The sequence below is a fragment of the Haliotis rufescens genome, unplaced genomic scaffold (assembly GCF_023055435.1).
Source record: "Haliotis rufescens isolate VD_foot unplaced genomic scaffold, xgHalRufe1.0.p SCAF_25, whole genome shotgun sequence".
Lineage (NCBI taxonomy): Eukaryota > Metazoa > Mollusca > Gastropoda > Lepetellida > Haliotidae > Haliotis > Haliotis rufescens.
In genome coordinates, this window is record NW_025963946.1 from 7891785 (window position 1) to 8034276 (window position 142492).

A 142492-nucleotide genomic window follows, 5' to 3' on the forward strand; every position below is an offset into this window, starting at 1 on the left:
ATTTATAGAGGATTCGTCACAAGTGTTCTTTAAATATGGGAACAACAACATCAACAGAGTCTTAGTTCATCAGCGTGCCGATACCTGTACACACAATACTGATTAACCGGACGAAGTTGATGTGACTTAGTATGTGAAATATATGAACATAAACACTTCATTTTCAGTTACGGGGATGAAAGGCGGAGAAATAATTGAAACTGTTTAACGAAAATACTACTACGAGTTTTCAAAATACAAACACACAGGAAAGACAACCTGGAGGTATTCTGCGATGGGGGGGATTGTGTTACTGTTAACAAGAGATAAGGTAGTCACACCACTCAACAACCCGATGAACTGGATCAGACGCACCTATAATACTGACTTGGAAAGTGTGGAAGACGGAAGTTTGTTATTTGTATTTATGCACGAAACTGAAGAAGACGCTCTGAGGATGATGAAGGACCAAACAAAAGTCAATCCTATGCTTCTGGAATTTATTCACAAATAAATATCAGTGTCAAAGATATCGAAATAAATGTTGAAATGCGAAAAACAAATCAATCAACAAATCCAGTTGAATTAGGTAACTTATTTTCAAGGATATAATTACATGTTTGAATATAGATTTACCAATAGTGTATATCTGTATAATCTCAAGTGTTGAAGCACAAGTATTATTTCTGGTCTCGTTCATTTTTCTAGAACTTAAAGATCTTGACAGAGACTGTGTGGCTGAACTGAAGGTATGTTTTCCCTAACGACTGTAGATAGCGTGTTCAATATTTGTATGCTATGTCTTATGTACTATGGATATTATATATTATATTATTACAAAGTAACATTAAGTTCTTTGTTAGATTTTGAATAAGTTACAGCATGTATATGCTGTTTTTAGTTTTGAAAAAATATGATGTGAAATATCATTTACTTACACATTTGTAACTTTATCTAAAATTTGTTTCAGCTTCGTAACGTTGTTAACGTCATGCAGCACCAAATAACAGACTTGAAGCGACAAGTGGTAAAGCTCCACAAAAGAAAAAGAACCAGGTACACACGCTCGTGTTTGTATTCACTCTGTTCCTTCAGTAACTGACAAACAGTACTATTGAATGACCCTGCTAAAAACAACTTGCGTGATGCATTGTTCAGGTCAAGTTATCTGTTTTTCAGAAACCAGGATGAAGCTTTTGATGCGACATAACGCCCCTTCCCTGTCTGAAACCAGCGGACACTGTGAGTGCCTTGACGATCCACTGATATTTAATGCACTCTTGTGGGTTTAAACTATAAGCTTTAACACATTTTAAACAACCAGTAATATGTCTGTTTTAAAGGCGATATTGAACATTTTCTCTCAGAAATTCAGCCGTTATGTCAATGGTATTTTGTTTGTCACCACACATTTATGAAGCATCCAAGATTATGGATCTTATATAGCGACGTACATGCACGTATGTGTGTGTGTGGTTGCTTGTACTAGTCCGGACTGTTGCCGATTTACAGTGCTAGCCCACTGAGATACTATGCTGCAGTTTAACTTGAATACCCCATTCAGCCACAGTATACCGACCAGTCCTTGTTTAAGCGCCAGACAGGGTAACAACAAGTACCATCTTTCTAACGTGTTTAGTATGACGCGGCCGGGGATCGAGACCCGGACCTTCCGCTCTCCGGGCGTACGCTCTACCACTGGACAACGGAGGCGGTCGTCACCTACAGACAAATAATAGTAACGTCACAGAACGAAGCGATTTTAAATACAGAATCATAAGTGCAGCTTTCTTGCCATGCCGTAACATTCTACGTGAGGGGATAACAAATGGTTTTCCATCATACAGCTAAAATATTCCAGAATCCAACGCCACTTCTCTAAGTTTGAGCAATACGGAAAGATACATTTCTTACACAGTACTTTAGGACACTAGTTGACGTTGTTGTTTTAAACTGCTTGTGTCTTGATTGCTGATGAGGATCGTGAACGGAATACACAGCTATAACCACCGGTGTTTTTGTGTGCATGTATTTGTAGCTTAAATATAGTTATTTTCAAACAGTTTCATGTTTGTTTTCAGATTCAGGCGAAGGCGATACGGAGTCAGTTTCAGAAGGTGGACACAGGTCGGACACAGAAGGTGGGATTTACAGCTACATACATTATTCCTTAACAAATCAAGACTCTTTTTTCCGATGGCATGTCATGGAAGTGATTAATACATTGAACAGTATTCGCATGTCCAGTTCGCAGTTCCTTTTTATGAGCTGATGTGTCGTGCATGTTGTCGCCGAAAGATTAAATATTAACTTACATAGATAGGAAACATATATTGCTTAGTTCCCTCTCTGGAGAAGATATATCGTACATGAACTTGTTGTAGAGAGAGTTAGGAGCTTTACTGCTTAGTTTACAGTAATGAGTAGAAATTACTTTATGTAGATGTTACAAATGTTGGCATACACATTGACAAGTTTACCCTAATGAATAATTATATAATATTTTTTATTTATAATATTCCATGCATTGAAACTACCAGATGCTAGGGTGCTACACTTACAAAATGCTGTGGTCGTTTATTTGTGTCTCCCAAATTATAAATAATATGACGATTACAACTAGATACGAATGACATCATTGCATTATCATTACAAATGGTCTAATGGACCCCTGTGTTTACAATTATCTACAAACTTATTAGTATAGTATGTCCACGGATAAATGTTTCGGGTGACTGATAAAATATCTGTAGTTAATTTCAGCCGCTTATATAGTTATTTCCAAAGAGAATGTTTTAGCATATCAAATCCAGTTTGTCTAAGATATTCATATATCAAGAAGTAATAAGAACGACTGATAGCCGCCGGTTGCCTCTGTCCGTTCGACCAATCCGATTAAAGGAAACTCTTAGTCAATTGAAACGAAGTATCAGACGCAAAATTAAACTGTATTTTTTGTCAGTTCAACAGTATTCTGTTTCCGAGGCAACATATCCCATTTTTCTTGTGATTGATAATACGAATATTGTCTGGAGCCCATCTTAACAAACTTTCTAAACCGTTGAGTTACGATGCTGATGCGTTGATAATGTATGTCAGCCTTTAGATTCTTAAGCCACAAAGGGACATTTACAAACATTCTATTTCATATGCACTTTCCAGGGAAGATGCTTCACCTAACGTCCAAGCGGGAGATACAAGAGGGCAACATGAAGCTGATCTACTATGACAGGAACCACATGCTGAATGAAGCTTGTCGGGAGGGAAAGTTAGAGATAGTAAAGAACATTTTGTCAACTGGTTCTGCAGATATAAATAACAAATCCCAGGATGGCTGGACACCTGTCCTACTTGCAGCCAATACAGGTCGAAAAGACATATTTGATGAGTTGGTGAAGAAGGGGTGCAATCTCTCAGCAGTGTTAGACAACGGCAACAATATCCTTCATGTGGCATGTTTAACTGGTAATACTGATATCACAGAATATCTTACAGCAGTAGTCAGTATTGACAGTAAAGGCATGTATGGCAGAACAGCTGTGATGAAGGCGGCGGCTGTGGGCAATAAAAACGTGTTCCAACTCCTGGTGGGTAAAGGATGTAACCTGTCAGCAGTGGATGATACAGGTAACACCATCCTCCACCTTGCCTGTTTTGGTGGCAATGTGCACGTTGTCGAGTATCTCATCACTCACAAGATAGCTGACATAGAGAGCCGAGGCCAGGCAGGGAGAACACCGGTGATGTTTGCAGCAGGGACGGGTGATCAGAAGGTGTTCGATCTCCTGGTGGGTAAAGGATGTAACCTGTCAGCAGTGGATGATGGAGGTAACAACATCCTTCACCTTGCCTGTGTTAGTGGCAATGTGCACATTGTCGAGTATCTCATCACTCACAAGATAGCTGACATAGAGAGACGAGGCCCGTTTGGGAGAACACTGGTGATGATTGAAGCAGAGAAGGGCAAACAGCAGGTGTTCGATCTCCTGGCGGGTAAAGGATGTGACCTGTCAGCAGTGGATGATGAAGGTAACAACATCCTTCACCTTGCTGCATTCGCAGGGACAGTAGGAATTGTAAACCGACTTCTCTCAGAGTCAGCTGTAGAAGTATCTGCCACAAACAACAGAGGTGAAACGCCAGTGCAGATTGCACTGAAGTACAACCAAGGCGCTATAGTGAAGATTCTTAGAGCTAGATCTGACACGCTGCTTTGAGTTTGGAGAACTATTCAGGGCCATATCAAGGGGCATATGTCGGAGTGTCTCTGGAAGTGTACATCTTTCAGAGCCGTCTGTGATAAATGTTTGTACAAAGATAAATGTCTTTTTTTCAATCACTGTATTTACAGTTTATGTACGTGATAAAATAAATGTTTCAAATCATTCACAAGGCGTCAGTTTGCTATAACGGCACCTTATCAACAGGTTCAGATTTGAAGTTGAGGTATGCAGTGTTACAGGTCAACCGTATTAGGGATCGTGAGAGTAGACTGGATATGCCACCGCCTTGCATCAATATATCTCAAAGAGTTATTCACTATGTTAAACATAGTGGGTTGAATGATTCCATGTTTTGTTTCATGATTGAGATATATACATGCATTACCGTACCCCGTCACACTTTGTCTGTATCAACAGGACACGTATATCACACTGCTACATTTGGTGTGTACAATGTAGACACGTATATCATGGGTTATAACCTCTGATTTGTGGGAGTACATTTTCACTCGCTCGTTTCCTTTTCCCAGACTTCAGCGACCACTTTGGAATATTGCTGTGCCTCTGTCGGGAAACGACAACCCGATAGTACTGTGTGAATAAAGCACACATATCACGCCAGAACAACTTTGATCCGCATCAGGGAGATACACACGTTATACCCTATCACTTCTGGTCTGTATGAGTGAGATATGCACATCACAACCTTTCACATCGGTTTTGTATGAGAGAGATCCGAACATCACACCCTGTTGCTTCTGGTCTGTATGAGGGAGATACGCACATCACACACTGTCACATTGGTTTTGTATGAGGGAGATACGCAAACCACACCCTGTCACATCGGTTCTGTAAGAGGGAGATACGTAAATCACACCCTGTCACTTCTGGTCTGTACTAGGAAGATACGTACATCACAACCTGTCACATCGGTTCTGTAAGATGGAGATACGTACATCACACCCTGTCACTTTTGGTCTGTACGAGGAAGATACGTACATCACACCCTGTCACTTCTGGTCTGTGTGAGGGAGATACGCACATCACACCCTCTTGCTTCTGGTCCGTACGAGGAAGATACGAACATCACACCCTGTCACATCTGGTCTGTACGAGGAAGATACGTACATCAAACCCTGTCACTTCTGGTCTGTATGAGGGAGATACGCACATCACACCCTGTCATACTGGTCTGTATGAGGGAGATACGTACATTAAACACTGTCACATCGGTTCTGTAAGAGGGAGATACGTACATCACACCCCTATCACTTCTGGTCTGTGTGAGGGAGATACGCACATCACACCCTGTCACTTCTGGTCTGTACAAGGAAGATACGTACATCACACCTTGTCACATCTGGTCTGTGTGAGGAAGATACGTACATCACACCCTGTCACTTCTGGTCTGTACGGGGAAGATACGAACATCACACCTTGTCACATCTGGTCTGTGTGAGGAAGATACGTACATCACACCCTGTCACTTCTGGTCTGTACGGGGAAGATACGTACATCACACCCTGTCACATCTGGTCTGTACGAGGAAGATACGTACATCACGCCCTGTCACATCTGGTCTGTACGAGGAAGATACGTACATCACGCCCTGTCACATCTGGTCTGTACGAGGAAGATACGTACATCACGCCCTGTCACTTCTGGTCTGTATGAGGGAGATACGCACATCACACCCTGTCACATCTGGTCTGTACGAGGAAGATACGTACATCACGCCCTGTCACTTCTGGTCTGTACGAGGAAGATACGTACATCACATCCTGACACATCGGTTCTGTAAGATGGAGATACGTACATCACACCCTGTCACTTCTGGTCTGTATGAGAGAGATGCGCACATAACACGATATCACATCGGTTCTGTATGCGGGCGATATGCACATTTCACCCTGTCACATCGGTTCTGTATAAGGAATATACGCACATCACAACCTGTCACATTTTGTCTGTATGAGAGCGACACGCACGTCCCACCCTGTTACATCAGTTTTGTATTATTGAGATACGTACATCACACCCTGACACTTCTGGCCTGTATGAGGGAGATACGCACACCACACCCTGTCACATCTGGCCTGTATGACAGAGATACGCACGTCATACCCTGTCACATCTGGCCTGTATGAGGGAGATCCGCACACCACACCCTGTCACATCTGGCCTGTATGAGGGAGATACGCACGTCATACCCTGTCACATCTGGTCTGCATGAGGGAGATCCGCACACCACACCCTGTCACATCTGGCCTATATGAGGGAGATCCGCACACCACACCCTGTCACATCTGGCCTGTATGAGGGAGATACGCACACCACACCCTGTCACATCTGGTCTGTTGAGGGAGATACGCACACCGCACCCTGTCACATCTGGCCTGCATGAGCGAGATACGCACACCACACCCTGTCACATCTGGCCTGCATGAGAGAGATCCGCACACCACACCCTGTCAAATCTGGCCTGCATGAGGGAGATACGCACACCACACCCTGTCACATCTGGCCTGCATGAGAGAGATACGCACATAACACCCTGTCACATCTGGCCTGTATGAGGGAGATCCGCACACCACACCCTGTCACATCTGGCCTGTATGAGGGAGATACGCACACCACACCCTGTCACATCTGGCCTGTATGAGGGAGATACGCACACCACATCCTGTCAAATCTGATCTGTTTGAGGTACGGACTTCACGCACTGTGATACTTGTTTTGTATGAGGGAGGTACGTACATCACGCCCTGTTAAATCTTATCTGTATGAGAAAGAAACGCACGTCTCACCCTGTATCATCCCTGACTGTACGAGGGAGATACGCATATCACACCCTCTTTCATCTCATCTCCATTTGGGGGACACGCACGGCACACCCTGTAACATCTGACCTGTATGAGGGAGATACGCACATCACACCTTGTTACATCGGTTCTGTATGAGGGAGATACGCACATCAAACTTGTCACATCTGGTCTGTACGAGGAAGATACGTACATCACACCCTGTCACATCTGGTCTGTATGAGGAAGATACGTACATCACATCCTGACACATCGGTTCTGTAAGATGGAGATACGTACATCACACCCTGTCACTTCTGGTCTGTATGAGAGAGATGCGCACATAACACTCTTTCACACCTGGCCTGCATGATTGAAATACGCACATCACACGATATCACATCGGTTCTGTATGCGGGCGATATGCACATTTCACCCTGTCACATCGGTTCTGTATAAGGAATATACGCACATCACAACCTGTCACATCTTGTCTGTATGAGAGCGACACGCACGTCCCACCCTGTTACATCAGTTTTGTATTATTGAGATACGTACATCACACCCTGACACTTCTGGCCTGTATGAGGGAGATACGCACGTCATACCCTGTCACATTTGGCCTGTATGAGGAAGATACGTACATCACATCCTGACACATCGGTTCTGTAAGATGGAGATACGTACATCACACCCTGTCACTTCTGGTCTGTATGAGAGAGATGCGCACATAACACTCTTTCACACCTGGCCTGCATGATTGAAATACGCACATCACACGATATCACATCGGTTCTGTATGCGGGCGATATGCACATTTCACCCTGTCACATCGGTTCTGTATAAGGAATATACGCACATCACAACCTGTCACATCTTGTCTGTATGAGAGCGACACGCACGTCCCACCCTGTTACATCAGTTTTGTATTATTGAGATACGTACATCACACCCTGACACTTCTGGCCTGTATGAGGGAGATACGCACACCACACCCTGTCACATCTGGCCTGTATGAGGGAGATACGCACGTCATACCCTGTCACATTTGGCCTGTATGAGCGAGATACGCACACCACACCCTGTTACATCTGGCCTGTATGAGGGAGACACGCACACCACATCCTGTCACATCTGGCCTGTATGAGGGAGATACCCACGTCATACCCTGTCACATCTGGCCTGTATGTGGGAGATACGCACACCACACCCTGTCACATCTGGCCTGTATGAGGGAGATACGCACACCACACACTGTCACATCTGGCCTGTATGAGGGAGACACGCACACCACATCCTGTCACATCTGGCCTGTATGAGGGAGATACCCACGTCATACCCTGTCACATCTGGCCTGTATGTGGGAGATACGCACACCACACCCTGTCACATCTGGCCTGTATGAGGGAGATACGCACACCACACACTGTCACATCGGTTCTGTATGTGGGAGATACGCACACCACACACTGTCACATCTGGTCTGTTGAGGGAGATACGCACACCACACCCTGTCACATCTGGCCTGCATGAGAGAGATACGCACATAACACCCTGTCACATCTGGCCTGTATGAGGGAGATACGCACATAACACCCTGTCACATCTGGCCTGCATGAGAGAGATACGCACATAACACCCTGTCACATCTGGCCTGTATGAGAAAGAAACGCACGTCTCACCCTGTATCATCTCTGTGTGTATGAGGGAGATACGCACATCACACCTTGTTACATCGGTTCTGTATGAGGGAGATACGCACATCACACCCTGTCACATCTGGTCTGTACGAGGAAGATACGTACATCACACCCTGTCACATCTGGTCTGTATGAGGAAGACACGCACACCACACCCTGTCAAATCTGGTCTGTACGAGGAAGATACGTACATCACGCCCTGTCACATCTGGTCTGTATGAGGAAGACACGCACACCACACCCTGTCACATCTGGTCTGTACGAGGAAGATACGTACATCACGCCCTGTCACATCTGGTCTGTATGAGGAAGACACGCACACCACACCCTATCAAATCTGGTCTGTACGAGGAAGATACGCACACCACACCCTGTCACATCTGGTCTGTACGAGGAAGATACGTACATCACGCCCTGTCACATCTGGTCTGTATGAGGAAGACACGCACACCACACCCTGTCAAATCTGGTCTGTTTGAGGTACGGACTTCACGCACTGTGTTACTTGTTTTGTATGAGGGAGGTACGTACATCACGCCCTGTTAAATCTGATCTGTATGAGAAAGAAACGCACGTCACACCCTGTATCATCCCTGTCTGTACGGGGGAGATACGCACATCACACCTTGTTACATCGGTTCTGTATGAGGGAGATACGCACAGTCATTTATCTGTCGATCGATTGATCATTTTAGAAAATTGTATGTATATATCATATACTGTTTACAGACAGAAAGATTATTTCCACGAACGTATCCCCACTAATTGCTTCAATAATAAACTATGTGTTGTTAATGTTATTCCTTCACCTACCATATATATTTATGTACCAAGAAGTTGCTGTCCATAAATAGTTTGTCTATTTTGTCATCCGTTAATTTCTATGAAACGCCTATCATACGACAGTTCAAAAGGTTCTTAAAAAGGTTATGCTCAATGAACAGTAAAGCAGTTAGCTAATCCTGTACATTAATATTTACAATGAATACCCTCATGATGAGGCCTACAGACCACAGTAACCGGAGCTAGGCCACCTAACCTGCGTAATTTACCATTAGGATTTACTCCATGGCTCCAGTAATAGAAAATATGATGAACTGTTAAATTTTGGAGTAATGTTGAATGCATTCCAATGCTGTAAGAATGGCCTTTCCTTCTGTGGTGGAAATTGATCTAGTGTTGTCTGAAAGATATAGTTTAGCTACTTTGCCCAAATCCTTTGACCCATCATTAAATATTGAGCGGTGAGTTTGACTTATAAGCAGGGTTGATTGAATTAGTTCACATGTATTGTCTCATCAGCAAATTGTCATCTGTAAGGTGATGATGGCGTTTCATGGATTACAACATGTCATTAAAACATCAAAGGTGATTTCCAACTTAAAACTCAGGGATTAAGCCAGAATTTGGTTCGTACAAATTTGGAAGTTGTGAAATCAGTTAATGATTACACAAAATCAAGGAATGATCAACAAGTTATATTCAGTCACACTGTTAGGTTTACATGCTCCACAAATATATACAATGGGTCAAAGTAGTGGCAGCATCAGCTATTCGTAACGATAGAATTAATGTAAGTGAATCCACAAATGTCGCAAATAATATAGTTTGTCCCTATCAAGAAGCAGGCCTATCTCTGTTCTTGAATCCGGAATGGCACTCGAAGTGGGCAGTAATTTGACGTACTTAACTTGATAGCAAATCGGGACTTGGCAGGTACATTAAACGCATACATACATACACGCATACATACATACATACACGCACGCACGCACGCACGCACGCACGCACGCACGCACGCACGCACACACACACACACACACACACATATATATAGCCAGCCATATACAGGGGGCACGGTTGGCCCAGTCGTCTAAGGCGCCGCGATTCGCTGTGCAGGGTTGTGCCCCTTTGGATAGCCAGAAACCTATGATTGTGGGTTCGAATCCCGGTTCGCCCCGATTATGTTTCTAGGTTTTTCAGCACGATACCCGTGCTCGTGGGTTTCATCGAAGTGGTAAACGTCTGAGACCTGCATCACTTCGGGCTTTCCACCCACATTAAACTGACACGCCGCGATATAACTGTAATACTGTTAAAAGCGGCGTTAAACCCAACTTACTCACTCACATTATACAAACTGTCCCATCCCCAAACCATCAAGCCTGTCGTGTTAGGAAACAGCCAGATAACTCTAGATTCCACTTCCTGCCGCCGTCAGCATTCAAGGTTTTAACAGCTCTTCATTTACAATTACCAACGTTTAGTCCTAACAGTACCGACATATGACAGGGCATATGTGTCAATGTCCACACTGAGTATCACAACCTGATTTGGTAGAAAAATGCATTTCATGTGTTTGAAGATTTCAGAATAACCAAATCTGTGAGGGAAGTTTTTAATATACCCTGCAATTGAGCAGTTAAACAGACATACATTTTGAACATAAATTTCCTATAAATAATAGATTACAATGACTCTAAATTTACCTATGAAGATCAGGCGTAGAATTGGTCTTCAGCAACACATGCTTGTCGTAGGATGCATCTAACGGGATCGGTTGTCATGCTCGCTGACTTGGTTGGTGTATGTCATCGTATCCCAATGGCGTGGATTGATGCTCATGATGTCAACCACGGGATTGTCTGGTCCAGGCTCGATTATTTTCAGACCACCTCAGTTTATCTGGAATATAGCTTAAAACAAACAAACAAATAAACAGTTCATCGACTTGATCTTGTTTTCTTTAAGCATTAACGGAAAGTATTTTGGTGCAAAACATTTTGATTACAATCATCCCTACAGTTTCCACTAACACATACTGTTTAAATTAGGGCAATGGACATGTAAAACATTTTAAGATATAAATAAGATGTTATATTACTACACCAATATGAACTTTGGAATTTGGGCCTCCTATATTCCAAACCATTTGCCCTCAAATACACACCGCTATTTGGATTGAAAAGGCCCGATCTCTCTCTTATCAAAAGTGTAAATAGATGTGTTTTAAAGTAACAGGACAATGCTTAAACATTAACTTACCTCGATATATGTAGCACATATGTAATAAATAATTATTATGTAATAAGACATATATTTAAGCTACAATCATAATATGAAATATTGAATGATGACATTAATATCATTACAGAATACAATTTTATACAACAGCCTGTTTTTCATCCTAAACAACGAATGTCTTATGCACGTCGACAACATTTGTATGGATATTACAATCTATGATATCAGTCGATTTATGTACACTATGTGCCAAGATCATGAATACACTTTGTAGTTGCACGGGCTGATTGTAATGAATTCTATCATATGTCATTTACATGCAACACCCAAATTATTACTGAACAAATGATCAAAAGACAGTAGCCTTGACTTCCTGATCTAAAGCTAGTTTGAGCGACCATATATTGAGTGGTGAATACACAACTGCCATTGCCTATATAGGAAACAGTGCAGCAAGTCAGTGTTAACCTGGTACAAACATGTACGTCTTCATTTCCCTTGTGCTGATCTATGCAGGTAAATATTTGTCAGTTTCTGTCTGGTTCTAAGAATGTTGCATGTGAAGGTCTTTTGATTGATTGATCGTTTTAGTTTCAGTAGTTGAATCAATAGTTGGGCTACTGCTGTGCAGGGTCAGACACCATAATTTTATACATATGTTTTGAGTAAATTGTGAGTGGTGAGTGCTACCAGTAGGGCAGAACATGCTTACCCTTTTTTTAGAACGTGTGGTGTCATCACTGATTTTCAGTTATTCATTCTTATAATTTGATAATTTGCTTTTATCAATGGAATTTGATTCGTCGGATAATCGAAATTTATCGGTTATTCTCTGTCGTTGACGTTTTTTCTTCATACAAAAAGCTGTTATTTAGACTTTGGCTGTTTACTTTAAACATGTATCTTTGTAATCTGCAGTTTATATGTGGGTTTATTGTTACATTTGTACACAGCAATATTCCAGCTCTGTGACGGTTTGTAATCGAGCCTCTACCAGACAATCCAGTGAATGACGTCAGGAGGCTCGATCAACGTAATTCGGAAACAATGACATGACAATCAACCAAGTTCGTAATCGAGCCTCTCCCAGACAATCCAGTGATTGACGTCCGGAGGCTCGATAAACGTTATTCGGAAACAATGACATGACAACCAAGTCACCGAACCTTACAACTCCATCAATATTGTGGCCTCCTACGACATGCATATATAGTCCAGTTCTGATGAGATTATGCGTAAGTTAGACATACTAAAAGTCTATAAAAATCTAATAAGGTCACCATAGTGACGTTTGCTATTCAAATGTGCAATATTATGTTGAAAACGTGTGGCGCGAATGGGTCGCCATGCAGGTAAGGGGAGATAAATCCTCACGATGTGAAGCCGACAATGTTGTTCACTTTGTGATTCAGGACGATTTACTTCAACAATATAAAATTGAAATACGAGATATTTATAATTTATGAAGACAATTATAAACAAAACTTAACATGAGACAAACACGTGTTTATGTATTGTCACCATTTGTTCATCTGCTAGTCAACCTCAGTCAACAGACCACTTTGAACTTTATATTCTTATGTATTTTAAACATAAATTTTGAATTATTATTTATATTATGCCAGTAAAAAAATGTATACGTTAAAAAAAATATAAATATTTTTAAGTGTTGAGATTATCATTCAGCATGGGGAGCGGTTTCAGAAAATGTACATTATGAATGGTTGTTTTAAAATAATATTATTTTTTCTTTGAATAGATTTTATTTTGAATATATACTTGTAAATACTGTATCCAAATTAAAATTACGAACATCTGAAATATGTTGATATTTGTGTTGACTTTTGAAAGTGGGAATGCGTATATGAATAAAATGCGTCAGTAGCTTTCATTGGTATACCTAATTGGTTTTCAGTGTTAACTAATAAACCATTCGCCTTAGTTTTAGTTGTTGCTTGTATATTTGTGAATATTTGTTTGCATAAGGTTAATGTCGTGTATTCACATGCGTTTCAAGTCACGCTCATACTCAAGTAAGCAGAGTGTGACATAGCGGCTTTGCTACACATGGAATCTGCCTTGCGAACATAGTTATGATATAGAATCGCATATATGTATCATTCAATCGGAATGAATCTTTAAGATCAAGATGCGGCGATGACCCCTCATCGTTTTTCAGCTCATGGGTCTCATGTTGTATAGGCCCTGTCATTAAAATGGTTATGAGATGGATCATGACCTGTGTTGGTATTTTTAAATTATGTATTGAGAGACAGCATGCCAAGTGTATACAGTGTGCGTGCAAAGACACAGTTGTTTATGCAGTTTATACAAACTTTGCAATTTCATGGACGAAGCGCGCATGAACTTGAATGCCCATTAAAGATAATATGAATAATCCATGTAGATCGACCATCAGCAGAAAGATAGTGCAGTTGATAGTATTTGTAGCTACACAACGTTTCGTACCCATACTGTCAGCAAGCATGCACAATCTAAAAGATTGATCCAAATGAAAACTGATGAAAGGAGTATGTCCTTGTCAGCCATTGAAAGCTGATGAATGTGTTGTTCTCGTGTGTCGTTTGAAGATGGCAAACAGACCTCAATATTCTGAGACAGCATAACAAGTGACTTGTGACAATTGTGTGAGTGCCGTGTGCTCTCAGTAAAACAGAGCATGCTGTCCCTTTCCACGAATTCCTGGTGTCATCACCGATTTTCGATGATCCATTTAAATAATTTTCATCTATTTTGAACTTCACGGGTAATGGAATCTGATTTGGCAGATATTCATTACGTCTTTTTCCTGTTTCTTTATTTGTTGTTTAACGCCTTACTCAGCAACATTCAGCTGTATGGTGACTAGACAATCAAACGATTGACTGCATGAGCATCGATCAATCAATTGAAATACGATGTCATGCAATATGCCATGCAATTTACCTGAACACCCTTTCCATTTGGTCGCCTCTTACGGCAAACACAGGCTGCTGGGGACCTATGACGTTTTGAATTTCCATGTATGTAAATCTTGTATATCCTAACAAAAATAATAATTTATGTTTTCCTGATTTTCACTAAATCTATTGATTTTCATGAAAATGCTATCTGATATCAAGACTTAAATATTTGTATTAGGGCACTATGACACCCATCAATCTGAATAAACAACGTTAGAATGATAACAATTAAACCTATAAGTGATCTGATTATGAATTGTGTATAATGTCTTTGGAGTCATATAACAGCAAACAATACAATTTACAATTTAGGAAAAGAAGTTATTTTTCCTAAAATGTAGACTTGTTTGTTTGTGCATTGTTTTACACTACAGTCAGGAACAATTTTAACTACATTACTTTGGCCTGTAAATAATAATATCGACTCTCAACTGGTTGTGTGATAAGAGTTAGAGCATTTCAAGGTCTTAGTTAGGCTTTCAAAAGACACGTGGAGGACATTGCTATATCGGATGCATGAGTGACCAACATGATACCTGGTCCAGTTCAAGGAAGAAAGTGAAGAGGCAATGGCAGACACAAAAATGTACTCCTTCTTTTTCTGAGTCAAATTGACAATTTTTACTGGATGCAGCTTTTGCTTCAAGTGAACGGCCATTTTATTACCTAAGGAAAGTCAAGGGACGTAACTCTCAATGGAATATTTTTGACGGATGATGGCACGTCAACAGCAGCTCCCCACGTTTTAATAGTTTGTTTTAAATAATTATATTTTGGTGTTCATACGTCTTGTTTTGTTATGATTTATGTATCTGTCGATATAAGGAGTGAAGAGAGCAGGCTTATGAACGTCAACAAATACAACTTTAATCATTAAGTTATTGTGTTTGTTTGTTGCTTAACGCCACACTCAGCATTATTCCAGCTATATAACGGCGCTATATAGATGTATTCTGGGCCATAGTGACTGGACAGTCCAGTGAGTGACGTCATGAGCATTACTCAACTGGGATACGATAACATGCATCAAAAAAGTCACCGGGCCCGACTACCAGATCCCATTATTTGCTCCTTATGAAAAGCAAAGGTTGCTGAAGATAGTCAAGTCCTTGTTCATAACTAGTTTTTTCACGAAGTGTTTGTGACAAATTTCTTATACATCAATTTAATAATATTCTTCCACACACTTCTTTCAGGTTATCCATTTCCGTTGACATGTTCCAAAGTAAAGTCCCAGTTCATAACCGGTATATTCACGATGTGTTTGGGACAAATTTCTGATATATCAATGTAATAATAATCTTCCACATACTTCTTTCAGGTAATCGAATCTCAGCGGAAATGTTCCAAACTTCAAGAACTGTCAGCATTTCAAATCTGACAAAGGTTGACGGGCAGACAGTGTTCAGCTCGGATTCCCTGTTGTTTGACGTGAAGAGTTGCAATGAAGTGCAGTTCCTCATTAACTTCGGTAAAAGTTTGGCAACTATGGAAATTTATCCGAACATGAGTTCCCAGGTGAAGTACTGTTATGATAAAGTCAATGATGATGATTGTTCTGTGAAGATGTTTGCTGTAACTGGTGACCTGTGTGCCGGCTATACACCATTGTGGATGCAGTTGGCACCATTTGATCTGATGATTGGAGAAGGTTGTGACGTTGGAGAATCCACACATTTCTATTACCCTATGATCTTTGGTGTCATTACCAGCGTCGGAGTCTCGTCTACAGATGATGCACGGTGGAGACTGGGTAAAACAACTTACTCTGATAGAAAAAGTAGCTCAACGGGCCAACATAATAGGTCATAATGGACCAGTTGATTTAGTATTAATTACTACACTTATGTATTGTCAGTTACATATATAATACATTAAAAGTGAGCATCACATGAAACATACATGAATAATAAAAAAGAGTTAAAATTCTTTCCACATCCAGGTTAGAATTGGTCTTCAGCAACCCATACTTGTCCTAAGCGACTACCAGGATCAGGTGGTCAAGGCTGGTAGACTTGGTCGGTGCATGTGATCGTATCCCCTATCCCATTTTTTAAAAATCTATGCTGATTGTGCCAATCGCTGATATTTCTGCCCTAGACCAACATAGCTGGAATTGTGTTTACAACGAACAATCAATCAAATTAAACATGACAAATATATATTATGTCCGTATGCTTATTTGTTTGTTTGTATAAACGACAGACGAACTAGTGATTGATATATGCAAGGAAGCAGGCAGTCGAGGTACGATGACTCGTAATTAAGTCAGCCTGATAACCTGGGCCCTGTTCCACAATGTCAGCTAAGTGACCTTTAATACTTAAGTTAGAATTAAAAGTACTAAACATTATTCTGAAGTTACACCTGCTTTGCAAATCAACCTTATCTCAACCTGAGTCCAACTCTTAGTGCTAAGTTTGCAATCGTAAGCTGTATGAGATTGCCTGCTGAAACCATTACTTTTTAAGTTGTTAAAAACACAACAGTTAAGAATTGCATTGCCTATTTCTAACTATTTGTGACTGCCAATTTTTCGTCAAATCGGCGCATGTAATTTCTAGAGAAAAGCGGGTACGAAACTATCGCTAACTTTCACATTATGGCATGCCTACGTGTTGTTTGTTATCCTTGTACATGTGTACACATATAATTAAGAACTGTACTTAATTCATCCTAGGTAAAAACACACAGAACAACCCTTTAAGGACAAAACGTAAACAAGTTTGAGAAGTACCCCTTGAACTACAAATCTATGAATCCACTCGCCAAAAGAATCCCAAAACGAAAACGAAACGAAACATTCCCCAACAGTTTGACTGTATTATCATCACAAATGTCTTGATAGTGTCGATTGTCTTCGTATATAGCAGAGGTGATAATTTTCTAAAAGAGTAGCAATGCCGCTTTTAGTCATGTACTTTGAACGTCACGAAGAAATACAATTACTACAGGTATGGATCCCATCCTCTGTTACTTATACTTCATTACACCCTTATTTGATGCTTCAGTTGTTAATTTTAATCCTTTATTAGCAATGCATTCACAAGTATTCACATATGTTTAAGCTACGACCTTAGTTATTACTGGATGCCGTTTTCACTGAAATATGAATATTTATGTGATAACATTCAAATGCATGCTTCATATCAACCATAGTGAGTTAAGGTTGAGTTGGGTGAACCACAGGTTTTGATAGTAACCTGAGGTTAACTTTAGTAAGCTCGACGAGAAAATGTGCCTGGAGACCAATTACAACCCAGAATCACAGACACGAATTGAAGCTATGGTGTCAGAAGTGTCCAGGGTTCATAACAAAATGTAGATTGTATACACTGGATAATCAATCAAAAATATGAATAGGGCATAAATTGAGATAATAACGTATCAGTTATAACACATATTGATGTGCTGTAATGTCGGTTGTCTACAGGAGAGTCTGCGTGTCAACCTGTGACCACACCAGCTACCACCACCACCTTAACAACACATACTGCAACAACGCCTGCGACGACACCCGAAGCACCAGGATCCTTTGTAAATGATGCAATGATGAATGAAACCATGCCTAAGACTTTGAACATGGGGCGATCTGGCGGTGCTGTCTACAACAACTCCCTGACTGTGATGACCATGGTTGTTACGTATGTATTGTTCTGTCGAGTTCCATGCAGAGTGAATCAGGCACCATGACCATTTACTGGGGACGAATGTACCTGAATTGACCGTATTCTCGCTAGAATCACACTGAATGTATTTTTAACAGCGCCACGCCAGTGTAGCTCACATGGGAACGTAGTCAACAAGTTACAATTTCTTGCTGCACCAATTATATTCAAATAGTTTATGCCTATATACAGATAATTGTTGGTATGTATTGGGCGGGAGGCTTCACCAATGTCACTCACAGATCATTCCATTGGGGGAGGGGGGTGCGGGATTTATGTGTTTGCGGTCATTTGATCGTTCTAAGAGATGGAGTGGGGATGTCTGCTTGGTGCCTAAGTAATATGCTGATTTGATGAGAAGTCAGGCCAATGTAGGGTAGGGTGATTGTGATTGGGGAATTCTGGTCTGGTTGGTTTGGGTCTGGGCTTGAGTGTTGTTGGGGTGGTCCTCTTGATAGGCATTGGCTTGGTAGGATACAGGTTGAGATTGTTGACGACATGCTGCAGATGTCTATGTTCATGGTCATGGTCAAGGTTGCTGGAGCAGATGTTCTTGGCTCTCTTGGTCACTTTGGAGACGATGCTAGTTTTTTTAGAATGGTTAGAGTTGAATGTACTGTTCAGAATGGGTACTAGTTGTCCTGTAGGCAGTGGTTGGATCTTTTTGTTGGGGTCTCTGGAAACAGAGACGTCTAAGAAGTAATTGGACGCTCTCTATCTCCATGGTAACAAAAGTGTCGTCTACCTTCCTGTACCAGCAGACAGGGATCGATTGGGGATGTGTAGAGGGCATATTCTTGTTCTTGTTCTGGGTGGGTGAAAGGGGATCCAATGGGGACACCGTGGATCTGCTCGTAGGTGTCGTCTCCTCGGGCGAAGTAGGTTGCGGTGATACAGGATCCGATGAGGCTGATGATTGAGTCTTGGAGTGGTTGGTCTTGGCTGGGGATGCGTTGACGAAGGATTTGCAGGGCTTCATCAGTAGGGACGCTGGTAAAGGGATCAACATCATGGCTTATGATCAACAACATCATGGTGATGCTCTGGATCTTTTGACAACTGTGGAGTCTGTAATATAGGATTTAGTTGTCTTACCGAGAGAGGAGAGTTTTCTGGTGAGGTATAGAGCAGTGTTGTAGTGGACAGTGTCTCTGGAACATACAAGTAATCAAGCTTTGATGGCGTTGGTATGGGTCTTGATGGTGGCACGGGCATGGAAAGGTTGTGGTAGTGAGATGGAAGGTTTGTAGTACTGCTGGGTAGTGTGCTAAAAGGTGTCTTTAAGGCGTTTCAGTGGAGGATTGTGTTGTCGTTCTTGTCAGCCGGATTGATCTTTCTTGAGCATCTTGTTGACCACAGAGTGGAACTCAGATTTATTCTCTAGGTTTATTGTCCATTGTCACATCATGTTATTTTGGTATATCATATACACAATAAAACATGCAATGACATATACATGTACCTACGATATACCTATTCCTTTTCAGGTTGATGTCCTTTTTGAAGTACTAACGAAATCTACAGCTCGAGCTGGTCCACCTGTAGATGCAATCTGTCACGTTTGTTCCATAATGAATTAAAATCTGCTGTGATAATTATGTGTGGAACTATTAGAAGATGTCTTAGAAAAAACTACATATACCTGTTTAAAGCAACATTCCATGTTGTCACTTCCCACCAAAAACCGTACACCGACCTCTTGTACATATGCAAATAATCATTATCTATCTATTATCATTAAAACATTCTATTACCTACATGTCCGGGTGAGGTACAATACCGTGGCACAATTTGTGGACCTAATGTGGGGCTCTGTCCAAACGTATGCCGAGTCCATTCATAATTAGCTGGACGTTTGAAGTTGAATATTTTATGAAAATAATTGATGTCTTACTGTAAACATTGTAAACAACTTATGTATGACGCATAGTATCAGAAAATGAACATCGGAGAGCCGATCGAGCATACCGATCAAGGGACGTATGCAGGTGATTCCCAGTTCTGAAACTCCTCCACCGAGGTCATTCTACTTGTCCCCCTTTTGTAATGATTCAGGTGGCATTTCAGTGAACCTATTTCAGTTAATTATAAGAAAGGTAACACACTATCTGAACTCACACCCACCCCATCCCTACCGTACCACCCTCCATCAGATTTAGGAGGTATAAACATTTGATCAAAATCAGCACTTAAAAAACAGCAAATCGTACGTAAAAGCTTCAACAACGTTTTCAGTGAGATCCCTGCGTATGAAACCTGTATTTACATAGTCATTCAAGGGGATGTCTTAGGCACTAGAAGTCGCTGTGAAGAATGACGTCAATTTAGAACACAAGAAACATGTGATCGTGGTTTCGAATCCCTGTTAGCCCAGAATATGTTTCCAGGTTTGTCAACGCCATACCCGTGCTCCCGGGTTTTACTCAGTGACGACGATTCTTTGTCAACTGAATGTGTTTATTTGTTATAATTCATACAGCTTTGCTTGATTGGCGGTTTCATTCAGATATGAAATGTTCTATTCTTTAAGAGGAAGTTGGACCGGTACCGTTTTTACCCTGCCCACTAAACAACTCTCAGTTGTGTTGTGTAAACAAGATAGTGCTGCTCCACCATGTACAGAAACAAATGCCTAAGTAATAAAGGGATACGTGTAGGATAATGCCTACGTAGCAGTTTCTGATTACCAATGCTGTACCCAGTGGCGATTCCAGGTTAGAACTGATCCCCATCAACCCATGGTTGTAAGAGACAACCAAAGTGGATCGGGTGGTCAGGTTCAGTGACTCGACTGATGACTGATGGTGTGTCCCTTGGCATGGATCGTTTCTCATCACATCAATCATTGGATTTCCAGTCCAGATCGATTTTGTACATGCCACATCATAGCTGAAATAGTGTTGAGTGCATACGTACTCTACAAACACACACACGCACTCATAATCTTGTTGTTTTTCCCATGCAGTGAACAAAACGGAGAAGGAATATTGCACTGTGATTTTAATCCTAATATTGATAAGGGTGTACCCAAGCCTGGCCGAACTCATTAAACAGTGCGCGATACCAACTTCGGTTTCATTGCAAATTGCATGCGTCGGGATAATCAACTGCGAAATCGTAGCTATGTACTACAATACAATCCAACACTCACAGGTCGCCAATACATAGCTACAATTCATTCCTATAGAAAAGCGACTGTGTCAGAATATTGCTGAGTGTGTCCTAATGGTAATGGATATCGTGTAAATGTACATACAAAATTCATTTATATTTATCATTAATAAGATACAGGTTAAAAAAGGTATCGGGACACATTCGACAGGTTGTCTCTCTGATCCACTGGTCTGGCCAGATACGAAAAATTCATTATTCCCACGACATATGTAATAACGTCATCGTGGCTGCTTCGTGGTACTTTAAACTCAAATATGGGTACACATTGAGTGGCTGTAGCTGGACGATGTTTTGGTTGATGATACTCGTACATGTCTGAAATGAACATGAGTTGTAATTTGTAATGCCTCATACATTCACATTTCTTTTTAAAAAACAAAATCCCAATTTTGTGAAGTTGAGTTGTGATATTGGGGGTCGATGCCATGATGGCATTTACGTGTTGTGTGAATGGTGGTTTTCGTAGTCACGGGTTTAGACTCAACTGAACCCAATATCACCATTTAAAGTGCAGTGTTGCAGGTCGTTTGACAGTTTGTGACAGTCTGAAATATGACGTTAATGCAACCCAGTCTTGACATAAGATGGTGGTAAAGGGTTCACCGTTTCTAGTCCACACATGCATGCTAACCCAGACATGTTAAAAACCAGGGATTATAGTTTATGATGCGTGTGTGTTTCCCTATCGTAAATGTCATATATCAGTACATTAAATTGTGATATGAGATCCTTATTTTTTCAGCACTATGCCCTTGCTCTTGCGTTAAAAGCAATAATCTACAGACTACCTTTCTTCCTTCATTAACCAGACACACAACCATACAGACATACTGTGGAACATTATTCCAGTTGCAGCACGTAGTTCCAGCTTCATGTGTGATGTTGAGACATTTACCAATTTGGTAAAACCCATGAGCATGGGTAAGGTTGTGGGAGAGGCGGATGATCAAAGGCTTTCTTGTTACTTTAGGTTACTATATTCCTAAACGATTAGGACACCTGTGTCCCCCTGTGCAGTTGTAACTGCTGATGCTTTTCATACTAGAATAGACTCATTCACTCAAAAGTAATCTCCATTTATTCGGGTCCGTGTACACTGGAATAACAGCTGAACCTGCGATTAGACATCCACCTTTACAATAGAGTCATTCTGTCAGTAAACTGCTTCCTATGAACTATATCCGTTAAATGGATCATATATTTGCTGTTCATACTTCTTGTAAGGTCGTTTTTACGAACAAAACGAATGTAATTCTCATTACCACACAAATAAATCGTTTGAACACACAAAAGTACTAGTAGTTCTAGGATCTAGCTATAGGTTTTGTGTGTTTCCAGTAGTGGATGCCTTACCTTCAAAGTAATACGTGCGATCGTAGACTTTACTGGTTTCATAGATGATACGAGGGGCGTTTAATAAGTTTTGCAACTTCAATATAAAACCAAGTCGCAGAATATCTATTGCCCTTTTTATGTTTCCATATAATCTCCATTCACCTCAATACACTTATTCCATTTGTCCTTCAAGCTTTTAATACCACTTTTATAGAAATCCGCACTGGCCCTCTAACCACGCATCTGTGACAGCCTTTATGTCCTCGTCATGCTGGAAGCGTCTTCCACGTAGGGCAGATTTCATTTGCCGGAACAGGAAATAGTCACTGGGGGCTAAGTCTGGGCTGTAGGGTGGGTGATTTAACTGTTCGAATCCACATTCACATATGGCGGCCTGTGCAATTCTCGACTTGTGAACCGGAGCATGTAAGGAACTTTATCACAGCACGTTGTTCATGTTTGAGAGAATCCATGGTTGTGGCCACCCTTAGGTAAAAGAAGCCATCACATCTAACTTGTTGTTGTGTCTGGAACTTGTTATGACAGATGTCAACCTGATGTTATGCCTAGTGTCACACCTACCACAAACTGACATTGTTTTTGTAAACACAAATGCCCAATTTGCAAAACTTATTGAACGCCCCTCGTAGCTTGTTTATGATGCCCGGGAACGTATGTTGTATTTTTATTCGTCATCAAAGAATATCTCGAATTTGTTTATCCGTTGCTAAGGTTAATTGCACTTGATCTATGTCACTAAATCCTAGATTTGCGCAGGAGCATGTGTGGTAACCTGTTTCCCGGTCTTGGTCAAGTGGGTTGGTAGAACTCTACATAATTTCATATAAAACGCCATTACCCAAGGTATTATATCTCCATTGGCCAGCCATGCTTTGTTTCAGAAGTGCCGTTATTATCTCAATTTCACTTAGCACTTACTTAATGCAGGATGTATCTCTAGAGCGTAATTTGATTGGACGGCTTTACTTAAGCTTATGTCATTTGAATCGGACTTAAAAGGACGTTATGAAAGGTCATATAATACACTGTATAATCGATGACCATTACATACCCCTCAGAGGATAATGCAGCATCAATAAGCTCTTACTTGCTACCCCAGGTGGTCCAAGAATATATCCAATTCCGAATCCGAAATCCAACAGCTAGATTAGACACTCCTACACATTCCATAGTCATTGGGTTCAGGATAGCCAGTTCCAGCTGTGGAGACGCAAAATGCAAGAGGAAGTCTTTTTTTAAAGTAGAGTCCAGGTATGGTGCCTGCTGCATATATTGCTAGACCTGCTCCAAAACCTGATAAACAGTCACAAAAGGTTATGAAGACCAAGAGAAGTTTTATTCATTGTGTAGTTATGTACAGGTATAGCATACTTCGAGACGGGTGCACCATGCGTTTAACATGACAATCACAAATTTATAATTTGTATAAAAGTAATGAACAAAAAATAGTAAAGATATAGATTTTTCTCGCACATTCTCTCTTTCTAATAATATTACGATGTCTACTTTTACCTGTCAGGATGCCATTCGTGGACAAAAGAATGAATGAAGCTACACTCAGACCAATCAGAAGCAACTTTCCTCCAGAACATGAAGCTGCTCTGCAGCCAAATCTGACTGTAAAATATACAGCTACTTGACCTGATAGAAATAACAGTCAATTTGTTGATGAGGATATTGCAAAATACAAGATATTTAGCGAACATATGATGAACAGTCAATGAAGAGATGCAATTATTCTTTTCGAAGATGATGTAAAATTATAGCCCTCCGTTTAACTCTCTTGTCTTAATAAGTAGTGAGAAGGTTCTTTGCTTACTTTTGATAAGTAAATTGAAGTCTAACTTCACGATTTATTTGTAAGTACAATTACAATTTAACCAAACCATCATGTCCAAATTACGATATAATGGACACGTACTACATATTGCTTTGAAGGTGGTTTGTAAGGGTGTTATTGTGGGTGGTGGTTATGGTAGAGTCTAAATGTCGAAAACATACTTCCTGCAGCAAGTACGTGTGACTTGAGGACAAGTGAGGATCTCTTTGACAGAGGTAATCATATAGAATACCTACCTGACAATGTGATCGTTCCAACCAAAGTGGAGTCCGTTATTTTCTACCTCTTTTTATAATGTGGTGTTGAATACGCCAGGCGAGTATACAAACATCCCTATGATGAAGTTGGAAAAGGTTGCAGCAAACCCAGGCATATCCACCGTCAGTGTCCCTGGGGTGTCTTGTATCCATGGCAATAGTACCTCTTTGTTCGTTGGCACTGCAAGTCACACTAAAACAATATTACAGAATACATTGAGTTCATTAGAAATCGTCATGTCTGCATTTTTTCTTTATCATTATGTGACTAGAAATTATGTATACTCCCAAAGAAAAGAAAGATATGTGTAGCTTTCGAGTGATTAATTCTCTGACTTTTTTAAAAGCCATGCACGGGACGAGTGTATGTTTGGAAGGTTACAAAGTTTATCAAACGTTATTGGAGAAGCATGGCAGTCGTTAAGCCCGGAACTGTGTGTTTCCACCATTGCCATGAATGACTGCACGACATCCCCTGCCTGTTGAACTATGAAACCTGCGAATGACACTTTGTGGAATGACAGCCTATTCTTCAAAGAGTATTTGGCTTAATTGCAACAGATTGGGTGACCCTGGCTGATGCTGGTGTCAACCTCTGTCTATATTAACTGACAGATGAACTGTTTGGTTGAGATGCGGTGACATTGACGGCCATGACAGTACGTTTGTGTTCTGAGATCTCAGGAAATCAGTACAGACTCGTGATGTGTTGGGGCGAGCGTTGCCATGCTGCAATATGGCGTCTGATGATTGCAGCTACGGAAAAACACCAGGACGTAAGGTTTCTCCATGATAGCGCTCACATGTTAAGTTGCCTGTGATATGAACAGGATCCGGTCTTCAACATGAGAGATGGCTCGTCACATGATCACAATAGGAAACAGAATTACGAGACAATGTAAAACAGTAAACCATGGCTTGCTCCCATTTCGTCTCAATCAAAACGCCCAACCTCGACACGTGTTGAAACAATGGACATATCACATCATGTGATATAAGCCATAGATACAACAGAAGGATTGGTTAAACCTGAGCAGAATCAAAACTTATGGTGTAACACAGAGTGGCAACCTCTGTATCAAGCACCCCTGAAACATTGCCTCACACGAAATCAATTAACATATGCTTGCAATTATTTTACACATGCTTGCTGACAAAAGAAGTTTGAGGACTACGAGGAAAGGGGCATGCCATGTGTATTTATACAAAGCGAACAGCCTGTTCTAACTCTTGACCTGTAAAACAAGTAAAACATAAAAGATAATTTTGATTCAAACATAAAAGATAATAGTTTGTTGCATGACATGAGGAGTGACAAGAATAGGAGAAACTTTGCCTTTCACGACATTTTGCACTCCCAGCTTTATCTCATCAAGCTTGTGTTAAAAAAAACTGATGCTTGTTCGATTTTGTAAGTTAAGATAGAGATACAAATGCTCCTTGAAAATGATAAGATGAAGCTGATATGGATTCCTGTAGCTAGTCGGAGACCTTCGTGATTCATGTCCACACCCCGAAGGGCATTGTGGAAACGATGATCCACTGTAGACATCACTGTTTTTGATAGCTTTTTTATCTGATGGGCAAGTAAGATGCTAACAAGTAGAGAAGACAATCCTGGAGAGAGAGAGAGAGAGAGAGAGAGAGAGAGAGAGAGAGAAGGAGAGAGAGAGAGAGGGAGAGAGGGGGGGAGAAAGAGCGAGAGAGAGAGTTATGTGGATTAAATTGCAATAGATCTGGGTTGTGGAGGTATGACGTTCCATGCAACCATCTAGCTACTAGTGCATTGTAACAATGTTGTTCGAGGCTAACTCACATCCAGTTCCAGGGAAGTTATGAAGAAACCCAAAGAATATGGGCAAGTAATAAAATTAGAAAGAAAGAGTGTGAGTATTAGGTTTTAAAAGACTCCATTTGGAAATATGTAGGCTTGATGTCAGTGTCTTGAAGAATATTTCCGTTTTCTTCTGGCACAAGTTGAAGTGAAGTGAACGTTTGGAGGTACTCATTGGGGATGTTTTCCTCTGGTTCCCAGGAAGGAGTGTATCCTTCCCGCGGTATACCTTCTTCCTCTGTGGGATTTCATCTTCAGGAGTTACTCCACAGAATAGAGGATATCTGGTTGTGTTATGCGTCAAGCGGATCGATTTGGTATTGAGGGTCTCTTGATTGCCGAATGTCCTAATTGTGTGATTTTGTATCACAGGGTGGTGGACTGGTCTGTTTCTCCACACACTTTCTATATTTTAAATAAACCGTTCTACAACTGTTCAAAGATATCATCGTCAAAGGGGTAAATCGGGACTGGGTCAGAAATGTAACATTAATATGAACAATGTCCCACGCCGTTGGGGCATCAGGACACGCGATAAACCAAGTCACCGAGCCTTATCACCCAATCCAATCTTGTTGCCTTTTATTTCAAGCAATCGTGTGTGAGGGACCGTTTGTAACCAGAGGTCGCCGTTCTAGCTTGCCCAGCAGTACTCCACATGAACTGTCTATGAACAAATCCGTTACATGATCCAATAAAGCAGGACTTGCCCACTTTGTGAAACATATTGACCATGATGACTTGTTAAAGTAAACACTCTGCTGTTTCTATACCTCAAAATGGAATACATAACGAGTATGGACACTAATCTGAAACATCCATTTACAAACAAACATTTATCATTTAAAGTGTGCTATGACAAGACCAAAAGAGCAAACTTACTAGGGTTTGAATTTGGTGGTAACAGTATCACCTGGATGATCGTTGGTGATGACACCCCAGCTCGGTCGACTTTGCATGTACAAAGGGTAACTACGCCATTCGTCTTTTACTGATAGCAGAGAGTGGGTAGGTTTGCAGAATCAGGATGTTCTCACCTGTGAGTCGACACTGGTGTTTCGTTGACTACAACATGTCATGAAAACATCAAAGTAATGTATTACTCCAGTTGGACATGTACAACATCTAGATCTGTGCATATCAAAACCATGCAATTGAACTCCTTCAATGTGAACATGTAATATCTCGTGTCCGCTTTCTTCCAAACCTCCGAAGACCCGGGTTCGATTCCCGACATAGGCACAATGTGTGAAGCCCATTTCCGGTGTCCCCCAGCCATGATATTGCTGGAATATTGCTAAAAGCGGCGTAAAACAATACTCACTCACTCACTCACTCTTCCAAACCATTTACCGTTCAGAACGCCTTTCCACTTCGATTGAAAAGGTATTCTCATTCCCTGTTTTCAAAGAGGATGACAGTTCACATGTCAATATATTAGTTTTAAAATTACCCATCAACACACAAACCTTAACTGTCAGTCGATTAATGTTCTCTATGTGACATCACCAACATGCTTTGCAGTTGCAATAGCTTACTATAATCAATTCTAAAATATGTCAGTGACATGCAACACCCTGAACAAATGATCAAAAGACGCGGACCTTCACTTACTGATCTACAGATAGTTGGAGCGACCATACATTAAGGGGTGATTACAATATCATGATCAAATGTCCAAGACAAGACACAGTCAGCAAGTAAGTTTCGCGCAGTGTAAACCTGGGGAAAATATGAACGTCTTCATCTCCCTTGTGCTGATCTTCGAAGGTAAATATTTGTCATGTTCTGTTCTAATCGGTTCTGTAAACATTGCATTGGCATGACTTTAGATACGTCAGCTAGGATTGATAGTATGGCTGTTTACTATATACATCTTTCTCTGCAAGTTCGGGGATATGCGTGTGCTTATTGTATGACAAGAAAGACACCAATATTTCAGCCATGTGACGTTGGCCTATAATTAATCCAGTCTGGATCAAACAATCCAGTGATTAATTAATAAGCAACTATCCATGCTGTCGGGGCATGATTACACGCTATCAACCAAGTAAACGACTTTTATCAATCGATCAATGACATCGCCTCCTACTACAAGGATATAAAGGTGCAGCGGACCAATTCTAACACCATACGGTGTCTTCAGCTTAGTTGAGTAACTCAGCCGTGACGATCCGGGGTAAAATAGGTCTTAAGCATCCCATGCTTGCCTAAGGCGACTATGCTTGTCATAAGAGGCGACTAACGAGATGGGGCGGTCGGGCTCGCTGACTTGGTTGATGCAGGTCATCAATCCAAATTGCGTGGATCGGTACTCATGATGTCAAATAATGTATTGTCTGGCCCAGACTCTATTATTTACAGACCGCAGTCATATAACTTGGATATTGCTGAGTGCGGCGTTGAACAACAAACACACAAAGAAAGTTACGTTAGGTGATATGGTGGTGATGAGGTGAAATGGGGTTTAACGTCGCGTCCAAGATTATTGCACTTATATAGCGACGTGCATGGACGTGTATGCACGTGTGTGTGTGGCTGCTTGTACTAGTCCGGACTAATTCCGATGTTTTAGTGCTAGGCCACTGAGGTACCATGCCACAGTTTAACATGATTCCCCCACTCACACACAGTATACTGACTCCAAGCCGATAAGTCCTAGTTCTCCCACCTTTATGCCGCTCTAGGCAGGGTAACCACACGCACTATCTTTTAACGTCCTTTGGTATGACGCGACCGGGGATCGAACCTCGGAACTTACGCTCTCTGGGCGGACGGTTGCAGTCTCTAGTAACATAGGAACTATTTTTTTGCATTTCGTATGTGAGCCAACGTCGTTTGTCCCGTGTGTATTTTAATATAACTGACAACAACCACTGAAAACATGTATATACACTGTAAAACGTGTTACAAATCTTTCAGAAAACAACAACAAAAAACGTTGGTAACACCACACATAACATACAAGACGTAGAACCATAAATATAGATGCCTCCACTTGTATTTAAATTCGTATCTATGTCTAAAAAAACTCCAATAGAAAGTCTACAATGGCATCTTAAAATCCAGCATTATGATTGGTCTTACACTGGACACGTGTTGTTTGCCTTGAAAAAACATCAACAATAAACTCGATGAAGTGTAGAGCAAAATTCGGGGATATCATTGCAGCTTGACACTTGGTTTGTTTGTTGTTTAACGCCAGAGTCAGCATTATTTTTGCTATAATGTTATGGCCATCACGAAGATCGTGTAAGTATTAATGTATCTTAATTGTCAAATATATAAGTATTGACAGCTTGTAAAAAATTAGAAAGCAAGATATGTTTCCTGGATATTTTCCTGTTGTATTTTGATGGTTATATGACGAATTATTCCATAATTATCCTGTAAACTGTAATTAGCTTTACAGGTATAAGCTTGTATATTATTATTATTATTTTTGCCAACCTAGTTTCCCTTAATTATTTCAATGTTTTGAAATTGTTTTTGAAAAGAAACCTACCAGAGGATCATAGCATGCTTATAAAATAATCATTTTTTCAATGCCATCATTTACGCATATTAGTTAGGATGTGTCAGTACCTCATAAGCATCAATGACAATTACGATCCTGTTTACCTTTTCAATAATTTACCATTGACTGTAACTTTTTAAAGAAATCACTTTTCTTAGCATGCAGTAACGCAAATTAACCATCAGATATATACTGAACAACAAAAGTTCCTGTGACATTGAATAAGATTTAATGCAAAGTTATTTTTTTTACCAAATCTGAAACAATTTTTGTTTGCAACAGATAAAAGACTCCTGTACGTGTTCAAATGGTTTAATTTGCCATTATGACTTCAGAAAATGCATGATTTCATAGCAAACATGAACATGCCAAAATGTCAATTTACAAATCAATAACGTGTGTGTCCACCTCTGGTTGCGATGCAAGCAACACATCTTAGTCTCTAGAATGGACCAGGCGTCGCACAAATTCCTCTGGGATATCTGTTCATATCTGCTGGAGCATGTTTCGAAGTTCCTGGAGTGTCTGTGGAACACCTGGTTGGCGGCAAAGGCGCCGATCCATCTCATCCAACATGTGCTCGATTGGTGAAAGATCAGGGGAGCAAGCCGGCAAAGGGATGACATTAACGTTGTTTTGTTGAAGAGAATCCTCAACAAGACGAGTTTTATGAGGCCGGGCGTTGTCATGTTGAAAGGAAATGCCTGAGCCATGACGACGCAAAAACGGTAGAAAAACAGGGCCGATGATCTCCTCGCGGTAGCGCTGTCCATTGAGATTTCCCTCTACCACTATCAAACAGGTCTTGCTGTAATCCTACCCCATACCATAACACAATCATTGACGTAATTGACGTAACGTTCACCTTGACGTCGGTACACTCGAATCCGTCCATCGCTGTGGCTGAGGTGAAAACGAGACTCGTCAGTGGACAGAACTTGTCCCCACTGCATGGCCGTCCATCGTAGACGCTGTCTGCACCACTGTGGACGTGCTTGACGGTGGTTTCCTCTGGTGGGTCTTCTGGCGACAATCCCTGCACATCTGAGGCCACGACGAACGGTTTGTGAAGATAATCGTCGAAGGCCTGGGATGCTTCTTGCAGTCACTGTTGCTGGCTGGAATCGATTTCGTAGGTGTGTTGTTCGAATCCAGTTGTCTTGTCGATTATTGGTTACGCGTGGCCTGCCACTCCGATGATGGTATCCGACTGCATTCGACTGTTGCCAGCGTTGCCATAAACACCAAATGGTGTTTCTGTGGACGTTAAATTGTCTTGCAACATCACAACGACTCGATCCTGCTTCAAGCCTACCAATGGCTCGCAGACGCTCATTTTCGGACAGGCGTGCCATTTCGTAATATTGAATAATTGCGTAATTTTGTTCTTTTTCTGAGTTGTTGTTGTCAGCACGATACTAAACAATGCATATGGAATCCCTTTAACGCACATGTTTTTATACCCATTCTAGTGTAGTGAAATGCATGGGCTTGCATAAAAGTCAACTTTTACTACAGTATTGTAATCCAAACTTTACTTGCTTGAAAAATACACTAAAATATTGGTGTCACAGGATCTTTTGTTGTTGAGTATATAAACGATCACAGCTATGTTTTCATATCTTAAATTTGAATATTTCTGTAAGATCAGCATCATAAACAGAGTTGCAATCATCACTGTCGTTTCGTCTCTGGCGCCGTGCTAAATCGCAATTACACACAGTCGATAAAAATATGCAATACTTGAACAAAAAAAATCCGTTGCGAACTAAACGTCAGTAGTCTTACGCCAATGACTGTACAGTGGAGAAAAGTAAAGCTTTCTTACCAGTCTGGTAAATTCTTTTTTTCAAATTCGCCGTCTGATATTATAAAGGTTACGTGTATGTTACATGGGTCCATAATCAAAATTCACAGTCATTCGCTTGAAGTTCAAACATGAAAGAAAAAGGTCGAGAAGCGCGGTAACCACCTTACTAATTTCAACATGTTTCACAATCCGTATAAAATATAACTTACACGATGTTAAAGCTGAGATCATTAGGGTGACAATGGCTACCATTTTGATTTTGCATACTCAGTGTTTGACATCTTAATTCACAGTTGAAAAGGGACATTTTCACGAGATCATATATCGTCCCGTGACTCTTAGGGTGTGTGAAAAGTGAGGGACCATATATGTCCCGTGGCACCAAGAGGGTTGGTTAAGTCAAGTGAGGTAATAGATTGTAATTAATAAACACAGAGGTCTGCACACACTGATAAACAGTCATTTCTGATTTGGTAATTTATATATAGAAAGAATCTTGTACGATTGCCGGTCACGCAGAAATACTTGACAGAGATACTACGTACCTATGTACCCTATGTACATAAATATTAACATATATCTATGAATATACAGCCTGTGGGCCATTGTTGGTTCACATTCATAGTCTATTTTGTGTTGGTCAGTTGATAAAGTCAGGTCAGCAGTATTTCATGCCTACTGTGACAAGATCATGTGATCTATTTTTTAGGATATAAAGTATTATTAACTGATCTGACAACATTTGGCAAAGGTCTTACAAAGAGAAATGAATGCCCTAAAAAGAAATGTGTGTTGCTGTGACAGTACTGCTACCCCTACAGAATCAGACACTCCTGTCACTGACATCATGAACATCGATCCACGCAATTCGGAAACGATGACATGCAATTAAGCAAGTCACCAAGTGTTGGCTACCCCACCAGATCCATGTAGTCACCTCTTACAACAAGGATAAGGTGCTGTGGACCTAGGTCCATACACAGAAACCCCACGAGATATTATTATGTCGTGGTGGACTTCGCTGATCGTGAATTGGAATCGATGATAACCCCTCTCTGTTTTTCAACATTGTAACATAGCTCATGGGTCTAACGCTGTATCTGCCACAACATTATTATTACCATGATGAGAATGAAATGGACCATGACCTGTGTTGATATGTCTAACTCTTGCATTGAGAGATAGCATGACAAGTGTAGTCTGTGTGCGTGCAATGGCTCCGTTGTTTAACCAGGTTATTCAAACTTTGCAATTTCATGGACAAAGTGCGTATGCACTTGACAACCTATTTATGAATAAATGTGGCTGTTATCTATATAGATCGAACATTGGTTGCATAAAGAAGACAGACAGTGCATGTGAAAGTATTTTTAGTTTCACACACATAGTGTCAGCAAGCATGCACATTCTAAAAGATCAATAGAATTGAAAGCTGATGAAAGGTGAATATCATTGCTATCAACTGAAAGCTGGTGAATAAGTTGTTCCCATGTGTCGTTTGAAGATGTCAAACAGACCTCAATATTCTGAAACGGCATAAGAAGTGACTTGTGACAATTGTATGAGTGGCACGTAGAGTAGAGCATGCTTTTCCTTTCCACGAATCCCCAGTGTCATTACCGATTTTCGGTAATTTATACAAATAATATTCATCAATATTGCACATACATCTTATGTAATCTGCTTCGGCAGATATTCAGTACGTACTTTTCTTGTTTCTTTATTTGTGGTCCAAAGCCCCACTCACCAATATTCCAGCTGTGTTCAACTTTCAGCATCAAACGTGGCTGTATGTCTTTCCATTTTTCTGGTTTACTGGGTGTACCGTCTGTTTAAAGTAAATGACACTGCCGTAGCCGCCAGTTGTGACTTCTGTAAAACCATGCAATGTACATGTAACTTCCATGACGTCACGACAAACACAGCCTTCAGTGTTAAAATATAATTATTGCTCTTAATGATTTAAGTTTTGTGTTCAAATGGATTTGTTATGGTATAAGATTTGAAGTGAGCAACGTTAACAAATACAACTTCAATCCTTATTTACTTCATGTTTCCAAGGTTTACGAGCCTCCCTTGTCAGTGGATTGTCAATAATTAGACATCTAGGTCGCACGATTTCTTTGTTCTTTCAGTGCGTGTAATATATTTTTATGATATAAAGTATGAATAAATAACTTGAAAACATTTCGCCAAAAGGTTTTACAAAAAAAAAATGAAACATAAAACAATCTGTTTGCAGTGACAATGCTACTGCCCCTAAGAGACTGTCCTTACACCTCAAAGTTTGAAATGTCCGTCCTTAGTTCACTCAGCAAAATTCCGGTTACATGACGCTTGTCTGTTAGTAGACTATTCTGGTCCGGACAATCGAGTGGCTGACTTCATGAGCATCGATCTATACATTTGGGATCCGATGACATGTGTCAACCAAGTCGAATCTGACTAGCCGGTCCAGTTAATAGGAGGTATATTTGTCAAATCACGGAATATTCAGTATCCTGGAAATTTTCAGGGAATATATGTAATGTCTTATTCACACAGGATTGATCATGTGTTACAAGAATTAGTGTTATTTAATAGTGTAACGCTTGTTGTGCTCTTATTAATTACAAAGGAGATACTCAAGCCTATACTGACGTTGTTTTTATAATAGTGTTGACTAACTGTTCCTTCAACCAGGCAACGAACATGTTCAAATGTTTATTTACAAACCTTTTCTACTTAATAAACACATTAACGTTGTTTTAGCTATAAAAATGTTGTTGAAGAGATAAAAATTCTTCTAAGAACCATGAATGAAGCAGTGTCAGGGAAAATGTCTAAAAACCTTTTTGTTAAGTCAGGAAATGTGTATATTCCTGAACATTTTAGGGATTATGTATATTCCCTGCGTTAATCAGACATTACATATATTCTTATACATATTCCCTGATTTGACATATTCACTGAAACATATTGACGTTGTGTGTGTTCCAAACTTTCTCTTTTAACAATGTAATGTTATTCTTCCAGTACTTCTTTCAGGTAATCGAATCTCAGCAGAAATGTTCCAAACTTCAAGAACTGGCAGCATTTCAAATCTGACAAAGGTGGATGGGCAGACGGTGTTCAGCTCGGATTTCCTGTTGTTTGACGTGAAGAGTTGCAATGACGTGCAGCTCCTGATCAACTTCGATCAAAGTGTGGTATTTATGGACATTTATCCGAACATGAGTTCCCAGGTGAAGTTCTGTTCGGATAAAGTCAATACTGATGGTTGTCCCGTGGAGATGTTTGCTGCAACTGGTGACCTGTGTGCCGGCTATACACCATTGTGGGTGAAGGTGACATCATATGACCTGATGATCGGTCAAGGTTGTGACGTGGGACAAGAAGCATTTTACTATCAAGCATTTTGGTTCAGTGATGTCGTTTACAGCATCGGAGTCTCTTCTTCAGATGATGCACGGTGGAGACTGGGTAAAATACTTACTCTTTCAGAAGGAATAGCACAACAGGCCAGGGCCTAGATTTTTGAAACGATCGTAGCCCTAAAATTATCGTTTAATTTTATTGTAAGGAAACCGTAGGCTATCGGTGCCTATTTTCGAAACTTTCGTAGCGCTAAGATATCCTAAGTGTGTCGTAAAACTAAGATAGCTCCCTACCTGTCGTAAGTTTATTTTATCCTTGGCATAGATATTTTGCCAAACAATTAGTCTGCTTTACGTTCAAACATTGACATTTCATTTTGTTATAATGTGTGATTCACATTGACACTTCGAAACCACGAAGAACGCATCAATGATTTCACGTCAGAAATGTTCTCAATCGCAAAAGCGATCCACATAAGTATGGAGTCGATAGCTTAAAATATATTTCTATCAAAGTCCATGTTGGAGAAGTGTGAAACAACTTACCTTTTTGATAAATTGGGAAGAATAAACATGGAAAGTGTCGGCAGGCTCTATAGTAATGACAGTGACCTTATTGATAACGAAGGGGCAGCTAATCTTAGTGCTAATACTCTAGTTGAGAGTGGTTTCCCTTTGTATTCGCCCTGCGAGACCATATTCAATGTTACAGTTTTCATCTTAAAACGCAGAGTTCCGCCGTTATAGTTTCTGGATCAAATGTGTGTCAATGCTTTATTCTTTATTATGAAATTAAATCAATCTACATATATAAAAAAAATAAAGGTTTTGCGTCAGTTTTTACATCTAAAATCGTGTGGGGCGAATGGTTTTAACACTTTAATTTTAGCTACAGAGTGTAGTATTTATTGACTTAACAAGGATATACACGTGATCAAATATTCGTAAACGATATTCAATATTTTTTGTAGCAAACGTAATTGTAATTTGTTTCGTTTTAAAAACAATACTTATGATATCTATATCCTATTGAAAGACAAATATTTCATAAAAAGTGATTAACAACTGTCTGTTGAACAGTTCTATTCTTTAAAATCAGGTGATTAACGGCATTTAGATGTATTCCATTAAATATAACAATTTTGACTACAAAAGTTAAGCACAGATTTTCGTATCGACAAATCAAATAAAAAATGGGTTCCCAGTATCGTTCGGGTTTAAAATCTTGTAAAAAGGTAGCACAGTTTGAACATTGTCAAAAAGTCACTTTCCAATATATACTGAACAACAAAAGTTCCTGTGACATTGAATAAGTTTTAATGCAAAGTTATATTTTTTACCAAATCTGAAAACAATTTCGGTTTGCAACAGATAAAAGACTCCTGTAAGTCTTCAAATGGTTTAATTTCCAAAATGACTCAAGAAAATACGTGATTTTATATAAAAAAACATGAGCATGCCAAAATGTCAATTTACAAACCAATAACGTGTGTGTCCACCTCTGGTTGCGAAGCAAGCAACATATCTTCGTCTCATGGAATGGATCAGGCGTCGCACAAAGTCCTGTGGGATATCTGACCATATCTGTTGGAGCATGTTTCGAAGTTTCTGGAGTGTCTGTGGAACACCTGGTTGACGTCGAAGGCGCCGATCCATCTCATCCAACATGTGCTCGATTGGTGAGAGATCAGGGAGCGAGCCGGCAAGGGGATGACATTCACGTTGTTGTGTTGAAGAAAATTCTGAACAAGTCGAGCAATATGAGGCCGGGCGTTGTCTGGGCCATCACGTCGCAAAAACGGTAGAGCAATAGGGCCGATGATCTCGTCGCGGTAGTGCTGTCCATTGAGATTTCATTCTACCACTATCAAAAGGGTCCTGCTGTTATCCCACCCCATACCATAACGCTGCCGCCCCCGAACCGATCTTCTTCCATGACACAATCATTGACGTAACGTTCACCTCGACGTCGGTACACTCGAATCCGTCTATCGCTGTGGCTGAGGTGAAAACGAGATTAGTCAGTGAATAGAACTTGTCCCCCCTGCATGGCCGTCCAGCGCAGACGCTGTCTGCACCACTGTAGACGTGCTTGACGGTGGTTTCCTCTCAAAATGGGACGTCTGGCGGGTCTTCTGGCGACAATCCCTGCTCATCTGAGGCGACGACGCATGGGTTGTGAAGATATTCGTCGAAGGCCAGGGATGCTTCTTGTAGTCACTGTAGCTGGCTGGAATCGATTTCGTAGGTGTGTTGTTCGAATCCAGTTGTCTTGTCGATTATTGGTCATGCGTGGCATGCCACTCCAAGGATGGTCTCCGACTGCATTCGTCAGTTGCCAACGTTGCCATAAACACCAAATGGTGTTTCTGTGGACGTTAAGTTGTCTTGCAACATTACGTTGACTCGATCCTGCTTCAAGCATACCAATGGCTTGCAGACGCTCATTTTCGGACAGGCGTGACATTTCGTAATGTTGAATAATTGCGTAATTTGGTTGTTTTTCTGAGTGTTTTTTGTCAGCACGATGCTAAACAATGCATATGGAATGCCGTTAACACACATGTTTTTATACCCATTCTTGGGTAGTGAAATGCATGGGGCTTGCATAAAAGTCAACTTTTGCATGGAATGCATGCTTTTCTGTAGCAGTTGCGTTTTTGTGACTTAATTCCATACGTGTACTACAATACTGAAAACCAAACTTTACTTGTTGAAAAATACACTAAAACATTGGTGTCACAGGAACTTTTGTTGTTGAGTAAATGTTCGCAGAAAACGTTTATTGAATGAAATTTACTGGTAAATATGAAATAGTCATTTTCAGCACAATAACCTTTGAATTTTGCATTGAAGAAACCGATTTTAAAATACGAATTGATTTTGGTCATTTTAATATTTAAGTTTACATTTACCCTTTTAAGTTAAAAAAATATAGATACTTGAGACCATTCAGACAATAAAGTCGTTGGTACGTATAAGGGCAATACTGTCAGACAAGCCAAACATCATCGAACTACGTTCTGGAATAGATTTGACAAATTAAGAATGTATTTCGCTCCTCTGTCAGATTTAAATAAAATCTTTTGCTCTACTTAATTTAAAAGGATAGAAAATGACTACAGTATATGTATGTTCACGTTTACTTGTGGCGTGTTCCATGAGACAAATTAACTTGACAATTCCTAAAGTCACTTTTAAATTTTGAAATGAATTATGGATCTAGATAGATAACAAAATAATTACATCGTCAAAATACAAACAGCTTAATATTGTATTTAAGTCCTTTGTTTATTCGTTAAATATTTTGGATACATAAATAACACAACAAACTTAACAAGCTTAGATTATCATTATAACTCGCTTGTGGACGCGCTGCTTCCTCAACAATTTTTGTTTGAGTGTTTCCATGTATAATGTTGGTGTTTACTCTATAAACTTGACTTTTGACATAAAAACAAAAACATGAAGTATTGTCAAACTGACCCAGAATGCATCACTTAACATCAGACGCATCTTAAATGATGAACGCATATGCTGTTCGATTACAGGTCTGTACGCGATGTGTTTATATCATAAAGTTCTGCAAGCTCACAATTTGAAGGTAAAATAGTGAAGTATATTTTGGCACATTATTTCAATTCTAATAGCTAAAGTGTGGTGACACTACACTTATTGATTACAATATTTATTGGTTTTGAAAAATGCTTTTGCAGGGCACACGAATGCTATTTGTGTTCGGGTGGTCATTGCATCTTTTATCATAAGAGCAAAACTTCTACATGTGGGAGGATGTAAATTCAAAGATTTCTGTAGACTGTCACTGTCAGTCTAGACACGGATCGAGTCGATACTACGATTGTTTGGAAATGCATTTCTTCGTTTTGTTCATTGGGATGGGTCGTAGCGAGGATATTCGTGAACACTCATGCAGTCAAACTCTCTGGCGGTTCTCAATGTATACTCTAACAGTGAGTTCAAGATTAAATGGGTCTTAAATGATAAGAAACACCGCTTCTGTATGTATTCGAGCTGGGGAATTCCCAGGTGTATCACCTGGAATATATAGTTGTCCATCAGTGTTTACGTCATTTCAAGAACACGGTCTCATGAGAAACTAATGAACGTCAAATTGTCTCGTTCTTCCGAAATGAAGCTATGGTGGCAGAGTGAGTGAGTTGGTTTTAACGTCGCTTTTAACAGTATTCCAGTTATATCACGTCGTGTCAGCTAAATGTGGGAGGAAATCTCGAAGTGATGCAGATCTCAGACGTTTACCACTTCAGTGAAACCCACGAGCATGGGTATAGTGCTGACACACCTAGAAACATAATCGGGGCGAACCGGGATTCGAACCAACAGTCGTTGGTTTCTGGCGTACCCAAGGGACGCAACTCTGCACAGCAAATCGCGGCGCCTTAGACGACTGGACCACCCGTGCCCCCTTTGGTGGCAGAAGGGTCCAGGGTTCACTATAGAATATAGCTTCTTTTTTTTAAGATGAATAATAATAGGGCATAATGTGAGATAATAAGGCATTAACTATGAACTACGACATTAGTCCTAGTAACACCTGTTCATATGCTTCGATGCTGGTTGACTACAGGGCAGTCTGCGTGTCAACCTGTGACCCCACCACCAACGACCACACCACCAACGACCACACCAACAACGACCACACCACCAACGACCACCACGTTGACAACACGTCCAGCAACACCTGTGACGACATCCGAAGCACAAGGATCCTTGGCGGATGACGCAACGATGAATGAAACCATGCATAAGTACATGAACATGGGGCGATCTGGCGGTGCTGTCTGCAACAACTCCCTGACTGTGATGACCATGGTTGTTACGTATGTATTGTGCTATCGAGTTCCTTTCAGAGTGCGTCTCGGCACCATAGCTTTTATGCCTTTATTGATTATATTGTCACTGAAATAATAAAATACGATGCAAATGAAATATGTAAATAGTAGCTCACTTGGGAATATCGTCAATAGTTTTCAACGAGGAGAAGCACTTAACAAAAGTTGCTGCAGCAAAGGTAGTCTTAAAGTTACTGCCTAGATAAAGAGAACTAACAACTAATTTCACAGGAAATATGTGTACATTTACAGAACATTTAGGAGCATGGTCAAAACACGAAGGTCAAAACAAGGTCAAAGCAAGGTCAAATTTTACCTGCTTGTGTAAACGGATGTTGAGTCCTAACTAAGCCTATACTAAATTGTAGAGCAATTTTTTTTAAAAACTTGGTACTGTCCATAAATGTATTTTACACAATGGCTGCCACGTATTCGGATCCAATAATTTGGAAAGTTTACCGGTGGGAACTAGAATAGGAAATTTAAGCTTCTTTACGAACATGAATCAAGAAACATTGAAACAAAAACAGCGTCGAGCAAGGATATCATGATGTTGAGTTCGAGTCCCAAACTTGCCGTGTTTATGATAGTAGCTGTGACAGAACCATACAAGTGCTTCTGGGATTAACTTAATCTGTAAACGTCTTAAATCTGCATCTTTTCGGGCTTTCCTCCCCCACTAAGCTGTAACAACATGATACAACTGAAGTGATCTCTTCTAGGTTTTCAGTCAATTGTAACATCATGTAATTTCAGTATATGATATATACCATAAAATGTGCAATCACATATAAATACGAATATTCCTTTTCAGGTTGATGTCCTCTTTGAAGTACTAGCGAAATCTACAGCACAAAGAGGTGGACCTGTCGATGCAATTTGTCATTGTTGTCTTGTAATGAATTAAAATCTGCTGTGATAATTAAATGTGGCGTTATTGTTAGAAGACGTATTAGAAGAAATATATATATATATACTTGTTTGTAGCATCACTCCATGTTGTCTCTTCCTACCGAGAACCGTACACTGACCCCTTGTATACGCGAATATGCAAATAATAACTTAACTTAACATAACGTTTGTCTCTAACGCACATGCAAAACGTCCGTTGTTATTTTTTATTCAATGTATACTGTTACCTACATATCCACGTGGCACTATTTGTTGACCTACTTTTAGGTCTGTCCAAAGGCTTGTTGAGTCCATTAAGTGTTTTAAGTTGACACGATGTTGTTTGTGGCAAATGACGTAAGAAAACAATTGATGTCTCATTATAAACATTCAGACCTGTGTTTCCCTTTCCAAAGAACAGCATCCACAGGGGTTTATCACGTGTTTGAGGTGATGGGTGTTTTGAAAAAATGAAAATGAATAATAATTAATCACAATATTATAAAGTATCAAGTCAGAAGTAAATATGGAAAACCACACATTAACCGATTGATAAGTAATTATTTTGGTTCATGTTTGTTGATCAATGGGATATAACCAGTTCAGTATAAGAAAATGACGGTGCATTTTCAATTGACTATCTGATCAGAAACACCTCTACCGAGACCATTCTGTATCTTACACTCTACTTGTCCCCCTTTGGCGATGACTCGTGAAGTATGTCAGTTAACCTAATTATAAGAAAGGTTACAAAATATTTCAACCCCCAACTCCCAGATAACAATGATCGTCGTTTCGAAATCCCAGTTAGGCACGATTATGTTTCTAGGTTTGTCAACACCATAAAAAACTCACGAGCGTCACAAAAGTGTCACAAAAACGCACTTCTTACCGATTTTGCAACGAGGTTGCAAAATAATCGAAGTACGACACAGTGGCATTTTCTAGATCTGGTTCAATGGTATGAGACCGTGGGAGCAGCAGGATATGTACTCATATACTTATATTCTGAGTATAACACACACACTCACATACACAAATATTCACTCTCATCACACACGCACATTTACAAACTGACACAAATACACAAAAACAAACACACACACCTCTGTGTCGTAGGAGCTCTGATGAGGCCAAGACGACAACCAGTAGTCGAAGCAATCGTCCCAGATCAACCACATGATTACACACACACGCATACACACACTCACATACACACACACGCACGCACACACTCACATACACACACACATAAACATGCACGCACACACACACATAGTTACACACGCACGCACACACATGCACACATACGTACACACACAGGCACACATACGCACACAACATCTCTCTCTCTCTCGGAGGCAACGATATTGGCCAGATTGGTGTCATCTTACCAGTTTGGCGTGGATCGTTGCTCCCATTGTCGATCCCTGAATTGTCTTGTCCGGACTCAATTGATTACATACTGCATAAGAGCTGGAGTATATCGGAAATATAAGCCTTACTTAACAAACAAGCACACACACACACACACACACACACACACACACACACACACACACACACACACACACACACACACACACACACACACACACACACACACACACACACACACACACACACACACACAGATACACACAGATACACACACACACAGATACACACAGATACACACACACACACGCGCGCGCGCGCAACTGGGTGAATATATCTGTTTATACAATCCGACATCGTCAATGCATAGCTAAAGTTCTTGAGAGCGATGCTCTAACAGCGACTGTATGTGATTTACATTTGTCATTAATAACATGCAGGTTAGGAACACTTTCTATAGAGGTTCACGCCACGCCACCTCGCCTGTTCACAATTTTGATGAAAAGGTAAACGATTCAATACCAGCTCACTCATGGTCAGAACGCTGGTAATATAGGGATCAGTTTCAAACGTACTATAGTCAACATAAACACACGTTTCAGGGTAAGCAGGGTGCTCCCTTTCTGTCACTGTTTCAAAACATATAGTTTTATCTTACTCAAATCCAGTGAGCATATTCTTACATTTTCTTGAAAAACCAATACCAAAATGACAGTACCTACAGCTACAGCACATTAGGCTTCCGCCATCACTAGAGATATATTTCGTCCAAGGATACGAACAGTGGAAGTTCGTTGAGTTTATTGCCTCGGCCTCTAATACTATTTTAGAACAGTGACTCGTCTCCTCCACGTATACAGGCGCTTCTGTAGTACCAATGTGAAAACAGTACCTAAGACATTACTCTCTGTCAATTATGACATGACATAGCCTGGCATGAAACAACCCAGATTTGTGAGACCACAACTGTGCCGTGCATTGCATGCAATATAATATTCTATGTGTAACTTGATTTGTCGTCGCATGGTTGGAAAATTCATCAGCATTCTGTCCTGTCAGCCATTTCCGTGACATGAATGAACAGAACATATAACGTGGTCACTGATCATGCCCCACATATTGTTTACACTGAGTGCAAACATAACTGTCACTACATCAAGGATGCCAAACATGTATTGAACTTTCAGACAGAAAGTTGTCATGTTTTGGGGATTTTGTTTATTGTTTAACACCACACTCGGTAGTATTCCTGCTGTGTGTTTGTAAATAATACAGTGTTGACCAGACAACCACTGGTCGGTATTACGAACAACATCCCACGCCGTCGGGTACGAAGAATGCCATCAACCAGTTCCCCGCGTGTGACAACCACATCAATCAAAACGACTCTTGTGACAAGCGTACGTTGATAGTTACTAATTTTATCCATGCTTCCAGACCAGATCTTACACGTGTTGTAAAGGAACAGGCTCATTCACCTAATAGTTATATCCACTTAGTAGGATCCGTGTGACCTCCTGTACACTGGCACAACAGCTGCACATACTGAACCTGCGATTAGACATCCACCTGTACAAAATAGACAATATGTCAGTAAACTGCTTCTGTTAAATTGTGCATATATTTGCAGCTGATACGTCTATTACGTTTATTATTGTTTTTACAAACAATGCGACTGTCCGTCATGAATGTAAAACACATTCCCAAGATATTGTATGAAGCCACATTATTTTTTCTGTGTTTCTTTAGCAACCTGCCTCATATCTTACCCCCGAAGAAGTATGTGTAATCGTAGACCTTACTGCTTTCATAGATGATACCTATAAAGAAAAACCTTATTTATGATCCATAAACACGTATGATTCTTTTCTATTCTAGCATTAAATACTAAGGATAGAACACATGTACATAAATGTTATTGAAAACAATCCCAGTATCTTCTTGCGCTCTATCTATGTTATTAAATGCTGAATTTGGGCAGGAACATTTATAGCAACATGCTGTCCAGTTATGGTCATGTTTGCAGGGAACAAATTACATAATTTTCCCATAAAACGTTATAATATAATTCTTATGTTATATTTACACTTGAATAACTTCATAACAATAAACATTTCTGCAAAGATGATTATTGCATGTAACCACAACGATATATACAGTGAGTAGATTAAGACTGATATCGTCGGTTCTATCACAGTTTACATATTATACCATATTTCATTACCCAAGGTATGATATCTCCATTGGCCACCCAAGCTTCGTTTCAAAAGTATCGTTATCATCTCAATCTCACTCAGCACTAACTTAGCACAGGATGTATCTTTCTCTCGAGTGACTGCTTCTGTTATTTGATTCAGGCTTGAAACGATCCAGAGGATGTATCCTTATAGAATTGTGATATTACACTGTATAGTCGATGACCATTGAAAACAAGTCAGGGGATAATGGAGCATCCTGAAACCCTAATAAAAAATAACATCAATAAAGTCTTACTTGCCACAGGTGGTCCAAGAATATATCCAATTCCGAGGACGAAATTAGTTATTCCAAATCCAACAGCGAGATTAGATGTCCCTACACATTCCACGGTCATTGGGCCTAGGATAGAATGAAGGCCTCCCCCATACAGGCCATACAAGGCGCTGAACATCATCTGCAGAGAATATGTATGCGAGTAAAGCGGGAATAAGAGAGCCAGAATTCCTATTATTCCCAGAAAGCTAACATGGAGCAAGATGATACTTATATCCTTGTCGTTTGATATCATACCTGTGAATATTCTCGACACAAGGCTAGTCAGACCCATTGCAGTGAAGAGATTTGCGGACTGAAGGCGAGTGCTGTTCTTAGAGTAAGCATAATTTGGCAGATGGAAAAGGACAACATTTTCACCCAGACCTAAGAACATAAGACTGATGTTATAGAAAATAAATCCATTCGCTGTTATCATAGGCAAGTTTCTTTAAGCACAATTCCAACACCTTCTTTGAGAGTTTGAATTAATCATGTTGTTTCCATTTTGTACAATCCCAACTGTTCTGACATATTTATTTTCCTCACAACTCCCAGGTTTCTTTTCGGTCACCTCGATCTGATTATGGTTATCTAAACCATTCTCCATATTTCTAATAATGTCACAGTTTACATCAGCAACACATCGCTCCTGTTCTTCCGTCATGGTATTCGCTCCATCCTGACGTTTGTTACCTTCAACAAAGAGTGTCACTGACTGGTAATCATGTGGTTGATCTGGGACGATAACGTTGACTGTAGATTGTTGTCTTGGTCTCATCAGAGATCCTGCGACACAGAGGTGACTCCCTATGGCACCAAAGATAAGAAACGCACCACTGAGAGAATAATGTTTTAGTAATATGGCAACTGAAGGGCCTCCAGCAAACAAACCCATGGCGGTTCCGGCTGTCGAGACGCCAAACGCAAGACGGAGTCGTTTTCTAAAATAGTGTCCAAGTATGGTACCTGCTGCATTTATTGCCAGTCCTGCTCCCAAACCTAGAAAGCAGTCAAAAATGACCAAGAGAGGTTTGATTTAAATAGTAATTATGTAATATTAATTGCATACTTCTAGACGGGTAAACCGCGCATTTATCAACTAAAACTGGCTCCCACAGGAGATATCGCTTGGGTGACATCAAGCAATATCCATATCGCTGCGATGAAATTGCATCCCAATGCTTTGCAGACCATTGTGACGTCATTGGTAACCATGACGTCACAATCAAATGACATCACTAATGGCTCTGCTACTGAAGCTGTTAGCAGTACTTTTTATACTTAAGACAATGCTTACTACTTTCTACAAACTGAAAAAAGTTGGAAGAATGATGTTGGATGATAAATAAAACCTTACCCTCGTGTCTTGTGATATCTAATTTATCAACACTCGTAGATAAAAGTGGAAAGAAACCTCTGCAAGTCTCGGAGTTTTCCCACTTGTATCAACTCGTGTTGATATATTTGATATCAAAAGACACTCGGGTGAGATTCTCTATTTGTCCTGATTCAATCAGTAAGTCACTAATTTGAGTACTAAATGTTTCTCTCTCGCTCTAGTATTACAATGTCTAATTTTACCTGCCAGGATGCCATGCGTGAACAAAAGACCATTGATGCTCTTTATAAAGGAAGATACACTCAGACCAATCAGAACCAACGTTCCTGCAGCACAAAGAGCTGCTCTGCAGCCAAATCTGCTTGTAAAAACTCCAGCTATTGGACCTGATAGAAAAACAGTCAATTTGTTGATAAGGCTTTTGCATAGTACAAAAATTTAGTCAATCAATATATACATGGATTCTTGACCATAGATGGGATCTCAAATTTAATATGACATCCCTCCATATGTTTCCGTCGGGTAGGCCTCCCCGACTTTGGACTGTCAGTTTGGGATGGAGCTGGAGGAGATCCAACAATGTTAACAGGTTTTTCAGGTATACTAGGATACGACTGGTAGGTCGAATCATCTGGAGCAGAATCTGTATGAGAAATGATATCAGGTGATGTAGCTGCTACTGATGGATCTTGCATCGGGTAGTGAGTACAAGGGACCTGAGTCTTGAATATTTGGCTGCGTCTGATGGTCCCCTGGGGATCCACCCGACACAGAGGACGCAAGAGAATCCTTGGTGAGACTGTAGGAAGAACTGGGCTCTAGATCTTGCTTCAATCCTAGGTCTTGGTTACAGTACATAATCCTCTTCACTGTCTTCATCAGAAGCTCCTTCAGCAGCAAGGTATTCCTTCACTTGAAGGGAAGTTGATTTTTGGCTGCGTCTAGAGTTCTGTTGTGGGTGGTTCCTGATTGGGACTGCTGGAGGGGAAACAAATTGAAGTGACTGAAGGATATTGCGATGAAGAGTCCCTCGCCCACGCTCTTGCTTCACACAGTAGACAGGGATATCCAAATTTGGCTGCTTCACAAACGTGTAGACATCCGTGGCCCACTTGTCAGAGAGTTTGTTCCTTCCTGTGAGTCCAACCAGTCGTATTACAACTCTGTCACCAGATTGAAGATAGGACTTCTTGGCCTTCTTGTCATACTGGTGCTTGTGGAGCTTCCTTGGAGGCAGTGTTGTAGGCGAATCGCAGTCGTTACCTTAGATTCTGAGCATACTGGGTGCGATTCACTTGTCCTTCTCCAACTTTGGTTCCCAGGGAGCATCTACGTGGATGTTGTCCAAACATGAGATAGAATGCGGTGAATCCTGTGCTCTCATGCTGGGTTGCATTGTACGAGTGTACAAGAGGTGAGACATGGATTTTCCAGTCTAATTTCTTTTCTTCATCCAGAGTGCCCAACATGTTCATTAGAGTCTGATTGAAACGCTCCATCATACCATTTCCTTGGGGATGATATGGCGTCGATCTTGTCTTCTTGATTCCAGTTAGTTGGCACAACTCTTTGATGATATTCCCCTCAAAGTTTCTTCCTTGGTCACTGTGGAGTTAAGCTGGGAATCCGTAGTGTACAAGGAAATTATCAAATAGTACTCTTGCTGTGGTCCTGGCTGATTGGTTGCGAGTTGGGATGGCAATGGCATAACGGGTAAAGTGGTTTGTTATGACAAGGGTGTTTTCATAACTTCCCTTGGATTCCTCGAGCTTTAGTAGTCTAGACACACAAGTTCCAATGGCTGTGCTGATTGAATATTCACGAGTCCAGCAGCTTTCACAGTACTGTGGTAGTACTGTGTCCTACCTCCAAAAGGCTCTTTGACATAATACAATCCCTCTTCTGGAGCAAAGTGAGAGCTGTGTTCCTCTGTTGCTCTGTCAAACAGGAGTCTGAAAGGTCAATGTTAACAGTTGGAGCTGGAGTGACATCTTCTTTGTGATGAGTCCTCATTGGCAGTGCACCGATTGGTACCTGGCTGAGCACACGTACTTGATGAAGTTGACATAGTTTTGCTCTGGCAGGAATGATGATGACTCGAGCTGATAGATTACAGATTCTGACTGGTACTCTAGATAGTCTACCTCTCTTACCAATCTCTACCAGTCTTAGGCAAACAGATAATCCAGTCTGTAAGTCTGTGTCCAAGTCATAATGTTCTGTGACAGCCATTGAACTTCCTGGAGCGTGTCTGACAAGGCCACAGATGGTCATCATCTGGTTGGGATAAATGCGGATAGGAGCTTTGTTGGTTGACTTGACCTGCCCAAGTGTTCCTCCTACAGCTTGAGAGCACAGTGCTGTTATCCATGGTGCTGGGATGTTGGTGTCTGGTGATTTCATTTGCATCTCAACAAAGTCTATTACGTTGGTTCCAAGTACAAGTGGTACATCCTTGTTGATCTCGGTGTCGGTGGTAATGAGTATAGGTACCAGACAGTCTGTATCGACAAAGGGGATATAGATCCTAGCCTCGATGTACCCTGAATATGGAAGCACATAATCACCTGCCAGTTTCGAAGTCTGTTATATCCTTCTGAAACTGTGGCAATCATGGATCCTGCATCTAATAGTGCTTGACAGTCGGAACCATCAATGTTGATAGGGCCTATATTCGCCTTGCCGACCATTCTCCGATGTAAGTCCAATGAGGGGCTAGTACTGTGTTCAGCCTCCACTTGCTTCAGTAGGCTGAATTAGTTAAACGATTGGCAATGATTATCCCCCCTGCCTCTTCCTCCACCTCGGCCTCTACCTCTAGACCTGGTGGGTCCCGTGTTATACTCTGGAGGTGGGTGTTCCTTGCGAGATTCCAACGCCCGTTATTTTGTCAAAGATCTGCTGGAGTATCTTATTATCGGTCGTTGGTTTCCTCTGAGCTGTCTCTCTCCTATCTCCAGTCTACTAAGAACTTCCGATAACTGCTCAGACACCTTGCTTGAAGAGGTGGTTGATGAATCCACGTTCTGTGGCTGGTGTTGTGTACGAGTGGACTTGGGCTTGACTTGAGAATTGGAAGTGAACTCCTGCTCAATAATTCTAACAGTCTTCATAAGTGTACTGAAGCCCATGTTGGAATAAAAGGCATGTCTTGTAGCATCCGTCAGATGTGTAATCCTAAGTCCAGTCCAGAAGCGGTTCTTTAGCATAGCACTGCTAGCTGGTTTATCTGTGTACGTTCCTCTATCCAGTGCTCGCTGAAGTAAATCCTCAAGACGAATAGCCCAAGACGCTACTGACTCTCTCCTTGCATAGCTTGGTGGAATTCTTCAAATAGATTTTCAGCAGTGACAACTGTACCATACGGACCCTCAAGCCTGCTAATAATATCAGTTACTGAAGCGTCTTCATCCAAGGATAGGGGAATACCAGCAGCATCACCTTTAAGTGACTTCCTAACTGCCTGAGTCAGAGTGGCTGTAGCATAAGTGTTGTCTCTTATGAGGCATCGGATTTCGAACTTCCACATCTCAAAGGATGTATCTCCCTTACTACCTGGATCTTCACCTGAAAAGGTAGATATCCTAAGTGGTTGCTGATATACAGGCCAAGGAGTATTCGAGAAAGGTTGTCGATAAAATCAAGGGTTCGCACTTGCTGCTGGACCGGGAGTGAAAGGAGAATAACCTTGTTTGATTGGTGTGAACATGTGTCCCTGGCTTGGGTTGAGTGTGAACAGATGTTTCTTTATTGGTTGGGTTGTAACTTGATGAATGTTATATTTACCCGGTTGTATAATATAAATATAAACAATGACAATGTGTGTCACTAAATTAATTACATGACCATGTCAACACAACCCGGTTGTACAATATAAAATATAGACAATGACAATGTGTGTCACTGAATTAATTACATGACCATGTCAACACAACCCGGATGCGCAATATAAATATAGACAATGACAATGTGTGTCACTGAATTAATTACATGACCATGTCAACACAACCCGGATGCGCAATATAAATATAGACAATGACAATGTGTGTCACTGAATTAATTACATGACCATGTCAACACAACCCGGATGCGCACACAACAATGTAAACAATAACAATGTGTGTCACTGTATTACATGACTATGTCAACACAACCCGGCTGTGCACACATCAATGTTAAAAAAATGACAATGTATGTCACTGAATAACATGATTATGCCAATGGTGAAGCACTGTTGTGTGTATATAAAATGGGGGAAGCAATGATTTGTATGTGATAAAGAAAACACAATAGGAGTTTGTTTGTTTTTTAGAATTACTTAAATACACCAAGTGACCTTGATCACCAGATATGTGTTTAAAGGAAACAAATAAATACACGTAATAATCACAGAAAATGTGCACAAAAAGCACTAAGCCTTTACAGTGTGGACTATGAACACAAGAGTGCAGGAAAGCACCAGTAAAATATACCCGCTATACGGAACCGGATTAAATAACTACCTCGACAATGACGTACCCAGACGAAGAGAATACCAAGGGAGACAATCGCCGACAGGTAAAGTATGAGGATAGGCGTATAGGATAGAGAGACAAATGCTGAGGTGACATGGGGATGTAGGTATATACTAACACTTTATTGATATAAACTAAGTCAAATGATTGATGAAAACTAAGTTACATTTACTTTAACGCGAACGCGGCCAAACAACGCGGAAAAGTATAACGCGAGTGCAGCTGTTATTAGTGCAAGTGTGCGTGACGGAGGCGCTCAATCATGTAGTGTAAACAATGAAGAACAACAAACCCCCAAGATTATTGACAACACTGAAAATCGTTTTACAGACGATGAAATTAAGACATAGCAATGAAACTGAATTTAAACTAAACTAAACTAAACTAGTACTAAATGCTAAACTAAGTACTATTAACACAGTAAATATTCTAGCTTTAAACGATAGGTGTATAATGCACCTATAGGTTTTAAGATAGAACATAAGTTTATGTACAAAGTATATATTGCGCAACGGTTGTAAATATATTATAAAATGCGTGTATACACAGAAAAATAAAGTTCTGATATGCAAGTCACTGTGGCACAGATGAAGAAGTGTTTATAAAGTAGACGATGATGTATAAGTCTATAAATCTGTAGATGATCACTTGTTAAAAGTTAATCACAGAATATATCACAGGTGAAAGTATCACAGATAAACACATGGTTGATGTCTATATCACAGGTATCACACAGTAACTGACAGTAATCGTGAATCGGTCACTTGTTGGTAGATTGTATGCCGTATCATGATCGATGCATCAGTGGTCGACGTAACAAGTTAGTGAGTGAGTGAGTTGGGTTTAACGTAGCTTAATGTGGGAGGAAAGCCCGAAGTGATGCAGGTCTCAGACGTTTACCATTTCGGTGAAACCCACGAGCACGGGTATGGTGCTGACAAACCTAGAAACATAATCGGGGCGAACCGGGATTCGAACCAACAATCATAGGTTTCTGGCGTGCCCAAGGGACGCAACTCTGCACAGCGAATAGCGGCGCCTTAGACGACTGGGCCACCCATGTCCTGTAACATGAAACGTCAACATGAGAAAAGGGTTGAGTTCTGTCGGCCAATCCTACCAGGCTGACAGGTGACAATTGACTGTGCGTTCAAATTGCCGTGACGTCACAGGTAGAAGCCCGTGGCGTTAAAGCCAGGTACGGGTAGCACGTACAACTCATTACAAGCAGACAGTGGAGGAGCGGCCTTACGATGGATAAAAGTAGAAAAAAGGCTGCCGGCGACATATACATAACAGTTTACACAGCTTACAATGTGCAGATTGTACATACATATTATGATTTCTATTTGTTTTCTAACAGTTCAGGTCTGATTGTTTCCAGTAATTTCCTTAAATTAGCGGGTCACGCCACCCCACCCTGCCTGAGACCAATCTTAATGATTTAGTAGACGATACAATTCAGTTGGCAGTCAGAACGTCGTTCATATAGGGATCACTTTTCAAACATACTATAGTCAGCGAAAACAAACGTTTCACGGTTAGCAGGGGGTTTCCTTTCAGTCAGCTTGTTTTATCCAAACCCACGAACAATCATCATTTTTTAGCATTTTCTGGAACAACTATGAAAATGTCAGTTCCTAAACCTACAGCACATACTATACTCTCTGACTACCGACCTGTCAAAACGTCTTGTGGTTGTTGTTGCTGTTGAATAGCTTTTTTTGTTTTCTTCATTACCACATCAACACAAGTATATCGATTGCGCTTAAAGTACTGCATCAGCAGTTATGCTCCTCACAGATTTTAATGTAGGGAAGTTCATTCTGCGTATGTAAAGTAATAACGTGAATACCTAAACTAGCTCTTTGTTACAAGAATCCAGTCACAAATGAGTTAATGTTATTCACAGTTATAATGACACGAATATTGGGATTTACAGTCGAAAAAGGTGAGAAAGGTAAAAGATAAATTGTTCGATTTTATCTGGGATTCGATTTTATTACCATCTGACGTCGCCTTTAGGCAACATACATCAAACGTACCACATTTATCATATCTACATGTATACATATTTATGCATGCTATCAAAATTGTAAAAATTCTAACGTGTGCTACGTTGTACCTTTCAAACAAATCAGACTTATGATTTTAAATTATTGTTAACTCTTAGAACTACAATTGCGTTCGAGACAACCGGGATTTCGAAACATCCACTTTGAAACACTCGGCTTGAAGTAGCAGTAAATATAGTGAGGGACCAAACTGGGAGTTCCACACAACCTAGGATTCGACACATGCGAGTTCTAGGCAACAGGTACAAATGTATGTGTCAACAAAATCAATGTTAATCGAAATCTTGGGGTCTACAGAAATATAGAAAGCGATCCGTAGTTAAAACAAATGGTAATGTTTGGATCATAATTACATTGTCTCAAACTATATGCTGTGTTATTTATTGATTGTGTTCTTATTTTAGATGGTTATAGAGGTGTGTATGTGCGTGCACTTGTCAACTTGCACCTTCAACAACACTTGCATGATAAATGTTCACGAGGGTAACTGGTACTGTAGGTTTCCAAAATAATATACCGATTCCTATATACATTATCTGCACATTTACCTGCGTTACAGAAAGTATCAATACATTCTCCCCCACTGCTACACTACTCTATCGGAAATTCACCTAGTTAATAGGTGGCAAAATAGAGTTTTCCGGCTGGGTGACCTGGTTGAATGCGTGTCATACTACCCCGACGGCGTTAGTCGTTGCTCATAGTATGAGCCACTGGACTGTCTGTTCTAGACTCCATGATTTACATTTTAAGCACGGTAATGCAGCTGGAATACTAATTAAAAGTAGACTGTATACCACGGTACAGACTAAATGAGACCAACAGTCACCCCCAGTATACAGAGCAGCATATCAACTCATTGTGCACAGGCATCATGCAAGCAACTATCTATTTTGTTTCATGAGATTCTAAATTTGCGACAGCAAACGTCACAAGTCTTATTCACCATCTCGGTCATTTAATATTAGCAGATGAAGATTATTTACGAATAATTATATAAGTTATTCTTTTTTGTACACAACTGTTCAATCTGCTTGCTCAGAACGCATGTAGATGAATTGAAACATATATATTGTCCATGTTCTGATCTATATCAAAACCAATCCTATATTACCAAACATGTTATTTTGGGGAAAACTCCCCGTTACAAATTATCATCAATTAACACTACACATTGCATTATGAACTCATGATGATAATTATTGTTGTTGCTACAAGTTGCTGTAAGTGTGTGTGCATGCGTGCGTGCGTGCCTGAGTTTGTTTTAGTATCAGTACTGATAGTTTGTGTGTGTGTGTGTGTGTGTGTGTGTGTGTGTTTGTGTGTGTTTGTGTGTGTGTTTGTGTGTGTGTGTGTGTGTGTGTGTGTGTGTGTGTGTGTGTGTGTGTGTGTGTGTGTGTGTGTGTGTGTGTGTGTGTGTGTGTGTGTGTGTGTGCGTGCGTGTGTGGGGGGTGTAAGTGTAAGTGTGTGTGTGTGTGCATGCGTGCGTGCGTGCGTGTGTGAGTTTGTTTTAGTATCAGTGATAGTATGTGTGTTTAGATATTCTAGCTACATTACGGAGGCCTGCAAATAATCGAGTGTCGAGCAGACAATCCAGTGATATGTATCGCACAACAATCCACGCCGTCTGGGTACGATGACAAGCTCTCTACCAAGTCACCGACCTGACCAGCGACCATGTCTCGGCTCACGACCAACATTCTAACCCGGAATCACCACGGGTTAAACCTGCCAAGAACATGTTTCCTTAAAGTTGTCTGGATATGCTTTCTTTGTATCTGACTGCCTCTGTGGTGTAGTGGATAAAGCGTGTGTTTAGAGAGAAGGTCTGTGATTCGATACCCTCGCCGCGTCATTCCAGTTTAATAGTAATTTGAAATAATGTGTGAAGGGTTTCTCTCCATTCCACGTTTTTGATTAACAAAGATATTCTCACAATTATCACATTATGTTATCAACTAATTTGTTGTTACTTTGGAACATACGATTGGCGTAAATATGGTTTTTTTTGTTCTTGTTGTTTTTTAAAATTGTTTTTATTCATTCCAAAGGGCTCAAAGTCTTTGTATCATAAGAGGCATCTAATAACGTGGTAAATATCATGAGCAAAATGTACAGGATGTGATATGGCAGTGAGTTAACCTTTTATACATTGTAATAATTGTAAGAGATATAGATTAAGTAAGCTAATCCGTCTGCATTATGGTTTTCCCATTAAACTCCTTTTTTAGTGAAAGAAATTATTGTTCCGTTTCATTTTGCAAGGAACAACTCGACATGGTAAATATCCTTCAGTATATTTCTATATGATTAAATTATGGTTTTATTCCTTTAATATGTGTGACGTAAATGTGTCTTCATGCTATTATCAATAAGTGATTTAATAAGATGTTGTTTGTATCTCCAAAATAGATATCTTGTTTTGTAATGATAACATGTCCGAAAAGAACATTTATGAAAACATTAAATTCGTCCAAGAATTCTTTAACACAAGAACATTCTAAATAATACATGAGCAATGTTTGTACTGTCTGAATTGCAAAATGAACAAAGGTTGTTGTCAACCAAGTTCATCGTTAACAATTCCTTTTTAGTGTATATAATTTTGTGTAGGAATTCTAATAGTTTTCTATTTATTGTAGGTATTCTATATTGCAAAAATACATATTTTCAATTAATTTGATTGTTAAATTCTTGTTCCCACTTCTCACAAATGTCTGGAAAGTTAGATGATGAAATGAAGTTGTCATAAAATATCCTAGAACCTTTGCTTGTCTTAAGTAAATCAAGGCATGGAGAAGAAATGTTTAGTTGCATCATGTTTAGATTATTTGAATTATGCACAATATCTTTCCATGGCTTAGGGATGTTTAAGAGCAAACGTTTATAGCCTAATAAAGTACCTTTTATGCCATACATTACTTTCAGCTCAGGGAATGAAGGGAGGTAACTCTTCTTATGGTATCGTCACTTTGCACTTGAGGTTAAGGGTCATATCGTCAAACATGTTTGCACGCATCTGTAATGTAACAGACACCTTATCGGCCGTATTCTACACCAAGGTTTGTATTTTTATTTGCCTTTCTATTTACTTTCTTTCCAACGGCTGCTAGCCGTCTCTGCGGTATAGTAGTAGAGCGTCTGGGGTTTGATCCCTTGCAGCGTCATACCAAAAGACGTATAAAGATGGCACTGGCTTTGCGATAAGGGACTAAAGCTAGGACTGGTCGGCTCGGAGTTAGTATACTGTGACTGAGTGGGGAATTCCTGTGTTAGACTGTGACATGGTATCTCAGGAGGCTGGCACAATAAATAGGCCTCAGTCCAGACTAGTACAAGCAGCCACACACCACCTTCCCGGGGCAAGTGAGTTAACTGACTATAATAGTCCAGTTTCCATCCTTGCTGAACTAGGTTGGTATTATAGAGTTACATTTTGGCTGGACTAACGAGTCTATGCATAGTCCATTCAAAATCGCGCTCAGAAATCGAAATCCGGTTCGTAAACTGTCATGCAGATTTCGGTCGACTGCAGGATTTGCAAAGTATGTGCACCGCTAACTCGTTGTCATCAGGTATTTTCTTAATCTTTTCATGTTTTTAATCAAAGTGTCCACGTGATTTGATGCATTTCGCGATGTAAGACTCGTTTTATCACAATATAGATCTTGATTCTCGATCAGATCGTCTTGACTGGGCGCCGCCGTTATGTTTAAAGCAAATGCAAGTGATACGAGAGGTGAAATCTGATTGGTCTATAGGAGAGGCATAGACGAGGCATAACTTGTAATAGCCACTGGTGGCGCTACCATCGACACACACACACACACACACACAGACGCACACGCACACGCACAAATAAACACACACACACACACACACGTGCATATACGTCGCTATATAAGTGCAATAATCTTGGAAGCGACGTTAAACCCCATTTCACCTCACCTCGAACGGTGAGTCTGTGAAGGTGAGTCACATAAATCCTTTACATGGCAAATACCCCTTGTATATAAATTTATAATAGTGAAATCCAGAAATATACATTTATGATTGTACCACAATGATTGCATTAACATTTCATTAACATCGTTTTCGTTTAATTCCGTGCGTTTTTATGTATTTGTTCCAAGCGTCTAATGTGTCTTTCCAAAAGTGTTTTTGAATATTAGTGCCCAAACGGAAAATATCTTGTGAGGGAAAGCCTGAAAGATGGTACCTTTTTGGTTTGGAAATATATCGCTTGATGAACGATACCTTAAGTTAGTAAATAAACATTGTAATATCAACCATTCTAAGACCACCATCTTCATATTTTCGAACTAGGTTTACTCTTGTTATTTTGGGTTTCTTTCCATTCCATATTAAAGGGACAAAAATGCTTTTTAATTCTTTTATAAATTCTTTTGGGGGATTTGGTAAAGCAGTTAATGTATGAACTATAGTTGACAAAACCAAGGTTTTTATTATGGTTATTTTCCCTATTAATATCACGTTGCGTTTTCGCCAGTTTGAAAGAATTCTTTAAATTGTTTCTAGTCTTTTTCTAGTGTTGATAACCCAAAGGTTAATCAAATAAGCGTTTAGTTTAATTCCATTACATCGAAATCTGCGTTGTGCCAGTCCAATGTCAAATCAGGTCATAATATGAGTGAACTCCCTGCCATTGAGCCTTTCCATACAGCTTTAGTTTTGTCTGTATTCATTTGTAAGCCAGACGTTCTATAGAAATTACTTAGTGTATTTATTGCTTCATTTAGAGACGTTGCTGAGCCATCTAAAAATAGTTCGGTGTCATTGGCATATTGACCTATTACACGCTCACTTTCTCCAAGGACTATACCTTTCATATTTGTAATTTTTTTTATCATTATCCCTAGTATTTCTGCGACGAAACGAAACACGTAAGGGGAAATCGGATCTCCTTGTCTACTTCCTCGCTCGTTCCTGAAATATGATGACAAGTGACCGTTTTGTATGAAACAACAAGTAGAGTTTGGTATCAGGATATTTACCCATGTTTGCATCTAAGTTCCAAAACCAAATTTATCCAAAACCTTCATAATGAATCGTTTAGAAACTGTGTCAACACTCACTCACTCACTCAATCACTTACTCATCCCCATGGTCCACCCACTCACTCAATCCCCCAACAGTCCACCCACTCACCCACTCACTCACTCACCCCTACAGCCCACCCACTCACCCACTCACTCAATCATCCCAACAGTCCACCCACTCACTCAATCCCCCCACAGTTCATCCACTCACCCACTCACCCCACAGTCCACCCACTCACCCACTCAATCGTCCCTACAGTCCACATACTCATCACCCCGACAGCCCACCCAATCACTCACTCACTCACTCACTCAGCCCCACAGTCCACCCACTCACCCACTCAATCGTCCCTACAGTCCACCCACTCACTCATCACCCCGACAGCCCACCCAATCACTCACTCACACACTCACTCAGCCCCACAGTCCACCCACTCACCCACTCACTCAATCGTCCCAACAGTCCACATACTCACTCAATCCCCCCACAGTCCACCCACCCACTCACTCTCTCACTCACGCCCACAGTCCACCCACTCATTCAGTTGTACCCACAGTCCACCCACCCACTCACTCACTCACTCACTCATCCCCACGTTGCACCACTCACTCACCCTCGCAGTCGACCCACTCACATACTCACACACACCCCCAGTCCACCCACTCACTCACTCATCCCCACGGTGCACCACTCACTCACCCCCGCAGTCGACCCACTCACACACTCACACATCCCTACAGTCCACCCACCCAGTAACTTGCAATAGTTTTGTATAATCCTATAAGTATTCTTATACCAAACCCTTCTATTGACAAACATAGAAGTTATTGTCTTAGGTTAACCTATTCATACAAACTTTCCCTTTAATATATACTGAGTCAAATTAAAAACTTCACATTTTTAAAAGTAATCCCATATATGATATATAACAGACAAATGCATCAGAGAAGGTAATATTTAATCATTAATGTCCAAAGAAGGATTTTAATTAACGGTGGTAACAATAATTGTACCAAGCACCTACGGCATTCGGTAATAACATCAACATTAAGTCCCAAGCACGATAATCTGATGACACGGTAGCGTGTATGGCCACCATATGTGTTGAACACTGCCACACAACGCCTCCGCATGGACCTTCTGATGCTTGTGAACTCATGGTTGGGAATTCCTTGCCTCTCCCTGGAACGAGGTTCTGGAAGACCACAGGGCCGACCCTCTGTGCAAGACCGATTCCACCCCGTCACCATGATGCTCGGACCATTCCAAGAGTCTCTCTCAACAACACAAGCATCCGAATAACGCTTCCCAGGGAGTCGCCAAACTCTCTCTCTCTCTCTCTTTCTCTTTCTCTCTCTCTCTCTTTGTCTCTCTCTTTCTCTCTCTTTGTCTCTCTCTCTCTCTCTCTCTCTCTCTCTCTCTCTTTCTCTCTCTCTCTCTCTCTCTAGCTAGGCTGTGTTGCCCACTGAAGACGATCCCGGCGATGACGTGGTGTCAGAATGGGTCCTCGGTGTGGCCTGTGACAGTGGAAGTGTCTGCTCGTCAATCGTCGACGCACGGTGTCCGCACTAATGTGTCACTGGTGTGTCCCCGTGGTCTGTCATTGACATTTGATTTATTAAAAATAACATTTATATTCAGGGCTGATGCAAGAGGTGGGAAGGTGCAAAAGGTTCTGTTACGCCAACAGGGAGCTTCTGGCCCCCAGCATATTGAAGTTTGTTGATGTGCACGTTGGTTTTCCTGGAGGGTGATCATCTCAAAGATGTTGGGATGAGCCTTCCCAACCGGCTTCTTCAATCTGCAATGCCGACCTTCCAAATGGTTCATGCTTTGGGCCCTTCGGTGGTGTGGTGACCCATTGCCAAAGGTGCAAGTCTCCTTCTATTCAGAAGCTGGTGACTTTATCTGCAATTGTTGGTCCGCTGGAATGGTATATGGACTTCCTTAATGCCGACTTGGACAAGAGGATGGGTGTGCATGTCCTTAACCCTGGGATCACCTCCGTGGCCTTGTGGTAGAGCTCATGACTAATAGTTGAAGGCAAGGAGATCAGGACTTACAGCTAAAACATAAAGGCTCCCAGTTCACGCCTCACAGCCAACAGATCAAGACTCACAGATAACACATAAAGGCTCACAGTTCACGCCTTACAACTGACGGATCAAAATTCATAGATCACCACTCACAGCCAACAGATCAAGACTTACAGTTCACGACACACAACTAACAGATCAAGACTCACAGCTAAGGTGCTACATCTACTCGGTGATGATACTGTAATTAGAAACAAAGGCATTACCTCACCCAGGTAATGTAATCTCCTCGAAAAACAAGCAAGGGTTACATGGGAGAAATTCTAAAAATGCATCTCCGTATGTATATCACGACTATAAAAACAGATGCTTAGATAATAACATGAACTAAAAACACATTATATTCGAAACAAACAACCAAGTCTGTAAAGTCTTTTATGGAAATGACATGCAAACAGCCACATATGTCTTCAGGTGAACAAACCCAGCTACTGACAAAATGTCGGTTTGGATTTAAAAGCAATCGTAAAATCCTTCATTGTGTGGCGCAACAGGCACCCACGTCATAATACGAACAAAGAGAGCTGTCATTAAGAATAGCACCATTAAGAATAGCACCAGAACCCCTACTATGACGAAGAGTTTATTTCTACGACATGGGCAGCACTACATACGCTTTCAGTCAGATCAAAACCACGCTGAGGGTAAACCCAACATGTTAACTGACATCCAGAATCCAAGATAGAAGCTGTGAAGCTCATGTCAGATTCCGAGCAGATGGTAGTTAAGTGGTTAAAGTGTTCTCCGGGTTCTATTCCCTTGATTGGTATACACTATGAAACCCTTTTCAACTTCCTAGCAGATGGTAGTTAAGTGATGAAAGTGTTCCCCAGGTTCGATTCCCTTGATTGATATACACTGTGAAGCCCTTTTCAAATTCCTAGCAGATGGTAGTTAAGTGGTGACAGTGTTCTCCGGGTTCTATTCCCTTGATTGATATACACTGTGAAGCCCTTTTCAAATTCCTAGCAGATGGTAGTTAAGTGGTTAAAGTGTTCTCCGGGTTCTATTCCCTTGATTGATATACACTGTGAAGCCCTTTTCAAATTCCTAGCAGATGGTAGTTAAGTGGTGAAAGTGTTCCCCAGGTTCGATTCCCTTGATGGGTTTACACTATGAATCCTTTTTCAAATTCCTAGCAGATGGTAGTTAAGTGGTGAAAGTGTTCCCCAGAATCGATTCCCTTGATGGATGTACACTGTGAAGTCCATGGTAGTGGTCAAAGTCTTACACTGAAGTTGAAGGTCGGGTTTGATTTCCGGATAGGTGTAGGTCATGAAGCCGTGAAAGTTCTGAAGATGTGTCAGAAAAAAAAGAAGTGATCTTTTATCTCAGGCACCCACCAATTTCACCCAAACAACTAACTCAGGCGACCCGTGAAGATCTGGGTTAGAATAGGTCGTAACTTGTCGTAATAGTGTGTGTGTGTGTGTGTGTGTGTGTGTGTGTGTGTGTGTGTGTGTGTGTGTGTGTGTGTGTGTGTGTGTGTGTGTGTGTGTGTGTGTGTGTGTGTGTGTCACTGTACTAGTCCACATTATGCAGGCTTTATAGTGATTGTCCATTGACACGACATACTGCAACGTGGATAACCTCTTCAGACACAGATTCCGAGCATCTCTTAAGTAGCTAATTTAGACAAATTTAAATTTTCAAATCTACAGCAGTTCCTGATAATATTGTTGTTATCATATGCATCATGGTAAAGATAGAGGTTGTTTGCTCAAAGCTCTGTGACTCCAACACTTTAACATAGTTTTTACTAACTTTAATTTGAAACTACAGTATCACTTTAATGTCGTTGTTCAATATCCGCTGATTTGCGGTCAAAGGCAAGTTTATATAAAGGTTGTTGCGGTATAGCGGAAATAGTGCTGCCTCATACATTTTATTACGACTGTTTGTTCTGGAATCGGAATTGTTTTGGGCATGACCGGTGGTATCTGACTTCTACATATCCTTATCAAGAAATCTTGATCTTGATCTTGATGATCGATTCCACAGTTTCTGGGATCTCAAACAAAGGAGCCTATGCATGTTGAATCCGGATTTATTCGACGGCAAGCAGACACAAACCACGTCGCAATCAACATAGCATACCATATATTGGTAATATTCCTTAACGTGTAACAGCCCATCCTGGACAAGCCAGTACATTATAGGTAATATCCCTAACCACATCCCATCCACCATAGTCCAGTTTATCATTTGGGCAGTCGTCAAAGTGGTTGATTGATTGAGTATGGCTTTACGTCACTTTTAGTAATATTCCACCAATATCACCAGGTTGCGTTCCTCTAAGGGTGATAAAATCCTATCGCCCCGGGTTCGAATCCCTGAATACAATTTTTGACCTGCCTCACAACGTGTTTCTGTCAATATTAAACGGCAACATTGGGATATAACTGACCTACTGTCCAGACGGCGTTAACACAACTCACTCACAAATCCTTCATTATTTATAAATACATTAAGTAATTCGTTACGAGACTTCATGTGGGAAATGATCATGTCCATGCATCCACGCTATTTGTAACGTTGTGCAGAGACTCGTAACGAAGCTATTGTAGTCACTACGAACTGTAACAGATGGCTTCCGGGAATTTATCATAATAGAATTGAGATATAATATATTTGATAATCGAGAATCATTCCAACCATACGAAATATACCTTGTTGAATGTATGCTTCATGCTGTTCAATTCAAATGTTTATATACATGGGCATATGTTTTAGCTGTTCATCCTGAACAATCTGTTCTGAGGTATTGTATAATGTGAGTTGAAACAGGTGACACGTATATGCGAGAGGCCGGAACGTTTAGGTGTTTGATCTTGTTTGAATAAATGACCAATTCGGAGTGTTAGAGGACATTTCATCCACGCCATACGTCATAGTATAAAGCTACTGGGTCATTTCCATACAGCGATTTTTTTGTGACTTTCGGACCCCTATGCTTTATATAGACTTATGTTATAACATCTATCAGCAATGTTTCAGTGATACCACCCCTCTGTCAGCAATAGTTTAGCAACACCACACCTCTAGATTCTGTCAATAATATTCAGTGACACCACATCTATGTCAGCAGTGTTTAAATATTGCAGAAATGCTTTTCCAATACATTTCATGGTTAGCAATTATTAATTAAATGCAGTTTAAAGATGTCTTTACAATTTGAAAATCTGTCTCTGCCGAGATAAAACGCACCACTACGTGGCTCCTTCGTGAACATTAAACACATAATAGAATTCCAGATTTTTGTGAACTTTCTGAGTGAGTAAGTGAGTGAGTATGGTTTTAAGCCGCCTTTAGCAATATTCCAGCAATATCACGGCGGGGGACACCAGAAATAGGCTTCACACATTGTACCCATGTCGGTATTCGAACCTGGGTCTTTGGCGTGGCGAGCGAACGCTTTAACCACTAGGCTACCCGACCGCCCCGTGATATTTCTGAGGAAGGGGAGGTAATTGGCGAGGAACTAAATGTAGTGTAATAGCTTCTTCCGGTAGACGCCAGCAACCAAGGTGAACGGTGAAGGTAGCGCCTATTTAAGGGGTAAAATAACCAGCAAATTTGATTGACGTCACCTAAAACCCTTTGTTTCTCTGCTATCTAACCTAACTCACTTGGCTAAGTAACTATTGATCGCTATTTGAACATAGAAGTTGGTGAGTAAGTAAGAGAACCTTACAACTTTATGGATAACAGTTTCTGGTTTATTGCATGTAGCGGTGTTTCGATGTAGATTCTAACATTATCTCCCATTCATTAATATTTTGACGGTTTCGATACAGCGATGTTTCGATGTAGATTCTTACCCAGCTTGATAATGATGTTAGAATCTACATTACGTCTTCTGTGACATAAGTAAGGCATTGGATGAGGTATGGCACAAGTAATTATTATCTAAATTAAATGCAGTGGGCATTGATTGAAATTTAATGAAATATTTTTCCAACAGATAACAGAGAGTTGTAATAAATGTTCAGGCATCCAATGTGACACATTTAGCAGTCGGTGTACCTCAGGGATCTTTATTGGGTCCTCTACTTTTTCTTATTTATATAAATGTCAGTGTGGATAATCTGCAATATACGACTGTTTGCTGATGAAACTTCATTTCATGTAGTATTTCGAAGATCCCTTAACTAGAAGCACAATACTTATGGTGATCTCAATTTAATTGCAGAATAATCTGAATAATGGCAAGTTATTCAGTTTTCACGCAAGCATCCACCTTGACATAGAACACCTCTGTCCAGGAAAGGAGAGATCATTAATGAGGTAGTATACCATAAGCTTTTATAAGTATTATTACAAGAAGATGCCCAATAGCATATCAGTAATATCACTATGAAATCTCGTCCTGTGATCAATTGCTTGGGGAGTTAAAATACCGCTTGGCATGGAAATCACTAGAAACAATGTATTTATCTGTTATTTTGCCTGTTCTCGACCACAACTCCAATATATGCTGGGATTTTGTCTGGCAAAAGCTGCATGACAAGATCTTTTGTTAGTTAAACTGTGTGCCTTAAGAGCATATAAGACAAAGTATTTTTTGTGGCAGACACTTTTTTTTCAACAATCTGAAGCGTAATTACTTTTTTTTCAAAAAGATTCTGCGACAATATTTTTTTGTTCTGATAAAATCCCAACCTTAGTGAGTGAGGCTTAATGTTAAAACATCGTCATAAAATATTGTTTGTGGAACGGGGCCCTGGGTCACCTTACTCGACAAGCAAAGGTGGCTGAGGACTAGTTGCAACCCGGAATCACAGATCCGAAATGATGAAAAAATGGCATAAGGGTCCTGGGGCGTTCTGGCGGCACTGTCTGCAACAACTCCCTGACTGTGATGACGATGGTTGTTACGAATGTATTGTGCTGTCCTAGTATCTCCTAGCAAATTGGGACAGGGCACTATGACCATGTACGAGAGACGATTATCCCCGAGTTGATTATATTATCACTAAAATAATAAGTCATAAAATAAATAACATCCACGGGCACCCATAACTCATCTCCAGCCTTGACCACCAGTGACACAAACATCAGCTAAATTATCCTGTCGTATCTGGAAGCAACTTCACGACATGGTTATACAGAGAGCAGTGTGTAACTCGTTCAAAGCATTTTCAATCGTGTGCAGAACATCTAGGTTCAATTGACTTGTACATTGGCCTTGCCAGTGATAACTAGATGCAGCGTCATAGCCAAAGTAGGAAAATATATATTGACGATCGGCACCGTATGAGAAGGGTCATATACATTGAAAGTCTTGTCTCTGGACTTGGATTCTTGTCACGGAGCTGAGCTCCAATGAGCTCCGGCTAATTACAATAAAAGATAGGATAAACCCAGTCTGCGCTGACACAGATCACAGTTTAATTACATCACCGCAAATATACCAGTTTAACCAACCAACTGTATTACAGCAATAAGAACTAGAGTAGCTAAAACAACACTTTGAAAAGATACTGACCGGATGTGCAGAGAGAAAATTAAGTCGACTGCGACCAATTAACACCTGAGTCAATTAACTCCACGCTCTAGTGAGTGAATAACCTCGTCTGAGTAAAATAACGAAAAATAAACACTGAGACCTTATCCCTAAAATAGTCACTTAGACTACAAAATAGACGATTACGTCTGAATATCCACTAGTCTTAATCGACTTAAGTCTCAGTCGCTTTGACTGAACAAGAAAATCTTAAAGTTCCCAAATACCTAGTTAATCAGGGGATGGTGGGTTATCCACGGATTACAAGAAAAACTGAGTATTGAGCTTAGAAATCAAGGAAAGGCTGGTTATACACGAATTACTAGAAAAAGGAGTATTACAAACTCTAGTAACTAAGTTTGTTTCATTACAACCAGACTAAGTCAGAATCTAGATCAACATATCCTCAAACCTACTTACGGACGAAACTGACGTGTTTCGACCGTGACCACTCCAGTGACGAGACAATCGTGAACGATTTCACGAAGTCTGGCAGGTGAAGATAGAGATCTAGAAAGACTTTAGATATACAGCGCGCGCCGACGTCGGAGGTGACAACCTCTTCTGGACCGTCGGGGAACTGACTGAGGCACCAAGTCAGTGTATCACTAGACTGTCAAATGGGTACATTTGATCTACGGTGACACTTAATTATTGAAACAAGTCGTAGATATTTCAATGCACGTGCAACCGTAGCAGATCTAGGGTGATGTAAGGGGACAGGTTCAGGGGACTCTTTTTTTAAAAGTACAATTCATTGTATTGACATACCAAGTCCTCCTTCATCCGTCTCATCCTATTTAAGACCCCTACGTACCCCCTTTCGAAATACAGACCACCTCCGTGGTCTAGTGGATAGAGCGTCTACCCGGAGAGCAGAAGGTCTCAGGTTCGATCTCCAGCCGCGTCACGTCAAAAGACGTTAAAGATGGTACTTGCTGTTATCAATTATGACGCTCGGCATTAAGGGGCTAAAACAAGTACTGGTCGGATCGGGGTCAGTGTAATGTGTCTGAGTGGGGTATTAATGTTAAAATGTATCTCAGTGCGCTGGCACTATAAAATCCACGTTCAACGCCACATCAAACCCCATTTCACCTCACTTTCTAAAACCAGATTAAATAGGAATTGGGAAATCTTAATAATTGTTTCAATGTAGAAAGAGATCAATCATTGCCACACACTAGTGGACGTTTCCGAGTTGAATTAATATTGCACTCAGTGGTTAGTTATCGAGTTAAACATTGATTTAACTTTGCTATATTTTGAAAAGGGCGCCAAAGTCAGTAAATTTTCAGCAAAAGCAAGGCTGTCGACATCAAATGGTCAGACTCTTGCAAAGGCGAAACCAAGGTTTTGAAAACTAAGCAATGATCTGTCCCGTCGGATCGTCTGTTTGTTAGTTTATCGCCATATTCAGCAATAGAACTTGGTCAAGACAATTTAGTGACTGACATCGTGAATATTGATCCACGCAATTGGGATACAAGGCATGCAGTCAAACCAAGTCCCCGAGCCTGATCATCCCATCCAGTTTAGCTGCATATTTACCCATTTACTGGAGACCTATATTCTTGCCGGGAATCACCGCGTGTGATGATGGGAAGTACAGCTCCAAGTTTTGAACTGCATTTTCATTATTAAAACGGCAGTTCGAAATATATTTTTTTACTCGTGTTAGCAAACGTACATGTGCTGGAGTCCTAAACTGTCACTGATTCCCTTTATCATTTATTATTTTTATCATAGCGACCAATTTGTGACAACTTTTGTCTGAAAGAACATTAACTTCCAGAGGCTAATTACCTTTAGCCATGGCATGTATATGTCTAGAATCACTTAATTGCCATTACTTATAAGATGCCTATCCCAATCGTTGATCCCTAGTGACACTAACACAACAACCACTGCCATTTGTGCTGATATATATATAGAAAACTTGTACCGCAAGCCATCTGCTCCCTGTTGTTAGTTCGTACAGAGAACCGTAAAGCGATACCTTGCATATAGGAACAAAAAAGAAGTGAGCAAAGCTCACATGCCCCCGTTATCCCCGCTGGTCAACAACAAATCACCCATGATTTGATTGAGGGGTTACATAAGAAGAATTATCAAAAGGACCCAAAATTGTTGATATAAAAACACATAAAAAATGGAACAATATCATATAAGAAAATCAATAAATTAATAATTTCCATCTAGCCTTAACAGATATGGTAAAGAATTCATAAATTCAAACTAACACAAAGCACAGATACTTATGATGATCTACATGAGTGGAAACAATTTTGGAAAATAAATTAGCTATACAAAACCAGTCATCAAAATTCAAAATAACACAAAGCACAGATACTTATGATGATCTACATGAGTGGAAACAATTTTTGAAAATATAGTAGCTATACAAAACCAGTCATCAAAATTCCTAAATTCCATCAGGTTTCCATGAAAACAGCAAAAGTGAAAACTTTCAGAATCTTATAAAAGATAAAAAACAATCATAGTGGTTAATGTAGCAAGTTTGCTGAAGCTAGGATACATAATATTGTAAACATGAATCGTACAAAAACTCTACCCAAAATTTATGTTTCACCATGATTCTATGGAAACAGCAAAAATAAAAAAATTCAGAATCTTCAAACTAGCAAAAGGCACAAGTACTCATTGTGGTTAATGTGTGTAGAGAGTTTGGTGAAGCTAGGGTGCATAATTAAAAGGATATGGGCCGTACAAAACCCCCATTCTAAAAGTTTAAGTTTCTTAATATTTCCATGGAAACGGCAAAAATTAAAAAATCAGGATCTTCAAACTAGCAAAAGGCACAAGTACTCATTGTGGTTAATGTGTGTAGCAAGTTTGGTGAAGCTAGTGTGCATGGTTAAAAAGTTATAGGATGTCCTCAGATCTTTGTTTAGCGGTAGCGAGAACTGAGGTCTGATTTTCATGAGATTGTGCCTATCACACACTTTTCGGTTTAAAAACAAAATACCAATCTTGTGATGTTTTGTTGTGGTGTGGGGGCTGATGCTATGTAAAGTGGTGGCATTGACGTGGTGTGTGAATTATCATGTTCGGAGTCACGTGTAGAGACTGAACTTAAACCAACCATCATCATTCAATGTGCAGAGTGCAGGGCGTTTAACAGTTTGCAAAAGTCTGCAATATGACATCAGTGCAAGCCAGTCTTGACAACAGATGGTGGGTTGTCACCAGCGATAACATTTACTCCTCAGTGTTTTCTAGTTCACATGCGCACGCTAAGCCAGACATGATTAAAACCAGTGGAATGTATCCGTGCGTGTTTCCGTATCGTAAATGTGATATATTGGGAATACAATTGTGATATGCGATATGTATATTTTTATTCAGCATGATACCCTTGTTCATGGGTTTACGTTGTATGACGGCGGTCTGTAAACAATCGAGTCTAGATCTGGACCAGACAATCTATAGTGCTTCATATCATGAGCATCGATCTATGCGATTGGGATACGATGACATGCAACAATCAAGTCAGCGAGTCTGACTCATTAGTCGCCTCTTACAAGCATGAGTTGCTGAAGACATATTCTAGCCCGGATCTTCACGGGTCTCGTTGGTTTAAGAAAACGGTCTACAGCCTACATAACTTTCATGCTGCATGCTGTTGAACTTTATTTAAGTTGTATCATGTAATGTCTGTCTGATGTGTTGTCTTCAGACATTTACCACATTGGTGAAGCCCATGATCACGGCTATGGTAGGGGCATGTCTGAAAAGATAATCAAGGCGAACCGGAATCCGAAACCATGATGAAAAGTTTCCTGGCACGCCAAAGTGGACGTAACTGTGGTCAACTGTGCCTCCTGTGAAGTTGTAACGACTGCTGATTATCATACAGGTGTTCTAATGGACTCATTCACTCAAAAGTAATCTCCATTTATGAGGATCCATGTAACCTCCTGTACACTGGCACAACAGCTGCACATACTGAACCTGCGATAAGACATCCACCTGTACAAAATAGACAATATGTCAATAAACTGCCTCCTATGATCCATATCTGCAAAATGGAACATGTATTTGCTGTTGATACTGAATTGTCGTTTTTACGAACAAAACAACTATACATCGTGATTGTAATGCCCATTAATACACAAATAAATCGCATGAAACCACAGTATTGTTTCTGGGCTCTAGGTTTGTGTATCGACAGCAACCTGTCTGATGTCTTACCTCCAAAGAAGTAAGTGTTATCGTAGACCTTACTGCTTTCATAGATGATACCTGAAAGGAAAAGGGAAGGTATGTTGCATTTCTATTCATCAAAGTATATCTTGAATATGTTTATCCGTTGCTAAGGTTAAAACACACATACATAAACACAATCCCAGAATTTCTTCTTGCACTCTATCTGTGTTAGTAAAGGCTAAATTATAAATACATTTAACTGAGGCGCGTATTTATGAATGAAATGTTGCTCTTTTTTAAATAATGTAGGTTCATGATCAAAATGTAGCTTATATAGCGGGAAAACTAGAAAGTTGTGGTATGAGTTGAAAGCAATTGCCAATTAAAACTGTGTTCAATCTTACTTTGATTATTACTATATTTTGCCTGAGAGTTTACTATGCTTTTTCTATATATAAAGAAGATATATATGTATATATATATCCAATGTATGATATCTCCACTGGCCACCCATGCTTCGTTGCAGAAGTGGCGTAATCATCTCAATCTCACTTAGCACTAACTCAGCACAGATTGTATCACTTGGTGTAATTTGAATTGGCAGCTATATTCAGGCAAAGTCATTTGAGTGAGTGAGTGAGTATGGTTTTACGCCGCTTTTAGCAATATTCCAGCAATATCACGGCGGGGGACACCAGAAATGGGCTTCACACATTGTACCAATGTCGGGAATCGAACCCGGGTTTTCGGCGTGACGAGCGAATGCTTTAACCACTAGGCTACCCGACCGCCCCCAAAATCATTTGAATCGGGCTTAAAAGTTATGACCACAAATGGATCCAAAGTATGTATAATATAGGAACTGGATACACTAGCGATATGGATACCAAATAGTGTAGACTTTTCAGCATAATAAATTCGTTATGGTGTTTTTAGTTACCGTATACGTAGTCATATTAGGTGACGTCCAATATTTTTCTGCTCACCTAATATCACACCGTTTATATGGCAACTAAAGACATAACTAATAGTATAACCGATGGCCATTCAATACCCCTCAGAAGATAATCCAGTATCCTGAAACCTTAATCCACAATGGTATCAATAAAATCTTACTTGCTACAGGTGGACCAAGAATATATCCGATTCCTATGGCGAAATGAGTTACTCCAAATCCAACAGCGAGATTAGCTACCCCTACACATTCCACAGTCATTGGGCTGAGGATAGAATGAAGGCCTCCCCCATACAGGCCATACAAGGCGCTGAACACCATCTGCAGATAATACGTGTGTGAGTAGAGCGGGAACACCAGAGCCAGGATTCCTATTATTCCAAGACAGCTAACATGGAGCAAGATAATACTTATTTCCTTGTCGTTTAATATCATGCCTGTGAATATTCTCGACATAAGGCTAGTCAGACCCATTGCAGTGAAGAGATTTGCGGACTGAATGCGAGTGCTGCTCTTAGAGTAAGCATAATTTGGCAGATGGAAAAGGATAGCATTTTCACCCAGACCTAAGAACATCAGACTGATGTTGTAGAAAAGGAATCCATTCGCTGTTATCAGAGGCATGTTTCTTTTAACATAACTCCACCATCTTCTTTGCAAGTTTGAATTAAGAGTGTTGGAATGTAACAGTGTTGAATCCGCTTTCATGGTGTTTCCTTCTTCTACGATCAAAAAACGATTTCTTGAACATTTTTTTTCCTCGCAACTCCCTGGTTTCTTTTCGGTCACCTTGATTTGATTATTGTCCTGCATATTATGGTCATCCAAACCATTCCTCCTATTGTCAATAATGTCACATTTTACACCAGCATCACAGTGCTCCTGTTCTTCCGTCAAGTTACTCGATTCATCCTGAAGTGCGTTACCTTCAACAAAGAGCGTGACTGACTGATACTCATGCGGTTGATCTGGGACGATAACGTTGACTGTAGCTTGTCGTCTTGGCCTCATCAGAGATCCTGCGACACAGAGGTGACTACCTATGGCAGCAAAGATGAGAAACGCACCACTGAGAGAATAGGTTTTTAGTAATATGGCAACTAAAGGGCCTCCAGCAAACAGACCCATGGCGGTTCCAGCAGTGGAGACGCCAAATGCAAGAGGGAGGCGTTTTTCAAAGTAGAGTCCAGGTATGGTACCTGCTGCATTTATTGCTAGACCTGCTCCCAAACCTGGAAAGCAGTGAAACAAAACTTTATGAAGACCAAGAGAAGTGTTATGTATTTTGTAGTTTTTTGCAGGTATAGCATACTTCGAGACGGAGGCACTGTACATTTAACCCGCTTCATCAGTCAATCACTAATATGAGTAATATATTTATGTTTTGATATAGATATTTCTCTTGCATTCATTCTCTCTATTGTTTTCTCTCGTTATTTCTCAGACCCGTGAAGATTACGGAGTAGAATAGGTCTTCAGCAAACCATGCTTGCCGTAAAAGGCGACTATGCTTGTCGTAAAAAGGCGACAAACGGGATCGGGTGGTCAGGCTCGCTGACTTGGTTGATGCATGTCATCGATCCCAAGTGCGTGGATCGATGCTCATGATATTAATCACTGGATTGTCTTGTCCAGACTCGATTATTTACAGACCGCAGTCATATAGCTGGGATATTGCTGAGTGCGGCGTCAAACAACAAACCAACCAACCAACGTTATTTCTCAAATGATAAATGCATTTTGGTGACTTCGTCCTGATCCATTTCATATTGAATATAATATGTTTGAACGAAATCGCCTAATAATATTACAATGTCTATTTTTACCTGTCAGGATGCCATTCGTGAACAAAAGACCATTGACGCTCTTTATAAAGGAAGATACACTCAGACCAATCAGAACCAACGTTCCTGCAAGACAGGAAGCCGCTTTGCAGCCAAATCTGCTTGTAAAAACTCCAGCTATTGGACCTGATAGAAAAACAGTCAATTTATTGATGAAGTTTTTGCAGAATTAAAGATATCTAGCAAAAAAATATTTATAGTCAGATTCTTTATCGTTAATAACTTCTTAATTCTCAAGGGCAAGTAAAGTGAAATATGTGATTGTGATTTTTTTGTGAATATTAATTATCCTACATGTTTTAAGTCAATAAAAAAATTTCAAGGGGGAAAATAATCGTAGCATTAGGAGAAAATGTTTAAATGTCCATGTGAAAGTGTTGAAATCACATGCTCCGTAATTGGCTTCCAAACCAAACATTTTTGGGCAACGATGCAGCGGTGCATGACAAAGTTTTCATTTGCTGATTTGTAACTCTTGGTTGCTACACATAGACATACATTGCTGAAAGTGTTAAATGGGACCTTTGATCTTGAAAATGTGAACAATTAGAATAATTAACAATCTGTAACAAGGTCTTTGAAAGGCCATTTAGAAGTGATATACATAAGGAAGAGAATATATGGATGTCAACTTCTTTATTATCAGGAACACAACGTTTCGGAATATATGCTTACTCCTTCATCAGGTGAATGAATGCCATGAGCCAGAGAGCATATAAACTAGTGTCCAAAAGAAACGATACCACCTGTTTGCAACGACATAAAAGAAAAACTAAACAATGCAGAAGTTTAGGATTAGTGTTATGCTTTTGAGAAATCCTTTCACAACATCTGTACAAAAATTTCATTTCAATAAAATCTGTACAACCAATATGACAAGCCTTTAAAGATGGGTGGGGTCGAAAAATGAACATTTCGTTAGAGCACTGATCACAGAAACAACGGGAAATGTCACACCACACGTCTCAAAGTCAAGTCAGTAGCGGGTATGTCCACCGTGAGCATCAATACATGCCAGAACACGCCTACGGACTGATGACGTCAAACGTCTGATGACGTTGGGAGTGATGCGTTGCCATTCCTCGAGGAGACATCGTTCCAAGTCCTCGACGTTGACTGGAGGCACACGGCGACGTCGGATTTGCCGATCGAGGTGGTCCCATAAGTGCTCGATGGGATTCATGTCCGGTGAACATGCGGGCCATGGCAAAACCTGTACGTTGGCGTTGGCAAGGAAGTTCTGTGTCAATCTTGCTGTGTGTGGCCTTGCATTGTCATGTTGGAAAAGGAGTCCACGAGGCTGTTGCTGAATAAAGGGCACCACAACAGGCCGTAGGATGTCATCAAGATAACGCTGTGCATTCAGGTTTCCACGAATTACGACAAGCATCGTTTTGACGTCACCACATATGCCACCCCAAACCATTAACCCTCCACCTCCAAACGGCCGGACCTGTTGGATACAGTTAGGCGCCAAACGTTCACCAAATCGTCGGTATACAAGCTGCCGTCCATCGTTTCTGAAGATGAGAAATCTGCACTCATCAGAGAACATAACACGTGCCCAGTCCCGCCGTTGCCAACGTCGAACTCGCCTGGCCCAGATCAGTCTGTTGTTCCGGTGTCGAGGCGTCAGGAGCGGTCCGCGGTAGGGATGACGTGGCCGGATACCATACTGCCGTAGTCTCCTGTAGACGGTCTGTCGACTGATCCTGTGTCCCAGTGCTGTAGCCGCCGTGGACGTCGCTGTTACGGTGCGGTTCCTCAGGTGTAATACCCGGATGTAACGATCTTCAAGGGGCGTGGTTACTCGTGGTCTTCCACTCCTGGGCCTGTCTGACGTCTGACCTGTCTGACGTAACCGCTGCATCAACCTGGTGATAGTGATGCGTGCGCAGCCCGACCTTCTGGCGACGTCGACGTGTGACGCTCCTTGTTGGACCATTCCAACGGCTCTCTCTCTCTCTCGATGGCTGTCAAACGTGGCATATCTTGTGTTCTTTTTGTTGCTGTGATATCAACGTGTCTGATCAGCCGTTTTATACAGTTTTTCTGCACGTGCAGAACATGCTAGTGAGGGAAATGTCACTTTCACGAAATTTACGTTTTTTCCCGGAAGTGATCACGTGTTTCCGGTATTTTTTATCGACTATGATGTGTTTGGGATGTGCAATACGAATTGGCATGTTTTTATACTTGACAATTCACTTAGTGAAAAACAATTTTGAAAATAGGTTGGTATCGTTTCTTTTGGACACTAGTTTATATGTACATGTTAGGACAACAACAATTAATAAGATAACAAAAGGTGGAAGATAATAAAGGGTTATCACCTATCAACGTCAATCATCTGTTGGCTAACAAGGGAAAGCGTGTCGAACACCGGGAACTCGTTTTCACCCCAGTAAGGGAAATGCCCTCAGTGGTTGCATTCTTCGTTTGGGGGACAATTTTGCCTGTTTTTTATCGTATGTCGTTTGGTCAAGCCTTTGTGAATAGGTATGTCCGAAAGTATTACAATCTACAAAGTTGCTCTACCTACCTGACAACGTAGTCGTTCCAACCAAAGTGGAGCCGATCCAAGATGTCCGCGAAAGGTCATTTTCTACCTCTTCCAAGATGGCGGTGTTGAATACGCCAGGCGAATATAACAACATCCCTATGATGAAGTTGGAAAAGGTTGCAGCAAACAGAACAACCCAGGCATATCCACTGTCAGTATCCTTGCGGTGTCTTGTATCCATGACAATGGTACCCCTTTGTTCCTTGGTGCTGAGAATCAGACAGTGAGTGCGTTAGAAATTCATCATGCCATATTCTTGTATGTAGTTTTCCATAGATTCATTGTGACCTCCACAAGGTTTTAAAAGCTAAACGCAGGTCAAGTGTATGTTTGGAGGATTGCAAAGTTCATAAAACGTTATTTGAGAGGCACTGCAGTCGTTAAGCCCGGTACTGTGTGTGTCCACCATTGCCATGAATGACTGCACGACATCCTCTGCCTGTGGAACCATGAAACCTGTGAATGAGGGATTTGAAAAAATTGCTTCAGATTATGTAACACTGGTTGATGCTGATGTTAACGTCTGTCCAGCTCACCCCACGGATAATCAATTGGGTTGAGATCTGGTGACATGGACGGCCATAACAGCACGTTTATGTCTGAGATCTCGGGTAATCAGTAATCATCCTGTGTGGGGAAGAACATCGTTATGCCGTACAATGGCGCCTGCTGCTTGCAGAAATGGAACAATGCTGGGACGTAAGGAAGAAGACGTTTATTCATGAATGAAGGCTACATGGCCCAGAGTTCATTTACATGAATAATGTATACTATGCACATGCACATATTTTCTTAAAACAAACGTTCATATTTTTTACATTTGGATTTACATAGGTAAATGTCTTTTTTAAATATATAGACAGGTTTTTCATAACAGAATCATTTCTGATAAATAGAAGACAGATAAATTTTGGAACAGATGGTCGCACATGGTAACATTTTGGAATTAAATTTTCTCTACTACTTTTATAAAAAGTACAAATTAACAAAAAAATGGCACTCATTTTCTATTTCATAGCGGTTACATTTCATACATAAACTAAACGATGACTCTGCTGCTGTATTAAATTGAGCTTTCTGTACATTCAGATTACGGTTTATACAACGGAATTTACATAAAGCTCTAAGAAGCTCTGTTTCACATGCTTAAACAGACAGATATTTTTCTGGTTCGAGTAATGATTTATATGATGAATAAACATCAAGGAAAGAGGAATTGGTGATTTTGTATATTCTATATCTTAACATCGTTGTTTGAATATAACCATGAAGCATTTCAGATCGCCACAATCCTGAGAGAACCAAACATATGAAAACCCAGTTTGAAACACTAATTGTCTTACATAAGAAACCCAGTTAGTTTGACCATTTTCGTCAAATGCTTTTAACATATGGTAACAGGCATACGGATATCTTGTTTCATGTAATCTAAGTAGTCGACACCGGGACTTACCACAACGACTGTAATAGTGTACACACAATGATGTTCTTCCCAGCTCTCCTAGAATTGCATTTGTTGATGTTCTTTTACCAACGGAAAGAACTCTTTATAAAACAATTACTTTGAACCTTTTCAATGCTTTTTTCTATAGGCACACCCCCATATTTTGAGCCATAAAAAAGAACAGGAGCAGTCTTTGAATCAAATATTTTAGCAGCAGTAGAAAATGGGAGAGATGGGACTTTCTTTATCATATTCAACACAGGAAAAGTCGCTTTCCTTGCTTGAATAGCTAGTGTATCACATTCTTTAGTCCAAACAAGTCTTGAAGAGAATAGTAGACCAGGGTATTTGAAATGTGATACAACTTCAATTTGCGGACCTTTATAAAACCATTTCTCAGTTTTCCTCAGATGACCACCCTTTCTAAAAACTATGACTTTTGTCTTATCTAAATTAACTCCAAGGCATCATTTGTCATAATTAGAGTCTAAAGCATCCAGTTATCTGCAGTCCAATTACACAATCATCAACAAGAGTGACATCATCAGCAAATAATAATAACGTGATTTCATCAAAATTATCTTACATAAATATGCCTCCTAGCCCAAGAATCTCCATTTCACATACAGATTCGTTTATAAAAAGTATCAAAAGAAGAGGACTCAACATGCATCCTTGTCGGGACGTTCTCCACGATAACGTGTACCTGTGAAGTTGCCTATGATATGAACAAGATCTGATCGTCACCCATAAGAGATGGCTCCCCACATTATGACACTTCCTGTACCTTTTGTAAGCAACGTCCTTTATAATGCTCATTCCATCGAAGATACACACAGATCCTTCCATCTATTCTTTGAAGAAGGAACAGGTTTACGAGACAATTGCAAAACCATGCACCAAGGTTTGCCCCCCTTATTAAATCGTCTAACCCCCTCCCACCACCCCTGCACGACCCCCACCCCCGACAAATATTGATGCAAGGGTAGTTACGATGAATAAGAACCTGCCGAAACAATGGACATAGCGCACTCTTGTGATATAAGCTTTAGATACTACAGAGGAGATTGATTAAACCTAAGCAGAGTCACACCTTATGGTGTGTCACACAGTGGCAACCTCTGTACCAAGAACTCTCCTCATCATTTACTGGATGACAATTATTTCCAATCAAGGAACAGTAACTTGTTAGACGAATTGATGTCATACGGCAAGAATGATAAACACATCTCCCTGTTTACAAGAACTTCGCGTCACACGAACGTTCCTATATTTTAGTTGTCACAAAACCTACTTCCCAGAGAAAACTAGTCCAACAATATTGTACTGCGCCCTCATTACATGACCTTGTTTATTTCACCAGTGTGTTCGTGTCAAGTTATGGAGAAGCGGCTTGGAACCTCTGTGATGTTACACAGAGTGGCAACCTCTGTTGTGTTACACAGAGTGGCAACCTCTGTTGCAGGCCATCCCTGAAACATTGCCTCACGTCCAATTCATTAAAGTCACTCCAAATAGCTTATTCTGAATCGAGGAACAGTTACTTGTCAGATAAATTGATGTTAGAGGTCAAGGAAATAAACACATCTTCACATGTTCCTTCATTCTTGTTGTTACCAAACCTTTTTCCAGCAATAGTGAACTAAACTCACATTACATGACCTTGTTAATAGAGATCAGTTTCAAACATACCACAGTCAGAACGTAGGTAATATGGGGATCAGTTTCAAACATACCACAGTCAGAACGTAGGTAATATAGGGATCAGTTTCAACCATACCACAGTCAGAACGTAGGTAATATAGGGATCAGTTTCAAACATACCACAGTTAGATCGTAGGTATTATGGGGATCAGTTTCTAATATACCACAGTCAGTACGTAGGTAATATAGGGACCTGTTTCAAAATACCACAGTCAGAACGTAGGTAATATAGGGATCAGTTTCAAACATACCACCGTCAGAACATAGATAATATAGGGATCAGTTTGAAAAACATACCACAGTCAGAACGTAGGTAATATGGGGATCAGCTTCAAACATACCACAGTCAAAATATAGGTAATATAGGTATCAGTTTCAAACATACCAAAGTCAGAACGTAGGTAATAAAGGGATCAGTTTCAAACATACCACCGTCAGAACGTAGGTAAAAAAGGGGTCAGTTACAACATACCACAGTCGGAACGTAGGTAAAATAGGGATCAGTTTCAAACGTACAACAGTCAGAACATAGTTAATATAGGGATCAGTTTCAAACATACCAGTCAGAACGTAGGTAATATGGGAATCAGCTTCAAACATACCACAGTCAGAACATAGGTAATATAGGGATCAGTTTCAAACATACCACAGTCAGAACGTAGGTAATATTGGGATCAGTTTCAAACATACCACAGTCAGAACGTACATGTAGGTAATATGGGGACCAGTTTCAAACATACCACAGTCAGAACGTAGGTAATATTGGGATCAGTTTCAAACATACCACAGTTAGAACGTAGGTATTATGGGGATCAGTTTCTAATATACCACAGTCAATACGTAGGTAATATAGGGACCTGTTTCAAAATACCACAGTGAGAACGTAGGTAATATAGGGATCAGTTTCAAACATACCACCGTCATAACATAGTTAATCTAGGGATCAGTTTCAAACATACCACAGTCAGAACGTAGGTAATATAGGGATCAGCTTCAAACATACCACAGTCAGAATATAGGTAATAAAGGGATCAGTTTCAAACTTACCACAGGCAGAGCGTAGGTAATATAGGGATCAGTTTCACACATATCCCAGTCATAACGTAGGTAATATAGGGACCAGTTTCAAACATACCACCGTCAGAACGTAGGTAAAAAAGGGGTCAGTTACAAACATACCACAGTCGGAACGTAGGTAAAATAGGGATCAGTTTCAAACATACCACAGTCAGAACATGGTTAATATAGGGATCAGTTTCAAACATACCACAGTCAGAACGTAGGTAATATGAGGATCAACTTCAAACATACCATAGTCAGAACATAGGTAATATAGGGATCAGTTTCAAACATACCACAGTCAGAACGTAGGTAATATGCGGATCAGTTTCAAACATACCACAGTGAGAACGTAGGTAATATAGGGATCAGCTTCAAACATACCACAGTCAGAACGTAGGTAATATAGGAACAGCTTCAAACATACCACAGTCAGAACGTAGGTAATATAGGGACCAGTTTCAAACATACCACAGGCAGAGCGTAGTTAATATAGGCACCAGTTTCAAACATACCACAGTCAGAATAAACACACATCTCTGGGTCAGCAGGGGCTTCCTTTCTGTGCTGATGCAAGACGTATTGTGTAATCCAATCACACTAATGGAATCCAGTGAGAATTGTGTAGCATTTTCAGGAACAACTAAGATCAAAATGTCCGACCCTGAACCTTCAGCACATTAGGCTTTCCGCCTATATATAGAGAGATCTGGGTCGCATGGCAACCCACATACCTTCAAAGCTACCTAAATTACTCTATGACTTCTGCTCTTTCAAAACGTCTTCTTGATGTTGAACCGCTTTTTAATATGAACGCTACTATGGTTTCGTTATTACCACAACAATACATGTATAGCGATCGTTAATTAAGTAAAGCATATATCATCAGCAGTTATCCTGTTCACTGATTTTAATGTAGGGCGGTACATAATGATATGATTACGTAAACTGGCACTTTGTTCGAAGTGGCTAGGCATGAATAATATTGAAACATTGCGATATACAGTCAAACAACTTGATCCCGAAATCCTGGGGACGATATGAATATATCGACCTCATTACTGTCCGACCTAGCCATCAGACAACAGAAAACAAACGTACACAATTTGTCACATCTATATGCATGTTATTCAATGTATGCAATACCCGTGAAGATCCGTGAATATGTCTTGTCGTAAGAGGCGACTACATGATCGGGTGGTCAGCGGTAATATAGAACAGACTGGGAGTTCGAGGCAACCTAGGATTCGACCAATTCGAGTTCGCGACAACAATTACAAATGTATGTGTCAACAAGATCTAAGTTACACGAAATCTTTGGGTTCAGGAATATAGCAATCGATCAGTAGTTTGAAACAAGAAGTCTGTTAATACTCGGGTCATAATTACATTGTCTCAACTATATTAATGCGTCTGTATGCGTGCAAGTGTGGACTTTCAATTTCAATAGCACTGATATGAGTGAGTGAGTGAGTTGGGTTTAACGCCGCTTTTAACAGTATTCCAGTTATATCACAGCGTGTCAGCTTAATGTGGGAGGAAAGCCCGAAGTGATGCAGGTCTCAGATGATTACCTCTTCGGTGAAACCCACGAGCACTGGTATGGTGCTGACAAACCTAGAAACATAAATGGGGCGAACCGGGATTCGAACCCACAATCATAGGCTTCTGGCGTGCCCACGGGACGCAACTCTGCACAGCGAATCGCGGCGCCTTAGACGACTGGGCCACCCGTGCCCCCACTGGTATAAATGCCTACAAATGTAATTTTTACAGTTGGTTTCCGAGATTGATGTATAGATTAATATATACACATTTACCGGCGTTTCAGAAAGTATAAATGCACTCTTTGTGCATGTTATTCTACTCCATGGGAAATCCATCTTTGGGGATTCCACGTTAGGATACATCCCCAGTTAAGAGGCGGGAAAATAGATTGAGTACTCAGGCTTGATGACTTGGTAGTTGTGTCATCGTACCCATAGTCGTCGCTCATAATATCAATCACTTAATTGTCTGTTCTAGAACCGATGATCTACATTTTTATCACCGTCATTGGACTGGAATATTGCTGAGTGCGGCCTTTAACAACAAGCAATACATTTTCAATCCAGTTTACTTCACCCTCCCTATCTCCGTATTTATATTCTTACATCTTTCATAAATTAATTCTTTTTGTTGCCTATTTTTTCAAAGACCTTTTTACTGTTATGTAACTGTACCCAACGTTACGTGCCAGTGTTACAGGCTTGCCCACTTATGCAACATTTTTACCATGGATATCCCATACAGGCAGATAAGACTGGCACCTAGGCGACCATTTGTTTTGTAATGCCCCTAATCTCATTCTCATTTTAAGAAGTTATTGCTCTGCCTGTAAACTTGTTGTTTTTGGTTTGTTGTTTAACGCCGCACTCAGCAATATTCAAGCTATATGACGGCGGTCTGTATATAATCGAGTCTGGACCAGACAATCCAGTGATTGATATCACGAGCATCGATCCACGCAATTGGGATCGATGACATGCATCAACCAAGTCAGTGAGCCTGACCACCTGATCCCGTTAGTCGCCTTTTACGACAAGCATTGTCACCTTTTACGGCAAGCATGGGTTGCTGAAGACCTATTCTACCCCGAAATCTGTACGGGTCGCCTGTAAACTACTGCATGTTACACTCACGTTATCAATATCCTTCATCACCGCAAACAATAGATGTAAGACACTCATCGCACAAAAGTCCAGTTTTAGCCCTTTACCTGCCCCCAAAAATGCCGAATGTTCAACACAAGTCGTATGAGTAAATAACGTTACACAGCACTCTTGAGCACTCTTTTAATGCTTGGCTTCCTGGTGGCAGCTTGTGACGCGACGTCACGATAAAGCGTCTGCATTGTGGAGGCCTCAAATAATCGAGTGTCGACCAGACAATCCAGTGATATATATCGCGCATCCATCCACGCCGTCTGGGTACGATGACCAGCTACCTACCAAGTCACCGACCCTGACCACCAGTCACGTCTCGGCTCGCGACCAACATAGATTGCTGTGGACAAATTCTTACCCGGAATCGCCACGGGGTGAACATGCCAAGAATGTTTTAACGAAGTTGTCCTGATAAGCTTTCTTTGCAACTGTGGTGTAGTGGATAAAGCGTGTGCCCAGAGAGAAGGTCTGTGATTCGATACCCTGGCCGCGTCATTCGAGTTTAATAGTAGTTTACCAAGGAAAAAATGTATGTAGGGTTTCTCGTCCATTCCACGTTTTTGTTTAACAAAGATTATTTTTACAATTCTCACATTATGTTATCAACTAATTTGTTGTTACTTTGGAACATACAATTGACGTAAATATGTTTTCTGTAGGGGAGAGAACACAGCTAAGTAATCGCAATGAATTGTTAAATCAGTTTGTGCGTTTGTTAGCTTATTGTAATAGCATGGATGTTACGCAGTTGATGGATATTAATCTCATGGTCAATCAAAGAGAGTTAAAAAGTGGATACACTTTTAAAGAATTCACAGTCGGTAAAACAAGGGATCCCTCACCATTGGAAAGAGAAAATGATCAGTTGTCTGTCAATGCGTTACGTCACACTCTTATGTTTTAAAATAGCCATGGTAATGTTTAATACTAATGCTTCTGGTGAAATGCGTTGTGGTGAAATGCGGTTTAACGTAGCGTTCTAGATTATTGAATTTATAAAGTGACGTGCATGCACCTCTGCGTGTGTGTGTGTGTGTGTGTGTGGCTGCTTGTACTAGTCCGGAATAATGATTATTTTAACAAAGCTGGCCAACTGAGATACCATGCCGCAGTTTAACACTCACACACAGTATAATTGTTTTACCCCTTTTATGCCGAGATCCAGGCAGAGGAACAGCAAATACCTTTTTTCAACGTCTCTTGGTGTGACGCTGCCAGGGATAGAGCCCTCGACTTCCCGCTCTCTGGGCAGACGCAGACGATTATGTGTGTGTGTGTGCGTGCGTGTGTGCGTGCGTGCGTGCGTGCGTGCGTGCGTGTAGTAGAATATTCCGACAAGTACTTTTGTTACTCTGTTGTTACAGGTGAAATTGGGTTTAACGTCGTTTAACATGGATTCCATTCTCTCAAACCTATAATCCTGACTTCCAGAGGACAAGTTATTTTGTATGTCCTTTCTGCCGACCCAAAGGCAGGGTAAAACATCGTCGTAGAACGTATGCGCATTATGCTGTCAAACTCTTTAGACTGAGTCCGAGTCGCTAGACCTTGTTTTATTCCCTGAAATCGGCTTACTGCACACATTCAGTCAATAGAAGTTAAGCTTAACTGGGTAGACACTGTTCAATATGACCTGTATGGCATGTTGTCATGTACACATGTACTTGGTTTGGCACTGTTTTGTTTTGTTTATTTGTTGTTTAACGCCGCACTCAGCAATATTCCAGCTATATGACGGCGGCCTGTAAATAATCGAGTCTGGACCAGACAATCCAGGAACTGACATCATGAGCATCGATCCACGCAATTGGGATCGATGACATGCATGGTTTCAACATGTAGTGACATATATATCCAACATTTTATTATGCTAAATAATCTAGTAATCTAGCAAGGTCTAGCAACTAAATCTTTCCACGAGTTTACCAACTGCGTGTACACTGTGATCATCGTGGTGTCATGGACGACAGGTGTGTGCCTCCATAGCGTTTGCAATACACTGAATATCACGGTCACTGCACAATTCGGTACTTGCTGCTGCTGGTTGCAATGTACTAACAGTGAATTATACCGTGGTTAACATATTCAGAATAGGAATGATTTCGATAAATCATAAAAAAGAATCACCTCGTTATACGAGTGTTTGTTAATGCACGTTCCTCAAGACTTGTCACAGCGAAACAATTTGCTTACCAGACTCTCGTTTTTGTGGATAGCCCAGTTGGTGTCATGTCATTAAAAAAAGACTGACATACATAACAATCGTCAACTTACATTTCTCCAAGAATCGTCGCTAAATGCACACAGAAGCATATAATCCCAGGAAGAAGACAATTCAGTCACTATATTCTCAATAAACATCTTTTGTGTAACTGAATGTTTCATCCATGTCATAGCAATGGACCTGCATGGCCGCCATTGTCATCCTAACACACATATCGATTGTATGGAGAAGACGACCTGACCTACATTACACCGCGCAAGCTATTAACGAACTACTTCATTGTGATTGACACCTGAACAACTTCGGGATTTATTCTGTCATGATATAACTGAATTACTGTTCAAGGTGGATTCAAAATAACTCACTCAAGCGCGCAGTCAATGTCTGCAAAGTCTAAATATAGAACCTTTGTACCGAATGTTCATAGCTGATCTTTTAGTTGCAGTAACCTTAAAGGCCGGCATGCGGGTATAAAAGAGGCAGGGTTATGGGGATTTTGGATTTGTTTCCAGTCTTTTTCTAGTGTTGATAACCCAAAGGTTAATCAAATCAGCGTTTCCTTTAATTCCATTACATCGAAATCTGCGTTGTGCCAGTCCAATGTCAAATCAGGACATAATATGAGTGAACTCCCTGTCATTGAGCCTATCCATACAGCTTTAGTTTTGTCTGTGTTTATTTGTAAGCCAGACATTCTATAGAAATTACTTAGTGTATTTATTGCTTCATTTAGAGACGTTGCTGAGCCATCTAAAAATAGTTCGGTGTCATTGGCATATTGACCTATTACACGCTCACTTTCTCCAAGGACTGTACCTTTCATATTTGTATTTTTTCTTATCGTTATCCCTAGTATTTCTGCGACGAAACGAAACACGTATGGGGAAATCGGATCTCCTTGTCTACATCCTCTCTCGTTGCTGAAATATGATGACAAGTGACCGTTTTGTATGACACAAGAAGTAGAGTTTGGTATCTGGATATTTACCAAATGTTTGCATATAAATTCCAAAACCAAATTGTGTCAAAACTCACTCAATCCACCCACAGTACACCCACTCACCCACTCACTCACTCATCACCCCGACAGCCCACCCAATCACTCACTCACTCATCCCCACAGTCCACCCATTCACTCACTCACTCACTCATCCCCACAGACAACCCACTCATTCACTCACTCACTCATCCCCACAGTCCACCACTCACTCACTCACTCTAACCGCCCACCCACTTACTCACGCACTCACCCCAACAGCCCACCCACTCACTCACTCATCCAAACAGTACACTCACTCACTCACCCCACCGCCGACCCACACACTCACTCATCCCCACAGTCAACCCACTCACTCTCTCACCCCCACAGTCCACCCACTCACCCACTCACTCTCTCACCCCCACAGTCCACCCACTCACCCACTCACTCTCTCACCCCCACAGTCCACCCACTCACCCACTCACTCTCTCACCCCCACAGTCCACCCACTTACTCATTCACTCACTCACTCACTCATCTCCACAGTCCACCCACTCACTCACTCACTCACTCATCCCCACAGCCAACCCACTCACTCACTCACTCATCCCCACAGTCCACCCACTCACTCACTCTTCCCAACCGCCCACCCACTCACTCACTCACTCACTCACTCACTCATCCAAACAGTACACTCACTCACCCCACCGCCGACCCACACTCACTCATCCCACCGCCGACCCACACTCACTCACCCCCACAGTCCACCCACTCACTCTCTCACCCCCACAGTCAACCCACTCACTCTCTCACCCCCACAGTCCACCCACCCACTCACTCACCCCCAAAGTCCACCCACTCACCCACTCACTCTCTCACCCCAACAGTCCACCCACTCACTCACTCACTCACTCACTCACTCACTCACTCACTCACCGCACAGTCCATTCACTCACTCACTCATCCCATCGCCCACCAACTCACTCACTCAAACCACAGTCCACCCACTCACTCACTAACTCAATCCCCCCACAGTCCACCCACCCACTCACTCTCTCACTCACGCCCACAGTCCACCCGCTCATTCAATCGTACCCACAGTCCACCCACCCACTCACTCACTCATCCCCACATTGCACCACTCACTCACCCCCGCAGTCGACCCACTCACTCATCCCTACAGTCCACCCACTCACACACTCACTCATCCCCATAGTCCACCTACTCACTCACTCACTCACTCAGCCCCCGCAGTCCACCCACCCACTCACTCACTCACTCATCCCCACGTTGCACCACTCACTCACCCCCGCAGTCGACCCACTTACACACTCACATATCCCTACAGTCCACCCACTCACACACTCGATCACTCACTCACTCACCCCCACAGTCCACCAACGCACCCACCCACTCACTCAACCCCACAGTCCACCCACTCACCCACTCACTCAATCGTCCCAACAGTCCACATACTCACTCAATCATCCCCACAGTCCACCCACTCACTCACTCTGTCACTCACGCCCAGAGTCCACCAACTCATTCAATCGTACCCACAGTCCACCCACCCACTCACTCACTCACTCACTCATCCCCACGTTGCACCACTCACTCACCCCCGCAGTCGACCAACTCACACACTCACTCATCACCACAGTCCACCCACTCACACACTCACTCATCCCCACAGTCCACCCACTCACCCACTCACTCACTCAGCCCCCACAGTCCACCCACCCACTCACTTACTCACTCACTCATCCCTACGTTGCACCACTCACTCACCCCCGCAGTCCACACACTCACTCATCGACAGAGTCCACCCACTCACTCACTCACTCACTCAGCCCCCCAGTCCACCCACTCACTCACTCACTCACTCACTCACTCAGCCCCCGCAGTCCACACACTCACTCATCGACAGAGTCCACCCACTCACTCACTCACTCACTCAGCCCCCCAGTCCACCCACTCACTCACTCACTCACTCAGCCCCCACAGTCCACCCACTCACTCACACACTCACTCATCCCCACAGTCCACCCACTCACACACTCACACATCCCTACAGTCCACCCATCCACTCACTCACTCACTCAGCCTCCCAGTCCACCCACTCACTCACTCACTCACTCAGCCCCCCAGTCCACCCACTCACTCACTCACCCCACAGTCCACCCACTCACTCACTCACTCACTCAGCCCCCACAGTCCACCCACCTACTCACTCAAACACTCACTCATCCCCACAGTCCACCCACTCACACACTCACACATCCCCACAGTCCACCCACCCACTCACTCTCTCACTCACGCCCATAGTCCACCCACTCATTCAATCGTACCCACAGTCCACCCACCCACTCACTCACTCACTCATCCCCACGTTGCACCACTCACTCACCCCCGCAGTCGAACCAATCACACACTCACACATCCCTACAGTCCACCCACTCACTCACTCACTCAGCCCCCCAGTCCACCCACTCACTCACTCACTCACTCATCCCCATAGTCCACCCACTCACTCACTCATCCCACCCACTCAATCTATTTCGTAACGACAAAGGGTAGGATGATTCCAACATAGACATGGTGCAGTTATAAGTTAAACTTGGGGGCCATGATATGTAAAATGACTTGCATGCAATAGTTTTTTAAAACTTCACATTCTTAAAAGTAATCCCATATATGATATATAACAGACAAATGTATCAGAGAAGGTAATTTTTAATCATTAATGTCCAAAGAAGGATTGTTCCAAGCATTCGGCATTCGGTAATAACATCAACAGTTTAAATCATAAGTCCCAAACACCTTAATCTGATGGCACAGTAGCGTGTATGGCCACCATGTGCGTTGACAACTGCCACACAACGCCTCCGCATGGACCTTCTGATGCTTGTGAACACATGGTTGGGAAGACGACGCCATTGTTGCTGACTTCTGCCAAGAGCATCCCAGACATGTTCGATGGGATTGAGGTCGGGAGACCTTGACGGCCAGTCCATGACGGTGACTCCCGCATTCTGAAGGAAATTCCCTGCCTCTCCCTGGAACGAGGTTCTGGAAGACCACAGGGTCGACCCTCGGTGCAAGACCAATTCCACCCCTTCACCACGATGCTCGGACCATTCCAAGAGTCTCCCTCAACAACACATGCATCCGAATAACGCTTCCCAGGGAGTCGCAAAACTCTCTCTCTCTTCTGGCCCCCAGCATATTGAAGTTTGTGGATGTGCACGTTGTTTTTCCTGGAGGGTGATCATCTGAAAGATGTTGGGATGAGCCTTCCCAACCGGCTTCTTTAATCTGCAATGCCGACCCTCCAGATGGTTCATGCTTTGGGCCCTTCGGTGGTGTGGTGACCCATTGCCAAAGGTGCAAGTCTCCTTCTAATCAGAAGCTGGTGACTTTATCTGCAATTGTTAGTCCTCTGGAATGGTATATAGACTTCCTTAATGCCGACTTGGACAAGAGGATGGGTGTGCATGTCCTTAACCCTGGGATCACCTCCGTGGCCTTCTGGTAGAGCGTCAAGACTAACAGCTAACACATAAAGGCTCACAGTTCACGCCTCACAACTGACAGATCAAAATTCATAGATCACCACTCACAGCCAACAGATCAAGACTTACAGTTCACGACACATAGCTAACAGATCAAGACTCACAGCTAAGGTGCTACATCTACTCGGTGATGATGCTGTAATTAGAAACAAAGTTAACCCAGGTAATGTAATCTACTCGAAAATTAAGCAAGGGTTACATGGGAGAAATTCTAAAAATGCATATCCGTATGTATATCACGTCCATGTATAAAAACATGCTTAGATAATAACATGAACTAAAAACACATTATATTCGAAACAAACAACAAAAGTCTGTAAAGTCTTTTGTGAAAATGACATGCTAACAGGCACATATGTCTTCAGGTGAACAAACTTAGTGTTACCAAACTCAAATGTTGTCATTGCCTTTTTACCGGAAAGTGGACTACTGACAAAATGCGAGTTTGGATTGAAAAGCAGTAGTAAAATCCTTCATTGTGTGGCGCAACACGCACCCACGTCATAATACGAACAAACAAACATGTTTACCGACATCCAGAATCCTAGATAGAAGCTAGGAAGCTCATGTCATATTCCTAGCAGATGGTAGTTTAGTGGTGAAAGTGTTCCCCAGGTTCGATTCCCTTGATTGATATACACTGTGAAGCCCTTTTTCAAATGTGTGTGTGTGTGTGTGTGTGTGTGTGTGTGTGTGTGTGTGTGTGTGTGTGTGTGTGTGTGTGTGTGTGTGTGTGTGTGTGTGTGTCACTGTACTAGTCCACATTATGCAGGCTTTATAGTGATTGTCCATTGACACGACATACTGCAACGTGGATAACCTCTTCAGGCTCGTACTGATTCCGAGCATCTCTTAAGTAGGTAATTTAGACAAATTTAAATTTCCAAATCTACAGCAGTTCCTGCTAATATTGTTGTTATCATATGCATCTTGTTGTTATCATATGCATCATGGTAAAGATAGGGGTTGTTTGCTCAAAGCGCTGTGACTCCAACACTTTAACATAGATTTTACAAACTTTAATTTGAAACTACAGTATCACTGTAATGTTGTTGTTCAATATATATAGTTTATATAAAGGTTGTTGCAGTATAGCGGAAATAATGCTGACTCATACATTTTATTACGATTGTTTGTTCTGGAATCGGAATTGTTTTTGGCATAACCGGTGGTATCTGACTTCTACATATCCTTTTCAACAGTTTCTGGGATCTGAAGACAAAGGAGCCTATGCGTGTTGAATCCGGATTTATTCGACGGCAAGCAGACACAAACCACGTCGCAATCACGATAGCATCCTGGACAAGCCAGTACATTATAGGTAATATCCCTAACCACATCCCATCCACCATAGTCCAGTTTATTATGGGAGCAGTCGTCAAAGTGGTTGATTGATTGAGTATGGCTTTACGTCACTTTTAGCAATATTCCACCAATATCACCAGGTTGCGTACTTTAAGGGTGACAAAATCCTATCGTCCCGGGTTCGAATCCCTGAATACAATTTTTGACCTGCCTCACAACGTGTTTCTGTCAATATTAAACGACCACATTGGGATATAACTGACCTACTGTTCAGACGGCGTTAACACAACTCACTCACAAATCCTTCATTATTTATAAATACATTAAGTAATTCGTTACGAGACTTCATGTAGGAAATGATCATGTCCATGCATCCACGCTATTTGTAACGTTGTGCAGAGACTCGAAACGAAGCTATTGTAGTCACTACCAACTGTAGCAGATGGCTTCCGGGAATTTATCATAATAGAATTGAGATATAATATATTTGATAATCGAGAATCATTCCAACCATACGAAATATACCTTGTTGAATGTATGCTTCATGCTGTTCAGTTCAAATGTTTATATACATGGGCAGATGTTTTAGCTGTTCATCCTGAACAATCTGTTCTGAGGTATTGTATAATGTGAGTGGAAACAGGTGACACATATATGCGAGAGGCCGGAACGTTTAGGTGTTTGATCTTGTTTGAATAAATGACCAATTCGGAGTGTTAGAGGACATTTCATCCACGCCATACGTCATAGTATAAAGCTACTGGGTCATTTTCATACAGCGATTTTTGTGATTTTCGGACCCCTATGCTTTATATAGACTTATGTTATAACCTCTATCAGCAATGTTTCCGTGATACCTCACCTCTGTCAGCAATAGTTCAGCAACACCACACCTCTAGATCTGTCAATAATATTCAGTGACACCTCATCTATGTCAGCAGTGTTTAAATATTGCAGAAATGCTTTTCAAATACATTTCATGGTTTGCAATTATTAATTAAACGCCGTTTAAAGATGTCTTTACAATTTGAAAATCTGTTTCTGCGCAAGTTTGCCAAATTTGGCTTTTTTATGTGTTTTTTTTATATTTAAATGTCTTTTTGCAATAACTACTGGTACAGGAATCCAATAACACAATCAAGTAGGAAACATTTGCATCAATCGTTTACCACACAAGACCCCTACTGCGTATACATTAAGCCAAATTGCCCATACAGAAATACATTCTTTAAATACATTGGATGAGCTCCCATTCATTAAATCTCATTCTTCCTTTTGTTTTATATTTTGACGGTTTCAATATCTTACTAGCTTTTTATTTGTGATGTCGGTCATGGGTTTTATGACAGACTGTGACACGTTGTACAGAGTTGTCTCCCTTAGTCGTGACAGTATTCCATTATCGCGGAGATAATGGTCTATTACAAGTCAGAATGTGTTCGTGTTCTCGTGATAAATTTCACTTTGACTTTCTTACAACATGACACCTGTCACGCCGTCGCATACCTCAAATGGCCGCAAACCCACATCACTTACTTATGCTACTCATGCATTGACACTTGACGTTTACTCAAGGACTATTGCAACATTTCAAAACCAACTGATTTGCGATCTCGAGATAAAACGCACCACTACGTGCCTCCTTCGTGAACATTAAACACCTAACAGAATTACAGATTTCTGTGAACTTGAAGAAGGGGAGGTAATTGGCGAGGAGCTAAATGTAGTATAATAGCTTCTTCCAGTAGACGCCAGCAACGAAGGTGAACGGTGAAGGTAGCGCCTATTTAAAGGGTAAAAAAACCAGCAAATTTGATTTACGTCACCTAAAACCCTTTGTTTCTCTGCTATTACGTCTGACCTAACTCTCTTAGCTAATAAACTATAGATCTCTTTTGGAACATAGAAGTTGGTGAGTAAGTAAGAGAGCCTTACAACTTCATGGATAACACCTTCTCGTTTATTGCATGTAGCGATGTTTCGATGTAGATTCTAACATTATCTCCCATTCATTAAATCTCCTCCGTCCTTTTGTTTAATATTTAGATGGTTTCGACATAGAGACGTTTCGATGTAGATTCTTACCAAGCTTGATTACGGTATAAGAATCTACATCACGGCTTCTGTGACATAAGAAAGGAATTTGATGAGGTATGGCACAAGTAATTATTATCTTAATTAAAAGCAGTGGGCATTAATTGAAATTTAATGAAATATTTATCCAATAGATTACACAGAGTTGGAATTAATGGTCAGTCATCCGATGTAACACATTTAGCAGTCGGTGTACCCCAGGGATCTTCATTGGGTCCTCTACTTTTTCTTGTTTATATAAATGTGTCTATAAACGACAGTTTGCTGATGAAACTTCATTTGATGTAGTATTCTTAGATCACTTAACTACAAACACAATACATAATGGTGATCTTATTAAAATCGCAAAATAATCTGATTAATGGCAAGTTATTCAGTTTTCACGCAAGTGTCCACCTCTACATGGAAAACCTCTGTCCAGGAAAGGAAAGATCATTAATGAGGTAGTATACCATAAACATTTATGAGTATTATTACAAGAATATGCAGAATAGCATATCAGTAATATCACTATGAAAGCTCGTCCTATGACTAATTGCTTGGGGAGTTAAAATACTGCTGGAAAACGCTAGACACAATATATTTATCTGTTCTTTTGCCTGTTCCCGACTACAACTCCAATATATGCTGGGATTTTGTCTGTCAATAGCTGCAAGACGAGATCTTTTATTAGTTAAACTGTGTGCCCAAAGAGCCTTGATGACAATGTAATGTTTGTGCAGACATTTGTTTAACACTCTGAAGCATAATTTCTTTTTTTTCAAAAAGAATCTGCGACAATAATTTTTTTCTATACATTCCCAAACTTTATAGTTGAGGCTTAATGCTGAAATATCGGAACTTACGATCACCTTATCCCTAAGGTTGTTTGTGGAATGGGGCCCTGGGTCGCTTGACAATCGAGTATGAACAATAAAAAGTCATAATGTGAGACACAAATGTATCAACTATAAACTACAATATTAGTCCTAGTAAGCCATATTGATCGGTTTTAATGCTGGTTGACTATAGGGGAGTCTGCGTGTCAACCTGTCACAACACGGTTTACAACAGCGCCTGCGTCGACATCCGAAGCACAAGGACCCCTGGCAAATGATACTGTGATGAATGAAACCTTGTATAAATCTGGCGATCTGGCGGCACTGTCTGCAACAACTCCCTAACAGTGATGACCATGGTTGTTACGAATGTATTGTGCTGTCCTAGTATCTCCTAGCAAATTGGGACAGGGCACTATGACCATGTACGAGAGACGATTATCCCCGAGTTGATTATATTATCACTAAAATAATAAGAATAAGATGCAAACGAAAATGTTAATAGTGCCATGTCAGTGGAGCTCACCTGTGGGATTATCGTCAACAATTTACAATTTCACAAATGAGACAGACTTGACAAAAGTTGCTGCATTCTTGATATTCAACTAGTTGCTGCCCAGATAAAGAAAAGTAACATCTAATTTTACGGGAAAGAAGATTACATTTTGAGAAAACCTAGGAACATGGTCAAAACACAAATTTCAATCAATGAATTGTCTTGTCCAGTTTTGATTATTGATAGATCACTTACAAAAAGTTGGAATATTACTGAGTGCGGCTTCATAACCAATTAACAAATGAACAAACAAACAAACATACATACAAATGACTACGTTTATTAGGGAACAATTATGTTGTCTTCTTTCTGAATGCGGCGTTAAACAACATTGTCAAAAGTAATGAGTTTGTTGACGTCATAACACCACCAGTAACATTAAACAGAGTTCATAATGCCACGTGCAACATCCACGGGCGCCCAGACCTCATCTCCAGCCTTGACCACCAGTGACACAAGCATCAGCTACATTATCGTGCCGTATCCAGAAGCAACTTCTCCACGTGGCTATACAGAGGGCAGTGTGCAACACGTTCCAAGCATTTTCAATCGTGTCCAGAACATCTAGGTTCAATTGACTTGTGCATTGGCCTTGCCAGTCTTAACTAGATGCAGCGTCATAGTCATGGTAGGGAAATATATATTGACGATCGGCAACCGTGTGAGAAGGGTCATATCCACTGAAAGTCTTGTCTCTGGACTTGGATGCTTGTCACGGAGTATAGCTCCAATGATCAGGGGTGGCATAAAATAAGAATAAAGTATTAAAGAAAACGTGGTTACATGTTCACAAGTTTATTAATTGACAATAGAAGATAGGATAAACCCAGTCTGCGCTGACACAGACCACATCACCGCAAAAATACCAGTTTAACCAACCAACTGTATTACAGCAATAACAACTAGAGTAGGTCACGTGATGGCGGCCAAACAGCTGACACATCATCACTGAAGAACAAAACATGTCGAATACTAGTGTCATGAAGATCTCTCCACCTCAGTATTTCAGACAGTGAGTGTCTTTCGAACATTTAACACAATCGTACAGAACTTTGATGACGAATAAAAGTAAGAAAAAGTGTGAAAATACTAAAACAACGAAAACAAAGTGCGCGAAATCTCCGACACCTGCCATTGAAAATGTAAACAAAGACACAGAAGTGAGTGATGTGGGTAGAGTCATATCAGAGAGTCTGAATTTGTTATCTGGACAAAATATGGACCTACCGCAACCACAGCCAGTGCAATCGGTCCCCAGCCATGACGGGATGTGGACCCCACCCTAACACTACCTACCCTACATGTCGACACATAGTCAAGGGGCCCCCCAAGGGTTTGGTCATCTGACACCTCAGGCAAATCAACTGCTTGAGTTGACAAGTAAAATGAACTTGGTTCTCTCTAAACTTGACAAACTAGATCTGGTGGAAAGTGCAGAGCATGACATTAACACTAAAATTTCACAAATGGGACGGAAAATAGAGAATACTGATAACAAGCTTCAACGTCTCCAGGAAAGTGTGGATTTTATGAACGCACAGTATGATGAGGTGCTAAAAGAACAACAGCAGACAAAAGACCTGACAAAAGCAATAGAAAAGAAACAAGCATTAGAAACAGCGTATCTTAAAGAGGAAATAGGAAAAAATATACACTGTATTGATACACTATCCAAGAACTTGCATGATACAAGGGAAGAAATGTTGGACCTACAATGGAGGGGGATGAGAAACAATCTGCTATTCAGTGGTATAGAAGAGGAGGATCAGGAGAACACAGAAGAGAAACTGAGAACCTTCATCAGAGACAAGCTGAAGATCGAAGAGGAGATAGTGTTTGAAAGAGTGCATCGTCTCGGACCACATCGTCCTTCCCGGATTCGCCCCGTTATTGCGCGTTTTCTCGAGAGACTATGAGAGCTGCTCACCGTCAAACTTAAAAGGAACAAGGTATGGTGTGAACGAGCAACTACCGAAAGAGTAATATGAACGTCGTAAGAGACTCTTACCAATTTACAGACGAGCCAGGCAGAACCAGGAAAATGCTAAACTTGTCAGAGACAAACTATTTAATAATGGAGAAAGAGGATTCCCTGAAGGAAACAGCCCTCGCTACTAGTACAGTCAAGGAGATCATGCACCCGGACCTCATCATACAGATGTAAATAGAGAATATGCTGCTACTCCTCGTTATAACAACGTAAACAAAGGGGGACACAAATGTGATTTGCAGATTAGCAATGATGTTATTTTAACGCAACAGGTAAACTGTCTCTTTATAAATTTATGTGGACTCAAGTCAAAATTGTTATCACCAGAGTTTTGTGAATTTATTGAACGTTTTGAAATTTTGTGTTTTGCTGAGAGTAAGCCTGATTGCTATGATACTGTAGAATTACCTAATTACAAATCCTTTAGTTACCCAAGGATACAACGTCAATCAGTACGCTCAGGGGGGATTATAGTGTGTAATAAAAATGACATTGTTGACAGTGTTATCGTGAACCATACAAGGATGAACATGTACTTTCGGTACAGATACATTTGCCTCAACACAAGAATATCATGCTTGGTACTATATATATACCACCTGAAGGATCACCTTACTTTACACCAGAATGTTTCACAAACTTAGAAAATGATATAATTGATTATAGAAATCATGATAATATTATTGTAATGCTTGGTGATTTCAATGCAAGAACTAACAATAAGTCGGATATCATTAATGTTGATGATACAGACACAAAATATATAAACATACCTGATGAGTTATTGGAAGAAATGCTAGATCAACATATACTGAGTGAACATGGAATGACAAAAGATAGGTGCTCTATGGATACTGGGCATGTGAACAATCATGGTAACACACTTTTGGGTTTGTGTAAAAATAATAATTTATTTATTCACAATGGAAGAATAGGAAGTGATAAGTCTATAGGAAAAGTAACATGCAAAGGTACAAGTGTGGTGGACTACTCAATTTCAACATATGATGCTGTTCAGTACATATCAGATTTCACAGTACATGAATTTGATCCCTTATTTTCAGATGTACATAGTGCAATCTCTCTCACACTGAACATACCACCAATAACCATAGACACTGAACCTCACAACACCACACCCATTCAAAACAAAACTAGGAAATGGAACAAAAGACTATCTCAGGAATATACTGCTGCTGTCAACACAGATGAAATTAATCACATCAACCAGCAACTTATAGAGGTAGGATTCGGTGAAAACAAAGAAAATAGCCTTAATAACATTGTGGAATAAATTAAGTGAAATTTTCATCAAGGCAGCTAAAGATACATTTGGAACTTACACCATCAGGGAATCGAACACTGTAAAACATGTTAAATTAATTAAACCATGGTTTGGCAAAGAGTGCAAAATAGCACGAGGGAAGTACCAGAAGGCCAGGACATTTTTTAATAAAGATAAAACAACGCAAAATAAATTGAGGCTCGTAAACGAAAGCAGAACATATAAAAAGACTCTTGTCAAATATAGTAGACTCCATAGAGATGTGTAGCAAAAGAAGATAGATAACCTGCAACAACATGACACTAAATCTTTCTGGAAATTGTTAAAACGTGGAACAAGAAATGATAAATCACCACCTATTGATGAGCTTTTTGAATATTTTAGGGCACAGAATGAAAATAGTGAGATTGAAACAGATACGAACATTGACTTTAATACAGACTCTCATGATACTGTTCTGAATCAGCCAATAACAACACCTGAAATATTGCATGCTATATCACAGCTGAAACACAACAAGGCAAGTGGAATAGACAACATCATAAATGAATATATCACAAGTACACAACATATTATGCTTAAAACTTATGAACTTTTGTTTAACAAGATACTTGACAGTGGACATTTCCCAACAACATGGCTAAAAGGAATCATAAAACCAATTTACAAAAACAAAGGAGACATTAATAATCCAGAAAATTACCGGCCTATTACATTAGTCAGTTGTCTGAGTAAACTATTCACCTCGGTTCTAAATAACAGACTTACCACATTTTTGGACTCAATAGATGCTATATCAGAAGTGCAAGCAGGATTTAGGAAGGGATACTCGACAATGGATCACATATTTACTCTTTATAGCCTATAAGACATCTTGAAGAATCGAAAACAAAAATTATTCTGTTGTTTTATTGACTTTGAAAAAGCATTTGACAATATTTGGAGAATTGGACTTTGGGGTAAACTTATTAAAGAAGGTATACACGGTAAATGTCTACAAGTTATCCTAAATATGTATAAAGGAATTAAATCATGTGTGACTAACAAAGATGAAACAAGTCCAATGTTCTCATGTACTAAAGGTGTCAGACAGGAAGAGAACTTATCACCTCTTCTTTTCTCCATCTTCCTAAATGACCTTGAACCTTTTCTTATATCTCAAGAATGTGAAGGTATAACTGTTAATAATGACTGCCAATTATAACTACATCAATAGTTCTTTTTGCATTATTATACGCCGATGACACAGTACTAATAGCAAAATGTAAGGAAGACCTACAGAAGACTACCATGGATTCACACAATACTGTAAACACTGGAAATTGAATATTAACGTAAAAAAGTCCCAAGTAAAAATTTTTGGAGTAATCAAGAAACACTACGAAACCAAATTCTCTCTGTGCAAAAAACATTTAGAAAACGTTAAATCATACAAATACTTAGGTATTATATTTAATAAAAACTGTACATTTAATGTAAACAATAAAGAACTGTGTGAGAAGGCAGCAAGGGCAGTCCATTTTATCTTAACAAAAACTAGATATTATAACTTATCTATAAGTTGTCAGTTAAAACTATTTGATGCTATTGTTCTACCAATTTCCATATATGGATGTGAAGTATGGGGGTTTGAAAATTTATCAATGATTGAAAATGTACATTTATCTTTTTTAAGAAAACTAATTCCTGTAAAGAAAAGTACACCTTTATATATGATATACGGCGAAACAGGCCGAAAACCTCTGTATATTACTGTCATGACAAGAACCATCACTTTTTGGGGAAGATTGCTATCTGGAAAAGCCACCAAACTTTCATTAATTGTGTATAAAAATTTGTATTATAACTACACTGTAAATAATCAACACCAAAATTGGCTAAAGTTTGTTAAACATATTCTTGTTATGACAGGTAATAACAATGTTTGGATAAATCAGTCATTTTCATCAGTTGATTGGCTTACATGTGTGATTAGAACTTGTTTGAAAGATCAGTTTATACAACGGTGGAATTCTGATGTCACAAATTCAAGTAAAGGAAAATTTTAAAAAGTCATTAAAGATAATATCTCACTGGAAACATATCTGTGCAATTTACCAAAACGAGTGTACATACCACTACTACTTTTCAGAACTTCTTGCCATTATTTACCGATTGAATGTGGAAGATGGAATCACACCCCTTTATTAGATAGAAAGTGTACTGTTTGTAAAAGCCAAGACATTGCGGATGAATATCATTATATTTTTAAATGTGAATATTTTAAAGAAGTAAGACAATTATACATACCAAAGACTCTTATTGTACATCCATCTATGTTTAAACTACAACAGATGTTTCATTGTAAAAAATAATATCTTCTTGAAAAAATTATCAAAATATTGTAAAATAGTAATGGCTACATTTAAATTACTATTAAAGCTGCCATCACTATTATACGTCACATCTCCTGTTAAACCTCAACATGCTACTTTTTGTAGCCTTGGGCGTAATAAAGTTCTGTTCTGTTCTGTTCTGTAGCTAAAACAACCAGATGCAAAGACAGAAAAGTAAGTCAATTCGGCTGCGACCAATTAACAACTGAGTCAACTCTCCGCTCTTGTGAGTGAATAACCTAGGCTGAGTAAAATAACGAAAAATAAACACTGAGGCCCCATCCCTAAAATAAGTCACTTACACTACAAAATAGACGATTATGTCGGAATATCCACTAGTCTTAATCGACTGAAGTCTCAGTCACTTTGACTGAACAAGAAAATTCTAAAGTTCCCAAATACCTAGTTAATCAGGGGAAGGATTACTAGAAAAACCGAGTATTGAGCTTAGAAATCAAGGGAAGGCTGATCATCCACGAATTACTAGAAAAAGGAGTATTACAAACCCTAGTAACTAAGTTTGTCTCAGTACAACCAGACTAAGTCAGAATCTAGATCGACATATCCTCAAACCTACTTACGGACGAAACTGACGTGTTTCAACCGTGACTACTTCAGTTGCGAGACAATCGTGAACGATTTAACGAAGTCTGGTGGGTGAAGATTGAGGTCTAGAAAGACTTTAGATATACAGCGCGCGTGCCGGTCGGAGGTGACAACCTCTTCTGGACCGTCGGGGAACTGACTGAGGCACCAAGTCAGTGTATCACTAGACTGTGACATGGGTAAATTTGATCTACGGCGACACTAAATTATTGAGACAAGTCGTAGATATTTCAATGCGTGTGCAACCGTAGCAGATCAAGGGTGATGTAAGAGGACAAGTTCAGGGGACTCTTTTGAAAAAAGTACACTTCGTTGTATTGACATACCAGCATATATGGTCCGCCACATCCAATTTAAACCCCTACGTACCCCCTTTCGAAATCCCGACCACCTCCGTGATCTAGTTGATAGAACATTACCCCAGAGAGCAGAAGGTCTTAAAGACGTTAAATGATGGTACTTGTTATCAAATCTGGCGATCGGCACTAACAGGCTAAAACAAGTACTGGTCGGATCGGGGTCAGTGTAATGTGTCTGAGTTGGGTATTAATGTTAAAATGTTTATCAGTGCGCTGGCACTATAAAATCGGCAGGAGTCCACATTCAATGCCACATCAAACCCCATTTCACCTCATTTTCTAAAACCAGATTAAATAGGACTTGGGAAATCTTAATAATTGAATGTAGAAAAAGATCAATCATTGCCACACACTAATGGACGTTTCCGAGTTGAATTAATATTGCACTCAGTGATTAGTTTTCGAGTTAAACATTGATTTAACTTTGTTATATTTTGAAAAGGACGCCAAAGTCAGTAAAATTTCAGCCAAATCAAGGCTGTCGACCTCAAATGGACTCTTGCCAAGGCAAAACCAGGGTTTTGAAACCTAAGCAATGATCTGTCCCGTCGGATCGTCTGTTAGTTTATCGCCACATTCAGCAATAGTACTGCTACATGACGGCGGTCAATAATCAAGTCTTGGTCAGACAATTTAGTGACTGACATCGTGAATATTGATCCACGCAATTGGGATACAAGGCATGCAGTCAAACCAAGTCCCCGAGCCTGATCATCCCATCCAATTTAGCTGCATATTAACCCTGTTACTGGAGACCTATATTCTTGCCGGGATTCACCGCGTGTGATGATGGGAAGTACTGCTTCAAGTTTTGAACTGCATTTTCATTAAGAAAGCAGCAATTGGAAATATATGTTGTTACCTGTGTAAGCAGACGTACATGTGCAGGAGTCCAGAACTGTCACAGATTCCCTTTATTATTTATTATTTTTATCATAGCGACCATTTGGGGACAAACTTTGTCTGAAAGAACATTAACTTCCAGAGGCTAATTACCTTTAGCCATGGCATGTATATGTCTAGAATCACTTAACTGCCATTATTTATAAGATGCCTATCCCAATTGTTGATCCCTAGTGACACCAACACAACAACCACTGCCTTTATCTCCTGATACATATACAAAAAACTTGTACCGCAAGCCATCTGCTCCATGTTGTTAGTTCCTACAGAGAACCGTAAAGTAATACCTTGCGTATGGAAACCAAAAAAGAAGTGAGTAAAGCTCACATACCCCCGTTATCCCCGCTGGTCAATAGTAAATATAACATATGTTATATTTGGGATAACACTTTCTTAGTAAAGTACAGATTCTAGTCCTTTTTGGGGTTGAATCCCGTCCGGGATTGGAACCCACACCTGCCAGGGTGAGGCACCTAATCGCCAGCACACAAAGTCAGCGATCTAACCCACTCAGCCACCGAGGCTTCCACAAAATGAAAGTCCGACAACTGGTAGTCTAGATCACGTATTTTGAGTACCCCCTGACGAGTGTAATGAAATATTACATATTTCTAACTGATTTTAACTTTAATGTTTTAAAAACTAAGATTGAGTTCCAGTGACAATTGACCCCCCCACCCCCCCACCCCCAATCTCCCATGTTACCAGTGTACCATGAAGGTGATCACCATGGACACCTTTGAATAAAAAAGGACCAGAAATTGTTGATATAATAACACATAAAAAATGGAACAATATCATATAAGAAAATCAATGAATTAATAATTTCCATCTAGCCTTAACAGATATGGTAAAGAATTCATAAATTCAAACTAACACAAAGCACAGATACTTTTGATGATCTACATGAGTGGAAACAATTTTGGAAAATATATTAGCTATACAAAAACTCTACCCAAAATTTATGTTTCACCATGATTCTATGGAAACGGCAAAAATAAAAAAATCAGAATCTTCAAACTAGCAAAAAACACAAGTACTCATTGTGGTTAATGTGTGTAGAAAGTATGGTGAAGCTAGGGTGCATAGTTAAAAAGATATAGGCCGTACAAAACACCCACCCTAAAAGTTTAAGTTTCTTAATATTTCCATGGAAACGGCAAAAACTAAAAAGTTCAGAATCTTCAAACTAGCAAACGGCACAAGTACTCATTGTGGTAAATGTGTGTAGAAAGTTTGGTGAAGCTACGGTGCATGGTTAAAAAGATATGGGCCGTACAAAACACCCACCCTAAAAGTTTAAGTTTAAGTTTAATCAGTAATATTCCAGCTATATGCCGGTGGTCTGTAAATAATCGAGTCTAGATTTGGACCAGGCAATCTAGTGCTTCATATCATGAGCATGGATCTACGCAATTGGGATACGATGACATGCAACAATCAAGTCAGGGAGTCTGACCCGTTAGTCGCCTCTTACAACAAGCATGGGTTGCTGAAGACATATTCTAGCCCGGATCTTCAAGGGTCTCGTAGGTTTTATGAAAACTGTCTTCAGTTACAGCCTATATAACTTTCAGTTTTCCTCCTATATTAGCATAAAGGCAGCCATACAACTACCATGCTGTTGAACTTTATTTAAGTTGTATCATATAATGTCTGTCTGATGTGTTGTCTTAAGACATTTACCACATTGGTGAAACCCATGATCACGGATATGGTGGGGGCATATCTGAAAAGATAATCAAGGTGAACCAGAATCCGAAACCATGATGGAATGTTTCCTGGCACGCCAAAGTGGACGTAACTGTGGTCAAGTGTGCCTCAAACGAGTGGGACAACGGTGCCTCCTGTGAAGTTGTAACGACTGCTGATTATCGTACGGGTGTTCTAATGGACTCATTCACTCAAAAGTAATCTCCATTTATGAGGATCCATGTAACCTCCTGTACACTGGCACAACAGCTGCACATACTGAACCTGCGATAAGACATCCACCTGTACAAAATAGACAATATGTCAGTAAACTGCTGCCTATGATCCATATCTGCAAAATGGAACATGTATTTGCTGTTGATACTGAATTGTCGTTTTTACGAACAAAACGACTATACAGCGTGATTGTAATGCCCATTAATACACAAATAAATCGCATGAAACCACACTATTGTTTCTGGGCTCTAGGTTTGTGTATCGACAGCATCCTGTCTGATGTCTTACCTCCAAAGAAGTAAGTGTTATCGTAGACCTTACTGCTTTCATAGATGATACCTGAAAGAAAAGGGAAGGTATGTTGCATTTCTATTCATCAAAGTATATCTTGAATATTTTTATCCGTTGCTAATGTTAAAACACACATACATAAACACAATCCCAGAATTTCTTCTTGCACTCTATCTGTGTTAGTAAAGGCTAAATTATAAATACATTTAACTGAGGCGCGTAATTATGAATGAAATGTTGCTCTTTGTTAAATAATGTAGGTTCATGATAAATTTTTTAGCTAATATAGCGGGGAAAAACAAAAAGTTGTGGTACGAGTTGAAAGCGCTAGTCAATTAAAACTGTGTTGAATCTTACTTTGACTATTACTATATTTTGCCTGAGAGTTACAACTTTACTGTGCTCTCTCTCTCTCTCTCTCTCTCTCTCTCTCTCTCTCTCTCTCTCTCTATATATATATATATATATATATATCCAAGGTATGATATCTCCACTGACCACCCATGCTTTGTTGCAGAAGTGCCGTAATCTTCTCAATCTCACTTAGCACTATCTCAGCACAGATTGTATCTCTTGGTGTAATTTGAATGGACGGCTATATTCAGGCAAAATCTTTTGAATCGGTCTTAAAAGTTATGACCGCGAATGGATCCAGAGTATGTATAATAAACTTTTCAGCATGGTAAATTCGTTATTGTGTATTTAGTTACCGTATACCTAGTCATATTAGGTGACGCCTCGTCCAATATTTTTCTACGAATATGACACCGTTTTTACGGCAACTAAAGACATCATAACTAATAGTATAATCGATGGCCATTCAATACCCTTCAGAAGATAATCCAGCATCCTGAAACCTTAATCCAAAATGGCATCAATAAAGTCTTACTTGCTACAGGTGGACCAAGAATATATCCGATTCCTATGGCGAAATTAGCTACTCCAAATCCAACAGCGAGATTAGCTACCCCTACACATTCCACAGTCATTGGGCTGATGATAGAATGAAGGCCTCCCCCATACAGGCCATACAAGGCGCTGAACACCATCTGCAGAGAATAGGTGTGTGAGTAAAGCGGGAACACCAGAGCCAGGATTCCTATTATTCCCAGACAGCTAACATGGAGCAAGATGATACTTACATCCTTGTCGTTTGATATCATGCCTGTGAATATTCTCGACACAAGGCTAGTCAGACCCATTGCGGTGAAGAGATTTGCGGACTGAATGCGAGTGCTGCTCTTAGAGTAAGCATAATTTGGCAGATGGAAAAGGATAGCATTTTCACCCAGACCTAAGAACATCAGACTGATGTTGTAGAAAAGAAATCCATTCGCTGTTATCAGAGGCATGTTTCTTTTAACATAACTCCACCATCTTTTTTGCAAGTTTGAATTAAGAGTGTTGGAATGTAAAAGTGTTGAATCTGTTTTCATGTTGTTTTCTTTTTCTACGATCAAAAAACGATTTCTTGAATATTTTCTTTCCTCGCAACTCCCTGGTTTCTTTTCGGTCACCTTGATTTGATTATTGTCCTGCATATTATGGTCATCCAAACCATTCCTCCTATTGTCAATAAAGTCAGATTTTACACCAGCATCACAGTGCTCCTGTTCTTCCGTCAAGTTACTCGATTCATCCTGATGTTTGTTACCTTCAACAAAGAGCGTGACTGACTGGTAATCATGCAGTTGATCTGGGACGATAACGTTGACTGTAGCTTGTTGTCTTGGCCTCATCAGAGATCCTGCGACACAGAGGTGACTCCCTATGGCAGCAAAGATGAGAAACGAACCACTGAGAGAATAGGTTTTTAGTAATATGGCAACTAAAGGGCCTCCAGCAAACAATCCCATGGCGGTTCCGGCTGTCGAGACGCCAAATGCAAGAGGGAGGCGTTTTTCAAAGTAGAGTCCAGGTATGGTACCTGCTGCATTTATTGCTAGACCTGCTCCCAAACCTGGAAAGCAGTAAAAAAAAGGTTAGGAAGACCAAGAGAAGTGTTATGTATTTTGTAGTTATGTACAGGTATAGCATACTTCGAGACGGGGGCACTGTACATTTAACCCGCTTCATCAGTCAATCACTAATTTGAGTAATATATTTATGTTTGATATAGATATTTCTCTTGCATTCATTCTCTCTATTGTTGTCTCGCGTTATTTCTCAAATGATAAATGCATTGTGGTGACTTCTTCCTGATCCATTTCATATCGAATATAATATGTTTGAACGAAATCGCCTAATAATATTATAATGTCTAATTTTAAAGTAATGAATAAAAAAAGTTTAGATATAGATTTTCCTCGCACATTCTGTCTTTCTAATGATATTATGAAGTCTTCTTTTACCTGTCAGGATGCCATTCGTGAACAAAAGACCATTGACGCTCTTTATAAAGGACGATACACACAGACCAATCAGAACCAACGTTCCTGCAAGACAGGAAGCCGCTTTGCAGCCAAATCTGCTTGTAAAAACTCCAGCTATAGGACCTGAGAGAAAAACGGTCAATTTATTGATGAGGTTTTTGCAGAATACAAGTTATCCAGCAAAAAAATATTAATAGTTAGATTCTTTATCGTTGATAACTTCTTAATTCTAAAGGGCAAAGTGAAAAATATGATTGTGATTTTTTTGCGAATATCAATTAACCTACATGTATTGAGTCAATAATTTATTTCCAAGGGGAAAAGAATTCGTAGCATTAGGAGAAAAAGTTTAAATGTCCATGTGAAAGTGCTGAAATCACATGCTCCGTAATTGGTCTCCAAACCAAACATATTTGGGCAACGATGCAGCGGTGCATGACAAAGTTTTCATTTGCTGATTTGTGATTCTTGGTTGCTACACATCTTCCTACATTGTTGAAAGTGTAAAACGGGACCTTTGATCTTGAAAATGTGAACAATTAGAATAATTAACAATCTGTAACAAGGTCTTTGAAAGACATTTAGAAGTGATATACATAAGGAAGAGAATATATGGATGTCAACTTCTTTATTATGAGGAACACAACGTTTTGGAGTATATGCTTACTCCTTCATCAGATGAAAGAATGCCATCAGGCAGAGAGCATTTATATGTACATGTACGGACAACATGAGTGAGTGAGTATGGTTTTACGCCACTTTTAGCAATATTCCAGCAATATAACGGCGGGGGACGCCAGAAATGGGCTTCACACATTGTACCCATGTCGGGAATCGAACCCGGGTCTTCGGGGTGACGAGCGAACGCTTTAACCACTAACCTACCCGACCGCCCCTGTAAGGACAACAAAAATTAATAAGATAACGAAAGGTGGAAACAAATAAATGGTTATCACCTATCAGCGCCAATCATCTGTTGGCTAACAAGGGAAGCCAACAGATGATTGGAGTTGATAGGTGATAACTCTTTGTTTTTTTCAACCTTAGTTACCTGATTAATTGTTTTGTACTTACATGTAAATATATGCTCTCTGCCTCATAATCCCGATCGTGTTTGTTTAAGATAGGGGGTCATATCAAAAAACTGTACGGGACAAGAGAACAATTTGTGACACAAAGATACACAATAGATACGTTTTTCCATCACATCTCAAATTTACACAAGTCACAGTCCAAAAAGTGAAACAGTATTGTCATAATCGTTAACTGGTTTCTCTTCTACCCCCTATTGGTATGGTCTTCGTTTCGAAACATCTTCTTGGGTGGCATCAAACTAACTTGATTGTGATCGCAGTGTTATCCTGCTCATTCTCCACTTTCTCAATGAATTTGTACGGATTTGGATGCCACCCCTCGAGATGATCTGTTGACGTCGACTCACTACTCAATTACATATTATTGTGCTTTGTGACAAAGTCATCTTGAGTGTTTTGTGTTGGTTGGGCATTCTCTTTAGGAACATTTCCAATGAATGAAATTGTCTTAATCATGACATTGTATTCGGCAATAATCAAGTGGAATTAACTATTTCTTGTGTGTAATATGATTCCTTTTATAGCCCAAATCGTACTAAATGATTAATATGTTCACTCACTCACAGATACATAAGTTTTCATTCAGTACAGTGTATGAGTTGTGTCATTATATTTTGTGAGATATTCGCCAATTAGTTGTATCATAATCCCTGTGTTGTTGTCTTACCGATCCCCACGCTTGGGTGAATTTATACCGACAGCAAAAGCGCGTGGAACACCGGGAACTCATTTTAACCCCAGTTATGGAAATCCCCTCAGTGGCGGCATGTTTCGTTTGGGGGACAATTTAGCCTGTTTTTAATCGTATGTCGTTTGGTCAAGCCTTTGTGAATAGGTATGTCCTAAAGTATTAAAATCTACAAAGTTGCTCTACCTACCTGACAACGTGGTCGTTCCAACCAAAGTGGAGCCGATCCAAGATGTCCGCGAAAGGTCATTTTCTACCTCTTCCAAGATGGCGGTGTTGAATACGCCAGGCGAATATAACAACATCCCTATGATGAAGTTGGAAAAGGTTGCAGCAAGCAGAACAACCCAGGCATATCCACTGTCAGTATCCTTGAGTTGTCTTGTATCCATGGCAAATGTACCCCTTTGTTCGTTGGCGCTGAAAATCACACCAAGGAAATACAACTGCAGACAGTGAGTGCGTTAGAAATTCATCATGCCATATTCATATATGTAGTTTTCGTTAGATTCATTGTGACCTCCACAAGGTTTTAAAAGCTATACGCAGGACAAGTGTATGTTTTGAGGATTACAAAGTTAATAAAACGTTATTTGAGAGGCACTGCAGTCGTTAAGCCCCGCACTCTGTGTGTCCACCATTGCCATGAATGACTGCACAACATCCTCTGTGAAACCTGTGAATGACACTAAATAAATTGCTTCAGATTATGTGACACTTGTTGATGCTGATGTTAACATCTGTCTAGCTCATCCCACGGATAATCAATTGCGTTGAGATCTGGTGACATTGACGGCCATTACAGTACGTTTATGTTCTGAGATCTCGGGCAATCAGTAATCATCATGTGTGGGGAAGAACATCGTCATGCCGTACCATAGCGCCTGCTGCTTGCAAAGATGGAGAGACGTTTATTCATGAATGAAGGCCACATGGCCCAGAGTTCATTTACATGAATAATGTATACTATGCACACGCACATATTTTCTTAAAACAAACGTTAATATGTTTTACATTTGGATTTACATAGGTAAGTGTCTTTTTAAATATATGGACAGATTTTTGACAACAGAATCATTTCTGATAGATAGAAGACTGATAAATTTAGGAACAGATGGTTGCACATGGTAACATTTTGGAATTAAATTTACTCTACTACTTTTATAATAAGTACAAATTAACAAAAAAGGGTATTCATTTTCTATTTCATAGCGGTTACATTTCGTACATAAACTTAACGATGACTCTGTGGTTGTATTAAATCGAGTTTTCTGTACATTCAGATTAAGGCTTAAACAACAGAATTTACATATAGCTCTAAGAAGATCTCTTTCACATGCTAAAGTATACGGATATTTTACTGGTTCGAGTAATGTTTATAAGATCAAGGAAAGAGTAATTGGTGATTTTGTAATGCCAGTTTTGGAATTCTATAACTTAACATTGTTGTTTGAATATAACCATGAAGCATTTCATATCGCCGCAATCCTGAGACAACCACACATATGGTACCCAGTTTGAAACAATAATTGTCTTACAAAGGAAACCCATTTAGTTTGACCATTGTCGTCAAATGCTTTTAACATATGGTAACAGGCATACGGATATCCTGTTTCATGTAATCTAAGTAGTACTTAATACAATGACGGTAATAGTCTATACACAATGATGTTCTTCCTAGCTCTTCTAGAATTGCATTTGTTGATGTTCTTACCAATGCTTTATCTATAAGCACATCCCCATATTTCTGACCCATATAAAAGAACAGGAGCAATCTTTGAATCAAATATTTTAGCAGCAGTAGAAAATTGGAGAGATGTGAATTTCTTTATCATATTTAACACAGGAAAAGTCGCTTTCCTTGCTTGAATAGCTAGTGTATCACATGCTTTAGTCCAAACAAGCCTTGAGGGGATAGTAGACCAAGGTTTTGAAATATGATACAACTTCAATTTGCAAAACTTTATAAAAACATTTCTCAGTTTTCCTCAGATAACCACCCTTTCTAAAAACTATGACTTTTGTCTTATCGAAATTAACGTCAAGGCCCCATTTGTCGCAATAAGAGTCATAAGCATCTAGTTTTCTCTGAAGTCGAATTACACAATCGTCGATAAGAGTGACATCATCAGCAAATAATAATAACATGATTTCATCAAAATTATCTTTCACAAATATGCCTCTTAGACCATTAGCCCTTAGCTCCATTTCACGTACAAAGTCGTTTATAAAAAAGTATAAAAAGAACAGGACTCAACATGCATCCTTGTCGGGACGTTCTCCACGATAACGTGTACCTGTGAAGTTGCCTATGATATGAACAAGATCTGATCGTCACCCATAAGAGATGGCCTCCCACATTATGACACTTCCTGTACTTTTTGTAAGCAACGTCCTTTATAATGCTCATTCCATCGCAGATACACACAGATCTACCCATCTATTCTTTGAAGAAGGAACATGTTTACGGCACAATGCAAAACCTTGCACCAAGGTTTGGCCCCCTTATTAAATCGTCTAACCCCCTCCCACCACCCCTGCACGACCCCCACCCGCGACAAATACTGATGCAGGGGTAGTTACGATGAATAAGAACCTGCCGAAACAATGGACATAGCGCACTCTTGTGATATAAGCTTTAGATACTACGGAGGAAATTGATTAAACCTAAGCAGAGTCACACCTTATGGTGTGGCACACAGTGGCAACCTCTGTACCAAGCCGACCCTCTAACAATGCCTCGCGTGTATTAAAAGGCTCTCCACTGGATGACACTAAATTCGAATCAAGGAACAGTAACTTGTTAGACGAATTGATGTCATACGGCAAGAATGAGTAACACATCTCCCTGTTTACAAGAACTTGCGTCACAAGAACGTTCCTATACTTAAGTTGTCACAAAACCTACTTCCCAGAGATAATGAGTCCAGCAACATTGCACTGCGCCCTCATTACATGACCTTGTTTATTTCACCAATGTGTTCATGCCAAGTTATGAAGAAGCGGCTCAAAAACTCTGTGGTGTTACACAGAGTGGCAACCTCTGTTGTGTTACACAGAGTGGCAACCTCTGTTGCAGGCCATCACTGAAACATTGCCTCACGTCCAATTCATTAAAGTCTCTCCAAATCGCTTATTCTGAATCAAGGAACAGTAACTTGTCAGATAAATTGATGTCAGAGGTCAAGGAAATCAACACATCTTCACATGTTCCTACATTCTTGTTGTTACCAAACCTATTTCGAGCAATATTGAACTGAACTCTCATTACATGACCTTGTTTATAGGGATCAGTTTCAAACATACCAGTCAGAACGTAGGTAATATAGGGATCAGTTACAAACATACTACAGTCAGAACGTAGGTAATATAGGGATCAGTTTCAAACATACCACAGTCAGAACGTAGGTAATATAGGGATCAGTTTCAAACATACCACAGTCAGAACGTAGGTAATATAGGGATCAGTTTCAAACATACCACAGTCAGAACGTAGGTAATATAGGGATCAGTTTCAAACATACCACAGGCAAGCGTAGTTAATATAGGGATCAGTTTCAAACATACCACAGTCAGAACGTAGGTAATATAGGGATCAGTTTCAAACATACCACAGTCAGAACGTAGGTAATATAGGAATCAGTTACAAACATACCACAGTCAGAACGTAGGTAATATCGGGATCAGTTACAAACATACCACAGTCAGAACGTAGGTAATATAGGGATCAGTTTCAAACATACCACAGTCAGAACGTAGGTTATATAGGGATCAGTTTCAAACATACCACAGTCAGAACGTAGGTAATATAGGAATCAGTTATAAACATACCACAGTCAGAACGTAGGTAATATCGGGATCAGTTACAAACATACCACAGTCAGAACGTAGGTAATATAGGGATCAGTTTCAAACATACCACAGTCAGAACGTAGGTAATATAGGGATCAGTTTCAAACATACCACAGGCAGAGCGTAGTTAATATAGGGATCAGTTTCAAACATACCACAGTCAGAACGTAGGTAATATAGGGATCAGTTTCAAACATACCACAGTCAGAACGTAGGTAATATAGGAATCAGTTATAAACATACCACAGTCAGAACGTAGGTAATATCGGGATCAGTTACAAACATACCACAGTCAGAACGTAGGTAATATAGGGATCAGTTTCAAACATACCACAGGCAGAGCGTAGTTAATATAGGGATCAGTTTCAAACATACCACAGTCAGAACGTAGGTAATATAGGGATCAGTTTCAAACATACCACAGTCAGAACGTAGGTAATATAGGAATCAGTTATAAACATACCACAGTCAGAACGTAGGTAATATCGGGATCAGTTACAAACATACCACAGTCAGAACGTAGGTAATATAGGGATCAGTTTCAAACATACCACAGTCAGAACGTAGGTAATATGGGGATCAGTTTCAAACATACCACAGTCAGCAGGGGGCTTCTTTTCTGTGCTTATACAAGACGTATTGTGTCATCCAATCCCTGAACCTTCAGTACATTAGGCTTTCCGCCTATATATAGAGATTTAGGTCGCCTGACAACCCACATACCGTTCAAAGCTACCTCAAATACTCTAGGGCTACTGCTCTTTCAAAACGTCTTGTTGTTGTTGAACACTTTTAATATGAACGCTACTATGGTTTCGTTATTACCACAACAATACATGTATAGCGATCGCTAATTAAGTAAAGCATATAACATCAGCAGTTATCCTGTTCACCGATTTTAATGCAGGGCGGTACATAATGACATGATTACGTAAACTGGCACTTTGTTGGAAGTGGCTAGGCATGAATAATATTGAAATATTGCGATATACAGTCAAACAACTTGATCCCGAAATCCTGGGGACGATATAAAAAGATCAACCTCATAACTGTCCGACCTAGCCATCAGACAACAGAAAACAAACTTACACAATTTGTCACACCTATATGCATGTTATTCAATGTATGCAATACCCGTGAAGATCCAGGGTAGAATAGGTCTTCAGCAACCTATGCTTGTCATGAGAGGCGACTAACGGGATCGGGTGGTCAGGCTCGCTGACTTGGTTGATGCGTGTCATCGTATCTCGATTGCGTGGATCGATGCTCATGATATCTATCACTGGATTGTCTGGTCCAGGCTCGATTTTTTTAAGACCGCCATCATATAGCTGGAATATTGCTGAGTGCGACGTTAAACAACAAACAAACATCATTTATGGTAAACAATAACTTCCTCCAATATACGAAGGCTCAAGTATTAGCCTTACATAAATCATTTTATCAAAACACATATTCCCAAATAAAAACATTCCGTGGTATTTCCGGACCCGTGAAGATACGGGGTAGACTAGGTCTTCAGTAACCCATGCTTGCCGTCAAAGGTGGCAATGTTTGTCGTAAGCGGCGGCTGACGGGATCGGGTGGTCAGACTCTCTGCCATGGTTGATGCATGTTATCGCATTCCATTTGCGTAGATCGATGCTCATGATGTCAATCACTGGATTGTCTGGTCCAGACTCGATTACTTACAGACCGCTGTCATTTATCTGTAATATTGCTGAGTGCGGCGTTAAACAACAAACAAACAAACAAACAAGCCAAATTAGCTATTTCAGTGGCATCACACCTGTGCACAAGGAATAAATAAATATGTTGTTCTGTACATTGAGGGTTACTGTAGGGGTCATTACTGTGATAATATTGTACGATGAATGAATATCAGGTGATGCTAATTGGGGGCTACTACATGTATTTAGGTCACACAGTACAGTAGCAGTAATGTGATGGTGATAAGTGGCTACACACCAGCTTGCTTATAATGTGAATCGGGCCATCACGGCTAATGCACAGTTCCGACGGGCGTCACGAAACTTCGCCTCCTATGGATACTTTTGCTATGAAATGGGGTTTAACGTCGCGTCACTTATATAGCGACGTGCATGTACGTGTGTGTGTGTAGCTTACTCAACCGCCGGTATTACTGCCTGTCGCTAAATGGGCCATAAGGGTGTGGGTGTGTGTGTGTGTGTTGGGGGGGGGGGGGGGGGGGGGGAGGTGTGACGCATGGAGGGTGTCTCCTTTCCTATTACCATGAGTTAGTAACTGTTATCACGCGAGTGTGTCCGTGAGTGTGTCCTGTATTTAGAATAAAGATTGTATTCAGCAAGTCTTGGCCCCAAACAAAAACACACAAGCGTGACAACCTATTTCACATCACAAATGCCGGATAATCAATACACGTCGTGTGAATAAATAACGTTGCACAACTCCCAATTAAATAATAAATGAAATGTGACTTTGCTGTACATTTGAGGTGGGATGGTTGATAAAACATGCACTTACGATATTTCTCTCTCTTTTCTAGCGAGTGATGCTGCACGGCCTGTTATTATCCAAAGTGCTATGGCTGGTGCATTATGAGCTCTCTGTACAACTGGATCGTGATCGCTTGGCTTCCAGGCAGCAGCTTTAGGTTTTCATGTGACAGGGTTCTGCGCTCACGATTGAACATACACAGTGTACGGAGCTTCTGGATAGACCTGCCAACGGGACGTCACGATAACGCATCCGTTTGATTGGCTCGTGTTAATTTGATGATACTCGATATTACAGTTTAGTTTCTGTGGACTGTGGAGGGCTAAGCAAGCCCAGTCGACACATCTGTATGTTCATTTATCCAACTGGCAAGAGATGTTATCGGGTAATACACTCTTCAAAAAACAAACGCACAGGTAGTATGTAGTTCATTCAACCTGACTACACAAAAACTCCGGTATATATATTGGATATATGTTATTCGACAAACGGTGCGTCAAAACGCAGCCATTGTCGATTTGCAGTGTCTTAAACGGCTTTGTTTTCACACTTGTTCAAAAATGTCATGGAGGAAATCAATAAAGCAAAATGCAGGTGCAAGTTGTATCTTTTGTACTTTGTACTTTGTACACTTTTGCTAGTGGCTATAAAAAGGCAAGCATAAGCCAATAATTTGTCATTCAATTGCCAACATTTTGTTCGAAAATGCCGAGACTCAGCGCTGCCGATCGGAACATCGCCATAGGATGTATCCAAAGAGGGGAATTGCAGTCTTCTGTTGCACGCCTCTTCAACGTCCACCACAGCACCATTTGCCGCCTTTGTGGCTGATACACACAGTTTAATTCCACTGCAGAGCGTCCGAGAACCGGCCGACCAAGAGTTACCACCCCTGCACAGGATCGCTACATTCGACTGTTCCACCTCCGTCATCGCAATGCCACAGCTACGGAGACTGTAGGGGGGGAGGGGGGGGGGGGGGGGGGGGGGGGGGACGCATGGAGGGTGTCTCCTTTGCTATTACCATGGATTAGTAACTGTTATCACGCGAGTGTGTTCGCGAGTGTGTCCTGTATTTGGAATAAACATTGTATTCAGCAAGTCTTGGCCCCAAACACAAACACACAAGCGTGACAACCTATTTCACATCACAAATGCCGGATATTCAATACACGTCGTGTGAATAAATAACGATGCACAGCTCTCAACTGAATAATAAATGAAATGTGACTTTGCTGTACATTTGAGGTGGGATGATTGCTAAAACATGCACTTACGATATTTCTCTCTCTTTCTAGCGAGTGATGCTGCACGGGCTGTTATTATCCAAAGTGCTATGGCTGGTGCATGATGAGCTCTCTGTACGATCTGGAACGTGATCGCTTGGCTTCCAGGCAGCAGCTTGTGTTTTTCATGTGACAGGGTTCAGCGCTCGCGATTGAACATACACAGTGTACGGAGCTTCTGGATAGATCTGCCAACGGGACGTCACGATAACGCATTCGTTTGATTGGCTCGTGTTAATTTGATGATACTCGATATTACAGTTTAGTTTCTGTGGACTGTGGAGGGCTAAGCAAGCCCAGTCGACACATCTGTATGTTCATTTATCCAACTGGCAAGAGATGTTATCGGGTAATACACTCTTCAAAAAAACAAACGCACAGGTAGTATGTAATTCATTCAACCTGACTACACAAAAACTCCGGTATATATATTGGATATATGTTATTCGACAAACGGTGCGTCAAAACGCAGCCATTGTCGATTTGCAGTGTCTTAAACGGCTTTGTTTTCACACTTGTTCAAAAACGTCATGGAGGAAATCAATAAAGCAAAATGCAGGTGCAAGTTGTATCTTTTGTACTTTGTACTTTGTACACTTTTGCTAGTGGCAAAAAAAGGCAAGCATCAGCCAATAATTTGTCATTCAATTGCCAACATTTTGTTCGAAAATGCCGAGACTCAGCGCTGCCGATCGGAACATCGCCATAGGATGTATCCAAAGAGAGGAATTGCAGTCATCTATTGCACGCCTCTTCAACGTCCACCACAGCACCATTTGCCGCCTTTGTGGCTGATACACACAGTTTAATTCCACTGCAGAGCGTCCGAGAACCGGCCGACCAAGAGTTACCACCCCTGCACAGGATCGCTACATTCGACTGTTCCACCTCCGTCATCGCAATGCCACAGCTACGGAGACTGTAGGACACATCCCTGGTTTGGGTAGGATATCAGACCAGACAATCAGGAACCATCTTCGCAAGGGTGGAAGACCAGTTATCGTCCCTGTTTTGCAATAGATCCATCGACAGCGACGCTTACGTCAGTGCCATACTTTACAGCCTTGGAATTTGAGAAACGGGAGACGTGTGCGATTTAGCGATGAATCACGATTTCTTCTTCACCGGCGAGATGGAAGACAACGTGTTTATCGTCGTCGAAATGAGCATTTTGCCCCACAGTGTGTACGTGAATTCGACAATTTCGGTGGCGGTAGTGTCATACCACGAGATCTGAATTGGTTGTGGTTCAAATTCTTCAACCTCACCTCCTTCCAATCACTGACCGCCAGAGGGAGTTGTTTCAACAGGACAACGCTCCACCGCACACAGCTCGTGTCAAGGTGTCAAGGTTCACTGCCGAACAGCTTGTCCCCCAAGCGAAGACCTTTACAGGCACGTGTTATATTTGTATTCGCACGAAGGCGGCTTTTTAATTTTAGGTATTCGAAGGAAGGCGAATGGTGGTCGTCTTTGAAGTTGTTTTGCTTGTGTTTATTTAAGGGATCATGATTGAGGGGTGTGAAAAACTAACCTGTGTTAGCTGCGAGTCCAAAACCTGAACCATGTTCATTTAGTACTGATTACCAAACTTTCACCACCTTACCTTATTCTGAGGGGCGGTCGGTAGCCTAGTGGTTAAAGCGTTCGTTCGTCCCGCCGAAGACCCAGGTTCGATTCCCGACATGGGTACAATGTGTGAAGCCCATTTCTGGTGTCCCCCGCCGTGATATTGCTGGAATATTGCTAAAAGCGGCGCAAAACCATACTCACTCACTCACCTTATTCTGTGGAATAGAAACATTACGTACGTATATTTAATTAAGATATATGATTTGCTAAAGTTATGTGCATCAAATTCGAGAGTTTCCCCCAATCCCGAGGTTGCAGCTGTTTGTGTGGTGGTGGTTTGAAGTGAACTACCGGCAAGATAAAGTCAGGCGAGGTTTATTGTATCGGAGATAAGGTATGCACGACGAGACTAACACGAGAACTGTCATCGACATCTCGACGCAAGAGGGAGCCAGTTTTACCTTCTCACCGTGACTACTGCTACTGAATTTGTATGGGTGAGAAGTGTTTTTGCTTGTAATTATAAGATGTTTCAACAGGTTACCAAGGACTCACGCGCAATTACATTGTTTATTTGTATCTTCGTTGTGTAAGTCATTGTTATCGCCCATTAGCAGTGAATCTGATATGACAATACACTCCAATATGTCGAGGGAAAGTTTTCCGTCTGTATCCCCCTCCAAAAGTTTTATATATTTAAATGTAACGTGTTTCTCTCAACTATAGGGGCGGTGGGGTAGCCTAGTTGCTAATGCCTTCGCTCGTCACGCTGAAGGACCGGGTTCGATTCACCACATGGGTACAATGCGTGAAGCCGATTTCTGGTGTCCCCCGCTGTGATATTGCTGGAATATTGCTCAAAGCAGCATGAAACCATATTCATTCATTCACTTTCAACTATTTATATTTTTAAGGGGTATACGGTCGAACGTCTAATGAATATCACATACAATACGAGAGCTGGTCAAAATGTTCAAAGCCTAACAAACAAAACCAAAAGTTGTGAAAGTGTTTTTCACGTTTACGCTCAGCAGCCCAAAGCTTGGGCCGGCCTCTGTGGCCTAGTGGTAGAGGGTCCCCCTGGCCGCGTCAAAAAACGGGAAAACGGGCGCTCGACATTAAGGGGTAAAACAAGGACTGGTCGGCTCGGAGTCAGTGGGGTATGCATAAACTGCGACATGGTATCTCAGTGGGCTAGCACTATAAATCGGCATCAATCTGGACTAGTACAAGCAACCACACACACATGTACATCGCTATATAAGTGCAATAATATTGGACGCGACCTTAAACCCCATTTCATAACTAAAGTATCCATGGCAGACGAAGTTTCGTGACGCCCGTCGGAACTGTGCATTAGCCGTGAAGGCAATATTCACATTTTAAGCAAGCAGGTGTGTAGCCTGACCACCCGACCCCGTTTGTCGCCTCTAACGACAAGCATAGTCGCCTTTTACGGCAAGCATGGGATGCTGAAGACCTATTCTAACCCGAATCTTCACGGGTCAGCTAATTTGGTATGATATACTTACAATGGCATACTGTATCACAGTGGAAAGTTAAATGAGACCAACACTCATCCTCAGTATGCAGAGCAGGATATGGATTTAGAATGTACGTGATATGCAAGAAATTATTTTGTTTCGTGAGATTTTAACTTTATGGTAGCATACGTCACAATGGCTGACATTCCGACAACATATGACCCATATTGTATGGAAATAATGACCATACTATGCTTATAGTTCTATCGACTGTCCTTTGAATAGTTCAAAATATCTTAGCAGTTCATATTGTATTATGAATTTATGAAGATACGCATTATCGTTACTACAACATTAAATGTAAGTCAATATATATATACGATTGTATTTCAAAATTAACTAGAATATAAAATTAATACAAATTACTACACAAAGTACACATAAATTACAATGGCAGTACACAATGAGTGCAAGTACAATATTCAATGACAGTATAAAATGTTAGCATGGTGAAAATTACAATGTCAAGAATAACAATCTCCTCGCCGCAACATGATCAAGCTTCCGAGAGGCAGATAAAGGCTGACAACCAGTGTGAAGGGTGATCTTGAAAGCTGGTCGTGATTTAATGTGAGATGAAGTGTGTGTGTATACGTGCGTGCGTGCTTGCGTGCGTGCGTGCTTGCGTGCGTGCGTGCGTGCGTGTGTGTGTACGTGCGTGCTTGCGTGCGTGCGTGCGTGCGTGCGTGCGTGTGGGTGTTTCTGCGTGTATTTGTGAGTGGTTGGGATTGATGGAAAGGTAATCATGAGAAGGACTGTAATTGGAGGTGGGAAAACAAAGCACTATCTCCAGAGCTTCGTGACTCTCTTTGGACGGTGGGGTGACACAATAATTTCGTGAGGTGTTAAGATAAACAGCAGTTCGAGTTCACACAGACCACGCACCTACCAATTGCTAATATGCCAGACCAAAAATGTTTCAATGAGTGAACTGTGTTTGTTTGTTGTTTAACGCCGCACACAGCAATATTCCAGCTATGTAACAACGGTGTGTAAATGATCGAGTCTGGACCAGACAATCTAGTGATTGGCATCATGAGCATCGATCCACCTAATTGGAATACACTGACATGCAATAACCAATTCAGCGAACCTGACCACCCGATGCCGTTAGTCGCCTCTTACAACAAGTCGCGTATGATGGGGCGCGCCAGACTGAACTCTCTTCCAGCTGTATGGCGTCTGTCCATATATAACCGAGTTGTCTGTTATCTTTATCACTCTAGCATGTCCTATATCCAAGCTGTGATATTTAGTGATTTGCTTCCTTAGACTTTTATGGATCATGTCACTCTGTTGCTGAGATATTGGTGATACTGAAATGATGGTGCTAAATGAAAAGACACGGATCACTGGTCCTTATATAGATACGTATGTCTATTGGTGGCTGTTGGTATAGGATGTAGGTTGACGGACAACCACATCCATCTCTCACACCAACATTCAACCCACACACCCACATCCAGTTATCACATCCACATCCAACCCTCAAATCCACATTTACCGCTTACATCCACATCCACCCCTCACACCAACATCCACCCCTATCACCCACATCCAGCAGTCACATCCACATCCAACCCAGTAACCCACATCCAACCCACACACCCACATACAACCCTCATTTCCACATCCACCCTTCACGCCCACATACAACCCTCACGCACACATCCATCCCTCACACCCACATCCAACCATCACATCCACATCCACCCCTCACACCCACATCGAACCACACACCCTCATCCAACCCTCACACCCACATCCAACCCTCACACCCACGTCCAACCTTCACATCCACACCGAACCCGACAGCCACATCCAACAATGACACCCACATCCAACCCTCACACCCACATCCAACCCCCAAACCCACATTCATCACTCACATCCACATCCAACCCTCACACCCACATCCAACCATAACACCCACATCCAACCCTCACATCCACATCCAAACCTCACACCCACATCAAGCAGTCAAGCATCCACATCCTACCTATAAACCCACATCCAACCAACACACCCACATACAACCGTCATATCCACATCCACCCTTCACGCCCACATACAACCCTCGCACCTACATCCACCCATCACATCCACAACCAACCCTCACACCCACACGCCAGCATTCACACCAATATCTATCCCCTAACACCTACATCAACCCCTCACACCTACATCAAAACCCCAAACCCACATCAAACCCTCATACCCACATCCACCCCTCACACCCACATACAACCCTCATATCCATATCCACCCCTCACACCCACATACAACCCTCATATCCATATCCACCATCACATCCACAACCAACCCTCCCACCCAAATCCAACCCTCACATCCACATATAAACCCTCACACCCACATCCACCCATCACATCCACAACCGACCCTCACACCCAAATCCAACCCTCACACCCACATCTAAACCCTCACACCCACATCCACCCATCACATCCACAACCAACCCTCACATCCAAACCCAGCACTCACACCCATATCCACCCCCTCACACCTACATCAAACCCTCACACCTACACTACTGCCTAGAAGTTCATTCCCCTTACACGCATGGGCAACGCGTTACGCAACCAGTGTGCATCGGGTTGGTCACGCGTGTGAGACCCGTGTGCAACGCGTTGCACACGGGTGTGCACCCCGTCCGCCACTCGTGTGCAACGCGTGACACACTCATTAGAGGGGGAACAAACTTTTGACCAAAGGAGGACCCGTCTTAAGCTGAACCTGGAGGTGGTAACAAGGAGAGAAAATTTTGTTATCCTGACGAAAAATGATAATACACATGTATTTCCTAATGTCTCCTTTCTTTATGTGATTTTGTGGGAATAACATGAATACTGTTGCGATTAAATAGATCTGTTTTGTTTTATACGACCATTGCTTCTAAATCCGATGGTGTTAATTAAGAGAATACATGGTCCTGGAACATGTTATTGCAATTGAAATGCTTTTATTGTGATTTGACATTAACCGTCTGTAGTACGACTTTCAGTGATAATATGTATGAGGTTTGGCGGCGCATTGTTTTTATTGGACCCTGATTACTTTATGATGACTTGGACTCTTTATCACAGCTCCATAGCCGTGAGGCTGGAAAAGAGCAGCATGTAATTAATGAGGGTGGGTTATATCATTGAGGATACACTTGAGGGAGAGAATACTAATTACCGTACTACAGGAAGAGACCTGTAGACGTAAGCGCGGGGTTGTGTTTTAGCTGGCCGTTTGATAATGGCCGCCAGGAGAAGTGAGCTTTGCCTGCATCATCTAAAATAAATAATAAGATACAGCAGTGTTATTTTCACGGTCTGTTGAATAAACTCCCAGCGCAACGGTCAATGTATCTTCTACTTGATCCTTGATACATCATTTTGTCTTTTACAATATATAGTATTTCAACGTACAAAGGACACTGATCTAAAGCAATTCCGCGGGAGTAGTTGTTACCTGTGCATTACTGTATTTTCCCAGTGAGTACCCGGATGATATAGCAGAAATCTAGACTTGTTCGCGACCTGTGCTCGCCATTCGTAAGCGCATTTTAATTGAAAGTAGAAGGACGTATGGTCACACTGATCAACAAAAATGAAATACAGTTTTTGAAATGTAGGTATATTTGTGGGGAGCATCGGTAATGGTGATGCAGTTTTGATAAGTCACTTGCTTAGTAATTGTGCAATCTTCGTGTACACTATTTTGACTTGCAACACAGAGTAAATATTTCACTGAACATTGCTTATTTTACCGTGTGTATATGTTTACATTCAAAATGTAAACAGATTTCACTAAGGAAATGTATTAAAACGCCTAAATATTCAGTTTATTTCACAAATTAACTGAAAAATATGTCCATCTTTATTAATATGATAACGAATTCCAAATATGTTTAATACCATCACCAAGTACAGTTCTGTATTGTTTGGCTTCTTTTCTTAGCATAATTAATATATTGTGATGTGTTTAAGCTCTCTTGGTCGTCTTTATCATTTTTAGTCAGTCGGTTAAATAAATGAATGGATTATTCAGTCAATTTGTAAAATGACTGAAATATTTAGATATTTAATAAATTGCCTGAGTGAATCATATTTTACACATTGACTGTAACATATACACGCTTACAAAAGAAAATACTTGTGAAAACACCGTCTATCGCGCATCGAAAAACTTCCCAACCAAACGGAAAGGAACAAGAATGATTCTGTTCAAAGCTGCAGCGAATGAATGAAAACAAAATGCAAATATCATTATAACAACCTACCAAAGTTATAATGTATCCGGGAATATCAACATACAGGAACAATATCCATTGCGTCTGCAGCTGTACAAAAATACTTATTCGATGTAAAATGTCTATGTGAGAATCAAATACTTTAATAATAATTATTTGGAAACAATATTTGGAAACAATATTTGGAAACAATATTTGGAATATATATGAAATATATTAAAATATTTAAATATATCGTTTTTAAACGTTATTTAAATGTATCGAATAGTATAACCCGTGTTTGTTTCTTAACTGATCACTTATTTTGTTTCAATTGTTTCACATAGGTGCCAAGTTAGCTGAGAAAGCCCACGTGACAACTATATTTATAATGTCCACGGTTCTTAAAAACATACATTGAGTTAGATAACAATGAACAACTAGTCAGTGTATTATCGGTTACCCTTTGAACAAAGTACATTCGATGGTCCTTCAGCATCAACATTGTCGAGGTGTAATTTCATTTGTTTCTTATAATAAAGCTTGAAATTCTTTATGATCCTGGCATCTAGTGTTAATTGTTAAAGTTAATCTCTGCAGCCGGTGCGTGTCAAAACACGGGGTTGTGTACTCGCGGGCAGATGACCACGGAGTACGCTGACCACTGTGTCGGATTAACGAGACTGATTAATGAGTGATTTCAGTAATTCGTTGCAAATTAGGTGTGTCGGAGTCGGAGTGCGAGAATGTCGGATTAACGGGACTAAATAGCGCTGAATCAATCGGTTCCCATCATTTGTGTCGGATAAAGCCGAGCGTCGGATTAACGAGTGTCGGATTAACGAGACTTGACTGTATGTTGTTTTTACATCTGTACTTCACGCCATGATATGAGTATTCCCTAGGTTTAGTAACCCTACCTTCACATATAACACTTACTTTTGACGTATCCACAGTGCAAGATAACAGTAATTAATCAATCAACGTATTTCCTGTTGATCCTTTGATGTCTGGGAATGATCAGTTGATTTACAAAAAAAGTAAAGCAACTGATCATACATCACTTGCTGGGCTGCGACGTGCATAACTCACATTCCACCTCACTTCAAACCTGGATTTAGATTAAATAATTACCCCACGTACAAGAAAGACCAAATTTGAACCTTTATCGGGTAATCTGAGTTGTGCTACAACTAAGTATACATGTTATAAATTCATTAACTGAGCAGCAAGTGAATTACGACAAATACACAAGTGTAGGGTTATACCAGAAAATGTGGATGACAACAAGGGAGTAGTAATTGTATCATCCACGCAATCCGAAATCCGCAAATGCTTTCACTCAGGGATACTTTTTTATTATCAAACTGTAACAATCAGGGGTATTTCCAAATGACGACACCCGATGAGCTTTCGCCGTTATTTGTCTGTTTGTTTAGGCTGAAGAAATTAATTACCATGCGCCCTTTGTTGAAATCTTCATAGATCACGGGTAACCAATCAGTTTTCAAAAATGCGTAAGTTTATTTAGCTGTCCTTGCAGACTGGTAGCCCAGTCTCTTGTCACGCTCGGTTGCGTTAACGAGCAAATTGACTCACGGCAGCTAGTAAGCCCAAGCGGAAATCCAAAGGTCGTGCTACCTGAAGAATCAACCTTCATTTGCGAAATATCTACTGCTCTCAAAATCAATATTTCTCCCAATACTAAAAGTCAGAACTTTCTAACCAAGGAGTACCAGTTGAAACTGGTCGATGGCTGAACATTCCCAGGGAAGACAACCAGTGTCCACTCTGTGATTCTATCGCCGTGGGAGATGAATTGCATTACATCCGATGTGAAGCTTTTCACCAACGGCGATATGAACTCTTAAATAAGCAATATCTTAAGTTTCCAAACATTTAAGAAAATTATGACCACTAACAGTGTAAGAAATCTTAAAGGCCTATCTAAATTCCTTAACAATGTGTACAATACAATTGGTAAATTGTATTAGTATCCACGTATCCTATTTTTATTAAATTGTACATAATAAAAATTGTAGATAATTGTATGTCATGTTATTCTAAGAATAAATGAGTTTGAGTCCGACACCCGAGAAGAAGCCAGAGATTAGTGCCCCTTTTTGAATAGTTTACAATCATGTGTTTTACCGTTAGCTGTGTTGGCTTAAACGTATTTTTATTTCAAAAGAAATCTGTATCGGTAAAAAAGCAAAACATGCTTATGTAATACCTCTCCAGGTAACAACTTAACAACCGCTGGATATATATAAGAGAGTGATGAACATAAACATACAAAATGCACAAATGAAAGCAAGCAAGTGGTGTCTTTGAAATAAGGTAATGCAGTTTTCCTTTACTACATGCATAAACTTAAGCTACTCAAACCTTTTGCTTTTGACAATGATGTCATGAACTGATTTAAGAAGAGTCATGTTTGTAGAACTGCTTAACTACTGCCATGTAATATAATTTTTAGACCATACCCATGTGTGTAGAAATACACAGTGTTTCTGATATTATCGTATTTTTTAACAGTTATAGAAAAAGTGAATTGCATCTTCAAGGTGATATCCACAAGTGCAGTCTGGTATGTCTGATACATGTCGTCTAAACTTATCAGCGTTTAAGTCACTGCAGCCGAGCCTAAGGCGACAGTGGACAATTTGGCATGATCTATGAAAATATTTGAAGTCAAAATTATTAATAATTGCATCAGAACGATTAATTAAGGATTTGATTTCTTGTAATGAGCGAGCATTAGTTACTTCATCGGATAGAGGGTTCCGCAGGTTGATCATATCCAGAAAAAATGATAATAAGCATAGGACTGTGTTCTACATTTGATTGTTTGTATGTTGAATCTTTTCCTAAGGTTATATTTCCTGTTATCAGAGAATTGAATATACACTTTTCAAATAATTTGGCTAAGCAACTTGTGAGTGCTACAAGTCTATAATTTGAGCATTCATGTTCATCGCTGACACTGACACCGCATCAGCCCGGCAGTGGACTTGACACAATTATTTGCGCACCGATTATATAACTCCTACAGACAGGTGGGGTGGTTGTTCAAAGCGAAACGGACGACCCCGTCTGTTATCTAATAAATGCTGTGCGGCGCCTTTGATCTTGCCTCCAACCATACACCTTATAGTAGTAAACGACGATCAGGATGGCCTGGAAATAAACACAATTCTGTCTGCCCGGTGCATCCACAATTAACTAGAATGCTTCATATCTACAAATATATATAGAAAATAGATTGCACTTCTTTATTTAATCATTACCCTTTTTTACCCTAATAGTACAAGTGCTTCCCCGTGTGCGAGATAGGCTTAAGTCGGAAAGCGCACGTTATATCTCCGAGGTACCTATCTACCAGAACTGTATTTGCTGTTCTGGCCATACATAAATATATGTAAGTTACGTACATGGGGAGGCTAGATTATTTACAGCTTACAGCAATATAGTGCAAATATTATGTTCAATAAAAGAAAACGTTGATAGATCTATAACACACTTTTTGTACTATTAAACCAACTGTGGACTTTTAAGACATTTTCGCTTATTGTAATAACATCTAGCTAACCAATCATGTCTATCTCTGAAATCCACAAGCATAGTTGCTGTCAAACCTAAAAAACATATTCAGGGAGGTCAGTTTTGATTTGCCAAGCACCTTAAGGTGAGTTTATTTTTAAACTGTCAAAAGCGATTGTCCCTTCAATACTAGTATATGTCTGGAAGCTGTCTCTCGGACTGTTATGGGTTATGATGTATTTTATGATATAACTGGGGAATGTTCAAATTAGTTACTGTCGTTTAATCCAACGTTCTAACTGTCAACTGTCTCAACAGGATCATAGGTTTGGTTATATATCTCCTCCCTGTCTCTATGTCTTAAGTTGTTAATCGGTAACTGCGGTCCAAATGTATCAACTTATTCATCTATTGTTGCAAACTTGACTGATTTAAACATATCTTATTGATCATGAACTACTCAGTCAGTCAAGCACCTGTATCAGAAATGTAAAACCAGCCATGTTTCATGTAGTCCCAATATCACTGAAAAATGCCGATGTAACGTGACAAATAAATTTACTCACAGGCAATATATTTTTCGTGAGAGTGAAGCACAATTTTATTAAAGTTTTATTAACAATTTCATAAACTATAATAATATTAATATTAAAATTCATCATCACTTGCCAAGTTTATGAAAATGTCCCCATTTGGGAGATGTCACATATAAACAAGGATTCGAACTAAGTTTGATCGTCTTTGACACTGAGGTTTATCCCCACTTTGCCAGCAAACTGCAGAAGATTAACAGTGAGTGAGTGAGCATCGTTTCTATGTTTATACAAGAAAAGATGTCATGCCAAAAACGCTCACAGTAGTTAGTAAGTAAACTCACGACCTGTCATGACCTGGTTGAGTGACTTCCTCAAATGAACGTGAAAGGATTACCCACAGAGAAAGAAAGGATTAAAGTCACCCATAAATCTTATCCTAACGTAGTACTCCAACTTCTAAATGCCTCTCAAAGAAGGATTAAAATCCTAAAGATATCCTATCTACGTGGTATAGGTACTCACAACCTCTAATAATAAACTGTTACGTTTGGTATCCCCAGCAATACTCACTATGGTAATTGGGCAAATGTAAAAATCACAAACCCTAACGAGATTCTGTCTACATGGTCACACCCGGTGATTGTGAAGATCTCAAATTTTATCAACTGTCAGACAGCATGGCTGTTCATATTCATTTACAACATCCTCTTATAATTAGTATAAAAGTGTCCCACACAAAACCTTCTTTTATTTATTTTTCAAAATACAACACAGAAAGTTGGGTGTGGGGAAATGGGACATATTCCTACGTGAAATAATAAGACATTAGTAGTGGTGACGGCTATGTCATAATTGAACTGTCTAAAGCATAAATTTGGCGAACGAAAAACGTTATATTTGCAATCAAATGGAATGACTCGTGTGGGCAAATGAATATGTTCGCAATCCACAAACAATTATTTTATTAATGGCGAACATTTACCAACCCGCGACAATCGTGTCAACACGGGGGTTTCTTAGCAATAAACTCGCATCTAAATTCACTACTGTTCTACTGTCGGCTAGCCACAATGGCTAGACTGGACCCTAGTGGAATGGTTCATGCCATAAAAGTCTAGCAACCGAACACTAATTAAGATGGGCCGACCTTGTATTTACGGTCTGGTGAACACAGCTCAATGGCCGCTCATTAACTCAAATTTCACATCTCACTGTTTTGTTTTATTTCACTATTCATTTGATAAATTTGTCAACTTCAACTGGAACCCGGTCCCGTGTTACACGCGTGGCACACGCGTGTGCAACGGGTTGCACACGCGATTCACACCCGTTGGACACGGGTGTGCAACGGGTGTGAATCGCGTGTGCAACCCGTTGAGCACCCGTGTCACATGCGTGTTACACGCGTTCTCAACGCGTGTTAGGGGAATGAACTTTTAGGCAGTAGTGTACATCAAACCCTCAAACCCACATCCACCCCTCACACTCAGATCCACCATCACACCCACATCCAACCCTCATATTCATATCAACCCCTCACATCCAAATCCAACCCTCACACCCACATCCAGCCCACGCATCCACATCCAACCCACACATCCACATCCAACCCTCGAACTCCATCCAACCCTGACGACCAGACCCAGCACTCACATCCACACCCAGCACTCACATCCATATCCAACCCTCACACCCACATTTAAACCCTCACACCCACATCCAACCCCCACACCCACATCTAAACCCTCAGACCCACATCCAATTATCCCATCCACAACCAACCCTCACTCCCATATCCAACCCTCACACCCACATCTAAATCCTCACACCCACATCCACCCATCACATCCACAACCAACCCCCACATCCACAACCAACCCTCACACTCACATCTAAATCCTCACACCCACATCCAACCCTCATATCCACATCCAACGCTCACACCCACACCCAGCACTCACATCCACATCCAACCCACACGTCAACTTCCAACCCTCGAACTCCATCCAATTCTCACGACCAGACCCAGCACTCACACCCACACCCAGCACTCACATCCACATCCAACCCTCACACCAACATCTAAACCATCACACCCACATCCACCCATCACATCCACAACCAACCGTCACACCCACATCCAACCCTCACACCCACACCCAGCACTCACATCCACACCCAACCCTTACGCCGACATCCAACCCTGAAATCCACATCCAAACCGCACACCCACATCCCGCACTCAAACCCACATCCAGCACTCATATCCACATCCAACCCTCACACCCACATCCAACCGTCACACCCACATCCAACCCACAGACCCACATCCAACCCTCGAACCCCCATCCACCCCTCACGACCAGCACTCACACCCACACCCAGCACACACATCCACATCCAACCCTCACACCCACATCTAAATCCTCACAACCACATCCAACGCTCACATCCACACCCAGCACTCACATTCACATCCAACCCTCACACCCACATCTAAATTCTCACACCCACATCCAACCCTCACATTACATCCAACCCACACACCAACATCCAGCGCTCACACCCACACCCAGCACTCACACCCACATCCAGCACGCACACCCACCACTCACATTCACATCCAACTTTTACATCAACATGCAACCCTCACATCCACAACCAATTCACAGAACCACATCCAATCCTCACACGCACATCAAAACGTTGTTTCCAGTTTCTTCGAACCAGTGAAGAAATACTAAAAGGACTGATACTTGATTCTTAAGACTCACAATTCACTTTCTTTCAGAAAACACGAACTGTGTTATCATGTGACATTTTAGTGAAGTTGAAGTACAGCATAATCAGACAGGAGTGTCACCAGGACAACACTTTGACATTGATAACCTTACAATAGGCGCACCCCATACAACAAACAATCCTGAAGGTACATATATGCGCAGAGAGCAAAAGAGCAGGACGACACCTAGATTATTATATCCACGTCGAGGCACCATGTCTTTGGGAGCTTTATTTGTATGTCTTTTGCAACCTTGGTCTCTTTCTGGACTTATTATGCCAGGTACAGATACGTCAAGTTTGCTAAATGACGTCTCCTCACTGAAACAGAGTGTGGCAAGTCTTCAATCGACCACCAGGCAGTTGCAGAAAGATCTACAGTCAACTAAAAATGATCTGCACTCGGCTAAAGAACAGGTTTCAAAGTTGTCCAAAAATGTTGGTGAGTTATCGTTTTCACTTGAATCACATAAAAGGAAGCTTAATCATTTAATATTTTAAGACACAAGTGTGGCCAAGTTTCCTTACGAGCACGAGAACATTAACCTATCACCAACAATCGAATAACGACTACTTCTTTTCAAGACTTAACTAAGTAAAGTATTGTGCCGCATATAACATGAAAAGAATATAATCCATAGAGAATATTTTGACATTAGGGCCCTGAAATGCTGAAATGTGTTTCATATATATACTCAGACAATCAACACGTTTCACTTATGGAAATTCGGCATTTCTTGAATCTTATTGTTATCCAGTACATAACATAGCCATCATAATCAATGTTAGCATACCAAAAAAATTGGTAATATAATTTGCATCATAAGTGATGTTGTTATCACAGGATAGAATGCTGGTGGTGGTGGTGGTGGAGGTGGTTTGTGTGGAGGGGGTGTCATGCTATTTACATTAGATTTGATAGTATAGAATTGTTATCAGACTCTTTCATTCACTTAACTTTTAATGCAGCATCCAGAATCAGAGATGTGGCATTCCACGTAAGCAAACCTTCCCCTGACCAAACAACCTACACTCCTCTGACATTCGGCACCATCCTCTACAACTCTGGTTCAGGCTATAGCTCCAAATCAGGAGTGTTCACAGTACCAGTGTCAGGGACCTACATGTTCTGGACTCAGATAGAAATCAATGAGTCAGACGCTTACATGAATGTTTGGATCAAGAAGGAAGGAAAAGGAAAGATTCTGGCCTCCGGTTGGGTGTCAACAGACTCGACTATCGATGACGCTGCTGCTTCTGCTAAGGCTGTCGTACGCCTGAAAAGGGGCGAGAAGGTGTGGGTGGAGATAACGGTGAAACACAGACTAGTTGAAAATGCCGCATCATACTTTGGTGGCGTCCTGCTGTCAGTTCACTAAGCACAAGTCTACATTAAAGCATTATGACTGCAAAGGTGTGTGTGATTACCTGTTCCAAAGTCATTCAGACCTGAATAGGTCCTCAGCAAATTGTATTGAACCTAAGAGGCAACCCAATGGATTGGCTGGTCAGACTCAGGGCTTTAGTTGATTGTGTGTCAACCCGACGGTGTTGATTAATGTTCACAATATCAATTACTGTGTTATCTAGCAATTGTAAACCATTTGTATTGTAATTTTCAGTATCATAACTTATAATATTATATTCATGGAATAGGAAATGAAATTAGGATGCAGGAGAATATTCTACATCAGGGTCGGGCTAGGGTGCTGGTGGTGGTGACGATGTGTGTGGACGGAGTGTCATGAAAACAGTTTTTGTGACACTCTTGTTAGGCTATTTCTTCATATTTCACAGTCTTTATCATTCACTTAATTTTAAATGCAGAATCCAAAACCAGAGATGTGGCATTCCACGTAAGCAAGCCTGTCCCTGATCAAACAACCTACACTCCTCTGACATTCGGCACCATCCTCTACAACTCTGGTTCAGGCTATAGCTCCAAATCAGGGAAGTTCACAGTACCAGAGTCAGGGACCTACTTGTTCTGGACTCAGATAGAAATGTATGATTCAAACTCTCAAATGAAGGTTTGGATCATGTCGAAGGGGCTTATCCTGGCCGCTGGATTGGTGTCAACAGACTCAAATATTGACGACGCCACTGCCGATGCTCAGGTTGTCAAACATTTGACGACTGGCGACGAGGTGTGGGTAGAGATAACGGATAAACACAAACTAACTGAAAATGACGGATCATACTTTGGTGGCGTCCTGCTGTAAATTGACTGACCCAAAGTCTACAATAAAACGTTATGACTGCAAAGGTTATATGTGTGATGATTACCTGTCCCTGATCCTGTCACTGCCGGTTGGGATTCAGAGATAGTATAGGTATAGACTGAGAAAAGTTCGGGGACTCGGACTGAGTGTGACGTTAAAAAAACAATCCTCAAAACAGAGAGTGAGTCGGTGTTAAACTGACAAAGCAAGCTGAAAGATTAATACCTTGCTACATAGAAAGGATATCGGGTTGGTTGAATCTGGGGCTCGAACCCACAATATTCAAATCAAGGCAGGGAACGAAATTTAAAAGCTTAGGTTACTATTGCCAAATGGATTCGTCATCATCTTCTGGATTACATTCCTCGGTAACCTTATTATACTTTGTTTGTTGTTTTTAATCGAACATGGACTAGACAATCATGTGAGTGATATTATGAGCAACTATCCACGCCAACAGGGCACATTGACACGCATTCAACCAAGTCAATGAGCCCAACCTTTCGATTCAGTTGGTCGCCTCTTACGAAAAGCATATGTTGCTTTGGACAAAATTTAACACAGAATCCCCGCCGTGTCTTGTCACAATGAATATGTCTGTTTGAAATATTTACTCATAATAAATAAGCCACGTGAAGATCCGGGGTAGAATAGGTCTTCAGCAACCCATGCTTGCCTTAAAATTGGACTATGGTTGTCGTAAGAGGCGACAATGCTTGTCGTAAGAGGCGACCTACGGGATCGGGTGGTCATGCACGTTGACTTGGTTGATGCATGTCATCGTATCCCAATTGCGTGGACCGATGCCCATGTATAAATCACTGGATTGTCTGGTCCAGACTCGATTATTTACAGACCGCCGTCACATAGCTGGAATATTGCTGAGTGTGGCGTTAAACAACAAACAAACAAACATAATAAATATGAATAATTCTGAGAAACAAATGGTAAAGTGATCATTTTTTGATTACATGTGTGAGTTTGGTTTTATGCCGCTTTTAACAGAATTCCAGTTATATCGCGGCGTGTCAGCTTAATGTGGGAGGAAAGCCCGAAGTGATGCAGGTCTCAGACGTTTACCACTTCGGTGAAATGGTTTTCATTCTTTCAGGACGATTGATGTACTGATATAAACTACCGGGCAAAAGATAGTATACACCCATGAATGATTGACGCGAAAATGAAACATACAAGTAATGGTTATTCGATGCTGATGTATTTGATACAGTAATCATTGTTGTTTTGGACCTTACGTTCGCAGTGTTTCGTCGACTGTTTCATCCTGGTTGGTTGGTTGGTTTGTTGTCTAACGCCGCACTCAGCAATATTCCAGCTATATGACGGCGGTCTGTAAATAATCGAGTCTGGACCAGACAGTCCAGTGATTTATATCATGAGCATCGATCCACGCAATTGGAATCGATGACATGTATCAACCACGTCAGCGAGCGTTTCATCCTGGTAATGTTTTGATAACGTTTGTAATTATTTTGCTGAAATCAAATTACAAGTGTATACCCTGCAGTATATAACTGGCGTCAATTCCTTTTGACAAGCGCAGAAATCCATCGACCTACTCTACGCTGTGAAACTTCATTTGAGTTGATACCCTACTGACATAAGCGGCACAACGCCGAAACTGCTGGATAAGACGTTTCAGTCAATATGTTACGTTTCAGTCAATATGTGAAGTTATTCATTTGCATGTCATGAAACACGTCAACACATAATTATATAGTATTACTGTGACAATTAAACACACATTTTCTCTACAATGAACAGATCATACACAATGAAGAAATGAATATTATCGATTTCATCGAAGAAAATATATTATCCACAAATATTTTTGAAAATACTATGCTCCATATTATTGGGGGAAAAAAGAAATTGTCTGCCAGAAAAATTACATTGTTGAAATGTTTCTTTTAATAAAAAAAATCGTTTGGCTCTAAGTTTAATTTAAAGTGAGTGACTATGGTTTTTGCTGCTTTTAGCAATATTCCAGCAATATCACGGCGGGGGTCACCAGTAATGGGCTTCACCCATTGTGCCCATGTCGGGAATCGAACCCAGGTCTTCGGCGTGACGAGCGAACGCTTTAACCACTAGGCTACCCGACCGCCCCAGTCTAATTTAAAAATATATATGGCAAAAGCTGTAGCTGACAAAACACTCTCCACAAGACTATATGGCAAGACGGATGACTTCAACTTTCCAATAGTCCTTTCCTTTCATGTCCAGCAATATTCCAGCAGCTCCAGCCTTTGGTGTTTACATTTCACAGCTTTTACGATACAATCAAGCATGTTCTTTCTGACAAGATTTCAGAGAGTCGCGCGATTCTTGCTCAGAAGTTTCTTGATCAAGGTTACAACATTCAAGGTCTCAGTAAAGCTTTCAAAAGGTTGTGTGGAAGACATGTGGAAGATATTTCCAAATTTGAAGCATCACTGACAATGATGTCCAATGCAATTCCCTATTTTGACTTGTACCATGTGTTCCGGAGTTTTTTAGGTGAACAATTGTCTTGCCCTTGGATGTGTTTGTGACGGGTGCCACAAGTGGGGCAGGATACACTCATCTTTTTCACCTGGTATCATCACTGTTTGATAGTGATTCATAAACACATACTCATGATATAGTCGGAATCGTTCAGTCGACTCTGCTTTTGACATCTGAGTCCTGTATAACTTCGGGGGTTCTTCCCACATTAAGCTGACACCCGTGATATAACTGGAATAATGTTAAAAGCGGCGTTAAACCCAACTCTCTCTCTCTCTCTCTCTCTCTCTCACACACACACACACACACACACACACACACACACAAATGTAGAACATCGTTACTTAACGTTATTATCAGTACTTTCCAAAAAGTATCATTTTAAATTTTGTTGTTATTTAACAAGGAAATGTGTATTTTATTATTATAAATATAAACTGACGTCCAAAAGAAACTTTACCAGAGTTTGAAATCACTCTTGCTCAAAAACAACAAAACATACATGCATGAAGTAAAGTGTATTGAGAAGATCAATATATCAACATAACCAACACTGAAAATGACAATCATACCGCGACCGAGAATGACATCAGAGCCCCCCCAAAGTATGGTGTGGTACAAAACTCGAGCTTTCAGAATCATGGACAATAGGCAGAGTACATAAACAATCGCTCACGTTCAATAACAAGTCATTAGTAGCGTGTGTGACCACCAAATGCCTCAATACACGCAAAAACTCTTCGACGCACAGAAAAAGTCAGTCGTCTTCGATTTGACGTCATTCTTCTTTGAGGGCCAAGATCAGTTCTTGCCGGTTGTCTGGAGAGTGTGGTCGTTGTCGAACACGACGATCCATCAAGTCCCAGAGGTGTTCTATGGGGGACATGTCGGGTGAGCGTGCAGGCCACGGCAGGATGTTGACGTTGTTGGCTGCGAGGAAGACAATTCTGGCTGTATGGGCTCTAGCGTTGTCATGCTGATAAATGACACCACGTGGCTGCTGCTGGAGAAATGGTAGGACAACTGGACGAAGAATGTCATCCATGTAACGCTGAGCTGTCAAGCTTCCGTCAACGATGACCAGCGGTGTCCTCTCCTGCCCACAGATCCCTCCCCACACCATGACACTCCCTCCACCATATGGTACGACCTCCTGAACGCAACACGCCGCCTTTAGTTCACCTCTTCGGCGGTAAACACGTTGTCTTCCCTCAGCCATAAATATACAGAATCGACTTTCGTCAGTGAAGACAACCCTCTGCCAGTCACGTCGTTGCCAACGTCGTACAGTCCGGGCCAATCTCAATCGCAGACGACGATGTTGCGCTGTCAATAGCTGTCCTCTGTATGGTCTAAAAGCCCTGATTCCATGAGCCCTGAGTCTCCTGGCCACTGTCTGTCGACTGTCAGGAAGCGATTTCGGTCTGCCTGTTCTTGGCCTGTCAGCGGTCCGCCCTGTCTGTCTGTAACGTTGCATTAAGTTAGTAACGGCAACACGGGAGCAACCGAAGGTTCGTCGTGCAATATGTGCGTGAGTGGCTCCCATCTGTACCATACCCGAGGCTAGTTCACGTTGTTCGACTGTGATTCGTGGCATTTCTTTTGAGTTTTTTTTATCACTGTGGATGTCTGACTTTCCGTTGCAATCGTTTTATACCCTCACCCGCACGTGCATTTGCAGTTGAGTGAGTGAGTGAGTGATGGAAAAGTCACCATGAGCAGGAGGATAATTTGGGGTGGGAAAACAAAGCACTTTCGTGACTCTCTTTGGACGTTTGGGTGACACAATAATTTCGTGAGATTTTAAGATTAACAGCAGTTCGAGTTCACACAGAGCACGCACTCACCAATTGCTTATATGCCAGACCAAAAATGTTTTCAATGTGTGAACTGTGTTTGTGTGTTTGTTTGTTGTTTAACGCCGCACTCAGCAATATTCCAGCTATGTGACAACGGTCTGTAAATAATCGACTCTGGACCAGACAGTCTAGTGATTGGCATCATGAGCACCGATCCACGTAATTGGAATACAATGATATGCATCAACCAATATAGCGAGCCTGAGCACCCGATCCCGTTAGTCGCCTCTTACGATAAGCATAGTCGCCTTTTACGACATGTGTTGCTGAAGCCTGTGAGTGCTTATATATGTGTGTGTGTGTGTGTGTGTGTGTGTGTGTGTGTGTGTGTGTGTGTGTGTGTGTGTGTGTGTGTGTGTGTGTGTGTGTTTGTTTATGTTTCTGTGTGTGTGTGTGTGTGTGTCTGTGTGTGCGTGCGTGCGTGCGTGTGAGAGCGTGTGTGTGTGTGTCTGATGGGGCGCGCCAGGCTAAGCACTCTTCCACCTGTATAGCGTCTGTACACATATATTCGAGCTGTCGTTTATCTTTATCTCTCTAGCATGTCCTATATCCAAGCGGTGATATTTAGTCTTTTGCTTCACAAGTCTTTTATGTTGATGAATCATGTCACTCTGTCGCTGAGATATTGGTGATACTGAAATGATAGTGCTAAATGAATCTGATCACTGATACAGATCCTCATACAGATACGTATGTCTATTGGTGGCTGTGGGTATAAGATGTAAGTTAACAGACAACCACATCCAACTCTCAGACCAACATTCAACCAACACACCCACATCCAACCCTCACATCAACATCCAACCCTCACAACCACATCCAAACCCACACCCACATCCAACCCTCAAACCCACATTCAGCAATCACATCCACATCCAACCCGCACACCCACATCCAACCATCACACCCACATCCAACCCTCAAACCCACATTCAGCACTCAGATCCACATCCAACCCGCACACCCACATCCAACCATCACATCCACATCCAACCCTCACATCCACATCCAACCCTCACATCCAACCCTCAAACCCACATTCATCACTCACATCCACATCCAACCCTCACACCCACATCCAACCATAACATCCACATCCAACCCTCACATCCACATCCAACCCCACAACCACATCCAACCCTCACCAACCACTTACATCAGCATGCAACCCGAACAACCACTTCCAACACTCACATCCACGTCCACTCCTCACATCCACATCCAACACTAACACCCACATCCAGCACTCACACCTACATCCAGCACTCACACCCACATCTAGCACCCACATCCACAAACAGCACTCACACCCACATCCAACAGTCACATCCACATCCAGCACTCACACCCACATCAAGCCATCACTTCCACATCCACCCCTCACACCCACATCGAATACCACACCCACATTCAGCACTCACATCCACAACCAACCCGTACACCAACATCCAACCATCACACCCACATCCAACCAACACATCCACATCCAACCATCTCAACCACATCCACACCTCACATCCACATCCAACCCTCACATCCAACCCCACAATCACATCCAACCCAAAAACCCACATTCAGCACTCACATCCACATCCAACCCTCACATCCACATCCAACCATCACATCCATATCAAACCCCACAACCACACTCCAACCCTCACATCCAACCCCACAACCACATCCAACCCTCAAACCCACATTCAGCACTCACATCCACATCCAACCCTCACATCCACATCCAACCCTCACGTCCATATTCAGCCCTCACATCCACATCCAACCCTCACCAACCACTTACATCCACATGCAACCCGAACACCCACATCCAACACTCACATCCATGTCCACTCCTCACATCCACACCCAACACTAACACCAACATCCAGCACTCACACCCACATCCAGCACTCACACCCACATCCAGCAGTCACATCCACATTCAGCACTCACATATCCAGCCATCACTTCCACATCCACACCTCACATTAACATCGAATCCCATATCCACATTCAGCACTCACATCCACAACCAACCCGCACACCAACATCCAACCAACACACCCACATCTAACCCTCACATCCATATCCAACCCTCACATCCACATCCAACCCTCACCAACCACTTACATCCACATGCAACCCGAACACCAACATCCAACACTCACATCCACGTCCACTCCTCACATCCACACCCAACACTAACACCAACATCCAGCACTCACACCCACATCCAGCCCTCAAACCCACATCCAGCAGTCACATCCACATCCAGCACTCACACCCACATCCAGCCATCACTTCCACATCCACACCTCACAACTACATCGAATCCCACATCCACATTCAGCACTCACATCCACAACCAACCCGCACACCCACATCCAACCAACACGTCCACATCCAACCCTCAAACCCACATTCATCACTCACATCCACATTCAACCCGCACACCCACATCCAACCATAACATCCACATCCAACCCTCACATCCACATCCAACCCCACAACCACATCCAACCCTCACCAACCACTTACATCAGCATGCAACCCGAACAACCACATCCAACACTACATCCACGTCCACTCCTCACATCCACATCCAACACTAACACCCACATCCAGCACTCACACCTACATCCAGCACTCACACCCACATCCAGCACTCACACCCACATCCAGCCATCACTTCCACATTCACCCCTCACACCCACATCGAATATCACACCCACATTCAGCACTCACATCCACAACCAACCCGTACACCCACATCCAACCATCACACCCACATCCAACCATCACATCCACATCCAACCCTCACACCCACATCCAAACCTCACATCCACATCCAACCCACACAGCCACATCCAACCATCTCAACCACATCCACTCCTCACATCCAACCCTCACATCCAACCCCACAACCACATCCTACCCTCAAACCCACATTCAGCACTCACATCCACATCCAACCATCACATCCACATCCAACCCTCACATCCATATCAAACCCCACAACGACATCCAACCTTCACATCCAACCCGACAACCACATCCAACCCTCACATCCATATCAAACCCCACAACGACATCCAACCCTCACATCCAACACCACAACCACATCCAACCCTCAAACCCACATTCAGCACTCACATCCACATCCAACCCTCACATCCACATCCAACCCTCACATCCATACCAACCCTCACATCCATATCCAACCCTCACCAACCACTTACATCCACATGCAACCCGAACACCCACATCCAACACTCAAATCCACGTCCACTCCTCACATCAACACCCAACACTAACACCAACATCCAGCACTCACACCCACATCCAGCACTCACACCCACATCCAGCAGTCACATCCACATCCAGCACTCACACCCACATCCAGCCATCACTTCCACATCCACACCTCACACCCACATCGAATCCCACATCCACATTCAGCACTCGCATCCACAACCAACCCGCACACCAACATCCAACCAACACACCCACATCCAACCATCACATCCACATCCAACCCTCACATCCACATCCAAACCTCACATCCACATCCAACCCACACACCAACATCCAACCAACACACCCACATCCAACCATCACATCCACATCCAACCCTCACATCCACATCCAAACCTCACATCCACATCCAACCCACACATCCACATCCAACCATCGCAACCACATCCACTCCTCACATCCACATCCAACCCTCACATCCAACCCCACAACCATATCCAACCCTCAAACCCACATTCAGCACTCACATCCACATCCAACCCTCACATCCATATCAAACCCCACAACCACATCCAACCCTCAAACCCACATTCAGCACTCACATCCACATCCAACCCTCACATCCAACCCCACAACCACATCCAACCCTCAAACCCACATTCAGCACTCACGTCCATATCCAACCCTCACATCCACATCCAACACTCACATCCATATCCAACCCTCACATCCACATCCAACCCTCACCAACCACTTACATCCACATGCAACCCGAACACCCACATCCAACACTCACATCCACGTCCACTCCTCACATCCACACCCAACACTAACACCAACATCAAGCACTCACACCCACATCCAGCAGTCACATAAACATCCAGCACTCACACCCACATCCAGCCATCACTTCCACATCCACACCTCACACCCACATTGAATCCCACATCCACATTCAGCACTCACATCCACAACCAACCCGCACACCAACATCCAACCAACACACCAAAATCCAACCCTCACAACCTAACATCCACATCCAACCCACACATCCACATTCAACCATCACATCCACATCCACTCCTCACATCCACATCAAACCCTCACATCCAACCCCACAACCACATCCAACCCTAAAACCCAGATTCTGCACTCACATCCACATCCAACCCCCACATACATATCCAACCACACAACCACATCCAACCCTCACCAACCACTTACATCCACATGCATCCCGAACACCCACATCCAACACTCACATCCACGTCCACTCCTCACATCCACACCCAACACTAACACCAACATCCAGCACTCACACCCACATCCAGAACTCACACCCACATCCAGCAGTCACATCCACATCCAGCACTCAAACCCACATCCAGCCATCACTTCCACATCCACACCTCACACCCACATCGAATCCCACATCCACATTCAGCACTCACATCCACAACCAACCCGCACACCAACATCCAACCAACACACCCACATCCAACCCTCACATCCACATCCAACCCTAACATCCACATCCAAACCTCACATCCACATCCAACCCACACATCCACATCCAACAATAACACCCACATCCAACCCTCACATCCACATCCAACCCTTACATCAACATCCAGCCCACACATCCACATCCAACCCTCACACCCACATCCAACCATCAGTTCCACATTAAACCCTCAAATCCACATCTAACCCGCACACCCAAATCCAACCATCACACCCACATCCAACCCACACATCCACATCCAACCCTCAAACCCACATCCAACCCTCACGCCCACATCTAGCACTCACGCACATACACAGCCCACACATCCACATCCAACACTCACATCCACGTCCACTCCTCACATCCACACCCAACACTAACACCAACATCAAGCACTCACACCCACATCCAGCAGTCACATAAACATCCAGCACTCACACCCACATCCAGCCATCACTTGCACATCCACACCTCACACCCACATCGAATCCCACATCCACATTCAGCACTCACATCCACAACCAACCCGCACACCAACATCCAACCAACACACCAAAATCCAACCCTCACAACCTAACATCCACATCCAACCCACACATCCACATTCAACCATCACATCCACATCCACTCCTCACATCCACATCAAACCCTCACATCCAACCCCACAACCACATCCAACCCTAAAACCCAGATTCAGCACTCACATCCACATCCAGCCCTCACATCCACATCCAACCCTCACATCCATATCCAACCCCACAACCACATCCAACCCTCACATCCGACCTCACAACCACATCCAACCCTCAAACCCACATTCAGCCCTCACATCCACATCCAACCCCCACATACATATCCAACCCCACAACCACATCCAACCCTCACCAACCACTTACATCCACATGCATCCCGAACACCCACATCCAACACTCACATCCACGTCCACTCCTCACATCCACACCCAACACTAACACCAACATCCAGCACTCACACCCACATCCAGAACTCACACCCACATCCAGCAGTCACATCCACATCCAGCACTCACACCCACATCCAGCCATCACTTCCACATCCACACCTCACACCCACATCGAATCCCACATCCGCATTCAGCACTCACATCCACAACCAACCCGCACACCAACATCCAACCAACACACCCACATCCAACCCTCACATCCACATCCAACCCTAACATCCACATCCAAACCTCACATCCACATCCAACCCACACATCCACATCCAACAATAACACCCACATCCAACCCTCACATCCACATCCAACCCTTACATCAACATCCAGCCCACACATCCACATCCAACCCTCACACCCACATCCAACCATCAGTTCCACATTAAACCCTCAAATCCACATCTAACCCGCACACCCAAATCCAACCATCACACCCACATCCAACCCACACATCCACATCCAACCCTCAAACCCACATCCAACCCTCACACCCACATCTAGCACTCACGCACATACACAGCCCACACATCCACATCCAACCCTCACATCTACATCCAACCCGCACACCCACATCCAACCATCACACCCACATCCAACCAACACATCCACATCCAACCCTCAAACCCACATCCAACCCTCACACCCACATCTAGCACTCACGCACATACACAGCCCACACATCCACATCCAACCCTCACATCTACATCCAACC

General features: G+C 41.2%; 6 protein-coding genes across 8 annotated transcripts in view; 4 read left to right on the forward strand and 2 right to left on the reverse strand.

Annotated features, from left to right (window-relative positions):
• LOC124141389 (putative ankyrin repeat protein RF_0381) overlaps window positions 1–4366 on the forward strand; it is a 7695-nt gene extending 3329 nt beyond the window's left edge. The window contains exons 5-10 of one of the 2 annotated variants that reach the window (XM_048402329.1): window positions 688–728; window positions 950–1035; window positions 1159–1221; window positions 2061–2120; window positions 3142–3551; window positions 3753–4366. In XM_048402329.1, coding sequence (XP_048258286.1) covers window positions 1167–1221; window positions 2061–2120; window positions 3142–3551; window positions 3753–4196 — 969 coding nt within the window. In that variant the 5' untranslated portion in view covers window positions 688–728; window positions 950–1035; window positions 1159–1166 and the 3' untranslated portion in view covers window positions 4197–4366. Of the gene's footprint in view, window positions 1–687; window positions 729–949; window positions 1036–1158; window positions 1222–2060; window positions 2121–3141 lie in introns of both variants that reach the window. The other variant, XM_046509396.2, reaches the window with a different exon arrangement.
• Window positions 4367–12030: 7664 nt separating this feature from the next.
• LOC124141321 lies at window positions 12031–19945 on the forward strand. The gene is made up of 4 exons (XM_046509292.2): window positions 12031–12243; window positions 16012–16443; window positions 18124–18334; window positions 19846–19945. Exons 1-4 carry the CDS (start codon window positions 12207–12209, stop codon window positions 19868–19870), a joined length of 705 nt encoding a protein of 234 aa, XP_046365248.2. The 5' UTR covers window positions 12031–12206; the 3' UTR covers window positions 19871–19945.
• A 48721-nt stretch (window positions 19946–68666) lies between these two features.
• LOC124141324 (monocarboxylate transporter 9-like) lies at window positions 68667–84651 on the reverse strand. 2 transcript variants are annotated; one of them, XM_046509296.2, is made up of 6 exons: window positions 84465–84651; window positions 75258–75487; window positions 72698–72841; window positions 71033–72103; window positions 69962–70012; window positions 68667–69739 (listed from the first exon to the last, which is right to left on the reverse strand). In XM_046509296.2, the coding sequence occupies exons 2-6, from the start codon at window positions 75457–75459 to the stop codon at window positions 69666–69668; spliced, it is 1542 nt and encodes a 513-aa protein (XP_046365252.2). In that variant the 5' UTR covers window positions 75460–75487; window positions 84465–84651; the 3' UTR covers window positions 68667–69665. The 2 variants fall into 2 exon arrangements, with proteins under 2 accessions (XP_046365252.2, XP_046365251.2); XM_046509295.2 differs by having other exon boundaries at window positions 75258–75734.
• An 18016-nt stretch (window positions 84652–102667) lies between these two features.
• On the reverse strand, window positions 102668–114092 carry LOC124141372 (monocarboxylate transporter 9-like). Its single transcript, XM_046509374.2, has 6 exons — window positions 113988–114092; window positions 107821–108050; window positions 105828–105971; window positions 104366–105436; window positions 103474–103524; window positions 102668–103251 (listed from the first exon to the last, which is right to left on the reverse strand). The coding sequence occupies exons 2-6, from the start codon at window positions 108020–108022 to the stop codon at window positions 103178–103180; spliced, it is 1542 nt and encodes a 513-aa protein (XP_046365330.2). The 5' UTR covers window positions 108023–108050; window positions 113988–114092; the 3' UTR covers window positions 102668–103177.
• Window positions 114093–129497: 15405 nt separating this feature from the next.
• LOC124141325 lies at window positions 129498–130872 on the forward strand. The gene is made up of 2 exons (XM_046509297.2): window positions 129498–129901; window positions 130429–130872. The coding sequence occupies exons 1-2, from the start codon at window positions 129616–129618 to the stop codon at window positions 130836–130838; spliced, it is 696 nt and encodes a 231-aa protein (XP_046365253.2). The 5' UTR covers window positions 129498–129615; the 3' UTR covers window positions 130839–130872.
• Window positions 130739–131724, forward strand: LOC125371579 (C1q-related factor-like). Its single transcript, XM_046509300.2, has 2 exons — window positions 130739–130873; window positions 131287–131724. Exons 1-2 carry the CDS (start codon window positions 130795–130797, stop codon window positions 131679–131681), a joined length of 474 nt encoding a protein of 157 aa, XP_046365256.1. The 5' UTR covers window positions 130739–130794; the 3' UTR covers window positions 131682–131724.
• The last annotated feature ends 10768 nt before the right edge of the window (window positions 131725–142492 follow it).

Bases quoted from the DNA above. Each gene is read 5' to 3' on its own strand.
- LOC124141321 (XM_046509292.2), top strand. From the start codon at position 12,207: ATGTACGTCTTCATTTCCCTTGTGCTGATCTATGCAG. The intron at 12,244-16,011 runs GTAAATATTTGT...TACTTCTTTCAG, and splicing joins CCTTGTGCTGATCTATGCAG to GTAATCGAATCTCAGCGGAA. The intron at 16,444-18,123 runs GTAAAACAACTT...GGTTGTCTACAG, and splicing joins TGATGCACGGTGGAGACTGG to GAGAGTCTGCGTGTCAACCT.
- LOC124141324 (XM_046509296.2), bottom strand. From the start codon at position 75,459: ATGGATACAAGACACCGCAAGGATACTGACAGTGGATATGCCTGGGTT. The intron at 72,842-75,257 runs GTAGGTAGAGCA...TTTTTCTATCAG, and splicing joins TGGAACGACTACGTTGTCAG to GTCCAATAGCTGGAGTTTTT. The intron at 70,013-71,032 runs GTAAGATTTTAT...TTTTCCTTTCAG, and splicing joins TCTTGGTCCACCTGTAGCAA to GTATCATCTATGAAAGCAGT.
- LOC124141372 (XM_046509374.2), bottom strand. From the start codon at position 108,022: ATGGATACAAGACAACTCAAGGATACTGACAGTGGATATGCCTGGGTT. The intron at 105,972-107,820 runs GTAGGTAGAGCA...TTTTTCTCTCAG, and splicing joins TGGAACGACCACGTTGTCAG to GTCCTATAGCTGGAGTTTTT. The intron at 105,437-105,827 runs GTAAAAGAAGAC...ACTGCTTTCCAG, and splicing joins CACGAATGGCATCCTGACAG to GTTTGGGAGCAGGTCTAGCA.
- LOC124141325 (XM_046509297.2), top strand. From the start codon at position 129,616: ATGCGCAGAGAGCAAAAGAGCAGGACGACACCTAGATTATTATATCCA. The intron at 129,902-130,428 runs GTGAGTTATCGT...CTTTTAATGCAG, and splicing joins AAAGTTGTCCAAAAATGTTG to CATCCAGAATCAGAGATGTG.
- LOC125371579 (XM_046509300.2), top strand. From the start codon at position 130,795: ATGCCGCATCATACTTTGGTGGCGTCCTGCTGTCAGTTCACTAAGCAC. The intron at 130,874-131,286 runs GTGTGTGTGATT...TTTTAAATGCAG, and splicing joins AAAGCATTATGACTGCAAAG to AATCCAAAACCAGAGATGTG.